The sequence below is a fragment of the Arvicola amphibius genome, chromosome 1 (genome assembly GCF_903992535.2).
Source record: "Arvicola amphibius chromosome 1, mArvAmp1.2, whole genome shotgun sequence".
In the NCBI taxonomy this organism is placed as follows: Eukaryota; Metazoa; Chordata; class Mammalia; order Rodentia; family Cricetidae; genus Arvicola; species Arvicola amphibius.
This window is the reverse complement of record NC_052047.1, coordinates 66,147,976-66,290,524: the sequence shown is the minus strand read 5'-3', so window position 1 is coordinate 66,290,524 and position 142,549 is coordinate 66,147,976. Positions and strand designations below refer to the sequence as shown.

At 47.6% G+C, this 142,549-nt stretch overlaps 4 protein-coding genes across 8 annotated transcripts; 1 reads left to right on the top strand and 3 right to left on the bottom strand.

Moving 5' to 3' along the window:
* Positions 1–58,620: 58,620 nt before the first annotated feature.
* Positions 58,621–89,650, bottom strand: Fam53a (family with sequence similarity 53 member A). Of its 3 annotated transcripts, none has more exons than XM_038345036.2 (5): positions 89,210–89,650; positions 74,420–74,654; positions 69,325–69,379; positions 66,289–67,028; positions 58,621–59,139 (listed from the first exon to the last, which is right to left on the bottom strand). In XM_038345036.2, the coding sequence occupies exons 2-5, from the start codon at positions 74,495–74,497 to the stop codon at positions 58,828–58,830; spliced, it is 1,185 nt and encodes a 394-aa protein (XP_038200964.1). In that variant the 5' UTR covers positions 74,498–74,654; positions 89,210–89,650; the 3' UTR covers positions 58,621–58,827. The 3 variants fall into 3 exon arrangements, with proteins under 3 accessions (XP_038200964.1, XP_038200974.1, XP_038200984.1); XM_038345046.2 differs by lacking the exon at positions 89,210–89,650 and adding an exon at positions 87,413–87,854; XM_038345056.2 differs by lacking the exon at positions 89,210–89,650 and adding an exon at positions 82,647–82,777.
* Positions 89,651–101,268: 11,618 nt separating this feature from the next.
* On the bottom strand, positions 101,269–115,503 carry LOC119815826 (stem-loop binding protein). Its single transcript, XM_038332136.2, has 8 exons — positions 115,151–115,503; positions 114,920–115,036; positions 111,601–111,705; positions 107,470–107,529; positions 107,117–107,254; positions 105,623–105,772; positions 104,274–104,355; positions 101,269–102,126 (listed from the first exon to the last, which is right to left on the bottom strand). Exons 1-8 carry the CDS (start codon positions 115,207–115,209, stop codon positions 102,046–102,048), a joined length of 792 nt encoding a protein of 263 aa, XP_038188064.1. The 5' UTR covers positions 115,210–115,503; the 3' UTR covers positions 101,269–102,045.
* Positions 115,504–116,212: 709 nt separating this feature from the next.
* Positions 116,213–120,970, bottom strand: Tmem129 (transmembrane protein 129, E3 ubiquitin ligase). 2 transcript variants are annotated; one of them, XM_038332579.1, is made up of 5 exons: positions 120,650–120,762; positions 119,369–119,470; positions 118,268–118,742; positions 117,670–117,829; positions 116,213–117,561 (listed from the first exon to the last, which is right to left on the bottom strand). In XM_038332579.1, the coding sequence occupies exons 3-5, from the start codon at positions 118,732–118,734 to the stop codon at positions 117,313–117,315; spliced, it is 876 nt and encodes a 291-aa protein (XP_038188507.1). In that variant the 5' UTR covers positions 118,735–118,742; positions 119,369–119,470; positions 120,650–120,762; the 3' UTR covers positions 116,213–117,312. The 2 variants fall into 2 exon arrangements, with proteins under 2 accessions (XP_038188507.1, XP_038188500.1); XM_038332572.1 differs by lacking the exon at positions 119,369–119,470 and having other exon boundaries at positions 120,650–120,970.
* Positions 120,971–121,614: 644 nt separating this feature from the next.
* Positions 121,615–137,185, top strand: Tacc3 (transforming acidic coiled-coil containing protein 3). 2 transcript variants are annotated; one of them, XM_038340498.1, is made up of 15 exons: positions 121,615–121,747; positions 125,126–125,288; positions 125,407–125,537; positions 129,409–129,490; positions 130,066–130,654; positions 131,812–131,864; positions 132,133–132,236; positions 133,225–133,312; positions 133,394–133,495; positions 134,142–134,218; positions 134,299–134,342; positions 135,010–135,170; positions 136,409–136,515; positions 136,603–136,723; positions 137,018–137,185. In XM_038340498.1, exons 2-15 carry the CDS (start codon positions 125,127–125,129, stop codon positions 137,081–137,083), a joined length of 1,887 nt encoding a protein of 628 aa, XP_038196426.1. In that variant the 5' UTR covers positions 121,615–121,747; position 125,126; the 3' UTR covers positions 137,084–137,185. The 2 variants fall into 2 exon arrangements, with proteins under 2 accessions (XP_038196426.1, XP_038196416.1); XM_038340488.1 differs by having other exon boundaries at positions 125,395–125,537.
* Positions 137,186–142,549: the final 5,364 nt, after the last annotated feature.

The window sequence follows — 142,549 nt, the reverse complement described above, 5'->3', positions numbered from 1 at the left end:
TGGAGGCAGCCTGAGGTTAGTTAGTCTCCCAGAGTCTCCAGTTACAACCCCGGGGAAGTCGGTCGTGTGACTGTGGCCGACGCTCAGGAGCTCAGATGGGCTGTGTCACACATCCCTGCATGTGCGGCCACTCTCCAGGATGATCTTGAGTTCTGTGGATTCCTTACTTCATTCCTAGCTGATCCCAGAGCCAAAGACTGGAGAAAATCAGGTAGAAGTCTGTGGTATCTCTGGTGCTATGTGCTGTCTACCACATACCACCATTCTACCTGGTAGGACCCAACAAGTCCCTAACCCGTCCTCATTCAAAGAGAGCAGACTTATTCTTTCAAATTTTAAATTACTTTTGGTTGGCAAGATGGCTCAGCAGGTAAAGGTACTCGCTGCTAAGCCTAACGAACCGAATTTGTTCTGAGGACCCACATGATGTAAGGATAGAATGACTCCAGCATGTTATCTTCTGACTTCCATACACGCCTGATGGTGTGTGTGCCTACACATACATGTGTGCCTACACATACAAAGATAAGTACATAAATAGCAGCAAAAAATGAATTGGTTGATTTTTATTAACTAATACTGTCCATAAATACTGTGAATTTATCATACACCACAGTTTGAGGGTTTGGGGGTAACTTGGTTGATCAGAGTGCTTTCCCAGCATGCTCAGCATGCTCAAGACTCTGGGTTTAAGCGCCCATAAAATGGGATGTGATGGTGTTCATATGTAATGCTAGCATTCAGAAAACGGAGGTCGAAGGAAATTCAAGGGCACCCTCACCCTTAATGAAGCTAGTCTAGGATACGTGAGGGTGTGTCTCAAAAACAAAGCAAAACATAATTTGAAGCATGTATACATTGTAGGTAGCATACATTAATAATTAAATAACCTGCATATCCTCATGTATTGGCAACCAAAATCCACTGTCACTCTTCTTTCTTCTTTTCTTTTTTGGGGAGGTGTGTTTTTGATTCAGGGTCTCACTATGTAGCCCTGGCTATCCGGGGACTCCCTATGTAGACTAGGTTGGCCTCAGACTCACAGGGGTTTGCCTGCCTCTGCCTCCCAAGTGATGGGGTTAAAGGTGTGCACCATCACTCCCAGACATTCTGCCGTTTTTCGATAATACATTGCTATCTTTATTGCTGCCCTCTTGTACATAGGCACCTTGAACTTCTTCCTCCTACCTATCTATTATCCAGCATCCTCCCCTCACTCCAACCCTAGCCCTAGCAATCCCTTCCAACCTTCTGTTCCTGTGAGTTCAAATTTTTAAGATTTCATGTGTAAGATCATGAATTTGTGTTTGTGCATCTGGCCCATTCACTTCATTCTGATGTCCCCACGGTCATCCATGCTATCACTAAGAATTTTTCTTTTAAAGGATGTATGGTATTCTCCTGTGTGTGTACTACATTTATCTATTAATAGGCAGTTAGGACTGGGTGGTGGTGGCACACGCCTTTAATCCCAGCACTTGGGAGGCAGAGGCAGGCGGATCTCTGTGAGTTTGAAGCCAGTCTGGCCTACAGAGTGAGTTCCAGGACAGGCTCCAAGCAACACAGAGAAGGCCTGTCTCAAAAAAATAAAACAAAAATGAAAATAAAAACAAAATATATTTAGGGTGATCTGGTATCCTGGCTGTTGTGAACATTGCTGCAGTGAGCATGGAAGTGCAGGTGTCGCTTTGTCAAACTGACTCCATTCCATCTGGACACAACACCTAGAAGGGAGCCAGCTGGGCCATGTGGTAGCTGTATTTTTATTTTTCAAGGTGTGGTGGGTTTTGAAGGTGGCTCCCATAAACTCATGTATTTGAATACTTGGTCCCCAGTTGGCGGAAGTTTTGGGAAGGATTAGAAGGTATGGCCTTGTTAGAGGAGGTATGTAACAGGGAGTGGGCTTTCAGGTTACTCTCTACCTCCTGCTTGTGAATCAAGAATGTGAACTCTCAGTTACTGCTCCAGGGCCATGACTGCCTGCCTGCTGCCTGCTGCCTGCTGCCTGCTGCCTGCTGCCTGCTGCCTGCTGCCTGCTGCCTGCTGCCTGCTGCCTGCTTCCTGCTGCCTGCCTGCTGCCTGCCTGCTGCCTGCTGCCTGCTGCCTGCTGCCTGCTGCCTACCTGCCTGCTGCCTGCTGCCTGCTGCCTGCCTTCTGCCTGCCTGCTGCCTGCTGCCTGCCTGCCTGTTTGCAGAGTTGCTGTGCCAATTGGATTAACTACCAGCTCTTTTCATGTAAATCGTTCAGAGAGTGGAAGATCATGCTTTCTGTTTCAATCGCAGTTTCCTGGTAACGAGGAATTCTGAAGACTTACCACACACCTCCTGGCTATTATGAGTCTTATTTTGAGAAATATATGACCAGATCCTTAACATGTTTTAAATCCTTTTCAGTATTTATTTGTTTACATAATGTACACAATGTACGTGTTATGTGGGCATTCATGTGCCATGGTACAAGAGGTCAGAGCACAACTTGAACAAGTTGGTACTCTCCTTACACCCTGTGGGTCCTGGGGATCAAACCCAGGCCACAGAGTTCAGGGGCAAGCGTCTTTGCCTACTGAGTTAGCACGCTGCTCCCCCATACACTCTTTTCAATCTCATTGTTTTCTTTCTACTGGGTGGTTTTAATTCCTCATATACTTTAGATATTAACCCCTTGACAGATAATAGTTTACATGGACTTTTTGTTGTGACACGCCCTCACATGTAGCACAGGGTGGCCTGGAACTCTTGATTCTCCCGTCTCAGTCTCTCAGGTGCTGGAATTAAGTATGTGTACCAGCTGTCTGCTTCACAGACATTCTTTTAGAAAATACTGTGTGGGGGCTGGGGAGACGGCTCAGTGAGCTGGAGAGACGGCTCAGTGAGCTTTATAGGCCTGTACTGCTCTTGCAGAGGATCGGGGCTTGGCTCCCAGCACCACCTCCAGCAAGTCACCCCCTCCTGTAACTCCAGCCCCAGGAGATCCTAGGCCGTCTCTCTGGCCCTTGCCATACTCCTACCACATGGCACTGCGTGCTGCCATGTCTTCCCTGTCATGATAGGGATCTCTTGGAACTGTGAACCAAATAAGCCCACCCTGCCTTAAGTTCCTCCTTGTTAGGTATCTGGTCACAACAACAAGAGAGTAACACCGAGCCTGCACAGACTCCCCTCTGTTCTGTTTGGGGTTTCCCACGATTCCCCACTGTTCGCTTTGCTTTCTCCCTTAGCATTAGCCCAACGGATCCCTGATTTAGCTTTGTTTTTTTTTTTTTTAAAGAAAGACGTCTTTATTCTATTTTTATGTGTATATATGAGTGCTTTCCCTGCATGCATGCATGTATGTATGTATGCGCACCACATGCATGGCTGGTGTCCACAGAGGACAGAAAGCGCTGGAGTGAAGGATGGTTGTGAACTCTGCTGCAGGAGCATCCAGTGCTCTTAACCACTGAGCCATCTCTCCAGAGCCCTTTTATCTGGCTCTCAATATCTTTATAGTTACAGGTATTGCTGTGGGCACTGGTCTAGGTATGCTGTACAGTTCCTAGCATAAAGTGCTTTAAATATTTCATAATAATTTCCTTGTGATTTTTTCCTCTAACTCAAGAGTTATTTAGTAGTGCTTTTCTTCTCTGACATCTGGATTTTTCACAAGCTTTTGTTATTTATTTCATTGCATGATCGTCACAGTATTATATTAATTCCTTTTTTAAACTGTATTTATTTGTATTTAAAATGCATTGGTGTTTTGCCTGGATGTATGTCTGTCTGTGTGAGGATGCCAGATCCCTTAGTACAGGAGTTACAGCTGTGAGCTGCCTTGTGGGTGCTGGGAATTGAACCCAGGTCCTCTAAAAGAGCAGGCAGTGTTCTTAACCATTGAGCCATCTCTTCAGCACCATGTTAGTTCTTTAAAATTTATTACATTGTCCGTTGTGGCTGTATGACTGTAGACAGCTTCGTCCTTCCTGCTTCTCTTCAGTCCAGTCACATCTGCCCTGCGCTTCTCACAGGCCTCAGGGGAGCTAACCCAGTCTTCTCCAGGGGAGCTAACCCAGTCTTCTCCAGGGGAGCAAGCAAAATGTCATCAGCCCTCATGCTGTGGGGTCAGCCCACCTCCTCTGCTGGTGACTTAACAGTGGCCTGGTACAGGGCCCACTTTTGTAAATAATAATTTACATAAAAGAAATATGTATTCTCTAGGGATTATACCCATAATATCTGGGTAATAGATAATAGCTATAATTTGACTAGTTCACTGTAGCATTCAAATCCAAATAGCTCTGAATATTCTGATATATTCATTCATATTATAAGAAACTGTGGAAAGTTCCAAATATGTAGTTTAATTATAATTTTCAGTAATAATTTTGTGTATTTAGGACCATGCTACTTAAAACACATATATGATTTTACATTTTCATTGATTTATTTATTGCATGTGTGAGCACACGTACATGTGCACACATGCCCTGGCACAGTGTGGAGGTCAGAGGACAACTTGCTGGAATCAGCTCCCTTGACGAGCCGTCTCACCAGCCCTCATTATATTTTCTTGACCTTTTGTTCTTTTGAACCAGGTCTAATAGTCTTCTTTGACCCCTGTGCTTCCCCGCCCCCTTTTGTTCCTAGTTCATTTGTCTGACATAAGGACAGCTGCCCTGAGTGTCTCTGGTTCTCATTTACCTGATACATCTGCCTTCCATCTCTTGGCTCTTGGTCTGTGTCCTCAGTCTTCTGGGAATAGCTCACAGCAGCTTCCGTCAACAGCACAGTGCTCACTCGGCTGCACCCAGTTACTGTGGTCGGTCTCCTCTTCTGTGTTCTCTAATTTCTATACAGTTGGGCTATTGTTTTTCTTTTCCCCTTTTCTCCTTCATCAGAGCCACAAAGATCCCACACCTCTCCAACTTCAGAGTGGTTGAGCCGCCTGCCTTGCATCGATGTCTCCCAAGCTCTGACTCACTCAGCAGCTCTGCATCCCAGGTTATTATATGTATCCAGAGGAGCCAGGCTCCTACCCTTGCTGGGAGGTAAGAGAAATGTGCAAGCCCCACAGTATTCTTGCAGTGAGCATCACCATGCTGTACTGACCTCCACTGGACAAGATGATGCTCAGTCTTGGCACCTTCAGCCCCCTGCAAGGACCTCCTCATCTGGGTGATTGAACCTGAAGGAAGGAATGAATAAGTGGGTACATGTGTTGTGACCATGTGGCCTAGCCTGAGTCCCTCGCCCATCTACTCCTTCTCCCAGGTGAGGGCTCAGGATCACTCCAGGCCTAAGAGTCCCTGGAGTTAGAGGTGACCAAGGAGGGAGGGACACAGCAATGGAAAGAAACCAGAGATCTGAACTGAAGTATCTACCAGACAACCCAGGAGCTCACCCTAGGGCTCTGATTACCAGCTCCTGGCCCCACAGCCCCTTGTCCTAGCTGCTAGCAAGAGACCAGGGGCCTCTGCTTCTGAGGCACAGGACAGAAAGGGAGGCAAGGAGACCCAAAAGTAACAGAGGCAGGCTTGAGCCCAAGCAGCTGACCAGCCAGCCAGACCTCAGGCACAGCCCAGAACCATTGGCGGGATGATAAATGGACACTATTTTTAACGAGAGACGCCACAAAGACCATTTCTATTTGTTTTTGTGGTTTAGCGGTGCCGTTGGGCCTGCGTATTAATGCACTCTGAAGGAGATAAACTGGGAAAGCTGAGCTCTGAGTCTACCCGATACCATCAGGCACCATGGGGAAAAATGCCTCGTAATAATCTCGTGAAGGTTTTCTAAATTAAGACCAAACAGATGACCTGCGGTGTATCGCCCCATCAGCCGCGCCCGACTCTGTGCTCCCATCCATCTGCAGACAGAGTGACAGCCACTGGGCAGCAGGAGGAGGAGGCGGCCTGTGGCAGCCATGTGGTTGTGAGGACATGGCTCTCTAAGGACCCAGAAGATCACTCTGGTTCCCCCCAGAGGAAAAGGGTCCGGCCAAGCATCCTGAGCTGTGCTAGGCTGGAGGAAGCAAGAAGGAAAACAGGTGACTTGCCATGGTCTCCTCCCACCCTCTCAGACGTGTGTCCTCTGAAGGCCATTTAGAAGTCACCAGTGTCCCCAAGCCCGGTTTTTGCTGCCTCACATCATGCTTGCCACCTTCTGCAGGGGTCTAGGTTCCTCCTGATCTGCCCACGCCCTGTTTTCTGGATCACAGGTGAGACCATTCCTTGAGGAGGGAACACAGCCACCATCCAGGGACCTGCCATGAGTCCTGCCGTGCAAGCCCACAGAGAGGACTGACCTCTGTGAGGCTGGGCCTCTGATACAGCACCCAAGTGCCCTTGCCCATGGCTGAGGTCCCAGATTTTCTCTGGGACACTGGCCTTGTGTTCTGCCTGGAGGACCCAGAGGCAGACAGAGCAGGTGGAGACCATGAAGAGAGGACTCGCGCAGGGTGTAGCTCCAGGGTCTCTGGATCTCCCAGGTGCACGGGCCAACTGTCTGTGCTTCATAAAGGCCATGGGAACCTCCAAGCTGTGGGAACCTGTGGGACGCCCCCAAGCTTGCTGAAAAGGATGCTCATTCCATGGACACATAGGCTCTGTCTTTGAATTGTCCACTTGCTTGTGACTGCAGCAGCCCAGAGAATACAGGCCCAGGTGCCTGCATCGGAGCCATTCTTCACCCATTGCAAGAGCAGTCCCAAGTGTGAGTCACCTCATTTTCTCCTTGTAGAAATACCCTAGGGAGCTCTATCCCCAGACCTTGAAAGTCTCAAACTCCTCAGTTAACTGGCTACCATGTGCCTACACTAGACCCCAGAAGACTCTGGTACTCAAGGAAGAATGGACATGGTTACTCTTCCACACAGATCAGGTAGTCACAGAGGTCCTGAGTAGGGGTCAGTGACATCCAAGACCCTTCCGTTTGTCTCCTGTTCCGCCCTGGATTCAGCAGCCTCCAAGGCCTGACTGAGGTCATTCCTCCACAGCCCTTCCTGGCAGCCTCCGTGGGATCCAAGAAGGGAAGCCCATCTAGGAATAGTGACCAGACCCAAGAAGACACTTGCAGCCAGGGCCAGCAGTGGCCAGAGGTCGGTCTTGGAGTTCCATGGTCACTCTCAGATGCTCTGAGGGGTAGGGCAAGCTCAGGCACCAGGGCAGCTCCAAAGCTGTCCTGGACACCCTGTCCCATGCTCCCCCCAGCAGATCAATAGCTTTGGATTCTGAAAAGAACCCAAACAAAGAAGTGGCTTGTAAGTATCCAGCGTGTATCAGCTGATAAATGGTCCCCTCTTTAAGGGACTTATCTCTTCAGGACTTGCGGGATGAGGGATGGCGTCATTTGTCCTGTTGGCTCGTCTGGACCAGCCGAGCCGGATCTATTTAAAAGATAGTGTGATACTGTCGACAGCAATAGACAGGGTAATTGCAGAGCGACTGCTGGGGTATAAATTACAGGGCTCTAAGTGGTGGAGTGGCCGCTGGCGAGCGGGGGACTCCTGACAATTTACTTGTCCCTCTGCCCCGCCGCCTGCTTATCACGGGCCAGCAGAAGAAACGCGTTCTGGGTGAAAAAATTAAGTATTGATCAAATTAACAGTTTTTACTGATCTTTTTAAGGTAGAAAAGGAGTGCAACAATTAAATTTAGAACACAAAAGACGCGGTAGGATAACTCTTGACCCCGAGTGGCAAAGTCAGTGACACCAACAAGCAGGAAATACAGCATGGGCAGTCAGCCGACCTCCGAGATTTACCCAGCTTGTTTCTGCAGGGCCCAGGCTGGAGTGGGAAGTCTGGTCTTAGATGGGGAGGAGGATCTGGGACCCCCTCACCCTCCCCAGACCAGCCAATTGCAGCCAAGATCACTGAGGGCATCCCCCTTTAGTAAGCCACCAGGGCTAGCCTCATCAAGGTGCAGGCCTTGGTGATGGACAGGGGACTCAGACGCATCATGGACCCTGTGGCCCAAAGACACAGATGGACTTCGGGTGGTCCTAGAATGTGCTATCCCTGAGAAGGCTTGGCAGAAGCTGACCACTACTAGCCTCAGTTTTCCTTGCAGAGAACATGACCTTCAGGGTCATGTTCATGGAGAAACCCAGGCGAGAAGGTAGTTATCACTGCCATTGCTGTTTGGGGCCCTTTTCTCTTGCTCTTCAGACACCACGGTCCTAGGTGCAGATCTGGAAAGGTGATGATGTCCCAGAAGTTCACGCTCCTACCAAAACATGCACTGTGTACCAGAGTGGACCCTGAGTCTAAAGAAAAGTCCCCCTCCTGCTTGAGGCTGTGCGCATGCCCTCTGGATTAAGTCCCATTCAGCAGGGTGTCGCTGCCATCCCTCAGGGATGGAGAGCAGTCTCATTCCCAGATGACCCCCCTGAGGCGCAATGTGAAGTGCAGCCAAGGCAAGCTTGTGAGGAGGGTAGGAGTACTAACACCCTGCTGGAATCAGAGGGCAGATCTGACACGGGGACCCTCGAGCCCAGAGGAAGGTGAAGGCACCTGCAAAAATAAAAACGTGGTCCCTCTGACCTCAGACATTGTCCTCTCTACAGGGCAAAATGCTACACCAGGAGTCCTGAGGGTCACTCTCTTTCAGGAGGTCAGGGCCCTGGGTGACCACGGGAACCAGCACACCCCAGGCTAGGATGGGGAGGACCGTGTGTGGAGAGCTGAGAAAACAGACATGCAGACCTAGGAGCCATACTTACGAGGAGCACTAGGAGCACCTGTGAGGGGACAAGCCACCTCTCTCCTGGAGCCATCCCTCCTAAGCATGAAGGTACTGAGGTGTCTGGAGTTGGAAACAGGATCCATAGATATGGGGGCCAGGGAGGGCAGGAGTCCTGAGAACCAGGCTGGTGGAAAATAGCGGTTTTGATGGCAGATAAATAAACAGCTTCAGAGAAGAGCAGCCCCCAGCCTGGCTGGAGCCATTGGTTCACAGCCTGGTCCCGGCTGGGGAGGGAGAGTCCTGGAGAGCGGAGCTCCACCGGACTCCCACTCTGACGTGCTGAGAGGCCTCAGTTGAGCTTAACCGTGGTGTGCCTGGGCTCTTTGTCTCCTCTCGCTTGTGCTGCTTGAGAAGAGCCAGCCTAGAACCCAGGCTACTGCTCTTGGTTGCCCAGATTCTAGGTGGAACCCCACAGATCAGATATGACTCAAGCTGAGGGCCACAAGGCACCCAGGGCACCCAGGGACCTCTGGGGCCTATCCCTGCCAATGTGACAAGTGGGGTTGCCACTAGGCTGGAGGCAAGTGGAGTGACAGGGCGTAGGGGACAGCCACACCCCAGGGCATAACCCTCACCCGTTCTGCAAAGGCTCAGCCACAGGTAATTGGTGGCCGGCCCAATCAAGATAATGAGTTGGACCCACCCTATCCATACACGATCCCTCTGCAGGAGTGTGACCCCCTGCCCAGCCTGAGCTGCTTCCATACCACACTAAACAGGATGACACCAGCTTCTGGGAGTGAAGGCCTCACTAGAGAATGCTAAATGGTGCCTGCAGTGTCTGTCTGCCCCCACACAGCCCCAACACACACAAAGGAGGCAGACGGCAGCAGGGAGGTCCTGAGAAGAGGCCCAGAGTCCACGGGTACTGAGACATCAGCGCTAGCAGGCCTATCCAAACTGTGCCACACAGCCCAGCAACCGCTTCCTCTCCTCGGGGCTGCACCTGCACATCATCCAGATGTGTCCAGGGCTCCTGGTCTCTGGGCCACGGCTGACTCGGGGCTCTCAGGGTGTGGTATGAGGGTGTAGCAGGTGGATGGGAGGGAGGGGTGCTTCCCCTCTATGATCCTGCCATTAGGACTTGAGACACAGCTTCTAATTAAACTTTGAATTTGAAGAAATGGTAGATTCACAGGTTACAGGAAACAAGATGGAGATCCAACATGACTGTTGACCAGTGTCCAAGAGCAGGTATCTGGGGACCACTGCAGAGCATCTCAGTCAGGACAGCAGTATCATTTCATCCAGACACGGGATCCCTCCGCTGCACAGCCGCTTTGGCATCCTCAGAGCACCACTGCCCTCTCCTCAGGCAAGACTCCATCTCCAACGCTGTGATTCTCTATCTCATCTCAAGACAGTCCAGAGGGACTCAAGAGACGGTTCAGCAGTTAAGATCACTGGTACTCTCCAGAGGACTTGGGTTCAGTCCCCAGCCCACACGGTGGCTCACAACCATCTATAACTCCAGTCCCAGGAAATCCTATGCCCTCTTCCGGTTTCCACAGGCACCAGGCTTGCAAATGATACAGAAATATGCATGCAGACAGAACACCCATACACTTAAATAAACAAAAAATTTAAAGCTATTCTAGGGCTAGGATGTAGCTCCGTTGGAGATGTGCATGCCCAGCATATGTAAATGCCAAAATATAGAAGTAAGCAAATAAATATTTTGGGAAAAAATATTCTAGGGATGACAAGATACCTCAACAGGTAAGGGCCCTTCCTGACAAACTGATGACCTGAGTTCATTCCCTAAAACTTGCATGGTAGAATGAGAGAAGAGACTCCCAAAAGTGGCCATCTAACCTCAGCACACACCCTGTGGCATGACTGCATGTGCACACACACATGCATACACAGAGAGATAAATGAACAAACACTAAATTAAAATTGCATTGTAGACAAGAATCCATAGAAATGTGACCTTTGGGCTTTCATTGCCTGGCACTGCTCTCTGGAGAGCTGACATTTCTCCCTTTCTATGGCTATGTACTATTCCATGGTGGATGCCAGGGTTGGTTTATTCATCTATCAGAGACGTGTTGTTTGTTTCCATGTTTCTAAAATGAAACCTCATCACAAGGCAGATTGATAGAGCATAGAAATGGGAATAGGAGGGACAAGGACTGAGCCTTGAAAGGCATATGTGGGGCTCACAGACAGAGTTCTGTCCCTTGGGACTGTCCAGCAGCCCCAGCCTGAGGCCCCTAACCCTCAACAGCATTCAACTCCAATCAGACACAGCAAGGCCTGGGCCACTCACACTAGGATCATAGGCTCCCGTGTCCCTCCTGCTCCCCTTGCCCTTCTCAGGCTCCAAGTCCAGGTGACCTGGCAGAATCTAACTGAGAGCTACCCAGACCCCTGCCAGCCCCATCCTGGAACCCCCTGGGAGCCGTTATGTTCAGGCAGAAACCGGCAGTCTCTGAACAGAGACTGAGCTGATACAGACCCAAGGCATTAAGTCAACAGAGGCCCCGCAAGCTCCTTCTCGCCCTCAGATGCCCAGGATGACCCTCCCTCAACACTCACCCAACAGCAGCAACCTTTGGTGGCCCTGAACCTTGGCAGGGAAATGACAGACCATGAATTGTGGGGTCACTGTAGCTGCAGAGGCCACACCCAGCATGTCTGTCCCTGCTGTCAATAGCGAAGTGGCTTCAGAGGCGATGGGGGCAAGTTGGGGAAGCTTTGTCCTGGGCTAGATTGCAAGAATCCAAGTGCTGAGTGACACAGCCCTAGGGATCCAGAAGGTGCCAGGTGAGAGATTCTGCTGCTGTACTCCAAACCCCATCACAGAGCACACAACGAGGCTTCCACCCCTCCCACATCCTAGTGTCAGGGACTGGTAAGCACAGGTAGGACCAGCAGCCCAGCATGCACCCCCATGCACACATTATGCAGTGAGGTGGAAAGATAACAGACGGGCATGTTTGAAGGTTCTTGGGTCAGGCTGTGACACCCACAGCCCTCAACCTGAGAGCAAGAAAAACAGACCAAAAGACTGTCTATGGTGAGAAAGACTGGGGCGGATATACACAGACACATATACCTGACAACTTCCTAACAGAAAGGGGTGCAGATGGTGGGACCCCATTCCTGGCCAGTTGAAATCCATTTTCCCATAGCAGTGACTATCAGAACTCCCCCCGGACAGAAACAATGAGGGTGAAAAGAAAATCAAAAAACAGAAAGAAGGAGAGGGAGAGGGAAGGAGGGAGGTAGGGGGAGAGAGAGAGAGAGAGAGAGAGAGAGAGAGAGAGAGAGAGAGAGAGAGGAAAGCCCTCACCAGCAGCGTGTCCCTCAGAAGACGATTTTTAGGCATGAAGAATTGCTATTGCAGATCCTTCTGGAAGCCCCCCTCCTGCGTTTGATGCCTTTTCTCTGCATAGTAATGTGTCTTTAAAAAAAGAGCTACTGATATATGTTACAAGAAGTGTATCTCTTTCACCAAGACAGAACATTTTAATTCCCCGACACCTTTTAGTGATTGCTTCAATTTCCGAAGATTTTGATAAAATCATGCGGTTTAGGAGTCACGGGATGGAGCCAGTGCAGGCAGAACGTAATGAAACACTCCTGTTTCACAGCCTTCATTTGACACAGCCCAGCTCGGGGGCTAATAAACGCGGCATGATGAATGCCCGAGCCACGATTGTAAAAATATACTTGTAATTGGGTTAATATGCCTTAAAATACGGCCCATCAGTTATCTTTCCTTCTCGCTGCAGCGCGCAAGTGCAGGGGTGCATTCGGGCTGCTTGTCTCTCCTCCCACCCATGCTGCTGCCCTCCATCCCTTCCTGGGCCACAGGCTGTTTACAAACCAGCCTAGACCATTCCAAGGCTGGAACTGAGCAGCTGCAGCAAACCTACCTGGCACTGGGCAGAAGACAAAGACTGGACACACAGGGATGGGTGTCCTTCCGTGCAGAGATGGGGAGGTGGAGTGGGCTAACCCCAAGGATATTCTGATCCTCTGGGGGTCTTGAGAGGAGGCCTGGGGGCAGCACCCCTCCACTCAGCTCCATCTATGCCCAGTGAACATCTATCCCAAGAAGGCAGGAACCTGGTGAGAAGGCTACGGAACAGTAGGGAATGAGGCAAGGAGGGTTACTAGGGAGAGTGAGGCTCTTCCCTGGAGCAACATCAGAGTAAATATGCCAGAGTGCCTAGGCTGGGCCCCAGTAAGTCCATGGTGAAGTTTCCAGACAACCTTGTTGCTGATCTGCTTTACACCATGGTGTTACCGGCACGCAGAAGTGGAGTTCCCTGTAGCACTAAGATCCTGGGATAGGCCTTTTAGGCATCTCCAAGATGACGATGACCTAATCTCACCAGTGTCCTGTAGATGTTTGTGGACCTATGAAAAAATAGGTGGGTGGATGGGCAGATGGATAGCTGGGTGGTTGGGTGGATGTATAGATGGGCAAGTGGGTGTTTGGGTAGACATGTAGATGGAAATGTACAAAGACATGAATAAATTAGTGAGTGTGTCCATAGATAGATGGTTGGTTATATTGAATGGAGGGATGGATGGATGGATGGATGGATGAGTTGGTTGGTGGAGATGAATGGATCATTGATGGATGGTTGAGTAGATGAAGGTATAGATGGGTGGGTGAGAGGATGGATGAGTGGGTGGATATATAAATGAATAACCAGACCAGGTGATTGGGTGCACAGGCAGATTGATGCTGTGGATGAATAGTTGAATGGGTATATATATATATATATATATATATATATATATATATATATATATGGTATAGATGGATGAATGACAGGATAGATGGGTGGAAGTTACTTGATGTGTGGAATTGTGGCTAGATAGGTGAATGATAGGTGAATGAGTAGATGAATGGGTAGATGACAGGATAGATAGGATAGATGATGGATAGATGAGCAGATAAATGAGTGAATAATAAATATACAGATGGGTGGATGGATCAGTAGATAGATGGGTGGATGAATAGATGATGAATGGATAGATGATGGATTGATAGATGGTGTAGGTGGCTAGGTGGGTGGATAGAAGGATGATGGATAAATGAGTAGGTGGGTAGATAGGCGGGTGGGTGAGTAAAGAGATGGCTGAATGGGGTAGATGGATGGTTAGATGTATAGATGTGTGGATTTATTGTTTGATAATGAGTGGATAGATGGATAAATAAATGGGGGGTAGATAGATGGGTGAGGTGGGTAGATGGATGAGGTAGATGGTTGGGTGGATCTTGGCTGTACAGATTGGTGAAATGGGCAGGTAGATAAATGGATGACGGGTGATGAGTGGATGGTAGTGGATCCTCATTCTGCAGAGCTTAGGAACTATTTTAAGCGGTAGTCAGGGCCGGGAGCTGCTGTATGTGTAATGCAGAAGCCTGGGGGCAGCCTCTGATTGATACCAGGAAGGCCCCCTTTCCACTAGGGCAGAGGACTTGTTCCTGTGGGTTCCTTCTCCCCGTGAGGAGCCTCAGCTACCCCAGGTCCCATCCTTTTCGCCTGATACCATCTGCCTTCAATTAGCCCTGTTTGACCACTCAGTCCCTCTTCTCACTCCCTCCAGGCCAATGGAGGTCAGGTCTTTGGCGCTGTAAGACTGAGAGTAACCAGTCTTTTGGAAGTGAACATGTAAGGAGGACCACATAGTAGAGCCTGCTGGTACCCAGGAAGAGGCCAGGGCTCTACAGAGAAGGACCCTTGGGCTAGTGGAGGAAGTCAGCAGAGAAGAACCAGATGCACCCACAACAGTCCCAGATGTGCTGGCCCATCAAGGGACCAGAATGTTCTGAAAGTGCCATCCCATGGAGATGGGTCAGCTAGCTAGGAGTCCATTTAGTGCTTAGGTTCTCCCATAACAGGATCAGAAAAGATTCTAAACATTTCACTGGCAGATGAGATACAGAGTGGGTGATCTCAGGCTCCACAGCCTTGGGGGATGAGAACAGGCCAGGCAGGGGGTGTCTGACTAGGCCAGCTAGACTGGGGTGCCTAGATTAGCACATGTGGTCAAATGGAGAAATACTTGTACAATGGCCCCGTGATTGAAAGAAGGACCCCTCTGCCTCAACCTGGATAAATAATCAGGACCCCCCCCCACACATGTTTCACCTCTGCCTTAGTCCAACTCCCTTGCCTCAGATAACACACACGACATGCAGACACGCAAATGCCATGCCAACACAGAGAGAGAAAGAGAGAGAGAGGCAGAGAGAGACAGAACACCATGGGTATCCACACATGCCATTCCTGGGGCCATTGGACTTGAATTGCCGATCCTTAGGGGGTAAAGGCTCTGAAGAGCAAAGGGTTTTGACGATGGTTCTTCCCTCCTGATACAACTGATCCCAATCCCTGCCTTCCATGTGCTCTTGCTCTCTCTCCCCCAGTTTAGCATCTGGTTCCTTCACACACTTTCCTCCCTCTGTACCTACACCACCTTTTTCCCACTCAGGTCATGGTCACCTCTGTCCTCACCTGGAGTTAGACCCTGGAGGTGGGTGGGGCAATAGGCTTTCCTGACCCAGGAACTGCAGATAAGCCCTCGTCAGAGTCTGGCCAGGCCCAGAGCAGACAAGATGAGGGCATGACCTCAGAAGGGTTGGTGTTAGAGTGCTCCGGGCAGTAGAGATCATGTGCTCGTAGCCCCACCCTCCTGGAGCTCACAGACTGGAATCAGTCGTCCTGTAAGTAACTGAGACACCCGTCCAAAGACAGCCAGAAGCAATCCTTGAACCATTTGTCTTCCCCAGATCTTGAGATCCACGAATATCCCAGGAAACCACCCACCCACCAGCCCACCCAGTGTGATCTGGACGTGAGTCTTTGGTGAGTGTATGGCCATGGCATAGGTGTCATGATGCATCGGGCCCACCAACATAACCAAGGGAACTTCCCCCATCTGGCTATACACACAATGGGCCCAGGCTACTTGCCCTGTGGCCCACCATCCTGCCCGCTTTCTACTACTACTACTGCATTTCCCATCTTAGGATAACACATACACATACTATCTTATCCTAGGTGCTCTCAGCGGGGGGGGGGGGCACAAACCCAGGCTCAGGGACTCCGCTGCCCTTGGAATAACCATCTGAAAGGAGGGATAAGAAAGCCATATACCACCCCCCCGAATAAAACCCAGAAGCAACTGGGCAAAGCATCCCCAAGCTGCCCTCTGGACCCTGTCTGTCAGTGGGGGGCTAAGATTCCCTGGGTCCTGCATTAGCACTAAAGTATGGGAAGGGGCTGGGCTGAACTGCCTAAGTCCCTTGCTCCCATAAGTTAGGGCATGAGGGATGGCAGACAGGACATAGAGATCTCCTGAGGGCATCCTAGAATTCAGAAGCTCTGCTAATGGGTCTGGCCTGAAACCCATCTGCCCGAGATGCCCAATGGAGAGAAATGGCTGTCAGGAGTGTAAGTTGATCCCTGAGGGAGAGGCCAAAGTGATGTGAGCTCAATGTCAGGCCCAGGCCCACCTCAGGCAGTGAAAGGAGTGGGGGGGTAGCATCCTGGCCACGGTGGCTGAGGCCCAACCATGCAGGACAATCGTAATTAGATAATTCCACCCTAAAAGGAAGGTCGGCAGGAAGCTGAGTCTGGAGCCCCGCCTCTCAGAGAGGCCAGAACAGAAACCTCTTAATTGGTTGCGGGGCAGGGCACAATGAAATGCTGTCAATCCGGGCCAGGAAAGGGGTGGTGGGGGGTCCTCTAGGCCAGTGAGGGCTGTGGAGATGAAATGGTATTGGCCTGCTTATGGGAAGAATGATGGAACTCTGAATGAGCGGCTGACCTTCTGGAATGACAGGTGACCCGCAAGATAGCTGGGGTGGGCAGCGGCAGCCGCCTCGAAAATTGCTGCCGCTGCCCGAAAATAAACAATAAGAGAGCAAATTGGTTTGAAAAATTGACTCGTTTCAACACTGGGGGAGAAAGTGAATTATCTCAGGCCACCGGTCCGGAGTCGTCAGCTGCCCCCCTCCCCTTGTAGCTGCAACAGCAAGGCCAGGCTGAGCAAGCAGACCCCTTGTAGGGCACCATGGCAGTGAATGTGGGGCACCCCAAAGGTCTCAAGCCCACCCTTAGTGGTAAAAGGGCCTCTACAGGATTCTTTTATGCCCGGGAAGGGTAGGGAGGCAGGAATCTTGCCCAGTGGGCAGTCTACAAAGCAATACCAGGGTCGTGGTCATAGGCACTTGAGGCTTTCTGCAGGGACCCAGTCTGACCTCAGCTCTTCCCAGAGTCCCTGGCTCAGCTCTCCAAAAGGACCTCACCGACCAAGCTGTCATCCGATAGATGCACCCTAAAGTTTCCCTGGGACGCTGAAGTTGCTTCCTGAGGCTCTTGCGGTTCCTCATCCAGCCCACACCATTCCATCATCTCTCCTTCCCCAGAAAGAGAGGCTCCATTAAGACTCCAGCATGTGCCGGGTGTGGTAGCACACGCCTTTAATCCTAGCATTCAGGAGGCAGGAGGCAGGTGGAATCTCTGCGAGCTTGAGGTCAGCCTGGTCTACAGAGCTAGTTCCAGGATAAGCTCCAAAGCTACACAGAGAAATCCTGTCTCAACAAAACAAAACAAAACAAACAAACAAAAGACTTCCAGCATACAGGGATAGGTGGATGTTGCAATACAGATGTGAAATGCCCTCCACCGGCTCATATGGTTCTTGAATGCTGGTCCCCAGAGCATGGGTGCTGACTGGAACTTTGAAGCCTTGCTGGAGGAAGGCATTGAGGGTGGGCCTTATGGAGTATATGCTGCCCCATTCTAGCCCTGGCTTCTGCTCCCTACTCTGCAGACGAGTCTTACCACATACTCCAACACCAAGAACTCCACCAAGCGTTCCCCGCCATGATGGACTACACCCCCTTAGTGAGCCCAAAGAAATCCTTCCTCCTTTAATTTGCCTCCTTGTCGTTGTTTTGGTAACAGCAACAAGGAAAGTAACTAATCCACTGTCTGAGGGCCCAGACGACCAGGTTTCTGCCTTTGGAGCTCTGTTGTTGTCTTCCCCTTTCTCCGACTCCTAGGAAGTAGCAGCTCCCATTGACTGGCTGTACACAGAACGCAGACAGATAGGCCATCTCCTGCTCCCTGGCTCTTCAGTCCTCCCAAGAGCAGGCCTCCACAAAGGCCATAGCCCATGGGGACCACGGCTGCCTACTCCCATGCTAACAAAATGGAAGCCTGGGATGTCCTGCGTGTGCGGCACTCCACCCCTGGGAGCAGAAACACCCCCTCAGAGGGATTCCTTAAAGAGTTTCCATACTCATTGGCTCAGTACACCTGTCTTTGGAAGCCTTGATGGAAGGGAAGCCACATACAGAATGTTTATCAGACTTGGGCAGGCATGAGAAGCCTACTGGCACCTCTCTCAACATGGGAGCCCTTTTGAAGCAATGCTCGGAATACTTTCTGGTTGAATTAAGGTGGTGGTGCACACCTTTAATCCCAGCACTAGGAGACAGAGGCAGGCATCTCGTGAGTTATGAGTTTGAGACCATCTGGTTTACAGAGCGAGTTCTAGGACAGTCAAGGCTACACAAAAGAAACCCTGTCTTGAAAAAAAAACAAAAACAGTTCAAGACCAGCCTGGGCTACTGAGTGAATTCCAGGATAACCAGAGCTATACAGAAAAATCCTGTCTTAAAAAAAGAAACACAAACAAACAAACAACAACAAAAAGAAAACTCAGTGCCTTTTGTGCCAGGTATGGTAGCACACACCTTTAATCCCAACAGAATTAAAGGAGGCAAAGGCAGGCAGATCTCTGTGAGTTCAAGGCTAGTTGGATCTACAGAGCCAGTTCCAAGACAGTCAAGACTACACATAGAAACCTCTGTCTCAAAAACCTGATTGATGATAGATAGATAGATAGATAGATAGATAGATAGATAGATAGATAGATAGATAGATAGATAGATGATCTTTCTTATACCCCTACTGGGTACCCTCCACCTGCCTCTGCCCCAGGGCCCTGTTCACCCTCAGATGCAAATGTGGAATTTCCACAATGGCTGTGTCCTGATCCTTTCCTTCCCGGCCCTAACCAATGGCCTGTTAGACAGCTCCTTTTCCCTCCAGGCATCACTGTGGTAAGGGTTTTAGTTCTCTATGTGTGAGTCCCAGGATCCTGCCCCGGTAAGGGACTTAGTGGTAGGCTCATTTCCTTAGAGGAACCAGCAGGCGGGTAGACCAAATCAAGCAAGGCGCTGTCTCCCTGGGATCTGCAGAGAGGGCTCAGGCACAAGAGGGAGTTTGGGAAGTGTATCTACCTTGGAAGAACAGCAGAAGTGTACCTGGATGGGTGCTCATCTCCCTGGCTCCCTGGAGGGAGCAAGGGTGGTAGCAGGTAAGGAGAGCCACGGGAAACACTTGGGCCCTTGAGCACAGACTAGATGGCTCCAGCTTCAGGCCAGGCCAAAGGGCTACTCAGCTAAGCCCTTGAGTCTGATCCTGCCTCAACTCCCAACCCTAGAAGGCTACAGAAGCTTCTGCTGGCCTAGCAGCACCATACACGCCCACCGCCCAGGCCTCCTAGTTACTCTGGGCAGGTAGGAAGGTCATAGGAAAGGCAGGGGGGGAAGCGCCTGTTCCCCCACAGCACCAAGCGGCCCTCATCCCCATTATCTCACCTCTGTCCTTCACCGCCCTCTGCTCCTTGCCCGAGGGAGAGAGCCATTCAGATCTGCCCAAGCTGAACAATACAATATTTCTTATTGAGCTGTGAATTTGATTAATAATTTGGAAATTAAATCAATAAGGGGCTCTGCTTTTCATTCCTGGAGGGTCCTTGTGCACCAGGCTGGCCGAGGAAGCAGCAGTCTTAGGAACACAGGGACAAGGCACGGGGGGGCAGGCACCACTTGGCCTGGAAGTATCCTGGGTATGGTGGCCACCTCCCTGTGGAGAGCTGAATGGCTCCACCACAGAAGATCATGGCTTTGTATGCTGGAACAGAAGCTTATGGGACTCAGACCACCTGGTCCAAGCCTCTCAGGCCTCAGAGAAGGGATACTATGCCCATGGTAGGCATTGCCCTCCTGGATGTAGAAGCCAGCTCATCACCCTTCCCTCATCCTCATCTTCCAACAAGGCAGGTAGCTGAGCCACACCCACTCTGGCTTCCCTGTGATCACCCACAACCCCCAGCTCTTGGGGGCTGAGTTTCCCATCAGCTTTTCTAACCATAACTCTGGGCCTGAAACCCCATCCCCAGGGTGACACCACACTCACACTGCTCCCCCAAAATCTCCCTAGTCCTCATTAGGTGGCCAACCACTCCCTCCAGGTCAGATGTTGGGACAGCCTAAATGTCCAGTCATATTTCTTCCTTCCTATCAAAGAGCTACTGCCAGCTTCTGTCAGGATAAAGTGGTCAGGTGACCCAGCTGACTTTGGTAACCACAGGTCTGAATCTGGGAGCACTTCCCAGGCCATCACTGTGCCGGCACAGCCTACATCCTAATCCCACCCTGGCCTGCCCATGTCCGTGCTAAGTGCACTGGCCTGCCCAACACTGTGGCCCATTTGGCCTACCACCACTACCAAGATCTAGCTCAGGCTCCAGACATCCTTCCACCACCTGTACCCTGAAGCAGCATCAGGGAGGTGGAGGGAACAGACCAGATGCCCTTCAGGCTTCCAAGGCCTTCAGGGACCCCACATTGCTTGAGGGTACTGAGGAGGAAATGGCCATAGCCAGGCCTGTGTATAAGGAGCCTGTGACTCCTCCCTTCATCACGTCCTGATACCCGTGAGGATAACTTAGCTTCTCCTAGTTGTAGAAAAATAAAATGCCTGGCCACATAGCTTTGATCCTTGCCCAGGACCCTTAGAGACATCCCCGAGGCCTACTCGTGTTTACAGAATGGAGTCTACGAAACCTATCCTAATATCCATCTTGAACCCTCAAACCCCAGAAAGAATACACACACTGGCACAAGTACAGAGCAGAGTCAGATCCGTACATGAATGCCCCTGTACCTGCCCACAGAAAGCAGCAGAGGCAATGACCTCTTCTCTCATGGGCGTGACACTGTGCCAGCCCCTTGGTATGTCCCTTGCTTCTAATGCCCAGCTTACCCTGTGGAGCCACAGCTGAAATGGGATTTGAGGAATGTGGAGTCCTGTTCTCTGGACCACTAGAGACCCCTGAGTGGTGAGACCCAACCCATCCATCCTATCTGATGCTTCGGCCTCCACGAATAAGTCTGGCCCACCCCAGTAGGCTCCAGGTTTCAACAGCTGAGAACACTCCAATCCCCATCTATCCCAGCGGGACAGGTGTTTGAGCATGGGGACAAGCCACAGAAGTAGTTACCCAAAGACCCTTCCTTTACTAGTCCACAGCTAATGATATCTAGGAAAGCTAATAGAACCCCCCACGTAATCCCGGGCACAGATGAAGACAGTGTCTCAAGTCCCCCACTGGTCCTGAGACGCAAATGGGCCTGGACTCAAGAGAGCTCTGCTGAGGGAAACAGCTCACCAGCCACAGAACAAGGGCCATGCTACGAAGGAACCATAGCTCCCGGCTCAGGGTCTCCGGCCACTTGAACAGTAAATCAACTGGAGGGGTAAGAGTGTCCCCACCCAAGATTCTCAGTGCATGCACAGAGGCAGCCCCTCCGTCAGTGGGTGACACAGGAAGCACTGGAGCTACTCCCTGGGGAGCCAAAGTTCCTGACCCACACGTGGGGGAGGCAGTTTTATAGGAGCCATTGACCGGCAGCATTGATCCCCAAGAATGTATCGCACAAATCATTTTGCACTAAAACTGCGGAATCGATGGAGAAATCTCCCGGAAAATTTATATTAAAAGTCTCTGTTTGCCTAAATGAGTTCCCTGTGCCCATATTGAATATTTGGTCTGATGAATTGAATGGGTTTAAATTTGAACATTGCAGACCCATTAAAGAATGAATCTCTTAATCAAACCCTGCCATTTATGATTGAAATGAGATTTCTCCGCAATGGACCAGCCACTATATAAATCAGCTGCGCATTTTATACCAAACCATAAACAAGATATAATTCTTTTAAATACACAACAGGTGCCTTAAATCTTTGATGCTCTTGTATTTATCTGAAGTGTGGATTGCTGTATTTACACCAGTGTTGCGCAGGTCCTCTGATGGCCCTGGCTGGTGAAGGTTAAATTCAGAGGGTCACTGGAGCCTAGCAGAAGCTGCTGAGGAGTCCAGGGGTGGGGGCAATGGCACTGAGTTCAGGCTCCTACCAGCACCCCCGCTAGGATCCACCAAGGTGAACTCAGAGTGTCTCTGTCTCAGACACACACACACCTGTGCATGCACGTGCATAGGCACATACATTCTCATATGTGGCACACCTATCCACACTCAATAGCACCAAATTGTACAAACATGCAACCTGACACACGCAGACATGATGCAAATCCTTGTGAATAGAACGTGAGTATAACCACACACAGGCTACATGCTTACACATGACACATGTGAAAGAGAAGCAGGCACACATTAGAACATGCACATGGAATAAAGCCACAGATTCACACATGTACACATCCTCACTGATATGTGTACACAATCACATGTACAAGCAAGCCCGTACAATGCCACCTAGAACCTGTGCCCAACACATATGTGGCACATGGCCAGATATGCACAAGTACATCTCTGCAAGAACGCACCAATAAATTGGGCATGGTGGCCTAAGCCTGTGATTTCAGTGCTTGGGAGTCTGAGGCAGTGAGTTCAAAAACAACCTGAGCTACCTAGTAAACTCTTTCCAAAAAGCTAAAATACTCAGATATAAAAATGAACATATTAGGGCTGAAGAGATGGCTCAGTAGTTAAGAGTGCGTGCCTGCCTCTTTCAGAGGACCCCGGGTTCAATTCCCAGGACCCGCATCAGGGGGCACTCAGTTACCTGGAGAGAATATGACACTTTAGCCTCCACGGGTCCCTACTCACATGCAGAACACACAGAGTCACACAGCTTCACACAAACACACATAAAATAAACCAACAGATAGAATATTTAAAGTATGAAAGTGAGCGTGGTCTGTCTGCGCACACATGCACCATGAGGCAAGCAGCGTCACACACCACAGTGCTCACACACCTCTTACACACGCACACTTGCTTCTCTGCGGGAGCCACTGAACATCAGAAAGCCTGGCCCTGTTTCCCGCCATACCTGTGGTTGACACTGCCCAGAACTAAGGACAGTTTCCTTTTCAGCACAGTTACCCATTTCTGTGCCAGGAAGAAGCCACCAAGGAGCCACTGCTTGCCAGTTCCTCCCTCCCTCAACCAGGCTTATCCTGTTGGAGGTAATAGTCACACTGGAGTCTAAGGTGTCCCCCAGATGAAGGATCTGGGCTCCTGGGCAGCAGGCACACCTGGGCAGAGCTCACAAAAGGTTGCCCTCATCCTCCCCTGAAGTACACAGGCCTCTCTACCTTAGGTCCTGTTGGCTGCCCATCTCTGACCATGTCGGGTCGAGCCTGGCTGGGTGCAGGACCTCACCGCAATTCTGGCAGAAGGAGGCTTGTTGGTACAAGCCTTACTATGGAAGAAAGGCCACAGAGAGCTCTGCCCTAAGTGACATGAGTGTCTGGGAAGGGCATATGAGAAAACTGAGGATGGAGAGGACTGGTTAGGATTAGGAGTCAGGACGAGAATCTGGGGGCAGGGTTCCCTCTCCACTTCCCTCCTCTGCACATCCTTCCCCCTCCCACTGTGCTCGCAAGGCCCATCTGGCTGGCTTGCCTCCCCAGAAGAAGATGAATCCCTCAGTTCCCGGATGCCACAACAGGATCCTCCCTGGACTTCTCCAGAGATGCAGACCACGGAAGACCATGCCTCTTGGGGACCACTATTTTATAAGGAGCTCAAAGCCATGTCCAGCAGCCAAAAGTCCTTCCACATGTGGGCAGTGGCCACCAACCAGAGAGCCTGACCCAGACTCCACCCTACCTGCTCACTGGGTTACTAGACCTAGCCCCTCCTTCCATAACAACCCAAGGTAGCTCTGTATCCAGGTCCATGATCACAAGCCCAGAATGGGAAAGCCGAAACAGGAGGATTCTAAGTCTGAATCCCATTTGGGATGAATAGGAAAACTTCATCCCCCAAAACAAAAAGAATGACCAGACATGGGTTTGTGTGATGTTTGTGCCACTGTCACTTAAAGACTGTTTCCATGTTCATCCCAGACGTTCTCCACGTCCCTTCTGATGTCACCTCCTCTCTGGCTGTCATCTGCCCTTGCTGACCTCACCTCAGGCTCTTCTCACCCGGCAGCCAGATCACCCTTAAAGAATTTCTGTTCTGCCTCCACCCAGGCGCCCCTGACCCTTCCTGCCTCACAACCAGAACAAGCCCCTCCTCACCCCAGCACTCTCGGGAGTCACTTCCAGAACCGAAACTGCCAGTACTCACATCCAGAACCTTCCGGCCTCACACCAGAACCCCTCCCCAGCTCCACTGCACCCAAACACAGTTTTCCCTGAAATAGAGCGTCCTCTGGTAGCTCTATCTCCATTTCCTCTTCTTCCTCTAGTTTTAAAACTACATTTGTGTGTATCTGTGTGCACGTGGAGACCAGAGGACACGTCTGGGAGTTGGCTCTCTCCTTCCGCCATGTGAGCCCTGGGGATAGACTCACGTCATCAGGGCATCAGGGTCCTTCCCCGCTAAGCCACCTCGCTACTCGTTCCCCACTCTTCCCTCGGCCACCACAGTTGTCCCAGACCAGGACCTCTTCGCCCTCTCTGTCGCAGCACTCAGGACAGCTGTGTCACATGTCCCAGTCGTCTGTCAGCTCAGCTCCCAAGAGCAGGTGTCGGCCATGCCTACCTTGTGGAGGAGACAGGATGACCCTCATCTCAGCCTTTCTGGCTGTCACTAAATACCACAGGTAGGCGAGTTCTAACTGTCACATGCTCGTCACAGCTCTAGAACCGACACTGGCATGTCTTCGTCTGAGGCCTCTGTGCCCATGGTACCTGATGACTGCCTCACATGGCAGAGGGGGCCCACTCCTTCAAGGCTTGGTACATCCTGCTTCCTGAGGAGAGAGTCCTCGTGACTGTAGATTAAGTTCCGATGTGGCTGCTGGAGGGACATGATCCTTCCAGCCATAGGGGTCCAGTGTCAATGCACAGCAGAGCACATGCAAGATAATACACTCAGCTGTGACACACATGCAGACATGTGGAAGTCAGTTCTCTCCCTCCACCATGTGTGTTCCAGGGCCACCTTGCTGGCCTCTCTCTCTCTCCCTCTCTCTCTTCTCTTCCTCTTCTTCTCTCTCTCTCTCTCTCTCTCTCTATCTCTCTTCTCTCTCTCTCTTTCTCTCTCAGATAGAGGCTTACCATGTAGCCAGTCGGTCTCCAATTTCCTTTTTCTAAATTTATTTGTTTTTACGTCATGAGTGGGTGTTTTGCCTGAATGCATGTCTGTGTACCATGTGTGTGCATTGCCTAAGGAGGCCAGAGAGAGTTGGATTCTTTAGAACTGGAACTATAGACAGTTCTGAGCCCCATGTGGATTCTGGGAAATGAACCCTGGTCCTCTGAAGGAGCAGCAAATGCTTTTATCTATTGAACCATCACTCCATTCCCTGATTTCCAATATTCGATCCTCCTGCCTCAGCATCTGGACTGCTGGGATTACTGGTATGTTTTACCATATCTGGTGATGTATATATTTTAAATGAGATGCTGCTAACTGTATCCAATGGAGTATTTTAAGTGACACCTCATAACAAATTTGGTTAGGTATCCTTAGACATCTCCACATCAGAAAATATGCCACACAAACATGTCCTGTCAAGAGCCTAGAGAGAGCAAGCCATACAATTGTCTCAAAATGTACTTCATGAAGTTTAATATTGGATTTGTTTGTTTTGTGTGTTTGTGTGGTATATGTATTCAGGTGTGTGTGGTATATGTATTCAGGTGTGTGTGTGTGTGTGTGTGTGTGTGTGTGTGTGTTATACGTATTCAGGTGTGTGTGGTATACGTATTCAGGTGCGTTTGGTATACGTATTCAGGTGTGTGTGGTATACGTATTCAGATGTGTGTGGTATACATATTCAGGTGTGTGTGTGTGTGTGTGTGTGTGTGTGTGTGTGGTATACGTATTCAGGTGCGTATGGTATACGTATTCAGGTATGTGTGGTATACGTATTCAGGTGCGTGCGATGGTCAAAGTTGACAACAGTTGTCCTCCTCAGTTACCCTCCACTTTACCGAGTCAGGGTCTCTCGCTGGTCCCAGAGCTTACCAATTCTACCTGCTCTAGCGACCTTGACCCAGGAATCCCTTCTTTGCCTCTCACTTGCAGGTGGCCGGCACACCTGCCTGGCTCTCACACGGGTTCTGCTGATCTGGACGCTGGGCTTCACAGTTGCTCAGCAAACACTTTATCCACTGAGCCAGCTCTCCAGACCTTGATATCCTTTAAAAACATATATATATATATATATATATATATATATATATATATATATACACACACACACCTAGGAATGAAAGTGAATTGGATTATTATATGGAGAAAAATATATAGCTATATCCTTCCTCAGATTGAGTGCAAAGACCTCTAATGAGAGCCTGTCAGAAAGTTTTGGAAAATGATGGGAAGGGTCAGGGCTGGGGATGGTAACACAGAGGTAGGATGCTTGCCTAAAAGTCTAAAGTCTCAGGCTCAGCCTAAGCACTGCATGAAACCAGGCTCAGTGGTACATGTTAGTAATCTCAGCACAAAGGAGGTGAGGCAGGAGGATCAGAAGGTCAAAGTCATTCTCAGCCACATATCAAATTCAAGGTCATTATTGGATACTGAGGTCCTGTCCTCTCTTTTGACTCAGTGAGTAAGGGCACTTGTTTCACAAGCCTGACCACTGAGTTCAGACCCCATCACCCACAGTGAAAGGAGAGAATTCTGAAAATTGTCCTTCTGACTTTCACATGGGCACAATGGCAGGCACATGGCAGCACTCAACCATGCACTCATGCACATCAGCATACATACACACACACACACACACACACCCTACTACTACTATCAATAGTAAAAACAATACATAGTCAAATAATTTTTTAAAGGACAGAAGGGAAAAAGTCAGAAAAATCCCCAAAAAGAACTACTAGGGCACTCCCTGATGAAGAGTTTCCCACAACAGATGTTCCCCACAGATGTAAACCTGACACACTGCGCCCTCAAGAGAACAGACAGCAATGCTTAGATCCTATCTAAGATTGGCAGACACAGGGGGCCCAGGCCATCCAGATACCAGCAGTAAGCCTTGAAGGCAGGCGGTGGCTCAGGACGCTGGGTGTCCTCAGGCTCCTACTGTGGAACCCAGGCTCAGGAGACCCAAGTGTTCACTATTGTTAAAGGCACACAGTACCTAGACCACCCAATGGGGCACAGCTCCACATGGGACTTCATCACATGTGTTGTGTGGGCAAGGGTCCAGAGTCAGCCCCAAAGTCCCACAGAAGCTTAAAACCCACAGCAGATGGGCACTGATGATGTTGTAGACCTCTGTTAGGTGGCACCCAACAAATCTGTGCCACTCCTTGTCTTGTACCGTCAGTTGCTCATGGACCTCTGGGTCCCATCTCATCCCTTGATAACTGATGTGGGAGGTCCTTCTGTATATGTGTTGCTTTTATTGGTTAAAGAATAAAGAGGCTGCTTTGGCCTGTGATAGGGCAGAATAGAACGAGGTGGGAAAGCTAAACTGAATGCTGGGAGAAAGAAGGTGGAGTCAGTGAGATGCCATGTAGCTGCCAGAGGAGACAGATGCCAGAACTTTGCCAGGTAAGCCACAGCCACGTGGCGAGACACAGATTAACATAAATTGGTTCATTTAAGATATAAGAGCTAGCTAACAAATCACTTAAGTGATTGACCAACCAGTGATTTAATTAATAGAGTTTCTGAGTGATTACTCTGGGTCTGGGCAGCCAGGAAACGAACAAGCAGCCTCCGTCTACAGACAGCTCTTTGTTCTGCTTGGTTCTTTTAAGCACAGGTAGAATGTACACCTCTGGTTAGTTAGCACTGTGTCCAAAGCCAACAGTTCAACACATCTCAATAACACTTCTGTATGCCCAAGGTTTCCAGTAAGTGACACTTAGCTTCCTAAGACAGAGGAGCACTAGACAGCAAAGAACCAAAAGAGCAGAGTGGAAATGTGGCACAAACAAATCCCAATAAGATCCTTGTCACTCGCAGAGTGTGGCCAGCTCACCTCCCCTGAGAACACACCTCTAGTGACCACACTTGCCTGTAAATGACAACAAAGTACAGCAGGCATTAACTTGGGGTGCCCAACATCCTTTACCAGGAAGGCAAATTCGCAAATAGAGAATCTTACAGAGAGCCCTTTCCTCCAATGACGTGCACAGGACATCTATGCCAACGCAGTTCAGAGAGGGCAGGAGAGGAACAGAGAAGGTGGCACACGTAGCTGGGGTTTAGGGACATTAGTCTGGACATAAGAACCAAAGCCTGATCGTGACTCAGGGTGTTCCTGCTCTGCCAGTCCCAAATGTGAGTCTGGGGATGACAACAGAGGTTGGGATAGGTGCATGGAGCTGATGAGCCAGGGTGAAGGGACAGCTGTGTGGGGAAGGAGAGTAGATACAGGGGGTGATCAAAGCTCACGTATATAAGGAAAAGAGGCCTGTTATAGAGAGAAGTAGAGGGCCCAGAAACAGTCCTGAGAGTTGGGTTAGAGTTCAAGATGACAGGGACTCACATGGATGGACATAGACAGATGCGCAGGTGTGCCTATGGGTACTGCATCTGCAGAGTCTGTTAACCTCAATTCAAAAACTATCTTTAAGCCGGGCGGTGGTGGTGGCGCATGCCTTTAATCCCAGCACTTGGGAGGCAGAGGCAGGCGGATCTCTGTGAGTTCGAGACCAGCCTGGTCTACAAGAGCTAGTTCCAGGACAGGCTCCAAAGCCACAGAGAAACCCTGTCTCGAAAAACCAAAAATAAATAAATAAATAAAAACTATCTTTAAATCCTGTCCATACTAAATGAATACAGGTGACTCCTGTTACTCCCTAAACAGGTCAGTGTGCCAACTGCTGACATGGCATCCTTCTTCTGGTAGGGGCTGTAGGAAGTCTAGAGTGACAGAGACATGTGCAGACTCTGCTGTCTTTTTACAGGAAGGAGTTGAGCGTCTGTGGGCTTTAGTGTCTGCAAGGACTCTGGAACAGGGGACAAGGGATACAGGAACACTCAATATATTCAGGAACGGAGAAGTACAAGTAGAGACACCATAGAAACAGGTCCTGCCCACCCACCCTGCTGCTCAGAGCCCATCCTCCTTGTCCTTGACGCTAGCCCTAAGGTCACTTCCTTCATGACAGTCACCATAACACCGACACAGATCGCATCATTTTGTTCTGTGCTCCCTAGGGTCCCCACCCTGCCCTGTTCTATCAACAAGCCAACTGTAACTCTTACTTCTGACACCTCTCCTTTCTCTGGCCTTTTGCCATTGCTGTGGACACTGACCCTGGCTGGTCCACCCACCACAGAACACCCCCTCCCTGGGCTTCATTCCTGCAGAGCTCTCTTTGGATGAGATCTGGATGCCGCCCACAGATGGACCACAGCTGATGACTTTGGGACAGGGCTCTGTGACTACATATGTTGCAGATCCTTGGACACAACAACTTGGTCAACAGTTAATGTCTTAAGCAAATAACTTTGGGGGAGGGGCAGGCTGGCTCATAAGGTAAAGGCCTTTGCTACCAAGCCAGACTACTTGAGTTCCCTGGAACCCCTGTGATAGACGAGAGAACTGCCTCCTGCGAGTTATCGGCCGACGTCCACGTAAACAGCATTACATTCACACCCACACATATACACAAATAAGTGAACTATAAAAATTGTTTACAAAGTAGGTTCTGGACCGGGTGGTGGTGGCGCACACCTTTAGTCCCAGCACTTGGGAGGCAGAGGCAAATGGCTCTCTGTGAGTTTGAAGCCAGCCTGGTCTACAAAGGGACTTCCAGAACAACCAGGGCTGTTTCACAGAGAAACCCTGTCTCAATAATAACAATAATAATAATAATAATAATAATAATAATAATAAGAAGAAGAAGAAGAAGAAGAAGAAGAAGAAGAAAAGAAGAAGAAGAAGAAAGAAGAGAAGAAGAAGAAGAAGAAGAAAAGAAGAAGAAGAAAAGAAAGAGAAGAAAGAAGAAGAGAAGAAGAAGAAGAAGAAGAAGAAGAAGAAAGAAGAAGAAGAAGAGAAAGAAGAAGAAGAAGAAGAAAAGAAGAAGAAGAAGAAGAAGAAGAAGCAGCAGCAGCAGCAGCAGCAGCAGCAGCAGCAGCGTTCTGGAGAGAGAGGCTAAGGAATCTACACTATCAGATAAACTCAATAGACAAAAAATCAACTCCATTACATAAGCTAGAAGACAACCAGAAAATTTTAAAAAGTAAGTACTAATTTAACACCAGAAAGAAAGATACATGGAAATAAATTGAAGAAATGTGTGCAAGAGGGCTGTGATGATAATTGAGAGGAACTAAAGAAGACAGAGAAGTGAGGCAAAGGTCATGGAAAACTCAGTAGTGTCAAGATGTAAATTATCCCCTAAGTTGGTATATAGATCTAACATGATACCAATCAAAATATCAATGGCCTCTTTCTAAAACTTGCTGAGCTATGAGGAAAGACTAGAATAACCCCCCCAATTTTTTGTAAGAAAGGCTAAGAGGCCTAACCATTTCCTCTAAGATCCTCTTTTCTGCCTAGAAATGTGAAGTACCCCCCCCCCAACAGGGCAAGGTGCTATAAAACCCCAGGTCCCCAGCTGGTGATGCTGTTTAGGACAGTTCTCAAAACCTTAGGAGCTGCCACCAGTTAGAAGCACATCACCTAGAAGCTGGTCCCTCGGGGACCTTGTCCCTGGCTCCTTCCCATCCCTCTCTGTTTTCTCCCTGAGTAATGTCAGCTGCCCTGTCTGTCTTCCCTACCATGACAGAATGAAGCCTCCAAACCTTGAGCCCAAATAAACCTTTTCCCCCTTACATTGGGCAGAATTTGATATTCTGGTCATGGTGACCAAAGTCTGACAAATACAGAATCGCTGCCTGGGAAGTGGGGCTGTTCTTGTAATAAACCTGACCACATGAAACCTTGAAACTGACTTGTGGGAGGAATGTGGAAGCATTTGGAACATTGTCTAGAAACCCCTAGAATGCTGTCAGCAGCACTCAGCGGGCAGTCCTGGTGGGAGCGCAGAGAGCAGAATGCCCCGACAGAAAGCAGTAGCCAGTTTGCCGACCTGCCATCTTAAGGCTTTGTGACAGGCCACAAGGACCCTAGCAGGAAACACGGCTGGAAGCCCACTCCTGTTTGTACTCTGGCAACTCTGTGCACGTCCACCCACATCCTGACAACAAGTCCTACATTTCTGGGCAATCGGTGCCTCCAACTGTACCCTGTTTATTTCTGCACCACCAGTTTGCAGAAGCAACAGAGGAAAATCAGACTTCAAAAACTTGCAGTTTGGGCCGGGTAGTTGGTTAGTGGTGGTTGCACGCCTTTATTCACCAGAACTCGGGAGGCAGAGACAGTTGGATCAACTGGTGAGTTTCAGGCACCAGCCTGGTCTCTACAAGAGCTAATCCAGGACAGGCTCCAAGCTACAACAAAACAAAACACAACAACAAAAAAAAAAAAAAAAAAAAAAAAAAAAAAAACAAAAAAAAAACCTTGCAGCTTGACCAGAAAAGTCTGTGTAAAAGTGGGAGCTAAAAAAGGCATGGTTGCAGCCGGGCGGTGGTGGCGCAAGCCTTTAATCCAGCACTCAGGCGGCAGAGGCAGGCGGATCTCTGTGAGCTTGAGACCAGCCTGGTCTACAAGAGCTAGCTCCAGGACAGGCTCTAAAGCTGCAGAGAACCCGTCTCAAAAAAAAAAACCAAAAAAAAAAAAAGGCACGGTTGCCTTTTTTTTTTTTTTTTTCCTGTAAAAAAACCCCAAGGGATGGATGGAAATAGCTCAGTGATCAAGTACTTGCCTGGCTCTAAATCCAATTCTCAGCATAGAGGATAGGGAGGAGCCAAAATCTTTGCTTCGGGACCACAGGAGATACGCTTTGAGGGCATCTCAGGAACCAAGCAGACGCCCTGCAGGCTCCACGGAGAACATTATGAACTCATTTAAGAGACTTTGCTTTGAACAGAAAGCTACCTCCAGATCGCGGTACCACAGGGTGCTTTCCCATTCAGCCATCAGGCACTTAGATCATGAAAGCTCGGGGTCTAAGGGGTCCAGCCAATGCTCAGGCTGTCAGCGGACATTGACATCACCCCCGTGATGCTGGTTCTGGTCCATGCAGACTGTAGGGGCTACAGGGTCCAGAGGCATCAAGACAGTAGAATCCAGACACGCACCCCAGATCAGAAGGTCGAGAACAGAGGACACGAGAGCTGCGGGGTCCTCACACACAGTCAATTATTTGTGACAAGACATTAACGCTCTTTCATAGTGTAAGGAGGGGACTCTCCAAGAAGGTGCTGCGACAGTCAGTCAAACAGTCTGCAGGGCTGAAACACCCCTGCCTGTCCACAGTAGCCAAAAGCGAACTCAGACCTCATTGCAAACTCTCAAAATGCCTTCATAGCTCTGGGCCACTCGCTGACCTGGAGTCACATTAGGGCTGCAGCTGTCTGTAGTTGCTTTCATGCCACGTCCCAAGCTCTCTGCTGCCAGTGTTGTGCCGTTCGAGTGAAGGGTGGGAAGCCACATCAGCGTCCCTTGGCCTGCCACACTCAATCCAGGATTGTGTGAAACCACATCTGGTTTTTGCCTCAAGCCCCATGCAAGCTCCAGGCCAGAGGTTCTCAACCTTCCTAATGCCATAGCCCTTTAATACAATTCCTCATGGTATGTTGTGGTGACCCCAAAATAGAAATTATTTTCATTGCTATGTATAACTGTAATTTTGCTACTGCTAGGAATTGCAATGAAAATATCTGTGTTTTTTCGATGGTCTTAGGTGACCCCCTGTGAAAGGGTCATTCAACCCCTGTGGTGGTTGAAAGAAAATGTCCCCAAAAGGAGCAGTGCTATTAGAAGGTGTGGCTTTGTTGGAGCGGGAAGTGTGTCACTGTGGAGGTGGCTTTGAGCTCTCGTATATGCCTCAGGGCACACTCATCGTCTCAGATCACTTCCATTGTCGCCTGCTGGGATCAAGATGAGGACTCAGCTCATTCTCCAGCACCTGTCTGCCTGCCACCACCACAATGTCCCAATATAGCACCACGTCTGCCTGCACACCACAAGTCAACACCATATGGCACCACGTCTGCCTGCACACCACAAGTCAACCCATATAGCACCACGTCTGCCTGCACACATGTCACACCATGATGGTAATGGACTAAACCTCTAAACTGTAAGCTACCCAATTAAATGTTTTGCCTTTATAAGCAATTGCTGAGGTCATGGTGTCTCTTCACAGCAATAGAAAGCCCAACCAAGATAACCCTAAAGGGGCCAAGCCTAAGGTTGAGAACAGCTGCTCTAGAGAGCTCCCAAGCATGAAGAGGTCATAGCACTCACCAATGACTGATCTCTTTCTCCATAGCCCAGCTTCTTTCTCTTCCCACTCTCACCTCTTTCCAGGGACATCCTTAGCCATTCTTCTAGAGTGGTCTGCCAGGTACCCCTTCTTGGCTTCCTGTTACCTGGAATCATCCGCAGACACACCCTCCCAGCATCATGGGATGTCACATCCTGTAAATACACCCTCCCAGCATCATGGGATGTCACATCCTGTAAATACACTCTCCCAGCATCATGGGATGTCACATCCTGTAAATACACCCTCCCAGCATCATGGGATGTCACATCCTGCAGACACACCCTCCCATCAGCATTGGAAATAGCAGATCCATGAGGTGAGGGAGCCTGTGTCAGGAAAGTTCTCTGCATGCAGTGCGTGTCACCTTGCTTGGGAAGGGCACACCCTCAGCAGAAACTAAATAAAGAGCAATTAAAAGAAAAGAAAAACGTCCTGTGAGTTCCTTGGAAAGAAGATGAGGGCAAGCAAAGTCCTAGATGTAGGGGACAGAAGTGGAGCAACCACCACCTTTGAGTGGCAGAGAGGGTAGCCGGGACCCTATTAGGGAGTTACCCTGAGCCAGGCCCTCTAGTGCTGCCATTAAGTGTGTAGACATGGAAGATGTTCACCCTAACATGGACTGGTGGGCAAAGAACAGTCAAGCTTCAAGAGAAAGCAGCCTAGAGAAATTCTGTACCCTGAATGCCTGTGAGGGGAGAAGGCTGATGCCCCAGATACCCTGGTCATAGAACTCAGGGTCCCTTGGAAACCCTGCTTTGTTTGGATTCTGGGCTAGAACTAGACAGTAAAGGTGGTACTCTGAGCCACTCTCTCAGAAAGAAGATAGGAGGAAAGGCCCCTGGCCAGCCAGAGGTGGGCAGATGTAAGCTGAGCAGTAGATGTAGGCTGGAGTATGGATCATGCTGTGAACCTGGCCCGACCTTGGCTATAGAGCTATAGCATGAAAAGACTGCCTTCTGGTCCCTGGCCAGCAACACTAAAGCAAGAGTGATGACCCTTAAATCAGCAGTTCTCAACCTTCCAATGATGCAATCCTTAACACAGTTCCTCACGTTATAGTGACCCCCAACCATGAAATTATTTCATTGCGCTTCATAACTGTAAATTTTGCTACTGTTAAGAATTGTAGTATCGGGGCTGGAGAGAAGGCTCAGTGGTTAAGAGCATGGTCTGCTCTTTCAAAGGTCCTGAGTTCAATTCCCAGCAACCACATGATGACTCACAACCATCCGTAATGGGGTCTGGTGCCCTCTTCTGGCCTTCAGGCACACATGCAGTCAGCGTATTGTAACATAATAAACAAATAAGAAAAAAAGAATTGTAGTATCTGTGTTTTCTGATGGTCTTAGGTGACCCCCATGAAATGGGTCGGTCAACCCAGGGGTCATGACCCACAGGTTGAGAACCACTGCCTCAGATGGCTACAATAAAGCATGGTGACATCTGTGAAAACACCAGACATTCAGACTAGAGCTGGAAAACAAGAAGGGGACTGAGCACTATGGAGGCACCCAAACAGAGCAGGGTCCCATGGGGCTGCAGGGCACTGGGGCTAGACACACTCACAAGTCACTTCCCACTCCAGCAGCTTCTATGCTAAGGAGCTCATTGACATCAGCCATTGCCTGCAACGTCAATACAGACAAGAGTTCACCGTTCCACCTGTTGTGGTTCAGGATTGGGGGAAGAGGCCTGTAAGGAGCTCAGGGAAGTTGGGGCCCAGGACGCAGGGCTCCATGGGATCAGCCCACACCAATGGCCCTAACCCTTTCCCTTCTTGTCCAGCCAGAAACCCTGGGAAGCATGGATCCAGGGTCCTAACCAGAAACAAACGCAAACAGATAACAGGGCTGGGCAGACTGAGCAGGCCAGGCGAAGAGGGACGAAATCTCCACGCAAATTCTGTCACTCTCTGTCCGTTCCAAGATAATGTTTTATTAAGTGTCATCATCTTGCCCCCATAACAAACCTTTCCTGAGTGTGTTCAATAGCTGGCATTGAATGAAATGACTCTCCTTCTATAAGATGTTCCCCAGGGTCTGCCTCAGGCCTCTCCCTCACCTTGTGGATTGATCCTAGATGGGGGAGGACTCAGGGTTCTTGCCCTCAGCGTGGAGTCTCCCTAGTTACCACTTAGAGCATTCTGCAGGCTCACACACAACCCACAACAGCATCAACAGTAATACTACCCACCAACCAACGAAGCATCTCAGCACACCAATATCATTAAAAACAGTTCAACAACAAAATTAACAATATATCCTCATTGATACTAACACAACTAACACACCACCATCACCACCAGTAACACTAGCAATGCTAACCCTTAACACCCTACCAGCCCCACCTGTAAGGGAGGGCCAGCCCCCTCGGAGTCAGTACAGGGCACATGCAGACACCAATTCTCCTCCCAAAGGAGATTTATAACCCTGGACAGCAGTAGTAACTGCAACAGCAGGCAATAACAAGCAGCAACCAAGCAACAAGCAAGAGAGCAAGTGAGTGTTTCTGCAGGAGTGGGTTTTTAAGGGGAAGGGGGGGGGTGGTCTGTGTCAGGGTGAGCTGGTAAATCCTGATTGGACATGTTAGCCAAATAATGAATTTTGATTATTGGACCTTGGTGTTTGTCTCAGGAATGAGTCAGTGACCAAATAGGGAACAGACCCTTGGGGGATAGCTCTAGGAATGTAACGGTTTTAGCAAGGAGGAGGAAAAGGGGTTAAAAGGTCCAAAACCTTGTGTGCAGTGCTTGCCATGCTCAGGCCTGTGTTGCCACATTCGGGCCTGGTAGAGTCCCTCACCACCACCACCAGTATTAGCATCACTAACGACCAAAACATATCATCATCAGTGTCACTAATAAAACAGCAGCAATCCACCAACAACAGAGCAATACTAACAAAAACCATCACCAACACTGTCACCGGTACCCAAAACACCAGCCTCTGGGCACACCAACAGGCCCTGCAGATGCCCCTCCACTGTGATACCACAACACCCATCTCTGGAGGCAACTGTTCCTCACTGTGTCCCCATATGAGGAATGGGCTCCAAACCCTGGCAGGTGCCTTGTGCACACCAGAGATACTGAGATAGCTAATCCTGACAACAGGTGGTAACTAGGAAACTAGAGGGTTGAGGGCACATGTAGTGTGGACACGGTAGGCAGAGGGAGGAGTCTCATTCAGGGTGAGAGGGCACAGGCTGTGCAAGATGTCATCAGGACGCTAGGGATGGTTCACAATTTTAAGTTAGGAGTTGATGTTTCCATTGTCATATGTTTGGATGTTAGGCAACCTCAGCTGCCACATCCTGCATGGACTGGTCCTGGAAACCCGACTGAAGTGATGGAGGAATGAAGCATGAGCAAGCACACAGACAAACGTACAGAAAACTGGGATAGGGTGAGCTGCGTGATCTCTGATGCCATCAACAACGTAACAACTCGGAAACTCAGTGAGTTTGTTTTCTACATCTGACAGAGGAGGCGGGTTTATTGTGTCCAGTTGAACAATGAGGGAGGTTTAGCTAATGTAGGTAGGTGTTTTTGTAGCGGTGCAGTCTCAGACTGCAATATCCCAGAGGGGTAGCTGTGGTTTGTAGCTCCTGCACACACCACCAGCATTCCCATTCAGACAAAAGGAAGGCCTTGGCATCCCTCTGAAACTCACCCAGGAAGGCTTGCCCCTCCCATGGGTCTGAGGCATCGGGTCCTTGACATGACCCTGCAACTTCATCCTCTTACTGCACTCTGAGACCAGGCAAAGAAAAACCAGAGGGTGGGATGACAGACAGAGGATCCCTGCTGGACACTCATAACCCCCTGCCCATGCCTCCCTCCCGGCTGGGTCCCGCAGATCAGCCCCATGTGACAGAGTTTGTGTGGGAAGGAGGCAGGGACAAGGACAAAGAGTTCCTTCCATCCCTGGGGCAACTACTTCTAACTGGACTGACACAGATCTACCTCCATTGGCCAGTGTCTCCTGGGACCAGGCAGCTCAGAGCAGGAGGGGCTGAGTGTGCTTTGCTAAATCGTGTCTCATGTTGTAGAGATGCCACAGTGATGCCCACGCATGCAGATACACAGCGGATCACAGGGCTCCGTGCCTCCATTCTGCCACCAGTTCCCCATGCTGGACAGTAGGAATGAAGCTGGTCTAGCTGCCCTCCTAGTGTGACAGGACTTGGAGCATCCTCCTCAGGACATGACACTGGCTACAGACAGTATTGTCACGCTCCAAGTACATCCCAGCTGCGGTCGCTGGCAGGTGCTCAGTGGGCAGCTTTCCTGGCGACAGCCTGGCTTTCCTGATGATGTGGACCTGGTCTGGCCCTCCACAGAAGAGACTGCACCATGTGAACAGTAGCCGTGATGCTCGAGAGCCTGGAGTTCAACTGCACATTACCAGGACAGGGTCAGAAGGCTAGGCAGTTTTTCGAGGGTCTATGCGGCTGCCTACCCTGAGACTGCCCATCTCCCCCAGAGGCCTGGCCCACTCCTCTAGTGTGGTGGCGGCTGCACGGTGACCTTGTAGTAACCCAAGTGCCATCCGTCAGCAGCCGGCCGCCAGCCTCCGGAACGCTGCCTGCAGCTCATCTGAATTCAAATTACCCTGGGAGCCGCACGCTGGTGCCAGCCATAACTCAGCACGAGGAGGAGCATGGCCGCCCCTGGATTGGACATCACCATACATTCCTGGGGCGTCGGACAGGGCTACTAATGAAAATATCATCAAAAACTCCGGCTGACTTAATGGTCAATTTAAATTAATTAATTGGGGAGGAGAAAAAAAGTTGAGGAGAACAGCACTGCCGGGCTCTGTCTCCAGCAGTAGTCAGGAGCACTGTAACCAGCTAAGCACAGTCCCCAGGCAGGACGAGGGACCCATCCCAAGGGGACCCACAAGGCATGTCCGAGAGTCCAGGTCTTAGCACTGCTGAAGGGGTTCAGAACTCAAACTTCCTGTCTGTGGTTCCTGGCCAGCTGTGAGCAGTCTATGCCACTGCTGGGCATTGCTGTTGCAGGACTAGCCAGTGGCCTCCCACCAGGTCCCCTGCCATCACGGAACAACAGAAACCCTGTGCGCCATCAAGACTGGACAAATGCCCCTGGCTCATGCCTTCATCCAGTTGCCCTGTCAGTTCTCTGGGCCCTGTCCCCTTCATTTGGAATAAGGTGGCCACAATCCACTGCCAGGACCGAGCTGAGGTCTCACCAGGTACTCAGGGGCAGTCAGTAAACATTCTTCTACACATGAGAAGATAAATATCCAAAAGAATGGCCCAGGGTTGCAAGGTGGCCAGAGCCCTAGGTGTATGGTATTCCTGAGGGCAGCTGTGGCACCAGGCAAAGCAGGATCCCAGTGGGGAGATGCTTCCACATCATCCAGAGCTTAAGGATGATTAGTGGCCAAACACGACCACCTTGGGGATCTGAGAAAGTCATCCAGGAAACCCCCTGGATGTAAAACGTTCACCCCAGCAACACTGGGACATTATGCACTCACAAAAGCAATGCCCAAAATCCTCCATGCAGATGAAGTTAAGGAGACCCAGGCGTCCCTGACACCCCTGCAGGGCACAGATGAGTTGACACATCTGCCCAGGAAGGATGCTGGAATCTGCCCTAGCCATTCACGTTTGCTGATGGCAGGGGTTTGACTCAGACACTTGGAACTGAGGGATTAGTGCCACTGGTTACCCAAGTTCCATCACCACCCTTGCTTACAAGCAAGGACAGGCTGGGGCAGAACAGGAAAGGCCTTACCTTGGTGGGCAATGCATGGATGGACTCAGGACTATGGGGATAGGACTTCCAAGGCCCACAAAGATGACTGAGCCTGGACTCACCAAGTCTTTCCACCAACCACTTCATTGTACATCCCACGTGGGGAAAAGCCAGCTGTCTGCAAGTTAGGTACAGTACAGGGGTTGGGGTACTGTGGACCATCTTTATTTTTATTTTATTTTATTTATGGTTTTGGAGACAGGGTTTTTTTTCTGTGTTGCCTCTAACTGATCTGGAACTCCACTCTGTAGACCAGGCTGATCTCAGATTCAGAGATCCTCCTGCTTCTGCCTCCCGAGAGCTGGAATTAAAGGCATTTGCCACCACCGCCCAGGTGCGTGCAGATCATATGTAAAGGGAAGGCCAAAGCCTTCAGTGAACAATGCCTGTGAGGGACCAGACCTCTGGTCCAAGGGCTTGTCCCAGCTATACTGATCCTCAGGGCCCCTACTCTGAGTTTTGTCACTAGTCCTGACCATATCTGTACCCAGGAGTCTGGTCAACCCGTTTGTGTGCCTTCACACAACTTCCTTCACGCTCAAGTCCCCAGAGCAGCACCCAGGGCTCTGTCCCGGTTCAACACATGGAGGGGACGCAGCCTTTACACTCTGATCCCAAGCACCCTGTCCTGGTCTGGCTGGGCCAAGGCCAGAGCAGCAGTCAGCAGCCACCTCTATCCGTTGACCAGTGCAGGGCCTCAGATAGCTGTCAGCTGTGAACTGCCCATGTCTAGGCGAGTCTCCAGACCTCGTATGCTGTGGTTGCTTATCTAATAATCTAAGAGTAGATGAATTAGGGGGGCTCAGTCCAAAGTACATTGAGTGCCACTAGGCCCACCCAGTCATGACTCCCATTGTCTCCCAGCCCAGACAGCCCTCCATTGCACATGGCCCCGCTAAGACCTGGGTGTCCCTGGCCTTCTGTCCAGGCTGAGCATGGTCCTACTCTCAGTACTTAGGTCAAATCCTTGAAGCCAAAGGCAGGGTCCACATTGGTAGAATGGCCCAGAGCACATCCAAGGTCAGCCTGGTGGGGAAGTCATGGAGGAAGCCCAGGGCCAAAGAGGTAGCCTAGGCCATACACTGACCTTCTCCCCACACCTACGTCTTCCTCCCCTGTAGTCCCATCGGCGGCCACCAAAGTCTCCATTCTGAGAAGGATTATCTCCTAGGATACACAGCACATCTGGCCTTGAATAGAGGTTCCCCACCCACCGTAAAATGACTGCCACAAACACCCCCAGCTCTGCTTGTGTGCATCAGGCAAGCGTCTCCTCGCCTCAGAACAGAGCCTGGAGTAACCTAGCAGCGAGGAGTGAGGATTCCTCAGGTCCTGGGTTTACACCCGTGCCACACACAAAGGCCCTCCCCCAAACTTATGACCAGTGTCTGATGCCTTGGTTTCCGTGGGGCATGGGCGGGGGTCCCCTTCTCATCCATAGCTCTATAGGATGCCTAGTGCTCTCTTCCGAGAGCAGCATTGATGTCCTCAGGGGATCCCAGGGCCTAGACCAAGCTAGGAAATAGGAGACCAAGATCAATGGGATAAGCATAGTTTTTCTCTCCACCACAAGAGTCCAGAAGTTCAGGGCACCCACTCAGGCTCCAGTTTGAGACCCCTCAGTCTACTAGGCTAGCTACTGAATGCCAATGACACAGCCACAACCAGGGCTGATCTCTGCTGCCACCCAGTGGCTGCTGAGGGCAGAAGCCTGGCCAAAGGAGGCAGAGCCACAAGGCTCAACCCCAGTGGTGGTCCAAGGTCAGTCCTGGGCCTGGACAGGAAGGAGATGGGAGCCTCGGAGGTCAGGGTGATTTCTGGCTGTGGTCCATCCATCTGTCTGGAGATCTTCCTGACCTCAGCGTCTGTTGTCCTAATGCACATCCACCATAGTTTTCAGCTTTACAACGGCTGACATTTGAGTGTGACATGGGCCCCACACACGAGGCCAGGCTGCATTGGCCAAGTTCTCAGTCCCTGAACTGCCAGACTTCAAATGGTTTCAGGCTGGGCTGCCTCAGGAAGGGCCACGCCTGTCCTCACTATGTCCTCAGGTACACTGATGAGGGGTGGTTTCTTTGTGGCTCTGGACACGTATGCTTCACCTTGTCCCATTGAGCAGCTCACACAAGACTCAAATTGCCACCAAGGGCCAGCATCTCTTCAGAATTCCTTTGGTTCAAGGACACATTGGCACACAAGGTCCCAAATCCCCCTGGCCATACATTCTCTGCCCAATGAGCCTCTTCTACTTCTGGAACATTCTGATCCAGTGCCTGACTCAGCACAACACAGCCACCCCCACCTAACCAACTGCTCTCCAGCGAGGGCCCAGCACACACCTAACCCACAGCTCTCTGGTGAGGGCCCAGCGCACACCTAACCCACAGCTCTCTAGTGAGGACCCAGCACATCTTGGGCCTGGAACCCATTTCCCTACCGGGGATCCACATGGTAGGAAGGAGAGCACCAACTCCCACGGGTTGTCCTCTGACCTCTACACACCTGTGATACAAGCATGCGCATTGGATACATGTGCACACACACACACAAAAATAAATAAAAACAGATAGATAAATAAATAAATAATTAAAAACACGACCAATGTGCAGTCAGTGAGATGCTCAGAGGATAAAGGTTCTTACCATGAAAAAGCCTGACAGCCCGAGTCTAATGCCTGGAGCCTGTCTGAAGGTGGAAGAAGGGAACTGGCTCCACTACATTGTCCCCTGGTGTTCATACCCTCACAGTGACAGAGGTACACACACACTCAGTGAAACTTAAAAAATAAAATAAAACAAAGCGAGGGGCTGAAGAGATGGCTCAGTGGTGAAGAGCACTGGCTGCTCTTACAGAGGACCCAGATTCAGTTCCCAGCACCCACATGGCAGCTCACAACTGTCTGTAACTCCAGTTCCAGGGCTTCTGATGCCCTCACACATACATGCAGGCAAGACACCAATGAGCATAAAATTTTTAAAAATTAAAAAAAAAAAACTATCCAGTCAGTGGGGACACACACTTTTATTCCCAGTGCTTCAGAGGTAGAGGCATGTGGATCTCTGTAAGTTTGAGGCCAGCCTAGTCTATAGAGTGAGTTCCAAGACAGCCAGGACTGTACAGAGCAACCCTGTCTCCAAACAAACATAAAAAATACGTTTAAAAACCTGCAAATGTGTGCAGATTCACAGGTGCAAGCGGCGCAATTCTGTTTTGAGGAAGTGTCCCAATGGAGAGTGGTCACCAGGGCTGAAGCAGGGTACTCCAGGGGACTTTCTTCAGGGGTTTCATTCTAGGGCAAAACGTTTTGGAATCAACAAAAGTGGTGTCTTCATAGTCTTGTGAATTAAATGCTACTAAACTGAGCCCTTTAAAATGGTGAACTTTATATTATGGAAAGTTTGCTTTAGAGTTTTAAGAAGACAGGCAGTTCATATATATAGTAATGTATAAAATTAACATCAGGGAACTTCATACGTGCTAGCAAAAGGGCATTCCTGGTAAGACCTCCCAACTGTTCAAGATAACATTTATGGTAGGGGAGACAAACTTGACACTTGACCTCAGTCCCACCCCTCCCAGCAGCCAGGATGGACTCCACCTGGGGAGCAGTTGAGTTGGGTGGGATGGCACCTGAGCCTCTGGAACTTCAGAAAACGCCTCTGCCCAGACCCCAACCTCTGCTGTTCACGGCAGGGGCAAGGGGAGTTGAGAGGGGACTCGGACTGGCATGTAGCTCAGGTAACACTCATGTTCACCTATGTATGCCAAGGACAGGGCCTGGGTCTCCTCTGTCATGCAGCCCTGTGACTTCCAGCTCTGTGAAGCATGTTCCTCATGACCTCTTTGCTTCTGAATGGGAGGGTCACGTCTATGAACAGGATCAACAGATGTGACGGGTCCCCACAGGAAGAAGGCGACAAAGACTGGCTTCCGCCTTTGGCACTTGCTTGTGAACCATGCTGTCCTTCTGGAGAGGCTGAGCAGCAGGGAGCTGAGGGTGACTGGCCCTGGAGGAATCATCTGCAATCCAAAGGGCAGAGAGGAGCTTGTCAAAGTGGGGAACCCATGAAAACAGTCATGGCTCATACAACTGAGAAAATACACATGGACGTCCAGGCCTGACAGGGCAGCTGAGAGGCAAGTGGCTGGCCTAACAGATGAACAAAGTCATTGGCACTGCCAGGAAGGAAAGTGAGAACTCCAGAGCCCCAGGCCCCGAGAAAGTAAAGCCTTGCAGTTCTCAGGAAAAGGGCTGAACAAGGCTGGAGCTTCCCTTGTCACCAACAGGTAGAGGTGGAAGGTCCGTAACAAGGCCACCAAGTTACAGCAAAGCAAAGCGTGAAACTGGCCAGGTGGGATAAGGAAGTTCTCTGTCTGAAGGCTTCTGTCCCTGAGGCTGAGGAAGCTGGAGGCCCTAATTGAAGTGCTGCAACTTCCGCCCCAGGCTGGAGCACAGAGGACAGCAAGGCCAGTTCACTGTGGGATCAGGGAATGCCTGGGGGGGGGCCAGTTCTAGGGGGAAGAGCTCCCAGCTGTAGAGCCTCCCTAGCAGGGCCCATGGCAGAGACTGCAGATGCTGTGCCAGACCAAATCCACAGCCAAAGTCGCTCCAAAAGCGACCCACGGGCGCTCCCCACAGAGACTCAGTAAGGAGAACTCCAAGGACAGCAAAGCAGCATGGGCATCTGGGGAACCAGCGCTGAACGCCTGTGAGAGAACCTCGCACACAGAGCTGCAGTGGTGAGGATTAGCTTGTACTTACCAAAACTATGCAAGCCAGGCAATGGGGACACTTCTTCCAGGTTACAGCTAGATCCCACCCTCGGGACTCGCAGGGCAGAAGGACAGGACGGACTCCCCACAAGCTGTGCTCCTAAGTCCTTGTGTGTGCTGTGGCATGCATGCCCCCTCCACAAGCCCACAATAAACAAATAACAGTGTAATGCTTTTTTTTAAAAAAAAAAAAAAAAGATTTATTTATTTATTATGTATGCTGTGTTCTGTCTGTATGTATACCTGTAGGCCAGAAAAGGGAGCCAGATCTCATTACAGAGGGTTGTGAGCCACCATGTGGCTGCTGGGAATTGAACTCAGGACCTCTAGAAGAGCAGTCAATGCTCTCAACCGCTGAGCCATCTCTCTAGCCCACAAGTGTAATTTTTTTAAAAGTTAATGAAGAGACTGTAGCAAACACCCTTCCAAAATGAGGCAAATAGAGACATTTTCAGAGCAGCGAGAGCAGAGCAGTGAATTCTGAGAAAGTGACTGAGGCCAAAGAGAAATGGGGCAGAGGGCGCTCAAGGCCACCAGGAAGAATCAGAAGCAGGAAAATGGTAACCTTGGGCCAGGAAAGTCTATCTCTAGCAAAAGAGAATTTAGGTAAAAAAAAAATTATTAAAAAGACAAAAAAAGGTCAACTTAAAGTTCCAACCCATAAAATTGTATAATTCTAAAGTTCTATGTACCAACAAAACTGTGGGGAGAAATAGAGAAAACAGCCAGTGAAGACTCTAACTCAGCAACCAATAACTAATGTATCAGGAAGTACACAGTAGCACATGCCTGTTAGTCCAGTAAAAAGAAGAGCTAGTGGTTAGCTTGAGCTATATAGACAGATCCTGATAGAAAAAAAAATATGAACCATGAAGATCCAGGTGTGGTGGCTCACGCCTCTAGATCCAACACTCCAGAGGCAGAGGCGGGCGGATCTCTGTGAATTTGAGGCCAGCTTGGTTTGTATAGTGAACTACAGGACTGCCAAGGCTGTATTATAGACTTTGTCTCAAAAAACAATTACAAGAAAGCAGGGAGTAGATTTGTACATTAGCTATTACGGTACATAGAATGCTGGATGTATCTTCAAAATAAAGGCTTTCCGAGTGCACTGGCCATTTCCTCAACTTAACTCAAACCTAGACATATCTGGAAAGAGGGAATCTCAAGTGAGGAGCTACCTCTGCCTGACTGGCCTGTGGACACTTCTGTGGGGAGCTGCCTCTGCCTGACTGGCCTGTGGATGCTCCTGTGAGATATTTTCTTGGTTGCTGATTTATGAAGACAGCCCTACTAGTCAAGGGAAGTATGAGAAAGTGAGCTGAGCATGAGCCTGGGAGCATGGTAAGCAACGTTCCTCCGTGGTTCCTGCTTGAGTTCCTGCCTTGGCTTCCATAGCGACGGACTGTAAGCCAGATGAACACTTAACTCCCCCAAGTTCCCATTGGTCGCAACGTTTATCACAGCCACAGAAAGCAAACTAGGACACTGCAGAATGTCCACAGAAACTGCCACAAAGTTGAAAATAGTTTGCTGTTGTAATAAAAGTAAGTTAGATATCAGCAAATCTTCCCCATGGCGTGAGTGAACATTAGGATGCCAAACAGAACAGAACAGAACAAAACCAGAGCACATTAGCGCAGCGAGGACACAGAGCAGCAGGGGTCCTCATGCACGATGGTGGCTCACACTGTGGTATCGTCACCATGGAAGACAGTTGGTGCCTCAAAAACTAAAAACTGCAATTGGCAATATAGTGTTAGTTACTTTTTTTTCCCAGGCTGGGACAAAAGACTTGTCAAAAGTGACTTAAAGAAGGAAGGGCTTATTTGGTCTCCGGAGGAGCAAGTATATCATCCAGTGCATGTGGCTGGCCACGTTGCAGGTCACACTGTGTCTACAGTCAGGAAGCAGAGCCATGAACACTGGCAGTCAGCTTGCTTTTCTCTTTTTATTCAGTCCAGGATTCCAGTCTAATGATGATGTCACCCACATTCAGGCTAAGTCTTCTTGCCTCAGGTAAGCCTTTCTGGGAACACCTTCATGGACACAGCAGATGTGTTTCTGTTGTTATTCCAAATCCAGTTGTGGTAACTGTTTTTTCCTGGGGTGGGGTGGCTAAGCAACACTGAAGGACGATTAATAAAAACTCAGAGACATAAATTGGGTTCAACCTGAAGAACCGAAAAGCAAAGCAGTCCTGGCTCCTACCTCTATCTCAGTCTTAAATGGCGATCCTGCCTCCAGGAAACTCAGAATGAGACTGAGACTGTGAGCTGTCTCCTCCTGTCTTATATTCCTGTCTAGGGCTGGGATTAATGGAGTGTACCACTGGGATTAAAGGATGCACCATCAGGTTTCTATGGCAACTAGTATGGCTACTGGGATTAAAGGTGTGTGTTACCACGGCCTGCTCTGTAGACTGACCAGTGGAGCTGTTTTATTCTCTGATCTTCAGGCAAGCTTTATTTATTAAAATACAAATGAATGCCACTACACAACACTTCCTCCCAGACCCTTGTGTGGTTTCAATGACAAACCAAGGTTTAATTCCAAATTGATGTTCCCCCTGGGGAAGCAATGAATTTATTAGGCTACTTACAGAGCATAAATGGGGCTGGCTACACAGGAGCATGGTGACCTTAAAGCATCCACACCAAATGTTCCTTACCCAGCATGGATGATGACATTCCCATGGGTATGTAGATGAAGCCCCTTCCAGTCTTCCCCAGACTGTATACACTATCGCTCCAACAAGACAGCTAGGTGCAATTTGGGCAGAATTGCATACAACTGGCTAGAAAGAATGGCTAAATAGTCAGATGAGAGTGCAATGACCCTTCATGCTCCTTTCGTTTGAGGAAATGTCAACAGGTAATAAGCCCAGCTATGATGATACTGCACAGCAGACACAGATGGTCTTAGGATGGTGCTTCTGCTCAGAGGACAGAGCCATACAGCACAGCCAGGATGCCAATGATGTAACCACCACACATGACCCAGGGACTTTATTTCTAGGTACAGACTGAAAAGAATGGAAAAAGGTCTCAAGAAGACACATGAACACCACTACTTTAGATTCACAAGAACCCAAAAGAAGGCTGACAGGCTGGAGAGATGGCTCAGCGGTTAAGAGCATTGCCTGCTCTTTCAAAGGACCTGAGTTGGATTCCCAGCAACCACATGGTGACTCACAACCATCTGTAATGAGGTCTGGTGTCCTCTTCTAGCCTGCAGGCATATATGCAAACAGAATATTGTATCCATAATAAATAAATAAATATTTTAAAAAAAAGAAGGCTGACCCAAGACCCAAGTGCTTGTCAACAGTGGATAGAAAGCTGCATTTGAGGGAATATTACTCCACTTCAAAAAGGAATGCCAGACACATCCACAATATGAATAAACATTGAGAAATTATGTGGAATAAAGTGAGCCATAAGAATGACAAATACATGAAGGACACAGAGTCAAGCATTGTGGATATTTGTACTCTGTTTGAAGATATATTGCTTGATTGGTTTAATAAAGAGCTGAACAGCCAATAGCAAGGCAGGAGGTTTAGGCAGGACTTCTGGGCAAAGAAAGAGGAAGTAGGAGATAAATCTAGGTCCACTAGATACTAACCAGTATTTCTTTATTATCCTAAATATAACCCTATAATAATCAAACTTGTCATGTTATGTATGTTTTGGAGGTTAAACAGAGATAGTTTTTTAAAAAAAAATATTTATTTATTTATTTATTTATTATGTATACAATATTCTGTCTGCGTGTATGCCTGCTGGCCAGAAGAGGGCACCAGATCCCATTACAGATGGTTGTGAGCCACCATGTGGTTGCTGGGAATTGAACTCAGGACCTTTGGAAGAGCAAGCAATGCTCTTAACCTCTGAGCCATCTCTCCAGCCCCCAGAGATAGTTTTATAAACAGAGATATATTTTAAATGGATAGATTGTCTTCAAACACTTCAAAAACCTACAGAATATGGCATTTAAAATGTTTTAATAATGTAAATCTTTTCATGACAGTGAGACATGTCTGCTCTTGGAAGTACCAATTTACTTCAAAAGATGATGATGGACATCAAAGAACTTCCATATGGAGTTGGTTTCAATGTTGCAAAGCTAGCCATTTCTGCAAGAAACTGCCCTTTCCTAGACTGCTGATAGTATGTTGTCCAAACTGGGCATGCAGGACACAAAAGAAAGCGACTGCCAAACTTTGCCAAGGCAAAGTAGGACAGTCCTTCAAAATTCCTACTTCACAAAAAGTCTACCAGATAGTCTAAGCCTGTAGGCTGAGGATGGATGCTCCAATGTTGCAGAGGAAATGTGGGTTACTGCCCAGGCAGTCAGATGTCTTTGTCATTTCTATAGTTTTGGAAGTTGCTTATTCTATACTTCCTGTTTACTCAGGTAATATTCTATCCTTCTCATATCTTTTATGGGTTTGAATATTAGATAGTTATAGTTACAGTTTTCCCTGTTACCACATTCAGAAAAGAAACTCACAAAAGAGGTGTAAAGTATATAGGGCTGGGAGACATAAAAGCTTAAATTGTTTATCTAAGAAAATGACTTGAGGTCTAAAAACAGTTTTGGGGTGGTAATACAAGTTAGAATAGAAAGTAAATTAGTTACAAAACTTTGGACTTACCAAGATAGAATATATAATGAAGTGTTTACTTGAATTTTCCAATACTAATGGAACGGACATTATAAACAGAATTCTTACCTGATAATTGTTCTTACTATATATGGTTTTACTATGTTAGAGTTAGAACCTTTCCTTTTTATTTACAAAAAAACGAGGGTGGAATGTTGCGGGATATTTGTATACTGTGAAGATGTATTGTTGTGATTGGCTGATGAACAGCCAATAGTTAGGCAGGAGGTACAGGCAGGACTTCTGGACAGAGAGAAAGGAAGTAGATGAAACTAGCCATGCAGAAGACACCACAGAGACATGGAATGAGTGGAACACACAGAATGGAAAAGAGGTGAAAGTCACATGGTAGAACATAGATTAAATGATGGTCGTGGTTGTACAAGTTGTGTGTACTCATTACCACCTGTATGAACTGTACACTTAAAAATGGTTAAAGTAGCAAATTTTACCACTACTTTCAATGAAGAGGTTACCAAAGTTCAGCCTGGTTTGTTGTATTTTGTGATGACAGACCAAGCTGCCACATGGCTTTAGGGGATAAATAAAACATGAGTAAATTCCTAACTCCACCTATGATTTTAATTAACAAATTCAGGAGACACCAAAATGCTCAATTTGATAATCTCCCAGGGTGCCTTCCTGGGGCTCTGTGATTTAACCACATGAGACCCGTACAGGGCTGGAAAAAGAGCACTGGGCCCCAGGGCAAACCCACCTCCCCTACATTCTGTGCAGGAGACCCCACAGTCCTTGGGGTGAGCCCAGTAACATCAAAGGTCTTCCATTCAGAGTTAGAGGGTTTCTGGTAGTCCCACCCTCAGCCCTGATCACCATAGTGCCAGTGTGTTATAAGCATAGATGCAGACTCCAGCTCAACCTGGGAAAGCCAGTCTTTAGACCACCCTGAATGTTGCACGGATTTCACCAGAGATCCTGAACCAAGAGAACTAAACTGGAGTGAGTCCTCTCACAAATGTCTGTATATTCACAGATCCTAGTACCGCACAGATGGAATGTTTACCCCAAACCACAGTTCTTTCTACACATACGCATACACATGTGCTTGGATATGGATGTAGACTGTACCTGAGTATATACACATCTACATAGTTACATAGTACATACACAGGAACACACACAGATCCACATACAAACACACAGGTACATGGACACATATATCTGAGTTCACACACACAAATAGGTACATATGAGTTTATAGACTCCTCACAGAGGTAGGCACACATAACCATTGGTTAGGCACATATTCATGGCTATGTATGTAGAGCTGTGTAATGTATACACATGCACATGCACAGAGACACAAGGATGGACATGATACTTGTATGTATGCACATATAATAGTGTGTGAGTGCCCACTTTCATGCATACACACAGTTCTCTATAGACGTCATTATTTAAATTAACACAAGAAACCTAACAGTTCAAAAGAGGATCTTAAACTAAGCCAGATGGTCTGGAAATCCGGAGATGCTCTCCTAAATTATTCCTAAGCCAGAGAGTTAATAAAATACGGTGACAGGCGATTTTACAATTCTAGAGAGAGCAACTGCACGTTCACGCAGCAGCTTCAGGGAGTTGGCGGAGAATTCACAACCTTAAATGTTTTTATTACTGAGCAAGAGCGACTGAAAATAAATGAACTAAACATTCGACACAAGGAGGGAAAAACAGAACAATAAAGTAAATCCACAGGAGGCAGGAGGGGGTAAAGATAAAGGCGGATTAATGAATTGGAAACAAGAAAAATGGGAGTGCCTGTCAGTAAATCCAAGAGCTGGTTCCTCTAAATAAATAAATAAAATAAACAAACCTTTGGCCAGTCTAATCAGCAAAGAGAGACACACACAGAGGCCCACAAGGATGCAGAGAGGGGAGTCAGAGCAGCAAAGGAGATTAAATGTGACAAGTTAATACAGCTGATATTCTTGACAAAAGCGACAATTTTAGGACAATATAAATTACCAATATTAACTTAAAGATGCTTTAAAAAAAAAAAGTCCAAATCCATAACTGCAGAACAATAGGAGGAGATGTGTTGTGAGCCTCCAGCTGGTGACGGGGCAGGAACCCACCCCTCAAAACGACCTCTGTGGGGCCTAGGACACATCAGGGAGGGGCTCTCTGGCAGTGGGAGGTGAATGGCAGATGAAACTGACTCAGCTCCCTCTTGGGGCACTGGTTGGTGGCTCCTGTGAGGGATGGAGCTTCTTCCTGGCTGAGCTGGAGGTGGAGGACCTGAGGCTATGGTAGACACCACCTGCCTGTGGCCTTGATTTGGGGGATGATGGGAGGGGCCTGAGATTTTTTGTGCAACCAGAACCCCCTTGTTCAGGTATTGGGAAGAGAGCAAAGTGTGCAGGAGGAGAGGGCCACTCATCCCCAGGACCAACTGAGGCGGTTCTAGATACCCTCTGAGCTCTATTCACGTCCCCCATGGACTTCAGTATGAGGCCATAATCCCCACATACTGTCCAGATACCAGGGAGCACAACAAAGAGAGAGGACCAGCCCTCTGAGTCAGCTCACAGATTCTGCCTGGTTTCACGTGGATATCATATGTGCTGTGTGCTATGCTTTGGGAGGGGTCTTCTTTTTCTCTGTTCCCAGACACTGTGAAGGTTAGCTGAGTTTGATGGTGAATTCCTGTAATCCTATAATCCCTGCACTCTGGAGGAAGAGATTATGAATTCAAGATCATCCTTGCAAATGATCATGATTTCCTTGCTTTGTAGACACGGCCACAAAACTCACTGTCAGGTGGGTGAGATGACTGAGCGGGAAAGGTGCCACCCACCAACCAGCCTGACAAACTAAGTCCAATTCTCAAAAATCATAAGGCACAAGGAGAGAACTGATGCTGGAAGTTCTCTGACTTCCACATGTCCACTAGGACATGTTCCTACATTCATGCACATGTGTGGGTATGCACACATGTGAGCACACACAACACATAAATGCAATATTTAAAAAATTATGTATGTCTGGGACCTGCAGAGGCCAGAAGAGAATGTTGGATCCCCTCACACTGGATTTACAGATGGTTGTGAGCTGCCACATAGGTGCTGGGAATCAAATCCAGGTCCGCTAAAAGAGCAGCAAGTGCTTTTAGCTGCTAAACCATTTCTACAACCCATAAATGCAATTTTTAAATTTTATCCAGGTGGTAGTAGTGCATGCCTTTAATGCCAGCACTCAGGAGGTAGAGGCAGGCAGATCTCTGAGTTTGAGGTCAGCCTGGTCTACAAAGCAAGTTCTAGGACCCAGGATAGCCAGAGCTGTTACACAGAGAAACTGTCTCAAAAATCCAAAAAACAAAACAAAACAAAACAAAAAAACAAAAAAAGCACCTCCTCAAAAAAAGAAACATAACAAAAAAATCCAGAGTCTTGCTTATCTTTTATTTATTTATGTGTGTGAATGCTTTACTTGAACGCATGCATATGCACCAAGTGCATGCCTGTCAGCCCCTGGAACTAAGGTTACAGATGGTTGTGAACCACCATGGGGAGCTAGGAATCAAACCTGTGTCCTCTGCAAGAGCAAGCACTCTTAACTGTGGAGCTGTCTCTCCAGCCTGCTGTATCTTTTTTTTTTTTTCCTAAAATAAACAAGCAAGGTCTTACTCTGTAGCTCAGGCTAGCCTGAAACTCATGATTCTCCTGCCTCAGGATGAATGCTGATATTAACAGGTATACACTACCATACCCAGTTCAGGTCAAGCATTTTTTATAATAATATTTCTTTTTTTTTTTTTTTTTTTTTGTTTTTTTTTTTGTTTTTTTTTTGTTTTTTTTTTTTTTTTTTTGTTTTGTTTTGCGAGACAGGGTTTCCCTGTAGTTTCTAGAGCCTGTCCTGGAGCTAGCTCTTGTAGACCAGGCTGGCCTCGAACTCAGAGATCCGCCTGCCTCTGCCTCCCGAGTGCTGGGATTAAAGGCGTGCACCACCACCGCCCGGCCTATAATAATATTTCTAACTACCATTCATACAAGCTTATGGCCACAGGACTATCTGTGGGTTCTTCTGACAGCATCTTCTCAAAGTGTAGATGGAAGTTTCTGTCCTACCTGGTATCACAGCTGCTCAGTCCCAAAGAAACACAGAGGCTTATATTAACTATAAACTGTTTGGCCTATTAGCTCAAGCTTATTAACTAGCTCTTACAACTTAAATTAACCCATAATTCTTGTCTACGTTTAGCCATGTGGCTTGGTACCTTTTCTCAGTGAGGCATTCTCATCGTGCTTCCTCTGCATTTGGCTGGTGACTGCATCCCTGCCTTTCCTCTTCCCAGAATTCTCTTAGTCTGGTTGCCCCATCCATTCTTTCTGATTGGCTAATGGTCATTAAGCTCTTTATTAAACCAATACAAGTGACAAATTTTTACAGTATACAAAAGCATTATTCCACAGCACAAAGTCCATCTCCTCTGAGCGGTCCCTGAAGTCCTCTCCTTTTCTTGTGACCTACCTTTTTGCCACTGCCCCTCCTTCCATTCCTAGAAATGTTCATCATTTTCGAAACCTTGGTCAGCCTGATGGTTAAGTTTTGACACAAGCTAGAATCACCTGGGAAGATAGTCTAGTGGAGGATTTAGATCAGGTTGGCCTGTAGGGGACTGTCTTGATTTTCTTAATTGATTTAGGAAGGCCCAGTCACTGTAGGTGGCAACACACCCTGGGCTTTGGGTCCTGAGTTGTGTTAAGAGTAAAATGAGCTGAGCAGTAGATACGCACATATTAACATCTCTCTGCTCCTGACGTGGATGTTAAGGTGACTGTTGTTTCTGATTCCTTGATTTTCCTGCTATAATGGACCATCAGCTGAAATTGTGGACCAAAATAAACCCTTTTGTTGTTGTTGTGGTGGTGGTGGTATTTTATCATAGCTACAGCATGCAAGTAAAACATTCACACACATAAAGTAAATAAATAAGTCAAAAGATAAGCATGGCTCTGGATGTTTTTTGTTGTTTTTTTATTTATGTTTGAGGGGCTTTTTGTTTTTATTTTTGTATTTTTGTGTGTGTGTTTGGTTTGGTTTGGTTTTAGTTTTGGTTTTTGAGACAGTTTCTCTGTGTAACAGCTCTGACTGTCCTGGATTCTGGAACTTGCTTTGTAGACCAGGCTGGCCTCTAATTCAGAGGTCTGCCTGCCTCTGTCTCCTGAGTGTTGGAATTAAAGGCGTGATAATGAAACCAAGACAGTCTTGTTCAGCCATAGGCATAATCTGCTAGTCAGCTTCCCTGCCACATGGTGGTCAGTCTCTTGTATTTCTTCTCTCCCCTTAAAGGTTTATTTCAGCTTTGTGTGTATGGGTATTGTGCATGTCTGTGCACCACTTGTGTGCCCACAGAGTCCAGAAGAAGCACTGGAACTGGAACTGGAGTTACAGACAGTTGCAAACTGTCATGTGGGTGCTGGGAACCAAACTCAGGACTTCAGAGCAGCCAGGGCTCTTAACCACCTTGCCATCTCTCTAGGTCCTTCTCTTAATGATTTATTCTTTCTCCCTCATTAGGCAAATGACTGTTTAGCGTCTCCTGGGTACAGATCAGGAGCTAAGCAGTTTGTATCTTTTGTTATTTTTTTCTAAAATGGGTTTTTACTGTATAGCTCAAGCTGACCTGAACTCCTTGTGCAGAAAACTAGTGGCAAGCCTGCCTCAGCCTCCCGAGAATAACTTTGCTACAAGGTTTTCCCGCTTCTGAAGGGTTGAGGATGGGGAAGAATACTCAAGAGGGCACCTACGGCTGGTAAAGCCCAAAATACTGTCTGATGCTTGGAAAGAAAGAACTTGCTGTTTTTAGTTCTCAGACTGGAAACCTCTGTCATTCATGCTCTATTTCTTTCTTTCTTTTTTTTTCCTAGTATAATCACCTAAGATTATACATTTCCTTTTAGATACAACTTCATATGAGTTCTGATGTGCAGCAGCCTCTCCTCCAACAGCAATCCTAAAGATTTCCTGGTGGTTTTGGTGGGTGGGTGGGGTTGTTGTTGAGTTTTTCTTGTTTTGTTTTTTAGTGCTGTGGATGAACCCAGAGCTTCACGCATGCCGGGCACAAGTGCTCTGATGCCAAGCCAGGCCCAGCTCAGTCACCAAGCCACACCTTTAGTCTTTCTCCAGCGGACTCTCTGCCTCTTCCTGGTAGAATTCAGGTCAGACATTTACTGTCAATGCCCCAGTCCTTCACGGATTCCAGGCAAGTTCTCTACTGTCCAGCTACACCCAGGCCTCACTGGAGGAGTCTAGGCAAGTGCTTTGTCATGGAACCCGGTTAGTTCTAAGTGTCTTCTCTAATTCCTAATTTTCTTCTTTGACCTATGAGTTACATAAGTGACTTGTGATTTTCTTTTTTAGGATTTATATGTGTGCATGAAAACATTTTTGCCACTTGTGTGGGTGCCTGTGGAGGCCAGAAGAGGGTGCTGGATGCCCAGGAGCCAGGATTACAGGCAGTTGGTAGCCACCTGATACGGTGCTGGGGTTGAACTCAGGTCCTCTGGAAGAGCAGTAAGTGGTCTTCAGGGCTAAACCATCTCTCCAGTCTTCTTATCAATTTTTTTATTATAGATTTGTTTGTTTATTTATTTATTATGTGTACAGTATTCTACCTCATACCAGAAGAGGGCACCAGATCTCATTATAGATAGATGGTTGTGAGCTACCATGTGGTTGCTGGGAACTGAACTCAGGACCGGTGCTCTTAACCTCTGAGCCATCTCTCCAGCCCTTCTTATCAATTTTTTTAAAATGAAGTTTTCTTTGTTGTTATAGAGGTATGATCAGATAGTTACGGATATGTATCAATTTCTTGACATGTATTGATACATCCTCCTGACCTATGCATGGTCACACTTTGACTAAGATTCCCCATGCCTGAAAGGCTGTGACTCCCACTGTTAGGAGCACCATCTGGGACACACGTGAGCTGTCTGTCCTACTGCTCACCAGAATCCCCATTCGGACAGGGAACTGGTAACGTTTTCCTTTAATCTGCACTGTTTTGTCATGGAACTCAGTTTCTGAGAATAGCTACATTTGTGGTTTCTTCCTATTCAGATTTTAATCTGTTTTCATTTATGTATCCAAACTTATGTTTACCATACTATTGTGCCCCCAGACCCCAGTTCTCTTCTCTGAAGCCCAGGTCCCCTTGCTGCATCCAGCACCCCAAGCTTGTCCCCAGAACCTTTGCACCATCTGTTCTCCCTAAGCAGAACACGCCTCCTCAGATGCTTCCCCACAAGACAAGGGCAGGGACCAGTCACAAGATGGATGCCTGAAACCAGGTTTTCTGGTGAGCCTGAAGAGGTGTCTGTGCCGGCCAGACACAGACACCTGGGTGAAGTGTCAGGTCACAAGGCCACATTATGTTCAGGATCCACTGCTATATCTACACCAGCAGGACCTGCTCCATCTGAGCCCCACAGGACAGGCAGAAGTGTCTGGACCAAGGGAGGCTATCTCCTATGAAGATGGCACTCAAGAAGCAGGAGCCAGTCGAGCAAGGGAAGCTGCTTGAGCACCTGAGCAGGGCATCAGGGGCCATAGCAGGCTGGACAGAGCCGCTGCCAGGGTATGTCTCTGCCCCTCACAGCAGTAAGAGTCAACATCTATCTCAACGGTTTCAAGAATAAGTAAGCCTCAGATCACCCATCTAGTTTATCCTTGAAAAAGAGTAAGTCTAACAGATTCTAACATGTAAGTGCCTCTGAGACATATAAATCAGACAAGACCCACACGATGCCACTGTTCAGGGACAGAGGTGGACCAGAAAGGTAGAGGGTGATAAACGGGGGAAAGGACTGGAGAGACGGCTCAGAGGTTAAGAGCACTGGCTGCTCTTGTAGTAGGACCTGAGTTCAGTTCCCAGCACCCACATGGTGGCTCACAACCCTCTGTAACTCCAGTCCCAGGAGATCATCTTCTGACCTTCAAGGACACCAGGCATAGTTACACATGCAGGCAAACCACACATACACATTAAATAAGTAAATGGTAAGCTTAAAAAATAAAGAGCGGGGGCTGGAGAGATGGCTCAGTGGTTAAGAGCATTGCCTGCTCTTCCAAAGGTCTTGAGTTCAATTCCCAGCAACCACATGATGGCTCACAACCATCTGTAATGAGGTCTGGTGTCCTCTTCTGGCCTTCAGGCATACATGCAGAGAGAATATTGTATACATAATAAATAAATATTTAAACAAAAAAAATAAAAAAAATAAAGAGCACATGGAAAGTTCTGGAGATGGAAGTCACACAACTATCTTGACGTCGCTGAACTGTGTACCTAAAGCAGGACAGTTGCCAAATGACAGCTCTGAGGATGATGGGAAATCAGCCTCACTGAGAGATGTGGAGGGCAGAGGCAGGGTTGTACTCCCATATGGATGCTGCTGGCACAGGTGAGGATGCAGGAGGAAGTCTGGCAGGAGGCTTGTAGCTAGCAGCAGCATAGCTGCAGTCTAGAGGCAGGAAACAGGGCACCAATGAAGGTTCAGAGGAGGGCTCCACCCAGGCTGAGGAGATAGGGTGGGGTTCAGAGGCCCAGAGCAGGAAACAGGCAACTGAGGGAAGGCAGGCAGAGGCAGCTTTGGGAACAAAAGAAATGGTAAGCAGGACCAGTAGCCTCTGTGAAGCTTGAGTTCTCTAAGAACTAAAGACACACGGCATATCACAAGCAGGTAGGTGATAGGTAGCCTCAGCTGGGCTTGACTAAGCAGGTAGTCACTCAGGCATGCAGATGGTGTATAAAACAAACCAATTGTCCCTATAGTCCTCTAGAAGATTAACCCCCTTCAGTAGGCCAGGTGGCTAAGAGGCCCGTGTTGGCATGGGGAATACCGAGCAGCCTTAGAGTAATGTGCTCAGGGTGACAGGCCAAGGACTGGGTGAGCTCACACAGGATTCTAGTGGTCCACAGCAAGGGAGCAAGGGTACTGGTTATAGAGCTGAGATCAGAAACCAGAGAAGGGCAGTTCCCAGTGCTAGGCCACAAGCCTTGCAGGGTCTGAGTATCTGGCAGTGCTGACCCTCATCAGCCCTGGAAATGCCACGCTGCACAACTGGTTGCAGAATTATGAAATCACATTTGGCAATCCTTGGCCTGAGTGAGTCCTCTGAGTAACACACACTGTGATGAGGGCCACTAACCAGACCAGGCTGTCCTAGAACTAAACACTAAAGCTTTGGTGTGGCCAGATGAACTAGCTGGGCCACTGCCTGCCTCACAGGGCTCTGCAGATGCAGCCCAAGTTCCAACAGCAACAAAAGCTCTGGGCCATCAATGGAAAGGAAACCTTTAACGCCATGTCACAGCTGTGCAAGTGACTGTGTCAGACAAGCACCACTGAACACACACTCGCTGACACGGGTGCCACTGTCTGCTGATGGGGGGAGGCCTGGGGACCAGTGGGTTTCCAGTCACAGGAAAGATAAGACACCCTAAAAGCCAAACCCCACTAAAACTTGATGTATGCCCAGATCATCTGACAGGGTGGCAGGACTAATATCAATCACCTTTCATAAATTTTCTTGGGGGAAAAAAAAGAAAAGAAAACAACATTTTCTCCAGAGATGATCATTTCCTGTGCTGTCCTAAAGCCCTCCCTCATAATAGTGTTCCTCAGTGGACATCTTAGGGAGGAAAATCCCTGAAGAGGTGTTAGCTATGCTGCCAGCAGCATCACTTTTGGGGACTGGTATGGCCACTTCACATCCCAGAAGCTCAACATCACAGGGCTACAGAAAAGCAGACTCAGGACTCAGCACTGGGATCTCATAGATCAGCCCAGCCAGCGCTTCACCACTGCTAGAAGGCCAGATGGTCACCAAGCCAGCAGTTAGTCAACCACAGATACCAAGGGCCAAGGGTGCAGATCACCCCGAGCACCCAAGGCTGTGATCCCTCCACAGGGAGCCTGCAACCATCAGCCTCAAAGTTTTGTCAAGCAAATCATACTCTCTTTTCACAGCAGATTTCTGACAAAAAAAGCAGAACTAGTCAGAATCTAGGCAGAACCATGTTTAATACAATGCCCTCTGAAAACCCATTTCAAAATAGAGAAGCTCTCCCGAACTGTAGAAGCCATAAAAATGCAAAATACTTCTTTAGGAAAAACTGAATCAAAATTACGCCTCAATTTTCAAAATAACACACAAGTTATTTCCACTGGTCAGGCACCAAGGTGACAGACAGTAACTACACACAGTCAGAATTCAGTTGTTCTCAATCTGCTCCAGGTCCAGGTCGCTGGGGTCCAGTGGGAAGACACCCTCCTCTCCTGCACTGTCCCAGTCACTGGGCTCCCCACTGCTCCCACCCTCTCCTGTGCTGGCCTCTGGCTCCCCTGAAGCCCAGGCACTGGGGCCGGTTGGGCCAGGTCTAGGGATCCTTGGGCTGGAGCCAGGTGTGATGATGCCCACAAGGCCCTGAGAGTTACACGGAGAGGACACAACAGTCTTCGCCTGGGTATCATCCTCATCATCTTCATAGTCCAGGGAGCAAAGGCTCTTTGAGTTTTTTAAAGTCTGCAATAGAAAAGACATGGGCTGAAGGCATTTCTGATAGGTGTGCAAGACAACATTCTGCCTGCCATAGCACTGTGTCCTCAGCGTCTAGCCCACTCCAAACAGTCACCAAGAACCAAGCACCTGTTTCCTGGACTCTGCTCATCCCATCCCTGGCCTTATCAGAAAGCATGGCCACAGAGTTCCCATAGTACCTACTAGGTTGGTACTGGGAAGACCATTTGGTACTGGACCCACCCAGAGAGGGCTGCATCAGAGCCCGTCTAGCTCCCAGGAGACACTACCCAGGAAGATCCCAGTGCAGCCCATCTCCAACAACACCCAGTTGTTTCCAAGAGACCTCAGGCAAGGTCAGCCAGTTGGAGCTCATTAGACCCTCAAACACCCATGATTCATTCCTCAAATCCTAACAGCCTCAACCCTGCTTCTCACCTTCCTCTCTCATCTTCTAAAGGCTGGCCTTCCTCAAATACAACATGTGGAGAGCTTTATCATCCTAAATCATCTAAGACAAAAACACACACATACACAGAAGGGGCCTCTGATTACCCTTTTCCAGGCATGCACTCTGAGCCCTGCCAACATCTTAGGATGCCTCCAGAATATACCTGTCCAAGACATACCCAGGGCACAGAGCCATAAGGGCCAGCTGAGAGGCTGTGCTGTCTGCATGTCCTCTGGGAATTCAATTGCCAGTCTCTGCCCCAAACCAGAGTTCTCTCCCGGTTCCAATAGTCCTTGCCTACTCAGAGGGCTTTTTAGACTGTTCACATGTCTTTTAGAAGTCATCTACATCCTCAAGATGTACATATAGTAGGGCTACATCAGAACAACTGCCTTTGACATGGCTAGGCCTTGTTTCCCTGCCCCTTCCCTGGTATGACCTTGTATTCCCCTTCTAGGAGTGCTCAGTCCCTTTCACATGCCCTATGTTCTCCCCGCAATCTCCAGCAGGCTCCTCTAAACTGGTCTCTGACAGGTGCCATGGCTGAGGAGTCTAAAAGGCATGTGAGTACAGGGACAGCAACACAGATGACAGGACAATACCATGTAAGCCATGCTGGCCGTCAGAACACAAGGTAACCAGTGCTATAAAACAACAGAAAACGCCTTTCTAAGTGCCTCCTAATTGAGACTGAGAGACACAAATAGAGTCACAAAAATAGAGACACAGAGAGAAACAAAGTAACCCAGGGTGGCTTAAACTTGCTATGTAGAGGCTGGAGAGATGGCTCAGCAGTTAGGGTACTGGCTGCTCTTCTAGAAAATTGGAGTTCAATTCCCGGCACCCACATGGCAGCTTTTAACTGTCTGTAGCTCCAGTTCCAGGGGATCTGACACAGCCACACATTCAGGCAAAACATCAATGTACATAAATAAAAATAAATTTAAAAAAAAACTTGCTATGTGGCTGAGCCTTGAATTTCTGATCCTCCTGCTTCTTCCACCTTCTGAATGCTGGGTTTCAGGCATGTGCTACCACTCTGGGCAAAAATCTATTTTTTGACAAGAAGATCCCTAGAAACAGTCTATCACAAACAGACATAGACTCATAAGCCCTAGGGGAGAACAGAACAGTGCTTTTATGGGAATTAGTTGTCTCCACAAGACAAGCTGCAGTATCTTTTGTTTTTATTGTTCAACTATAAAAAGTGACTCCCTGCTGAGCATGTGACATTTGACTGTGTACAGAGCTATTATCCTAGTACTCAGGAGCTGGAGGGCAAGAGGATCTCAATTTCTAGGCTAACAGGGAGGGCAAACAGAGAGACCCTGTCTCAAAAACAGTAAACCAATTTAAGAAGTAATATTCTAAAGAGCAAATCCTTAAAAATATAAGCAGCTAGATTCTGGTCACAAACAAATCAACATGAATTTGACTATCCATGTCACTGTATCAGCTGGAGGACCTGTGCCGGCTTGTTTCCTGTGGCCCTACTGGAAAATTAAAACATCCAAGTACAGGACAGTAGACCATGGGCACACACCAGCAGCCTGATCTCCTGTCCTGACAAGACATATACTTGGATCTGCAGTCAGAAGCCTGCCCTCAGGACTTACACACTGGTCTAACAGATGTGTGAAAACACTGCTGGGCCCCATTGCCCTCTGAGTCAGCTCAACAGGGAACAGCGGCCACTAATGGGCTCCTCTGTTCACAGAGAAATGACTACCAATCAACAAAGAACCTGACACAAAACCATGATCTCTGAGAAAGGCAAACCAGAAAATAGGGGCCACAGGTCATACTTATGCTGACTTGAACTGGCAACATCCCCAAAGGATGTCCCCAAAGGAGGACCAAGCACCTACTGCCACTCCATGATGATATGCATTTAAGTAAACAAACTGGCAGACCAAGGAGCTATGCAAGCCAGAAATGCCTAAAGCGGAGTGACACTGACATGTTCTGCCGTGTCCAGGGGCCACCACGGCAAAGCCTCCTCGGCATGGTGAGCCAGGCAGGGTCTGGGAAAACAGCGCCCTCCTACAACTACACCGACACTGCTTCCACAGGCTTCCCAGGGTTTGCCTCTCCACCAGCACTGACCACATGCTGAGGAAGCCACCTGGCAGATAAAGACACCTAACCTGCGTCCACAAGCTCCACTTTCTGTCAGCAAAACTCAAGGTGGAGCCAGAGTCTGAATCAGGCAGAATAAGCCACACCTACAGCCTAGCTGTGTGTGTGTCTGTGCAAGGCCAAGATCCCAGTATGGCCAAGAAACATCAACTGGCATTTGTACATAACCAGGAGGGCCTCCCTCAGGTGTCAGGGAGGGGAAACATCAGCCTGTTCCACATTACAGAGGCCTGAGGAACATAGAACATCCATGCCTTGGTATTTGATAAAAGATGGCCAGAGCACACACGCACACGTGTGTGTATGTCCCATATATGTCACAGAAGTCCAGTCTTTCTTACCACCCTGCAGTGCCTGCCCCAGCTCTGCTCAAGAAGAGAGGTTTCTGCTCAGGAAAGAGAAAATTTCAAAAGTGGATAAGGGTTCTAGGAACAGTGGGGATAGGGGGACTAAATAAAGCCCTGTGCCCCAAATGCAGAGTTCCAGGACCCTGGAGGGCGCCACTCTCCAGGCAGATTGACAAGTCTTCCCAGGGATTCAGTGTCTAAAGAAATGGCCAGAAACACAGGAGTCCCAACACCAGACTACTCCAGAAAACTCAAAGCTGTGGTGTGCTCAGACCCGTGTCTCAAACAGGAGCAAATGGAAGGTACCACCAAATACTAGAGAAAACATCTCACCTGAAGACATATCAGAATAACCATGAGGGACACCCTGTAGGGACAAGAGCCAAAAAAAAAAAAAAAAAAAAAAAAAAAAAAAAAAAAAAAATTCTCCCTCTCAACAAGATGCAGAGAGTTCAGAGGGGTAAGACATCCCTAGCCTTTCAAAAGAAGATTCACTGGACTGGCAGAGAAACATCAAGGAGACAGGAAAAGACACAGTGACTGTCTTTGTGACTGGCGATGAAGTCAGAATGGAAGGGTCTGTAGACCACGAGAGGAAACTCAAAGGATCGTCCCAGAAGTGGACGCCCAGTCGACAGACTTCCCTGGGTGGGCCTGGCTTCTTACACAGGTGCTGGAGATCAGACTCAGGTCCTCAGGCTTGGAGGGTGAACACCTTACTGACTGAGACGTCTCCCCAGCCCTCGAGCATTCCTTTTTTAAAGGAATGCTTTAAAAAGTCCTCACAAGAACGTTAAGGTTTTTTTGAGACAAGTATGTGACATACTTTTAATTCCTGCACTGGGGTCACAAAGATAAGAAGGTTCCTGGGCCTCTGGTCACTTGGCCTAGCCAAACTGGTGAAGCCCATGTCCCAGAGAGAAACCTTGCTTCAATTTAAAAAAAAAAAGTGGTTCCTAAACTAGCATAATCCCTTACTGCATCATAAATATTTGCATATTTGCTCTTATACCCACAGATAAGTGTAGTCCTCAGCCCTCATCAAAGAAACTTCTCTGCAACAGATGGAGACCCACAATCAACAATACAGAGTCATGGAGCCCAGCCCCAATGGACACATCCACAACTCTCCACCTCAGGTTCAGAGAACACTGCAGAAGAGGGAACAGTGAGATTGTAAGAGTCAGAGGACCAAGGAGTTTGCTGTGGGACTGGGTTTCCTACTAATGTCAGAAAGCATCTGTATGCTTTTTTTTCCCACACCAACATGACTGCCTAAACACAAGTTAAACAAGAACAACAGACATGCCAAAGAAAACCAGGGAAAAGACCACAAGGCCTCAAACCCACACAAAAAAACTACAGGTATATATATGCATATACATATATGCAAATAAAAATTGATGAAAAAAAGGCCATGAATTTGAAGAAAGCAAGGAGGGGTATAAGCAAAGGTTTGGAGGGAAGGAAAGGAAAGGGAAATGATGTAATTATAATCTCAAAAATGAAAGAATAGGTTAAAAAATACAAAATAAAGTGGGTGACATTCCTGAGCATACCATCCAAGGCTGAACTCTAGATTATTGTACACATGAACACATGTGCCCACATGTAAATACACACAAATAAAAGTAAAAGCAAATACACAAAAAGCCACAATGTTATTCTCACCTGGCCTCCTATACTACTCCCCCTGCCCCTACAACAACATCTGTCTGCACAATCCCAGGTGTTCAAGCCAGTGCCTGCTCAGTACACGGTCACTGCAAATGGTTTGCAAGCCAACCCCATAAAGCAAATGCATCATGGTGCATGTGGACTACAATGGACCTCACAGAAATTAGCTGCCGCAAAACACTGCAGTGCCTCCTTGCCAGCTCCTTACAACACACACTCTGGAAAGATTAAGAACATTAATGTGTCCCACAAAGGTCAACGGTCAGGAACCACAGGAGGGAGCTGGGAAGCAGGTCCTGCAGGCAAGCATGACCAGGACCTTCCTGTCCCGTGACCTGAAGTCAGGGGATAGTGTGGCAGCACAGCTCAGATGCTTCCAGCTGAACTGGGCTCACCTGCTACCCAGCAACAGCTAACTATCCAGTGATGCTGACCTGTGAGGTAAGTCACAGGGGTTATGGGGACTCCACAGCTAACTATCCAGTGATGCTGACCTGTGAGGTAAGTCACAAGGGGTTATGGGGACTAAGTGGAGACTGACTAGAAAAGAGTTCTAGGACAGAGGGCATCCGAATCCTGAAGCAGACAGCTGGGGTAGGGAGGGAGAAGGGACAGCCACTGCCCAGGACTGGACAATGGAGCAGAGATGAGGTGGGGCCCATAAGACACCCTACCTCCACAATGAGTCCATGGACAGATTTACTTTTCTCACCTCCTATGGAGCCCAGAGTATTCACGGCATCTCCAGAGCAGGACTATTCCTTGGTTATCACTCTGTCTTTGTTATACACTATCCCCTTCCCCAAAAAGGTACCAAGTCAAGGACTCCTCTGTTGGCATCCTCATCCTATGCTGCTGTCCCCCTGGCATATGTGGTGATGCCATCTGCCACACCCAAAGCACGGGCCAGCAGGGGAAGCTTGGGTATCCAAAACTTTCCAACAGCCGACATCACACTAAAGGCACCACCACTTCCCTTCTATCAGACCTCTACAGTCACACCATGGAGACTGGGCTTTCAAAACTCACAGTGACCAGGAAGACGCTTCTGGAAAACCTGACTGTCAACAATCACATCAGCAGAATGCAAAACAGACATCAGCAGGAACTACGCTACTTCCCACAAGACTGGGACTGCCAGACAAGCTTCTCCCAACCCAACGGCACTCAGTCCCATCTGTATTGTCCCAATATGGCCTCAGCAGACACACTAAAGCAGCTCCTTTCAGGACAGCTCTGGCACCACCCACAATACCCAGAGTTTGACATGCACTCACAGCAGTTCCTACAGGAGGCAAATCAGGCTTGAAGCCTTGGGACAGGTATGGGTGATAGGGGGTCAAGGAACGGCCAAAGCCAGTCACCAAGAGAAGAGAAGCACAACCCTGCAAGAAGTACCAAGGGAGCCACACATTTAATTCCAGCATTCAGGAAGCAGAGACAGGCAAATCTCTGGGACTTCAAGGCCAGGCTAGTCTACATAACAGAACAGCCAAGGCTCCTTAGTGCGGCCCCAGCTGGGGGTGGGAGGGAAGCAGAAGGGCCTATTATTCTGCTCCTAGCTAAGGACCAACACAGAGGTAGCAGAGCTGCTGGGCTCCACTCCAGCTCCCACAGGGGGACTAAGAAACCCTACCGAAGCCCCAGATGCATCCAAGTAGACATGCCCTCCTAGATACAGTGAGGGCCCATTCTCACTGTTCTCTTCTCCTCCTTCCCATTGCCGGCAGTGGGTACCTCTCTGTGATCCACATGAGAGCAGACAGTGGTCTACTACACCAGTTAAAACCCAATGCTCTGCCAGGTGGTGGTGGTGCACGCCTTTAATCCCAGAACTTGGGAGGCAGAGGCAGGTGAATCTCTGAATTCAAAACCAGCCTTGGTCTACAGAGCAAGTTCCAGGACAGCCAGGGCTACACACAGAAACTGTCTCAAACAAAAACAAACAAACAAACAAAAACAAAACAAAAACCCACAAAAGAACAACAACAACAAAACAACTCCCCAGAATGTGTCAGGGACGTGCAGAATGTGATAGCACTGCACATCTAGGTACCTGAATGAGGTACAGCCCAGGTCACAAGCCCTGGTTCCTGCAGTCATTACAAGCCAAGGGTCTAGGCCTTCAGTGGTACCAAACTCTGCCTCAGCTTCCAGGAAAGGCTTCTCACTTTATAAATAACTGCCACCCCCAAAATGTAGTGAGGGTTCCCAAGAGACGAGGCTTCACCAAATGCAATGGCTTCATTGAATATCCACACTCAGTCCCTCCTTGCTTTCTCAGAGCCCAGGGTCCAGGTTCCATATGTGGGTGCTCTGCCTGTGGGATATGACTGAGGTTTTGGGGTCAGCTGGGACAAACCATCCTCCCATCAACCAAGCTATGCCATGTTCCCTGACAAGATGGCCTTACACAGCATCTCAGCTCAGAAGAAAGTAGTCAAGTAAGATTAGAGGGCTGCTGGCCAGAACCAGCCTTACTCCAAGACCACTACAAGGCAGAACATAGCTCCCTGCAACCAGAACAGAACGCAGCCTCACCCGTGTCATTTTCAGAAAGTCCAAGGACGGCCGCGTCCACCTGGCATCCTCCTCCCGTCTCCGCTTGCGCCGGACCCTCCTCCCATCCAACACACAAGGCTGTGAGCGGCACCGGAGCAGGCCATGGTGTCGGCCTAGCTCAGGTGTGGATGTGGGGGTGCTGCTGGCTGAAGGCAGGCAAGTGTTCGCATCTACAAGGTGCTCTTGTGAGAGAGACAGTCGGCGCCTGGAGGAAAACGGGCAGGGTCCTGCAGAAAGCCAAGGCGCACCTGCGCTTGCGCCGCTCCCACTGCCATCCACAAAGCCACTGCTGGCTGAAGCTGGCCGGGGCGTCGGCGGTGACACAGAACTCCTGGGCAGGCCTGAACGCCCCTGCAGGGCAGGGCTCCCGAGAGCGCTGCAGCATTGCAGGGTGGCGCTCCCACCACTGTTGCACCTCCTCTTAGAGATGGGAGTCCACACCTTGGAGCTGCCAGGGCGCCATGGGGAGCGGCATCGAGCCAGCTCCTCTGGTTCCGACAGGGACCGGCAGTGTCGCTTGGTTGGTGGTGCTGCTGGTGGCCCTGTGCTCTCACGGAGGTCCAAGAAGGTGCCCACATCCATAGGCCCTGGAGATGCCAGCTGCCATTTGAGACCTTCGGTGTGAGACACACCAAGTGGGCCCAATGGGAAAGGGCCTGAGGCCACCTGGCTTCCAATGCGCCATCCTCCACGTAAGGCCTTCCAGGGACTTTTGTCCACTAAGGAAACACAAGGTGTATGAAGAAACAGGTGAGCAATAGGAAGCCATACTGCTGCCTCCCTTCCCAGGCTCACAGACACATCTGAACATAAAATACCCCTGCTCACATGGTTGGTACTACCCTATCTTCAGTGGCCATTGGCACCTGAATCACCAGGCTTCACCTGGTCTTTTTTTCCTTTTTTGAGATAGGGTCTCTCTATATAACCCTGGTTGTCCTGAAGCTCATGATGAACACCAGGCTGGCCCTGAAGTCACAGATCCATCTGTCTCTGCCTCCTGAGTTCTGGGATTAAAGGTGTGTGCCACCATGCCTGGCTTCACCTGGTCTTAAGGAGTTGTCTCTCCACCTGTGTTTCCTGAAAATAACCCAATTCCGATCTTACCCCCATTTCACTAATATACTGTGTCATCAAAATGCTTTACTCCTGTCCCTGGCTAGCCTCTAAAGGTGGACCTTTGCCAGCCAGGAGTCAGACAACGCTACTTCGTAGAAACTGCCACATTTCTTAAAGACCAAATCAGATTTTCAAATCTTACAGATAGAGGCTTTGGCTGAAGCTAGGTATAGTGGCTCATTCCTGTTATCCCAGTATTTGTGAGGCAAAGGCAGAACTGACAAGCGTTTAAATTAGAGTTTTCCTTTGTGTCTGAGAAACACAATGAAACCCTGTCTCAAACAAAACAAGACTTGGCCTGGACATCTGCCTGCTGGACATTAGACTGTGACCCTGCCCAACATCCTCAAGCCTCCATTCCTTCAGTTCTAAAGCAGGGTGCTGGTAACAGCCCCGTGGTGGCTGGTCATCCTGCAATACCATGACCTAAGACATCACACGTTAAGAGCAACTAAAGGGGTGCTTCTCTGACCCTTCCATCAAGCCCCCTGAGGAAGACTCAGGAGTCCTTAAGACATCTGAGCCCAGACTGTAACTCACAAGTCTCAGCACCCCAGGAGCTAGCTAACATAAATCTATATCTCCCAGGGGATATACCCACATAACAGCTCTCCATATCGCTGCTCAGACTAGTCCAACTCTCCTCGGGTCAGTTCAAGCACTCAGTACAACCTGGCATCCAGACCCTGCATGAGCTTCTCAGAGCTACCATAGCCCTAGCTTCTATTCCTCTTGTTGGCTGCAAAGGGCAGGCACCTGCTCCAGCCCTCACTCACAGACGTGCAAAGTCAGGTATGAGCGTGTCTTCATATAGTTAGCCCAGCTGTGAAGCCCAAATATCCAGTGTCCTGACCAAAGGATGCTCTGGACACTCTTGATGGGAAGGCATCCCACGGGTCACTCAGCCTTTCCCTGCTTCTTCCAGTCACTGTTAAACTAAGGGACACTGGATATGGACCAAGAAACCAACAGGAAACAGCCAGAATCACTCCATCAAGGGCCCTGGGGTGACCTGAGATAGCAAGAAGGCAAGAGTGGCGACTGAGGGAAAAAGGAAAGAAAGGAGTACATAAGAGGTCCACAGAAACTCTGAGGAGGGTCTGAGGCAGTTAACAGGGTCCCATATGCAGGAGGGACTGGAGGAGCCAAAATCAAGCGGGAGTGAGGACACAGGTCTGGTGAGATGGGGATAGAGACCTCACGTCCTACTTCCAACTGTTCATGCAAAGGTTAGTCAACACCTCTACTTTTGTAATCTGGTGTTCGGCAAGGTGACTCTGACATGGTTCTACCATGTATGCTGCTCAGACTGTCAAGACCAACACAGGGTGATTCTAACCTCAGGGTCTTTGCTTGGATTTATCAGAAGTGTGCCCCACACTTAGGGACCACTGTCCTCTGTAACTCCTAAAGAGCAATGTGTCAGGAAGTGGGGGCAAGCCTAGATAGGTTCAGTATTTGTTCAGCCAGTGTGTATCACAGCAGAATGGCAGCCAGAACACATACCACTTGATTATTCTTCCCCTGATGGCTAAAGGAAACCACAAAGTGGGCCTTGTGTCTTACGTAAAGAGTAAGGCACTCTCTAGCTTCCTCCCACAGCAGCAGCAGCAGCAGCAGCAGCAGCAGCAAAGAGAGGCCCTGCTGAGCCTTGACCCTGGCCCATCCTGCTTAGAGACCAGTTCTGACTTCTAGATCACGAGCAGGGAGGGTGGTGGCTCGTGATCTTCCTGTCCCACATGTAGGTCACACAAAGGCCTCCCTGAACCTTGCTCTAAATATCTGACTCTGTGCAGCTCCAAAATCCCCTCCTGGCCAAAGACGCAACACCACCTTGCTCCATCATCAGCCTCTCCAGCCCTAGAAAGACCCTACCTGTGCTTCTGAGACACTTACCGCCAATCTCCAAAGGGAACAAATGGCCACCTTTGTTCAGTTTCTCAGCAGAATACTAAAAGTGACAAGAGAGAAGTCTCAGTACTTATGTGAAAACTCCAGAGTTCACTACAGTAATGTCATTTCTCCCAAATACCTCCATTGGTGTTTAAAATTAAAGTCACGGACCTCTAGAAAATGCCATTTTCTTAATAAAAAGGTTGAAGATTTTATTAAACATTTATTTTCTGTATGGGGTGGTTATGTATTGCTATAGTGCACATGTTAAGATGAGAAGCAACTTATGGGAGTCAGTTATGTCTTTAAAACCATGTGGGTTCCAGGATCAAACTCAGGTTGCCAGGCTTGGCAACAAATGCCTTTACCCACTGAGCCCACTGGAAGTATTTTAACCTAACAAAATCTACCTAAACAAACGGACATCATCCAGACCCACTACGTGCTTCCTCATACTTGCTCTTGAAGTTTTGGCCTTTTCCTTTTGGATGGTCTATACTAACGGTCTTTTAAACCTCACCACCTAGTTACTTCTCATAAAGATCCTGAGGGGCTGGAGAGACAGTTCAGCAGTTAAGAAACAGCTCAGCACTGGTTACTCTTTCAGGACCCCAGTTCAATTCCCAGCATGCACACAGACGCTCACAGCCATCTGTAACTCCAGTTCCAGGGGATCTGATGCCTTCCTCAGGCCTCCTCCAGCACCAGGTAGACATGGTGTACATATATTCAGGCTAAACACTAATTCATGGAAAATAAAAATAAAGCTTTAAAAAAAGACTGAGGGTCTGGAGAGATGACTCAGTGGTTAAAAGCACTGGCTGCTCTTCCAGAGGACCTAGGAACTGGGTTCAATTCCAATTCCCACACCCACATGGCAGCTTACAACTGTCTATAACTCCTGTTCCAAAGAATACAATGATCTCTTCTGGTCCCACAGGCGGCTGCACAAAAGTGGTGCACAGACATGCATGCAGGCAAAACACCCATACACACAAAAAATGAAGAAAAAAAAACGACTGAGCCAAGACCCAAGAACCCTTTATTGGTCATGACGGTCCGAATATAGTATCCAAGCCCTAACCTTAAGTGTCCCAGTCCTGAGAAAGGTCCAGACAGCAGGAAAACCCCCCTCCAGGAAGACAGATAAGCCATTGGCAGTCTCAAGATTAGCAGGAAATGCCATAGCAACTGTACCAGGAGTCTTGGAGAACGACTGTTGTTTCACATAAAGAGAAAGCAGGTGTTTAGCACATACTTATAATCCCAGCAGTCAGGGAGGTCAAGGAAAGAGGAATACTCCAAACTCCAGATTAGTTTGAGCTACTTAGCAAGACCCTTGTTTAGTCAATCAACCAATCAATAAGCAAGACAAGTGTAGTGGTATATGCCTGTAATTCAGCAGTTGGGATTTCATAGAGATGGAAAAAGAAGGATCAGTTTTGGTACATAGCATGTTCAAGGTCAGGTGGGCTAAGTAAAGCTCTATTCTCAAAAAAAAGAAAAAAAGGAAAGGAAAAAAACAAATAAAAATAGAAGAAGTTAAAAGTTGGGTTTATGACTCAAAAAGGTACCCTTTAACAACAGGTGCCTGTCTACAGATAGACAGGTCTTCCTCTGCAGTGGATTGTTTCCCAGAGCATAGCTGAATGAGGGTGGTGAACACATGACCAACCTGGACTCTGTGGGCACTGGACAACCTCAAACTAAGATGGAAAAAGAGAAGGCTGCTTTATAGATACTGCAAATGGTGGAAGCTTTTATGCCACTGTGCATAATTAGTGGGCTGCCCACACCTTTCAAATAGCTGCAAAAGACCACAGTCTTGGGCCAGCACAATGGTTTCCTTCCAGGTGGCTGATAGCCACTCCACTAGCCAGCCAGTCCAACCACTTGCTGAAAGCAAGTACCTGATCTGTTTTCATAGCCCACCTTCCCTGGGCCTGCATCCTCAGGATGCACCCACCAGAATAACCTAATAGACTCCAGGAAAGGCAGGCCTTTCTCAGCCAACAGAAATGGTTCCTGGGATAGTTGAGGAGCTGTGGGCCTGTACCTAACCAGATGTTTTTTCAGTGAACATTCAAGGACTGGTGCAGCACAGCCAGACACTTCACAGCAGGCATCTACAGGGATCTGTGAGAGATGGGATGAGAAGGTGAAGAACCCAAGGACATGAATGCAGACACTCAAGACAGTGGGTCTAACACTGATCATACCCATTTGTAGGGATCAGTCTCTGTATCATACCACATCCCAGGACCTTGAGACATGGCAGCTTCTGGGCCTCCTTGAGAGATACTCAAGAAAGTAGATTTGCTGAAATAGCAGGCTCCCACTGGGCCAATTCAAGCCTGGCCCTGCCCAGATGGACATGGCTAGGGGCACCAACTGCCCATGTTATACCATCTAAACCAGTGACACGATGAACCTGCCATGCTTCTTGCTTCCAGCTCAGTCACATCACACTTTCCTCTCTCCTCTTCCTGACAGCTAGCTCCAAGCCTTTGACTCTAGCTCTACTACATCTATGCTGGACCAAGCTAATGTTGGTGGTCTTGGCTGGCCTTCTCTGCTTCCGTTGACCTCATTATCCTCTTCCCATAGTTAGAGGGGACTGCTACTCTGATCTGAATCACAGCCCTTGGCACCTAAGAGTCAAATCCCAGGACCAAGGCATATATATGTCTTAGTTATGTTTTCTACTGTTGTGATAAAATGCCATGACTAAAAGCAACTTGGGGAGGAAAGGGTTTATTTGGCTTACATATCCCTAGTCACAGTCCACTGAGAGAAGCCAAGGCAAGAATTCAATGAGGGTATTCAATCAGGCAGAAACTAATGCAGAAGTTATGGAGGAATGCTGCCTACTGGCTTGCTCTGCACAGCTTGTTCAGCCTGCTTTCTTATACTACCCAGGGTGGTACTATCCCTACTGAGCTGTACCATCAACCATTAGTCAAGAAAATGCCTAACCTTATTTTCTCAATTAAGATGACCAGGCTTGTGCCAAGTTGACAAAAACCAACCAGCATAGTATCTCCATTGCCACTAAGCCCTCATCCCAGAAAGCACTTATTGCCCACGTCATTGCCCACTTTCTCCAGCTACACTGGTTCCTTATCTCCCTGCCTCTCAGGAGGTAAGTAAACACTTGCCCCAGCTCTGCATCAAAAGCCTCAATGCACAACTGAAATGCATAAGTGAAATTCAGGTTCCAGTGTCCCCTGCTGTCTGAGAATACTCTAAGAAGTCCAAATACATATAACAGTTGGGCCCAACTACTTGTCAATTGCCCTGTCCTTGTTGCCCCAAACCTACTTTCATAGCCAACAAAAAACTCCCATCTTCAATGTACACCCCAAATCACATCCCAGATACTCATTGTTGCTCTGGCAACCCAGCGATACATGAGACCACTGCCTTCACCAATCCTCCACCTATGGTCACAAACCATCTATGCCTCTCCACCCTGAGGTAGCAGTGATTCAGATACAACCACACATTTTTCCAGGTCTTTCTGCAACAGCCAGATTATTCACTATCCTTCAAGCATGAGAGGCAAAGTAAGAAAAACTGGGTGTGCCTCAGGCAGAGAGTACATAATATGACCAAATAAAATGAATACAGATAGCAGAGATGGGAGGATTCAGTCCTGCTGAATCAGAGGAGTACTGAAGGACTCTGGCTTTAGAGGAGGACCAGAGGTGCAGGATCAGGCACACATTGTGAGCCCATAATGACAGAGTCCATAGTGGCAAACAACAGCATCTGTCCCAACAACAGAGCCCTAAGACTAGGGGAGGTTCCTTGCATTCTCCTCTAGTTCTGCTGACCTTGAACTTAAAAAGCTGCATCAGTCTTGTGGCCCAAGAGCCAGAACTGTGGCCACCACAAGTTGTCCCCACCCAGCACATGGAGGCTCAAGCAGGCAGCACAAACAACCCAGACTAGTACCACAGTTATAGCAATGGAGGCACTGAATGCTTAATGACTTTTAGTTTTATTAACATTTAATTATTTGAAATTTTACTTTTAAAACTGATATTCAGTTTTGTTATTAGAAAATTGCCAATGGGTGGTGGCGCACGCCTTTAATCCCAGCACTTAGGAGGCAGAGGCAGGTGTATCTCTCTGAGCTCAAGACCAGCCTAGTCTACACAGCCAGTTCTAGGAAAGTCAAGGCTACACAAAGTTTTCCTGTTTTGAAAAAAAAAAAAAGAAAGAAAATTGTTAATTTTGTTCAGAATGCCTTGACTAGATGAATCTGCTTTTCCAAGTGTAAATGTTATGAAAAGTTCACTAGGAAGAAAAAATATCCTTTAGGCATCCAAGTTGAGAAAGACTCGTGCCTACAGTCTGGGCATGAACATGGCCCAACACGGACATCACCATTATATGAGACCAGAAGGAAAGAGCGCAAGTTGTTTGTGTACTTTCTTTGTTTTGTGTTTCTGGAATCCCTGGCTATATTCAGAGTCTATCTGTGTTAGTGTCAAGTTTCATGGCACAAAAAAACCAAAGACAAAACATTAAAGTGCATGTGGAGTCATGTGATAAGTAGTTACAAACATAAAACATTAAAAATAAGTAACCACCGGATATGACAGTATACACCCATAATCCCAGCACTCAGGAGGCAGAGGCAGGTGGATTGAGTTGAGGCCAGCCTGGTCTACACAGCTAGTTCCAGGCCAGCTATGGGTACACAGTGAAAACCTGTCTCTGGAAAAAAAAAAAAACAAACAAACAACTATTAAATTAATTATGAATAAAATAAGTGACTTCATGATTAAAAAATAAAAAGAGACCCACCCACTAAGCTAAAGCAGATGAATGAATCTGAGTTGATAAATCTGAGACATCCCTGGAAAAGGGCAGCAGGACCACAGGATCACTTACCCTGGCAGATCTGGTAAGCAGGCCACAGAAATCTGTGTTGGTCAGCTTTGCATTAGAAGTTGATGTATTTGTGTGATCAACACTGGCTTCTGTCCAACGCCCCCACTCAGCTCTGTCTCCACCCTAAGTGTACTGTCTCCATGTCTATGTCTCCACACAGTGGGCTGTGCCCACTCTGACCCCCAAGCTGACTCACCGGGCCAGCCTCACGGGCCCTTCGGGTAAGGTCATCCAAACTCTGGTTCTGCAGCTTCTCTGTGATAAGAGTGACCATGGCCGGGGCTCTTCCTTGGTCCACATCTATGGGCACTGAATTTCCAGAACACTGGACATCAGCAGGCTCAAGTCATCAGGTCTGAGCTAAAACTCAGGGTTATAGCTCTGACTTAACTTTGCTGACCCATTTCCATGGACTCATCAGGGCTGTGTCTCTGTAAAGAGAAATTGCCACATGACCATATGTAGAATGCTTCCATCCATATTTCTGTTACATACAACATCCTGTGTATACAAAATGTTCCTAATATCCCTCTGGCAAATACCTTCCCAATTCCAAAACAACCAAGCATGTTCCTTTCTGGAACCTCTAATAACATCCTTTAATCTCCAGTAACTTTCTTGTAATATCTAGAACATCTAGCAGTTCTCAACCTATGGGTCACAACCGCTTGGGGAGGGGGGTGGTGTGGAGCAACCATTTCACAGGGTTGCTTAAGAATATCAGGAAAGGGCTGGAGAGATGGCTCAGAGGTTAAGAGCATTGGCTGTTCTTCCGGAGGTCCTGAGTTCAATTCCCAGCTACCACATGGTGGCTCACAACCATCTGTACTGAGATCTGGCGCCCTCCTCTGGCATGCAGGCATACATCGAGGCAAAATGTTGTATACATAATAAATAAATAAATCTTTTAAAAAAAAGAATATCAGGAAACAAAGGTATTTACATTATGATTTAGAACAGCAAATTTACAGTTATGAAGTAGCAATGAAAATAATTCACAGCATGAGGAACTGTATTAAAAGGTCACAGCATTAGGAAGGTTGAAAACCATTGGTCCAAGCCGGGCGGTGGTGGCGCACGCCTTTAATCCTAGCACTCAGGAGGCAGAGGCAGGCGGATCTCTGTGAGTTCGAGACCAGCCTGGTCTACAAGAGCTAGTTCCAGGACAGGCTCCAAAACCACAGAGAAACCCTGTCTCGAAAAATTAAAAAAAAAAAAAAAAAAAGAAAGAAAAAAAAAAAAAAAACCATTGGTCCAGATGAAGACCAAGGCTTCTCCTGAAGCAGCAAGAAAGCCCATGGCAGGCTCTGTCCCCAAAGTGCAATGAATGCATGAGAAGAGACAACGGCAGCCACACCCAGTGAGAACACCAGCAGCAAGCTACTGAGGCCCATACCAGAGGCCTGCTAGCTCTTACAGTTGGCCACACCACCCCCAACTCCAGCCTTTGAAGCTGGAGTTCTCAGCACTGTTGTGGACTATTAAGATGTGTTACATTTGTTTGTGCTGTGGAACACCTGTTAAAGACGCAAAGATGTGCTGCATTCTTTCATGTTGTATTTGTTTAACACTGTGAAGATGCATTACTTTGCCTGTCTAAAACATCTGACTGGTATAGTAAAAAGCTTAACAGCCAATAGCAAGGCAGGAGAAAGAATAGGCAGGACTGGCAGGCAGAGAATAAATAGGAGGAGAAATCTAGGAGGAGGATTGAGAAATGAGAAAAGGAGGAAGAGAGGAGGACTTGAGGGGCCAGCCACCACCCAGTTACACAACCAGCAACACAGTAAGAAAGAAAGAAATACAGAAATAGAGAAAGGTGAAAGCCCAGAGGTAAAAGGTAGAAGGAATAATTTAAGAAAACCTGGTTAGATAAGACAACTATCAACAGGGACAGAACAACAGAAAATTTAAAACCCTCCATTTTACCATATCTTCTATTACAGTTTCCAGCAAGGATCATCTCTAAATGCCAACCACATTCAAAAGTAAATGGACTATTTGAGTCTCCAAGAATCTCCCCACAAGACACCTAATTACAAAGAAACAATAAAAACTATTCTGATCAGGATCAAAGTGACCAGTTAGTGACAGGACAGACAGACAAGACTCCTGAAGATCACAACCCGCTGTGGGACTCTGCACAAAAACACAGAACCTCAATTTTTTTCCCTGAGACAGTGTTTCTCTATGTACCCTTGGCTGTCCTGGAACTTGCTCCATAGACCAGACTGGCCTTGAACTCACAGAGGTCCACCTGCTTCTACTTCCCGAGTGCTGGGATTAAAGGAGTGCCCCAGGACCGCCCAACCTGAACCTCAATTTAAACAGGAGAAAATGTCTGGGGAACCAGGTGAGGTCGTCAACAAAGTAACTGACAGATCCTTTAGAAGTAGTAAATTGGGTTGGAAAGATGTCTCAGCAGTTAAAAGCATTGGCTGCTCTTCCAAAGGACCTAGATTCAATTCCTAGCTGTTGTGAGATTTCAATCCCTTTAGTCAATGGATTTTGGGAATCACTAATCCTATGGCGTGGTCCTGTCGGCACACATGACAATTTATGAACTTAGGGAGAGGGTCTTACCCTCTCTTGTTCCCACGCTCTGTTGGGTGGTCAGAGCAGAGTAGGAAGCTTTTTGCCCTTTACCCCTGGACAAAACGGCTGGATGAAGGCAGCTGGATCAGCAGCGGTATTCTGTTCAATGAGTGTTTACCCCTATTCTATACCTAAATAAATTCTTGAGAACCCTTAACGACTCTGGTGGCTTTTCACTGCCACTAGCACTTAAATGGCAGCTCACAACCATCTGGAGCCACCATGTGGTTGCTGGGAATTGAACTCAGGACCTCTGGAAGAGCAGACAGTGCTCTTAATCACTCTCTCTAGCCATCTCTCTAGCCCCTGCTCACAACCATCTGTAATTGAGAATCTGAAGCTCTCTTTTGGCCTCCACAAACAATGCATGCACATGGTGCACAGATATTACAGACGAAACAAAAATAAAATCTCCCCCCAAAATTTTAGATTTATTTTTTATGTATACAGTATTTATATATACATACATGCAGTATCTACCTGCATGTATGCCTGCATACCAGAAGAAGGCAGCAGATCTCATTACACATGGTTGTGAGCCACCATGTGGTTGCTGGAAATTGAACTCAGGACCTCTGGAAGAGCAGCCATTGATCCCAACCTCTGAGCCATCTCTCTAGCACCCTCTTTAACCTTTAAATTTTTAAAAAATAACTGCTACGTCATGGAAAAGCAGAGCAAGTCCCCATCCAAGCAAAAGGGGATCAAATGCAATACTGATCCTCAAAGAGACAACATCCAAAGTTTGATTAATTGCTGTTAGATAAGAACACATTTCTGGCATTATTTTCCAAATTTTATCAGCATTCTGTGTGAGGAAAAGTGTGGGTGCTGGGAGGGCCTGCATTGCTGCTAAATAGGGTAATGGCTAAGTAAGTATGGACTGTCACCTTTGTCATAATCACAGATGTTTAGAACATGGTATAAAGAACCTGCTGGAAACTGGAAACATGCTTAAGGAGGCATGTATGTACAATTCACAAGGATAGACAACTCAAAAGCAGCTCATGGGATTAGGGTGTGGCTCAGTGGTAACACCTGTCCCTAGGTGCATGAGGCTCCATCCCCAGCACTACAAAACAAAGTAGTTCACAAGTGGGGTAACAGACTAGCCAGGTGCTAAAAAAGTCTTTCCCGCAAAGACTCAATTTCCAGATAAGGTCACTTCACAGATCTTGGGGTTACAGCTTGAATACAGCTTTGAGGGATGCAATTCAACCCACAATGCCAAGTGAATCTCCCCTTACAGAAACCTGAATGCACAAAATGAGACATAGCTCAAAAGGCCTATTTAGAGGGGCAGAGAAGAGTCATCTGGTGCTAAATAAGACTAACAGCTGAGTAAGAGGAGAGCAGGATGAAGGCCAAGACTCATATCAAGGTGGACATAGGGAAGACACAGCCTAATCAGAGAAACCTGGCTCAAAGGACAGAACTGACCAGCCCTGCCCAGGACACCAGGGACAGGTAGTCTGATGGGAGCTGAGAAAGGACTGCAAGCTCAGTAGGCACTTGGGGAAGTGTCAACTCCACATGGAGTAAACATGCCACAAAGGAAGGGCTATAGTCAGCTCTCTACAATGCAGTCACTAGAACTGTTTTGCAATTAAGCCAGTAGCTTGGATGAACACCCAGCTCCCTGCTGTTCCTCCCTACTCAGCCACACCTTCCAGGCCTAAGGCAGTCCTCCAACCCATGTGGCAGCCCTAGACCCGGCCTCAGCAGGCGATGCCAGTGCTCCAGGTTCCTCAGTTACCCTTCTGTGGCTCCAGGACACAGAGCAAAATCCTCACCTTAGCCCAAGGTCTTCTTCCTCTCCATCCCACACTGTGGTCATGCCAGCAACCCAAGAGTGGCACACCCTGAACAGGTACTACAAAAAGGCAGTGCCCACCACAGCCAGGCCGCCTCACATAGAACTTAATTAGGATTTGCAGCACAGTGGTATTTGTGTGAACAGCCAGGCTTCAGAAGAGCCTGGAAATAGCATGGGCAGGTGGAGAAAGTCACTTCTGAGCAGTAGACCCAAAGCAGGTAACTGGCCAATACAGACCTTGACACTAAATTCAAACCTAAGCTTGATAAGCTACTCCACCTCCTCCATTCTGGCTCCTAACATATTTCATGGGAAGAAAAGCTTCCAAGCCCTGCTTAAAGAGCTTGCTGTACAATGAAAGGAGCCTAAAGCATAAAACCTGGCCAACAGAGAATTATCCACGCCCATGTTGCTCCCATTACACAGACAAAAGCACTGTAGCCTGAAGGTAGTTCTAATTGTAGAGAACAGAGGAACCTACCAGTTAGTTCTGCTAAACCAAGGACATCACAATGTCAAGAAGCAATAGGCAGCTAAGACACTGGCACAAAATGCCAGGTTTCTGTTTCTTTAGTTTTCTCTTTAAAAAGCAGCTGAAAGCTAGGCACAATGGCACATACCTCAGGTACTCAAGCAGCTGAAACAGGAAAAGTATCAAGTCTAATGACTGAAACTGGTATGAGCAACAGACAAAAAAAAATTAAACACGGCGGCGGGGGGGGGGGAGGAGACAGAGAGAGAGATGCAGGAGACTGGAGAGGTGGCTCAGCAGTTAAAATCAATTGTTGATCTTCCAAAGGACCTGGGTTCTAGTCCCACCACCTGCATGACAGAGAGACCCAATGCCCTCTTCTGGTCTCTGCAGGGAACTAAACATGCAGGCAGTACACGTACAAATATGCAGACAAAATGCTTTCACACAGGCCGGGTGGTGGTAGTGCACGCCTTTAATCCCAGCACTCGTGAGGCAGAGGCAAGCGGATCTCTGTGAGTTCGAGGTCATCCTGGTCTATAAAAGCTAGTTCCAGGACAGGCTCCAAAGCAACACAGAGAAACTCTGTCTCAAAAACAAATAAACAAACAACAAAAAAATGCTTTCACATATAAAAATAAATCTTTAAAGCTGAAATGCAGAAAGTCCAGCAAGATGGTTCAGTGAGTAAAAGGCTTGCCTCCAAGCCTGATGACCTGAGTTTGGTTCCTCAGAACTGAAATGGTAGAGAACTGACTTCTACACACACACACACACACCTTTAATGAAGAGCACTTGGAAAATAGTTAATAATCTGATGCACATCAATTCATAACTGTCAAGTCATGAGCAGAGGCTTTAGAACACACCTAAGATTCCTACACTCCTCTCAGGGAATGCCATGTCCAGTTACCTCCTTGGACACAGTGGACAGAAGCTAAGCAGTACAGACTAAAGTGAAAGGGTACTCCATCTGCCAGACTTTTTAGAAATGTACCACAAGCAGGGCGGTGGTGACACACACCTTTAATCCCAGCACTCGGGAAGCAGAGACAGGCAATCTCTGTGAGTTCAAGGCCAGCCTGGCCTACAAAGTGAGTTCCAGAGTGGCCAGAACTGTTACACAGAGAAACTCTATCTCGAAAAGCCAAAAAGAAAAAAAGAAACATACGTCAAAGGCAGCATGTCAGGAGACATGTGGACAGTGGCCTAGGGCGTCCTTGTGAATATGTGAGCCATACCTACCTGATCAACCTGCCTGAGACTCTACACATGGGCTGCCCCGTTGAGCTGATGTAGAATTCCACACCCCAGCAACCATGGACAACAATTATCATTACCATTTCCCGCCACCAGCTGTGGAGGTAATTTGTTATGCTGCCATAGTAGCCCAAAGAACAACACTTAATACAAAGAATGGAGCCAAATGCTCTGCTCCCCTCCTGGAGCAGTGACCACACCTGCAGGAAACAAGGGAGAATGAAAGGCTAGCGCCCCACGTGCCACAGAGGTTGTGCACGTGAAATCAGTGTAGCTACCAACACAGACTGCTGTCTTTCTTTGGTAGTCACTGACCAGCTGGGGCTCAATCGCTCTTTTAAAATGTTAATCTAGATATCATACTGAGTCCCAGAGAGACTGGAATAGCCTTGTTTAGACATCACCGCCTTTTAAAAGGTCACACATAGATGTCATACTGATTCCGAAAAGCCTGGGACAAAGCCTTGTTTGGGTTCCACAAAGTTGGTACAAGTTGTTTTTTGGTTTTTTTTTAAGCCTTTTCAAAACAACATGAGGAAAACACAAAACCTCCCTGACATAACAAATCAACATCTTGATAGTATTAAAAACCTTAATTAGTTGATTTGGACAGTAGGATGTTTAGTTCAAAACTGTACAGATGTAAAAGTCAATTCAAGCAACCCATCACACTGACAGGCTAAAAAAAGAATATTCTATTTTGGGATCAAAAGATGCCAAAAAGCATTTGATAAAATGCAAGAAACAACCTATCTGTGATAAACACACACACACACACACACAACAGGAACAGAAGATGAGCTAGAGATAGTTCAGTGGCAAGGCACCTGTCTAGCACAAACAAGGATTTGGATTCCACCCCCCAGAACCAGGAGGGAAAAAAGGGAAAGGTTGTTACTGTTTGTAACATATCTCAGGCCTTTCATGTTACTACATCCTGAGGGCTCTTCCCTGATGGATAAAAGAGGCTTGCTTCTGCAGCTCACGCTTTAGCTTTCCAGTACCTGGAAACAGCCCTGGACCTCCTGCGGCCACAGCCTTTTCTTCCCTTCTTACCACGTGAGGACTGAACTCCTTCTACAGTTCCCCCAGCCCTCCTCTCCCACCTAACCCGTAAGAACAGTTTTCCCTCCTTCCCACCAGGACAAAGTCTTGTCCTTCCACTCTAGCACATGATGACATGACTTTGTCCTTCCTTCCTACTTCCCTTTCTTGCACCAGATAAAGATACCTTCTCCCTCAGTCACACTACATGAGAAGATGGCCTCCTCTCTCACATGTGAAAGCATGGGTCCCTCCCTCCTTCCACCATATTAAGAGCACGACCTTCTCTCTCCCTACTGCCACATGAGAACACAGCCTCCTTTCTCCATTCCACTATGTGAAAACATGGCCTCCTCTTTCATCCATGTGCCAGAGCACACCCTCCACAGGGGTGAAAGGTCATGCATTCAGGACTCTTCCAGACCTGACTTTGAATATCTTCACCTGACTGTTCTTTTGCACTCCTGTGGGGTGTAAATGCAGTGTGACCCAACTGTTGTAAAAACCTCTAGCAGATTAATCAAGTTTGAAGAGGAAGGTATGAGAATCTCAGTTTATAGCTAGTCAGTGAGAAGCTCCAGACACAGACTTACAACAGTCTGGGGGGTAGAGGCAGTCTTGCAGAAAGATCCCTCAATCTGAGGGATCCATGTAGTAGACAGTGTCAGAAATAAATTGGATTAGGAAGTAACCAACTGGTTTCTACTGAAGAACTGAAGACTTGTTTGCTGGAGGAAAGGTCACATAAAACTTTCATGTCAATTGCTATAGTATGAGAATAGAAAAATTTAAAAAAGATTTTTTAAAAACACTAGTGTCAAATGTTTTTAGAACAGCAAAATAGGCCATGAGAAAAAAATTCTTCAACTTGATAAATATCTTCCAAGAAGAAGAAGAAGAAGAAGAAGAAGAAGAAGAAGAAGAAGAAGAAGAAGAAGAAGAAGAAGAAGAAAAAGAAAAACACAACAACTGACCAGCAATAGCTGGTCAAGCAATGGTGGTACACACCTTTAATTCCAGTACTAGGGAGGCAAAGGCAGGTGGGAGGTCGGTCTGTGAGTTCGAGGCCAGCATAATCTACAGAACGAGATCCAGGACAGCCAGAGAAACCCTGTCTTGAAAACAAATAAACAACAACAACAAAGAAAAACAGCTGCCAGCTCTGAAGTGACAGCTCAGTGGTTAAGAACACACATTGCTCTTGCAGAAGACCTGGGTTCAATTCCCAGTACTCACATCAGACAGCTCATAATTTGTAATTTCAGTTCCAGGGGATCCAATATCCTCTTCTGGCCTCTGAGAGTACCTGTATGCCCAGGATGCACATATAGACAAGTAGGCACACACACACACAAAAGTAAATGCTTAAAAATAATTTAAAAAAAAAAGAGATGGTGGTACATGCCTTTAATTCCAGCACTTCGGAGGTAGAAACAGATCGTCCTGGTCTATAGAGTGACTTCTAGACCAGCCAAGAATACATAGTGAGACCCTGATACAAATGAGACTCTGCCTAACAAAAAAAAAAAGAGAGAAAAAAAAAGAAAAAACCCAGCTAACTTCTAATTAACAGCAAGAAACTCAAAGCACTGAGACTAAAGCAAATGCCCCCTCATAATCATTTCTTAATAACATAATACAAGTCCTTAAAAGAAATAAAGGAAGGCCAGGCAGTGGTGGCACCCACCTTTAATCCCAGGACTCGGGAGGCAGAGGCAGGTGAATCTCTGTGAGTTCGAGGCCAGCCTGTCTACAAGAGTGAGTTCCAGGACAGACTCCAAAGCTGTCTCGAAAAACAAAAAACAAAAAACAAAAAACAAAAAAAAAAAAACAAAAAAAAAAAGGAAAATAAAGCCAAGTGGTGGTGGCACATGCTTTAATCCCAATACTCAGAAGGTAGATGCAGGTGGATTTCTGTTCCAGGACAGCCAGGGCTACACAGAAGGAAAGCCTGTCTTGGGAGAGAAAAAAAAAAAAAACTGACAGCTTGGGGAGGAATAAACCACACAATCATCTATGTAGAAAATCTGAAAGAATTACCTAAGTAACTCTGGAAAGATAAGTGATTACAGTTAAGACTGTTGGAATTAACACAGAAAAGGTAATCTCAGCTGAGCATGGTGGTACACATCTTTAATCCCAGCAGAGACAAGCAGATCACAAGTTCCAGGACCACTAGTGTTACACAGTGAGACCCAGTCTCAAAAAAAGGAAAAAAAAATTGTTTTCCCATATGCTAGCAATGAACAAGTGGAAGCAAATTAAAAACCCAATGTCATTTATGCAAGCATTCCACAATACTGACATATATATCCAACAGGCTATGACCTACATCTATGAGGACAACTTCAAAACTCTGATGAAACAAATCAGAGAAACACAAAACAATGAAGTAGCCCACGTCCATGCAAAATGCTAACTTGTCCTAATTCAGTCTATATAGGCAAGCCAATTCTAATTTTCCTAGTCCATAAGAATATCATAGCCAGGCGGTGGTGGCGCACGCCTTTAATCCCAGCACTCGGGAGGCAGAAGCAGGCGGATCTCTGAGTTCGAGGCCAGCCTGGTCTACAAGAGCTAGTTCCAGGACAGGCTCTAGAAACTACAGGGAAACCCTGTCTCGAAAAAAAAAAAAAAAAAAAAAAAAAAAGAAGAATATCATAGGGTCAGGATGGGGACTGGAGAGATGGCTCAGTGGTTAGGAGCACTTGCAGCTCTTGCAAAGGACCCAGGATCCATTCCCAGTACCAACATGGTGGCTCACAACCATCCCTAACTCCAGTTCCAGATCTGACCTCCACGGGCACTGGGCACACACATGATGCATATACATGGAATCAGGCAAAACACTCACATAAAATAAAATGAATAAATCTAATAAAAAATTTAAAATAAAGTCATTAATTAAGAAGAAGGAGAAGAAACAAAGACAACGGCGACCATAGGGGCCTGGGGAAATAACTCAGCAGTGAAGCGCATTGGCTGTTCTGCTGGAGGACCCAGGTTCGACTTCCAGCACCCATATAGCAGCTCACAATCACCTGTAATTCTAGTCTCAGGAGATTTGACACCCTCCTCTTGCTTCCTTGGGTACTACATACATGTGGTTCACAGACATACACATAGGCAAAATACACAGATAAAACAGTTTTGGTTTTTTTTTTTGTTGTTGTTGTTGTTTGGTTTTTCGAGACAGGGTTTCCCTGTGGCTTTGGAGCCTGTCCTGGAACTAGCTCTTGTAGACCAGGCTGGTCTCGAACTCACAAAGATCCTCCTGCCTCTGCCTCCTCGAGTGCTGGGATTAAAGGCGTGCGCCACCACCGGCCAGCTAGATAAAACAGTATTTATTCAAAAAAACAAAAAAACAACAAAAAAAAAAAACACAGAATCTTATTTCTCACATTCTAAAGACTAGGGAGTCAAAGAACATGTCAATGACAGGTGTGGTGTCTGCCAGGGCTTCCATTCGCCTCCTTTCTGGTGTGCAGAGGTCCATTTTTTCTGTCTCTTTATATGGTGAGGTTTTTGGTTTTTTTGTTTGTTTGTTTGGTTGGTTTTTTTGTTTTTCCAGAGAGGGTTTCTCTGTGTATCTTTGGCTGTCCTGGAACTTACTCTGTAGACCAGACAGGCTTCAAACTCACAGAAATCCATCTGCCTCTGCCTCCCCAGTGCTGGAATTAAAGGGGTGTGCCACTACATCCGGCCTTAAATCAGCTTTCTTATAGCACCCAGGACCACCAGCCCAAGGGTGGCACTGCTCACACATTAATCATCAACCAAGAAAATGCCCAACAGGATTGCCCATAAGCAATCTAGTAGAGGCATTTTCTCAAGTGGGGGGGGGTCTCTCTTTCATTGGGTCAAGCTGACACAAAACTAGCCAGCATGCAGTATACATCTTCTTGCAGATAACCTAAGTTCAGCTCCCAGCACCCACATTGTATGGCTCACACCCACCTCTATTCCAGCTCCAGGTGATCCAACACCCTCTTCTGGACTCCTCCAGCACTTGGACTTACAACACTTGTACATAATCAAACACACCCAATACACATAATTAAAAATAAGCCTTTTAAAAGTGAGGTATCGGGGGCTGGAGAGATGGCTCAGCGGTTAAGAGCATTGCCTGCTCTTCCAAAGGTCCTGAGTTCAATTCCCAGCAACCACATGGTGGCTTACAACCATCTGTAATGAGGTCTGGTGCCCTCTTCTGGCCTTCAAGCATACAGACAGAATATTGTATACATAATAAATAAATAAATGTTAAAAAAAATTTAAAAAATAAAAAAATAAAAAAAAAATAAAAAAATAAAAGTGAGGTATCAAACCAGGAAATACAAAGAAGAAACTTACACCTCATTTCTAAGTGAAAGCCAATATGAAAAGAATGCCAAACGTATGACATTCTAGAAAAGGCAAAACTACAGAGACAGTAAAAAGGGTAAGCGGTGATCAGTGGCTGAGAGAGGGAGGGATGAACTGGAGCAAAGAGCCTTAGGGTATTGAAACACTCTGCTTAGCATTAAAATGGAAAAAACTCAGAAAGCTTGGCATCTGGGCTAGAGATATGGCTCACCACTTAAAAGAACTTCAATTTCCAGCACCCAGATGGTGGCTCACAACCATCCACAACTCCAATTCCAGAGGACCCAGCCTCCCCTTCTGTCTTCCACAGGCACCAAGCACACATGTGGTGCACATACATACATGCAGGCAAAACACTCATGAATATAAAAATAAAATAGATAAATCTTTTTCTAAAATGAGACATCAAAAGATGTGTCCTTGAGCCAGGCGGTGATGGTGCAAACCTTTATTCCCAGGACTGGGGAGGCAGAGGCGGGTGGCTCTCTGTGAGTTCAAGGCCATCCTGGTCTACAAGAGCTAGTTCCAGGACAGGCTCCAAAACTACAGAGAAACCCAGTCTCGTAAAAACAAAGATGTAGCCCTGACTGTTCTGGAACTTAGCCTGTAGACCAGGCTGTCCTTGAACTCACAAAGATCCACCAGCCCCTGCCTGCAGAGTACTGGAATTAAAAGCCTGTGCCACCTCCACCAGGAAATAAAGGTACTTTTTTGATTGTAGTCATTCTCTTTATATAGCCCAGGCTAGACTCAACCTCTCAAGCATTAAATTACAGGCAGACACAACCACACCTACTTTTTCAAGCACACAGACTCCATTCTTGGGTAATGTCACCTTTGCAATCCAATAAAAGAACCATAAAATTTAAAAAAGGAAATCATCAGAAATGATCACTACTGGTGAGCCCAGGCTGTAGAGCACCACATGGAAGAAATCAGCACCTGTGCTCTTCCTCACAGATAGAAAGCGTCAGGTGAGCTCTGATCAGCTGGGTGGAACATGCAGATTGAGACTCCTGACAACCTACTCACTAGCTCAACCCCAACACTTAAAAATAAGAATGAATCACTCAGCCCACCACCATCCAGGCAGATGGCCTTTAACTCTAGTACTTGCCTTTAATCCCAGCACTCAGGAGGCAGAGGCAGGCAGATCTCTGAGTTTAAGGCCAGCCTGGTCTACAGAGTAAGTTCCTGGATAGCCAGGGACACAGAGAAACACTTTCTTGGGGGGTGGGGAGGATTAACTACCCATTAGCAAGGCCTCAAGGAGTTAAAGTACCTGGAACTCTACTATATAAATTAATTTTCCTTTGAGAAATGTCATTGTAGACTATATAGGAGTTTATATAATTTTTCATTATTGCTAATTTTAAGCTCACACTGAGCTTCGTTATTATTAATTTTTCAAGTAAGCATACAAAATAAAGGTGTTCATTATGTCATAAAAGTGTTTTGAGCTAAATATACTGATACATGCCTGTAATTCCAGCACACAGGAGATGGAGGCTGGAGGATCACAAGCTGGCCACTAACCTGGGTCACACAATGAGAGCTTGTCTCAAAAGCTAAAATAAAGTTTTTCTTAAATAAAAGAAAAATTTCCCCACTGTTTCCAAAGCACCAAGGTAAAATACCTAAGGATTTTCTTGAGTCTTGTCTCTACCAGTAACATCATGTTCTTTCTATCAGACTGGAGCTCCTTGATATTCCTGGTCCTTGAGTGCACGTGTGTATTCACAGGATCTCTGCAGCTAGAAGTGCGCCTACTTAAAAAAGCCGGGCAGCGCAGGCCTTTAATCCCAGCACTCTGGAGAAGGCAGAGGCAGGACAGCACAGCCAGGGCTACACAGAAGAACCCTGTCAGGAGGGCAGGGGATTGTTTGGGCTGGAGGGACAATAATAACTGAGTGGTTAAGAGCACTGGCTGCTCTTGCAGAGGACCTGTGTTAGATCCCTAACAACGACACAGTGTCCCCACAACCACCAGTAACTCCGGTTTCTTGGGAACAACAACCTCTTCTCCAAGGGCACCAAGGATGCATGTGATGCAGACAGACAATCAGGCAAAATGCTCACCTATACAAATGAAATCAATGTTTTAATTAAAAAAAGTTTGGCATTTTCTCTGTCTCAGAGTAGCAACTAAAACTGTCTCTTCAATGATTGTCAAATTCAACCTCAGTGAAAAAAAAACTAAAAGGCCATGTAAATTAGTATGGCTCCAGTCCAAGCCACAAGCTCCTATACCAGAAGGAAAAGTTCCAGAACCAAGATCTAAGTTCCAGGGACAGTTAGCAGAATCATTAATCAAGCCATGGGAAGGGACCAGGCTTGCTATGTCCAATATTCACAGAGGAGTAAGGAGTGAACTAGGTGCCAGACCCAGGAAAGTCTGAAAGGACTTACACATACAGGTCTCTGCTAACCAAATCCGTGGAAAGAAAATCCAATTTCTAGACAATTTCAATTTCCACTCTGGAGTAATATTCAGGATTTCAAAAGAAAACCATCCTCACTCCTAGCTTCTGAATGAGATACTGAACATCTCTTTAAAGACCCACTTCCATCAGAAACACAAGGTTACCAAAATGTATTTGAAGAAGCAGTACCAGTAAGGACCAGTCATATTTCTTAATGCAAAAACTAAGCTGGCGCATGCACTCAGGAGGCAGAGGCAGGTGGATCTGAGTTCAAGGCCAGCCTGGTCTACAGAGTGAGATCCAGGACAGTCAGAGATACACAGAGAAACACTGTGTGTGTGTGGGGGGGGGGGGGACAAAAACAAAACAAAACAAAAAACCTTTAAAGTCAAACAATCCATCTTTAAAATTCTCAAGAGTAGAGACGTTATAAACTAAGTAATGGGCTGGAGGCGTAGGTTTGCCAGGCCCAGGGATAGAAGTCTCAACGCCAGAAAGAAAAAAAAAAAAAAAAAAGAAAATCATGGAAGTTTAAGTTCATACTTAAAGATCTATCCAATAATGAAATAGTCTTAAGTGCAAAAAAATTCAACTGTGAATTTAAGTTGAAGTGATGTATTTCAGATCCCTACTTAAAACTAAGGGAAAATAAAACCCAACCTACAAACTTAGTAGCCAATAAGGAGCGGCAACATACACTGTCTACATCTCACATTCCATCCTCCACTCACAGGAAGTCTTAAAGGGGCTTACACTCCCTTCGGAACACACTTCCAAGTCACCTTCCAAGGGTCCTTGGGAAGTATCTGCTCTTAGGATTGATTCCCTTAAGGGACCATCCTATCTCGTCAAACTTCCTGCTTCCTGAGTACAGAATAACAATCACTGAGTCCCAGAAACAGTGGGCTCAAGGGCCCAAAGGCTCAGCATGGCGACAACAGGTCTCAAAGTCGACACGAGAAGTGATTCAACAAGTGGCAGCGCGCCCCAGGCGCAGCGGGCAGGCCTTACCGCCCGGCGTGCAGGAGCGCGCACAACAGGAGTGCTTGGGGCCTGGCCTGCTCGGAGGGGTCCCGGGACGCGCGACGACTTTGGAGAGCTGGGTCCCCGGGGACCTAGGGGTGTCCCGGCAGCGGGACACGAGGACCGCGCTGGGCCCGGGACGCGCGGGGACCTTAAGGCGCTGAGCCGCCTGCCGGCCCGAGGGGGTGGTGTTCCGCGCGCTGCGGCGATGCACCGGGCTCTCGACGTGCGGCTGCGCGGCGCCGGCCGACGTGCGGGGACTCCGGACTGATAGGCAGCACAAGGACACGGCGTCCCCGCGGTCGGACTTTGTGGCGGTGAGCAGGACGACGACAGCCGGGAGCACTCTCCGCGAGGCCGGCGAGCGCCCGGCTCCCTGATTGAGGCGGGGCGCCAGCCGCGCAGGCTGCGCTCCGCGCATGGGGACAACGCGCCTCAGCCACCTCGGAACAAAACCGCAGCCGACGCCCCGCCCCCTCCGGCCGTCCTCATTGGCCGCCGCACCGCTACCGCCGCCGCGAGCCTCGGCCGCCCGTTCGCGCACCAGCGCAAGGAAGCCGCTGCCGCAAGGAGCAGATTCTCAGCCGCGCCGCGGGGCGGAGCGACGGCGACGCCCGGCTGGTTGTGGGCGTGGCCTCTTGGCTCCCCCCCCCCGACCCCCCCCATGTCTCTCACTTCCCTCCCGCGAGCGATGTGCGCCGCCGCTGATCCCGCCCCCGGCACGAGCACCGCCCCCTTGCGTGCGCCGGCGCGCACCGGGTATGACATTGACCTCTGGGTCTTGGCGGGGTGGCAAAAGCTGTCAGCAACGACCTGAGGCTGCGAGTACTCCCTCAGTAGCTCCAAGGCTCGCTGTGGCCGCCTTCCTTCCTTTCCCTACCTTTCTTTGCTTTTTTTGAAACAAGATCTCACGATGTAGCTCGGACTGTTCTGGAACTCAGTAGGTAGACCAGGCTGGCCTCGAACTCACAGAGTGCGTCACCACGCCCAGCTCTTTCTATCTTTTTCGGGTTGGTAATGTGTCGTTGGGCAAGTCCATGCCCTCAGGGGTCTCAGTTCTGGACCTGTAGTATGACTGGGAGGCAGGCGTACATTGGCGCTACATCCATATTGGTACAAGGCTGTTCTACAGAGGGGTGGGACTCTGGGGCGCAATTCCCAGAGTGCTGGAGGCCAGGCCCAGCAAAGAGAAAATACATGTTTACTTGTCTAGGACTTGACATGATGACTCCCATCTGCACTGGCAGATGCCTGTAATTCATAGACACCCTTGTCCCGAAACAGCAAAAAGTCAAAAAGGTTGCTGTTTGAGGTGGAAAATGGAGTGGTTCTGAAAGCATTTGGAATAAGACCTAAACAGGAATACATTAGAGAGACACTGGATATTCCTGGGGCTGGATGCTGGGGACACCAGGTGTCAGGCCAGGCCTCCACAGGCTGTGATCCAGTAAGTCCAGTCCTGTATAGGCTCAGAGACCCAGGGCCAGGATCAACTAGAAAGAATGTCCTTACCTGCCACATAACCAGCTGCAGGCCTTTAATTCCCTCCTCCAGGTTTCTTGAGGACAGGGTACTTGTGACCTGAATCACAGCAGGCAGGCATCTGGCACCCCCACCCCTACACACACACAAAGACATCTAGCAGGCACCTGTGCCTAAGAGGAACTCTGCCCAGAACAGTCCTCATCCCCACTCTGGACCCAGGGTGGCCTTCTCAAATCACCACGGTCACCTTGTGTTTCCCAAGCCCTGTGGCTGATTAAATTACATATGCCATACAGCTCAGCTGTATTTGATTAATTACTAACGGCTTTCAGGGATTGGAAGTCTGTGCCCTTTTAATGTTCGTTGAGTTGATGAATTCACGTAAAACCAAAAAGTACTTCAAACCCTCCTACAGGTCAGATTGCAGGGGATGGTTTGCAGGCCAGCACAAGGGCCACATTAGTGATGCTGTGGACAGATGCCAGCATCGTGGTGTTTATCAAGTCCCAAAGGTGACCAGCCAAGGGACAGTACTAAAATCATTCTTGGTTCACAGATAAGGAAGCTGCTGCTCCACCAAGGGACTGTGTCCCCTCCCACGACACTAAGTAGCAATGTTGTCAGCTTGTTTTCCTCGGTGCCTAACTTCAGCTCCCTTTGAGAATATCCCAAGTCCACTTGGTTATACTACCTAGGTTGAAGCCCTGCTGAGGTGAAAGACAGTGCTACCCTAACCCTCACATTCCCCACTCTCAGGGAAACTTCTAGAACATTGGAACAGTACAGGCCATTTCAGTACATAGGTTTGCTGACACAGCTTCAAGGCAGGATGGGTGCCAGAACACACCTGGATCATCATAGCCCACCTTAGCTCACACCAACAAAACCTAGCTCACCCCAGTACACCTCAGCATCCCTAACACATTAGACACCTTAACATGCACATCGAACACATCCTGACATCTCAAATCCAGGACATCTCAAATCACCCCAACAGACTCTAGCACACCCCAGCATACTTAAGCACAGCACGGAGTCTAGATGCCACAGCACTTGGGATAAGGACAGTCTGAAGAAAGGTCTCAGGGCTGCTGGAGATTGCCCTCACTGTCTCCTATGCTATGCAAAGCTAGTCAGACCAGAGAGCATGTTAGGGAGCTGACAGGTACCCAAAATGCATGACATCTCTGAGCCAAACCAGCTGGCCAATAGCCACTCTACATAATGGCTGTCACCTGCTCCATCACAGACATGTCTGGGCTAATATACAGAGACCCCATGCAGACTCCTGTCCAAAGATGCTAAATATTCTACATGATAATAGCTTTATTGGTGTGGGATTCCCATCTGTATGCTGTGATTACCATTAATGAATAAAGAAAGCTGGCTTGAGCCTAGAGCAGGGCAGAATTTAGCTAGGTGGGGAAAACTAAACTAAATGCTGGAAGAAAGAGGCAGAGGCAGAGAGAAGCCATGGAGCCCCACCTGAGACAGATACAGGTTGGAATCTTGCTGGTAAACCACAGCCATGCGGCAATACACAGATTACTAGAGATGGGTTTAATTAAGATGTAAGAGTTAGCCAATAAGAAGTTAGAGCTAATGGGCCAAGCAGTGATTTAAATAATATGGTTTCTGTGTGATTGTTTCAGGTCTGAGCTGCCAGGCAGCCAGGAAACAAACAAGCAGCTTTCCTCCAACCCTTTATTATTTTTAGTGTTTGGCACATAATCTGCTACAAGCAGGCATCTCTCAACACAAAAGAAACAATCACTAAATGTGATGGTGCTTGGACTCCCTGCATTCCAGAAGCTGAGGAAAGCTGTAAGTTCAAGGCCAGCCTTAGCTATGGAACAAGACCCCAATCTCAAAAAATTAAAAACTACAAAACTTCCAGACACCTATTCTCCTGTACTTCTGAGGCCAGGATTGTTAAATGCAGGAGTCCCAGGACTGTACCCCCTCCGAAGGTTCTGGGAAGGGTCCTTCTGCTTCTCCACAGGTCTGTACCCCCTCCAAAGGTTCTGGGAGGGTCCTTCTGCCTCTCCACAGATCTGTACCCCCTCCGAAGGTTCTGGGAGGGTCCTTCTGCCTCTCCACAGGACTGTACTCCCTCCGAAGGTTCTGGGAGGGTCCTTCTGCCTCTTCAAGCTTCTCATGTCCATGTTACACTCCGGTCGCAGGCTCCTCTCCTCTGTGGCTGTTTATCTCTTCATTTTCTACTTTTGGGTATTTTTAATTTTTTAATTTTTAAAATTTATTATTTTATGTATATGAGTGTTTTGCCTACATGTATGTCAGCAGATCACACGAATACAATGCACTTGCGCAGATCAGAAGAGGGTGTCAGATCCTCTGCACTGGAGTTACAGATGATTGTGAGCCACCATTTGGGTGCTGAAAAATCTTACTACCTGAGTCCTCTGAAAGAGCAACAAGTACTCTTAACTGTTGAGCCAACTCTCCAGCCCCTTTGGTATTTTTTAAGGATAGTGATTACTGGATTCAAGGACCATTTGAGTAACTCAAGCTCCTTAACTACACCTGCTAATTCCCCCTCCCCAAACACAGTATGAATTTAAAAAACAATCCCTACAGGATTGTGCTTAGCATGTGGTCCCCAGCTGGTCATGTTCTTTTGGAGGCTGTGGGACCTTTAGAAAAGGTGACCTAGCTGGCATACATAGGCAATACTTGAAGTCTATATAGCCCAGTTCTGGCCTACTGTCTACTTCAGGATCTGCCAAGACGTGAACAAGCGGTTGACAAGTGCCACCTGACAAGGACAGTGCTGACCCAGCCACCATCCCTACCCTGTCACGAGAGATTACCCTCTGAATTGTGAGCCACGATAATCGTTTTTATTTTTTTAAGATTTATTTATGTATTTCATGGGTAGTGATGACAGTTCTTGGTTGTCAACTTGACCACATCTGGAACTAACTAAAACCTGAGCATCTGGGTACACCTGTGAGGGACTTTTGTCCTTAATTAAATCATTTGAAGTGGGAAGACCCCACTTTTAATTAAGATCTTTGGAGGTGGGAAGATCCACTATTAATCTGGGCCACACCTTCTGCCGGCAGCCTATATAAAGGACATGGAGGAAGAAAGCTTGTTCTCTCTTTGCCTGCTTGCTCTCAATGGCAAGTTCATCCCTTCATTAGCATTAGAGCCTACTTCTTTGGAATTCTGGTATATACTGAAGACCAGCTGAAACATCCAACCTTGTAGACTCAACTATTACTGGACTCTTGGACCTTTCATTGATAAACAGCCATTTTGAGTCTAGCTAGACCACAGCCTGTAAGCCATTCTAATAAGCCCCAGATAGATAGATAGATAGATAGATGATAGATAGATAGATAGATAGATAGATAGATAGATGATAGATAGATAGATAACAGATAGATACATTCATTCATTCATTCTATCAGTTCTATTCCACCAGAGGACCCTGACTAATACAACAGCTATAAACAGTTATGAGCCGCCATGGAAGTGCTGGGAATTGAGCTCCAGTCCTCTGGCTGAGCAGCCAGTGCTCTTACCCGTTGAGCCATCTCTTCTCTTTTAAATAGTTTCTGTTAGGTATTTTGTCATAGTAAACCAGAGAAGTAACACACCAAATAAGGCCTCAGTCACAAGATCCAAAGACTTTTGAATATCTTTTAGCATTTAACTAAAATTCTGAATATCCAAGAAAATCAAGGAGAGATAGATCAGGCAGGGGTTATAAAGGTAGGTTCCGGGGATACATAGAGCCTTCAAGTCAGGGCAGTCACACAGCATTCTCAACTGCAGAACTACAGGAGAGGCCCCGCCTCAGCTCCAAAGGGACTGGAGGCTACCAGGCTCTGGAGAGAGACACCACCTCTACAGGAGGGCTTCCTCTCCTCCCTCCTTTAATATTCATTCCAGGTGTCTGTCCAGACCATTCAGGGACCAGAGACCCCTGATGTTGTCCCCAGGTTCAATAGAGGATGGAAAGGGTGTAGCACAGGCCCAGAGTAGTAAATGAAGGACTACCACCCAGTACGGATATGTCACAGATATGTCTGCTTCTTAGCATGAATAAAGAAGCTGAAATATGATCACTGAAATGTTTTGTTGGTTTTAAGACAGGGTCTCACAGCGTAGCCCTGGCTGGCCTGGAACTTACTATGTAGACCAAGCTGGCTTCAGACTCAAGAGATCCATCTGCCTCTGCTTCCCAGTTTTACTCAGTCTCTCTCTCTCCCTCTCTCCCTTCATTTTTAATTTTGTTATCTGTGAATTTTTGTCTGCATGTATGCATATGTACTACATGCACGCCTGGTGCTCAGGGTGGTTAGCAGAGAGGGCAATAAATTCCCTGGAACTAGAGTTAAGATGGTTGTGAGCCCTCATATAGATGCTGGTTTTCTTCAAGAACCTGGAGACTGAAGAGAGGGCTCAGCAGTTAAGAGCACGGCTGCTCTTCCAGAGGACCAGGGTTCAATTCCCATGGCCATGGCAGCACAAGACTGTAACTCCAGTTCCAGGGCTTGTGATACCCTCACAGACATACATGCAGGCAAAATACCAATGTACAGAAAATAAAATAATAAAATAAAGTACCAGGAGATTGAGAAATGACCTCGTGGTCCTGATCCCTGGTTTGGATGAAAACGGATGGTAGGGGGCAGTGGAAACAGGAGATTACAAAAGTTGTCTAGGGTTCACCAGGTCTGTTTACCCTAACACCTAAGGTGCTGTCTGCTGGCAACAGGCCCAGGAAAAGCTTGCATAGTGGAATTTTTGTCTCCAGACTGGTGACAAGTCAAACTGTTCCAGGGAATACTACAGATGCTTGTTCTCTCTCTAGGATGTCTTCAGTGGCAGGAAAGCCAGCTGCCCTCTAGATGTGATGGGAGATTTCCAGAAAGCCAAGGAGCCTGCCAACCACCCCAAGGGGATCTGGTGCAGGCTGACATCTAAAGCACCTAACACCCTACCTCCTAGGACTCACATCCTAGTTCATCCCCTTGGAGGACTGGAAATGGTTTGCTACTAACTACAGAGATGACAGGACACATGGCCACATGGCACTGTACATCTTTGGGACACAATCTCTCCCCTTCCTCTGTGAGAATTGGAGGAGGGGACCTCAGGCTCAAATCTGGAGTTCTCACTTCAGACAAGAGTGTAGTAGCTTCAGCCAACACCCTGCACACAACCCAAGAAGCTACCAGAGACTCCTGACACATACTGAGGGGACCAATATTCCCGCAGGCCATATGTATTATAATTTGCTACCCAAAAGTAGAGGTAGCTTATCCTCCAGAATTCACGCAGGACCACTGGAGGTCCCAGTCTAGATGACCAGATTCTCTCTGTGCAGACCTAGGCACTCCCCAGCCTTGGCAAAGCAATAGAGATGGCACTACAATCAATTTGCTCTTACTTGTTGGTTGTTTTACTCTTTTGGGGGACCTGCCACCCAGCTCCCAAATAAATCACACACAGAAGCTACTACTTACTACTTATGAATGCCAGCCTTAGTTTACCTTGTTTCTTGCCAGCTTTTCTTAAATTGTCCCGTCTAAGGTGATCTCTGTGAGTGTGAGGCCAGCCTGGTCTATAGAGCAAGTCCCAAGATAGGCTCCAAAGCTAGAGAAACTCTGTCTTGAAAAGCCAAAGAAGAAGAGAAGAGAGGAGAGGAGAGGAGGGGAGGGGAGGAGAAGAGAAAAACTATCCATCTACCTTTTGCCTCTAGGCTTTTTCCTTTTCTTACTTGTATGCATCTTACTTTCACTGATTCTGTGGCTGGCTGGGTGGCTGACCCTTGCTATCCTCCTTATTCTCTTCCTCCTCTTCTTCCCAGATTTCTCCTATTTATTCTGTCTGCCTGCCAGCCCCACCTATCCTTTCTTCTGCCTTGCTATTGGCCGGCCATTCGGCTTTTTATTAGACCAGAAAGGTGTTTTAGCCAGGCATAGTAACTTAGCTTCACAGAGTTAAACAAATGCAACATAAAAGAATGTAACACATATGCCAGGCAGTGGTGGCGCACGCCTTTAACCCCAGCACTCGGGAGGCAGAGGCAGGCGGATCTCTGTGAGTTCGAGGCCAGCCTAGTCTACAAGAGCTAGTTCTAGGACAGGCTCCAATGCTACAGAGAAACCCTATCTTGAAAAACCTTAAAAAAAAAAAGAATGCAACACATCCACATCTTTGCATCATTATAACAAATATTCCACAGCACAAGCAAATGTAACACATATTAAAATAATATTCCACAACACTTACTCTTTGCTGTCACCCCTGGAGACCACCCTTACCCAGGTGTGTATGGGACTGGGTGCTGGTTACCAGGGCATTCTGGACAAGACAGCAATGCCATGGGTTCATAAAGGGCACAGAGATAAACCATACCAGAGACAGGTTCAGGGAACAGGAGTCTGCTTTATTGCACATGAACAACCACGTATGTGGTGGAAGCCCACTGACTGTGATTGGTTAGCACATTACCTCAGACTGGACAGTGAACGCTCATACCACCAGGGTCTCTACGAGGAAGAAGCACATTAAAGATGTGGAGAGTGAAGACTTGTCCATGGGCCAGCTGCCAGCATGCTACTTCAGAATGCAGTGTTCTGACTTCAGGAGTACGGTGTGCCATGTGCAGTGTTCTGACTTCAGGAGTACGGTGTGCCGTGTTTTATTTTAGAAGTGCAGTTCACCTTCAATCCCAGCACTTGAGAGGCAGAGACAGGCGGATCTCTGTGAGTTCAAAGCCAGCCTGGTCTACAGAGTGAGTTCCAGGACAGCCAGGGCTGTTTCACAGAGAAACCCTGCCTCGAAAAAGCAGATAGGAGTGCAGGATGCCAAGGAGGCTGGCCACCAGGTCATGCCTGCATTTTCTCCTACAGCTGGGGAAATGAGCTACACACAGGGTTTCAGAGGCACCAAAGAGTCTTTCTGGGCATTATCACCCCGGCACTTCCTGGTGCCTCCCAGGGGAGGGGGAATGTTATATTATGTTGATTTTATAAATGTAGAACTGAAGCCACGCAGCCACAAGGAGACAGGGCTGGGAGTGAAGGAAAGGTCTCACCACACGGAAAGCTTCTTTGTATGACAGGCCCAAGGCAGACACTAATGAGAGTCAGTGTTGGGCCCTCAGCCATCAAGGCCTTAGAGACCCATATTTGAAGCTTTGCTTCCTGCACTCACTCCTGCCCAGAGGAAGGATTTTTTTCCCCCTGAAAATATTAAGATATCTTTGTTGTTTTATTGAGCTAAGGTATCATGTATCTGAAACTAACCTAGACCTCCTGATCTCCAGGTTCTCCTGCCTCCACCTCCCAAGTGCTCTGCTCTCTAATGCATCTCTGAAGTATGACTTTTATAAAGTGGCTTATGTCTAAAGTCAGCAAATTAAAAACCAAACAGTAGGGGCTGGAAAGATGAACAGTTAAGGACAGTGGCGCTCTTGCAGAGGACCCACATGGCAGCTCACAACCATCTCTAACTCTAGTTCCAGGGAATCTGATGCCCTCCTGTCCTCCACATGGTACACATGCATGCAGGCAAACACCAATACACATGAAGTAATAAAAGTTTAAAACAACAAAGAAAAAAAGCCTCAGCATATTGAGTTATGCAGATTACACCAGGGCAGATTCAAAGTGGACAAGCCCACATGCCAATATACAAGGGAAGTCATTTGCCCAGTTATAATGACGGTCCCATAGACCAGTTAGATCTGCCATGATGGGGAGAGGACCCTGGGCCCCATGAGCTCAGAAACTCCTTAGGTTCCAGCAGAGAGCTGGTGAAACAGACAGCTTCCCAAAGACACAAAGAGGTTAGCAATTCAGCAGCTGCTAAAAAGGCAGGATCCTGACAGCAGCCAGAAACAAGGACAGCTTCACAATAAAGAAAGCCAGCCAGAGGCTGTGGGATGACAACCCTGATAAGCTGACCCGTCTACCCCGAGACACAGAGAGACAAGATAGCAATCAGCCTGGAATTGTGAAGAATTAATCATGCTGGGACCAACTTAATTTAGTTCTGACACATCTTGGCTCTATGTTGAAGAGTCAAGACAACTAGGGACAGGGAGATGGCTCAGCCTGTGATAGCACGTGTTGCTCAGGCCTGATGACCTCAGTTCTGTCCCCAGAATCCAGAATGGAAGGAGAGAACCAACTCCTGAAAGCTTTTCTCTGACCTCCACATGCACACAATAATGCATATTTTTGGAATAGACATACACAAGACACACAGACACATACACACAAATTAAAAATTAAAACTCAGTCCCTAGCTAACTGGTTATTCAAATAAAAATTCATATAGAAAATATTAGATGGGGCTGGAGAGATGGCTCAGTGGTTAAGAGCATTGCCTGCTCCTCCAAAGGTCCTGAGTTCAATTCCCAGCAACCACATTGTGCATACATGCAGACCGAATATTGTATACATAATAAATATTAAAAAAAAAAAGAAAATATCCCAGCACTCGGGAGGCAGAGACAGGCGGATCTCTGAGTTCGAGGCCAGCCTGGTCTACAAGAGCTAGTTCCAGGACAGGCTCTAGAAACTACAGGGAAACCCTGTCTCGAAAAACCAAAAAAAAAAAAAAAAAAACAAAACAACAAAAAAAAACTATATTACCAGCATTGAGGGGCGAGACCTGAGGTCTGAAGATGGGTTTTCTTGCTGTGTAAGAGCATTCAAAAAATTTAGAGCCAGGTGTAGAGCCTTTATGGAGGTGGAAGGTGGATTGCTCTGAGTTTGAGGTCAACCTGATCTATAGATTAAGATCCAGGCCAGTCAGAGGTATCTAGGAAAATCCTGTCTCAAAAAACAAAAGACATGGTTGCCAGGTGGTGGTGGCACACACCTTTAATCCCAGCACTTGGGAGGCAGAGGCAGATCTCTGAGTTCAAGGCCAGCCTGGTCTACAAGAGCTAGTTCCAGGACAGGTAAAAGGCATTTTTAGAACTTATGGCAAGGTCTAGTAGCTTCAGGCAATGCTAAACCTGAGTCTGAACCATTCCTTGGGCTCCAGGCTTTCCTGGCTGCCCATCCCATTTAGCAAATCACACTGTTGAGGCTTGCCGGTCACCAGGTGGGAATGCAGCGAGCCATGGGTACGGACTGCTGTGATCCTGAACCAGGTAAAAACCCAGTTACTCACTTCCACCATCCACTGCTTGCATACTAGAAGAGAACATGCTCTCTGGTGGCCAGTTCACAGCAATGCTGCTGTCTTGAAATCCCATCAGCACATGCCATGTAAGCAGTCCCAAGTAGATCTCATCTCTATCCCCAGGGCCAGACTCTAAGCTCCTGGCTTTGTCCTCTAGGTTGCTGGGCCCACCCTCAAAATTATCCTTCTAGCCCATGGAGAATAATCTCTGTACTTTTAGATTTTCTTTTTTTTTTCAAGTCTTAGACTAGTCTGGCAATGAACTCAGAGATCCACCTGCACTACGCACACCTTTAAGCTCAGCACTTGGGAGGCAGAGGCAGGTGGATCTCTGTGAATTCAAGGCGAGCCTGGTCTACAGAGTGAATTCAGGACAGCCAGGGCTACACAGAGAACCCGTCTCGAAAAACACCAAAAAAGTGTATACCATCACGCTCAACATGCCACTCGCTGGATTCTTGAGCCTGCTTCCTGTTTGCAAGATCCCAAGGGCCAAAAAGGCTAAATTTATTTCCACTGCCTGTTCAGCCTATCATGTTTCTGCCAAACTTTCAAGAGTTTAGCTTTTGAGTACATGTATGTCCTCTTGAAAAGATGCCGTCTTTTTTTGGCTCCTGTTGGGGAAGAAATAGGTTTGTAAGATCAGTAGTACTATGGTTAAGAGAGCTCTCAACTTTCTAAGTCTTAAAGCCACTATCTATTTTTAAGAGAAAATCTGTATTCCAGAATGCCTTTAATTTTAGCACTGTTTGCCATCATGAGAGGAAGTTACTCAGATCCCACTCTGTGGGTTCAACAAGCCTGTCCTGAGCATTTCAGTAACTATTCTATCCAGAACAGAAGGCAGGAAGTACTGCCTGCGCCCCTCCCAACAAGATAAGACAGTTCCTTATCTGTTTCACCCAGCGTTACCCTGCACAAGGGAACAAGTGCATGAGCAGCTCTCACTGATTGTTCCAAGTCCTCCTAACCTTCACATTTTAGGCTGTCCTGACTCAATTGCCACACCTATCAGGTCATCTATAGACTTCCCGAAAAGTGGCAATTCCCACGTTCCCTACCCACCCTACTCACTTACCTCAACCTGATGACTAGCCTTCAGGGTCATCTACTGTGGCTGTCATAGAACCTACAGGTAGACAGATGTCAAGTATCTACACTGACATGTAACCAGGTCCCATGCCATACCTGTCAAGGTCCCCTCACAGATGAAATGTGTAGGTACTTAACAGGTCAAGTGTCTGTACTTGTACTACCCATGTCTGGGCATGGTTCTCTCACCAAAGGGAGATGTCATTCCTGTATGCCACGCAAGTGCTTCAGGAACAAAAGAAAAGCTTGCCCTGACCATCCCACCACACAGTATAGGGCAATGTTACAAATCAGTTAAAACATCTTTATTTCTGCAATTATCATTCCATACAAAAGCAATAGAAATGCAAATATTGACAAGTTTACAATTGAATACATGAACAGAGTATCTGTACACATTATCATTTACAGCAATATTACATGGTAAATTTACTGATCATAAAAAAAAAAAATCTTCCTCAACTCTCAGAGCACATGCTAAGATCCTATATCACACTAGTGCTTTTCCAAGTTCCAAACTAACACTGTATAACTTACATAAAAGCCCACTAATATAACAGCTCAACATTTATGTTCAGAGCGCTATGAGAGAAAACTACATTCGCATTGATAAAAGACCAAAAAATAAGTTTTTACAAAGTCACTGGAGCTGCCGAGAATACTTCATCACTTACCTATAAAGACAGCTGACTCTAGATTGGTCCCATAAACACAAGGTTAAAATTTACTGTCAACCCATCAAAAAGTGGCAACCGAAGTCTCAAGTTCTTGTGGAAAACAAGTATCCTGTTGTCTAACTTGGGGGTGGGGGAGATAACAAGAGTTCAGTCTTCACTAGATTTAGCTTCATTTACAATTTAAAACACGTGTAACACTCACCATACATAAAAATAAGGCAAGAAAAACAATTTATCATGAGAAAATAAACTCTTTAACAGAGAAAACAAATACAAATGCAGAGTTCATGCTTAGCCAGTCTTCCAGATGGCCAGGCAGAGCCAAGTATTTCCAAGAGTTGCCACCAGGTGGCAGTTAACTCATGGCAGAGAAGTCTCTCAAGGGTTCAGTTAAACAAGCATCCAATCAAACTCGTCCTCCACTTGGCAGTCTACATGTCTGACTTTGGTGGGTGTGCCAGCATACATATCCTAGAAAACAGAGGCCATCACACGTATAAATTCATCACACAGGTTTCCTCTTAAGTTTCCAAGCACAAGTGGGCTTGCCCAGCAGCAAGACAAAGCAAAGAAAACCAGCATCATTTTGCCCGTTCTATAGTGTATTATATGTATTATTCCCAGCTGGCCACAACCACATTATACAGTGGAAAAAAGAACAATAAACCTGAGAGCACTTGGAGTGGCAGAGCTGGGAGTCAGGATAATGCAACCATCCTTGTATACATATATTCAAATACAGCATAGGGACAGATTAGAATAGCTTATGCCTCTTTCATGTTTTGCTACTTCAGATCTTAGATACTTAATATGAAAACAGTGGAAGGTCTCCACAAAAAATAGAGATCTTTTTATTGTAAATTATATAAATACAGACAGATCTGAATGAATGTCCCAGGTCATTAACTACTGAATCAGAGATAAGGCAATTCTGTATAGCTCAGTTTATTAGAGGGAGAGCAGGGAAACCCTCACTGCATAGTCCCGGCAGCCAGGCAAGCATGGCATTTACTACAAAGACCAGGCTGGCCTAGAACTTAAGAGATCTGCATGCCTCTGCCTCCTAAATGCTAGGATTGAAATAGTCTAACCCTCCACCCCATCCCCAGTCATAACCAATAGGTTTTGGGGTTTTTGTTGTTGTTTTTGTTTTTTCGAGACAGGGTTTCCCTGTAGTTTCTAGAGCCTGTCCTGGAACTAGCTCTTGTAGACCAGGTTGGCCTCAAACTCAGAGATCTGCCTGCCTCTGCGAAAACCCAGCTGGTTTTGGTTTTTTTTTTTGTTTTGTTTCTTTCAAGACAGGGTTTCTCTAACAAATCTGGCTGGCCTCGAACTTAATGCTGGGATTAAAGGTGTATGCCGCCACCACTACCTGGCTAACCCATGGTTGCTGAAATAGGATTTTGTGTAGTTCAGGCTAGCCTTCAATCTCTGATCTTCCTGCCACCACCTCACATGGGCTGAGGTTACATGCACCAGCATAACTAGCTTTAAAATTTGCAACTTTAAAACTATTTCCTGGCGCCGGGCGATGGTGGCGCACGCCTTTAATCCCAGCACTCGGGAGGCAGAGGCAGGCAGATCTCTGTGAGTTTGAGACCAGCCTGGTCTACAGAGCTAGTTCCAGGACAGGCTCCAAAGCCACAGAGAAACCCTATCTCGAAAAATCAAAAAACAAAACAAAACAAAACAAAACAACAACAACAACAACAAAAACCACCTATTTCCTGGGCTGGAGAGATGGCTCAGTGGTTAAGAGCATTGCCTGCTCTTCCAAAGGTCCTGAGTTCAATTCCCAGCAACTACATGGTGGCTCACAACCATCTGTAATGGGGTCTGGTGCCCTCTTCTGGCCTGCAGGCATATAAGCAAACAGAATAATGTATACATAATAAAAAAACAAAAAAACAAAAACTATTTCCTGGGCCAAGCAAATCCCAGCACATAGAAGGCAGCAACAGGAGGATCTCTGTGAGCTGAAGATCAGTCTAGTTTACCTAGTAAGCTCCAGGACAGCCAGAACTGTAAAGAAGAGATTCTGTCTCAGACACCAGCAGCTCACCACTGAAAGGGGTTACTAAAGGCAGAATGAGTCTCAGAACCCAATGTGATCAATTTGGTATTTCTTAATAGGAAAAAGTCCCCTTTTCATAAACATTATAATCAAACTTCAGTTCTAACCTCAGTATGTAAAGTTGTATGTATTCTCAAGTGACTTTAAACACCCAAGCTGAATGCTGGGTAGTGGTAGTGGATGCCTTTAATCCCAGCACTCAAGAAGCAGAGGCAGACGGTGAGTTCAAGGCCAGCCACCTCTCTAGCTCTTTTCTGGATTGTGGTATTTGAAAGATAATGTTTGCTAACCTCACAAGAACCCATTTCTGCCGAGCAGTGGTGGTGCACACCTTTAATCCAGCACTCAGGAGGCAGAGGCAGGTGGATCTCTGTGAGTTCGAGGCCAGCCTGTCTATAAGAGCTAGTTCCCAGAACAGGTTCCAAAGCTACAGAGACCCCATCTAAAAAATAGGGGAAAAAAACAAAACAAAAAAACGCCACAAAAAAACCCCAAAACAAAAAACCCCACCACCCACGCAGAGACACAAAACTGAAGTACTTACAAAGTTATCCTGTGAACTTGTCTGGGACTCAGAGCTGCTCTCTGTGAATTCTGTCTCCATTTCCCCAAGATCTACAGGTTGTCTGAGAAATAAAATTTAACAAGCTTGTCAGTCACCTGCTACTTACTAAGAGAAAATGAGAATTCAAAGCTAGCTCACTAAAACCAAACACCACCACATCACAGCACACGTGTTGTCCCCAAGGTCAACTTCCAGTCACATCTGCCAAAATCTAATTCCAGACCAATCAATCCAACATAGAAAGCCGACAGCAACTACATGTGAAAGACCTGCCTGGCTCTCAGCAGACCAGACTCTGACAATCTGTGCTGTCATTCATACACACCTGTAAATATCCTGTTTTATTTTTGAGACCAAGTTTTCTGTGTAGCTCTGGTTGTCCTGGAACTCACTCCTGGCCCTGTAAGCATTCTTTTTTTGTTTTCTTTTGTTGTTTTGTTTTTCGAGACAGGGTTTCACTGTAGTTTTAGAGCCTGTCCTGGAACTAGCTTTTGTAGACCAGACTGGCCTTGAACTCACTGGATCTGCTTGCCTCTGCCTCCTGAGTGCTGGGATTAAAGGCCTGCGCTGCCACCACCACCGCCTGGCCCTGTAAACATTCTTACAAAGGGGCAAGACTAATTCTCTGGGGTGAGCAAAATGGAATGCTGAGTATGGTAGTACCTCAACACCTCAACCTTTTCAAGTTGAACCTGGGATACAGAGTTAAGACCCTAATCAAACCACCAGAATTGGTAGTGGCTCAGTATATACAGTGCTTGCCCAGCATGCATGAGGGCCCTGGACTACCCAAGAACCTTTCAGAGTCAAATGGGGGCAAGCCATGGTGGTGCTCACCTTTAATCTCAACACTCAGGAGAATCTGAGTTCAAGGCCCACATGGTGTAACCTCAAGCTCCAAGACAGACAGGACTATACAGAGACACGATCTCAAAAATCCAACCAAAACCCCTCAAATAGGGTTGGGGGGATGGCTCAGGGGAAAGTGTTTATGTGGCATAAGGTCCCAATTGTGGATTCCCAAAATCCACATCAAAGAAAGCTCACAGGCCACACAGTAACAAACATTAACAGAAGACCCTGTCTCAAACAAGGCAAAAAGGGCTGACATCTACGGTTGTCCTCTGACTTGCACACACACACAGCTAGTATCCTAAACTGTTTTCTGGCTCCAAAAGACTAAATCCAGCAGAGGGAATGAGCTCTTCCCTGGCATCCACAACTCTGCAATATAATGAAACCCCAAGGCTAGTTTATCCGTTTTTTATTGACAACTTCCAGGATAATCTGCCACTGTGATAGAGAAAAAGAAAGCAACAAAAACATACATTTCTTGCAAATCACATCCTTCTTCAGCAGGAGGATCCCAAAAATGCAGAGCAACCTTCCAGAGTTTGATCTGCTGATCCCATGACCGCCGACTATACTTCTTAAATTTGTTTGGAGTCCTGGGATGGATTCCAGGTTGTCGCAGGTGTCTGTAGGACATAAAATTGCCTCAATACAATTCATTTGTATCTCTACAGTAGCTAAGACTAAGCACACTTTAAGGTTAAAATTTAATAATAGCTTGGATTTATTTATTTTTGTTTTAAGAGACATGGATTCTCTATACACTCATTACATACAAACTGGTCTCAAACTTAGAGTTCCTTGAGTCTGAGTTCTGAGATTAAAGGCATGCATCACCACACCCAGTAGTCATTGAGATTCTATTAAATGAGCAAAAAGAAAAAAAAAAAGCACTAGAAGCAGTATCTCAACCAGGCATGAACTTGTATTCCCAGCATTTGGGAGGCTGGGGCAGGAGAATGGTAAATGAGGCCACCCAGAAAGACCCTTTCTTTGAATCTTACTATTACTTTGGGACTCACATTTTAGAAAAATCACGTTTTAATCCTAATGTTGCCCAAGACTCCAAAACAAAACAAAACAAAACAAAAAACAAAACAAAACAAAACAAAAAAACAAACCCAACACTATATCCCTTTGTGTATCTGTTTAAGAAAACAATAAAATCAAGCATGTATTGTTTAAACAGTAATGGCAAATAATTTTTCTGCAATTATACACTGAAAAAGATGGCTCAGTAGTTAAGAGCACCTGTTACTCTTACAGAAAATCTCAGTGCCCACATGGTGCCTCAAAAACATCTAACTATAGTTTTAGGGAATCTGACACCCTAATCTGGCGCCTGCAGGCACCAGGCATGCACATAGTATACTGTGCACACACGCAGACAAAACATTCATACACATTAACCCCCACTCCCTGGACAGGTTTTGTCTGTAGCCCTGGCTATCCTGGAACGCACTCTGTAGACCAGGCTGGCCTGGAACTCAGAGATCAGTCTGCCTCTGTCTCCCAAGGACTGGGATTAAAAGCATGAGCCAGCACAACACAGCTCCATAAACTTAAAACAAAAATGTATCATCACGCCCAGGTCTCCAATTAAATAAATATATTCTTTAACTTGAATTTATTTTCCTATTGTGTATTTTAATAACTATGTACCTTATAAACATTGACTGGGCAATGGCAGTACATGCTGGGACACAGAGGCAGGTGGATCTGAGTTTGAGGCCAGCCTGGGCTACAAAGCTACAGAGAAACTGTCTCAAAAAACCAAAGCCAAAAAATCATCTACATTTTATTTTTAAGTCCTGAGGAGAAAATGCTAAAATGTTATCTAATAGTCAAAGCTAAGAAAATGATTTGTTAAGTTCTTATGAGTCGCTATTAAATATTTCCTAGAAGGTACGTCTAACAGGTTCAATGTTATTGGGTAGGAGGACCAAGACAGGTCTATGTGACAACAGTACCTGGGGACCTCTTTAATATACCGATCATAGGCAATAGTGTTCTTCCCATAGTTGATCTGCTTTTGTCTTCTCATCAAGACACTTTCATCTGTCTCCACATCAGCTGGCACTGAAGACACAGACTCCTTTGAATCAGAACTGAAAAGAATGAAAGCCTTGGTAAGATCACCGTGCCAGAACACTACAACAGCCCTCCTTTAGATTTCAAATGATACGACTCCTGCAAAAACCAATCTATATATACTATAGGGATTTCCAGTACACACAGCGAAGAAAAATTACCAGTAAATGTTACTGGGACAACAAGCCCCTTAAAATTTTCACGGGCAAATTCGAAATGTTTCAGTACATACCTTCCTGATGACGACTTTCTCTCTCTTCCAAAATCATTTATGAGTAGTTTTCTCTTGTATCTGAGAACAAAATAAGACATTGCTGTTTTTAAAAGGATAAAACACATAAACAAATATTAGTGCTCTAGGGTCTGGAGAGAGGGCTCAGTGGTTAAGAGCACTGGCTGTTCTTCCAGAGGACCTGGGTTCAATTCCCTGCAACCACAATGGTCTGTAACTCAAGTTCCAGTGGATCTGATTCCCTCAAACACCAATGCACAGAAAAGCAAAAAAATAAATAAATATAGTGCCTCTAAAGCAAGAACGAAGCCTTTTTCCTGCATAGCATAGTTTGGGAATGGGAGACTGTTAAGTCTGAGGTTAGCCTGGGCTTATTAGCTCCTGACTAAAACTTTTGGAGGTTGGGTTAGATGGAACAGGAGATGAACTACTTTTTTTTCTTTCTAAAAAATGTGTTTTTGGGGGGCTGGAGACAATGCATGTCTCAGCAGTTAGGATCATTTGGCTGCTCTTCCAAAGGACTCAGGTTCTATTCCAGCACCCACATGGTGGCTAACTCTAGCACAAGGGAGATCTGATGTCCTCCTCTGCTTTTATGGACACTAAGCACACACATAGGGCACAGAGCCATACACACAGGCAAAACATCCATATACAAAAGAATTTTATGAGCTATCAACAGCTGTGAGCCTCCACGTGAGTGTTAGAAACCAAACCTGGGTCCTCTGCAAGAGCAGTTTAAGTGCTCGTAACTACTGAGCCATCTTCACTTTAGCCCAATTTAAAAACAAAATTTAAAGACTGTTTTGCATGCATGCCACAGCACATGTGCCTAAGTCAGAGGACAACTTGTGAAAGCCAATTCTCTCCTTTCATTATCTGAGCTCTGAGAGTCAAATTCATATCATCAGATTTAGACACAAATTCTATTTACTGAACCATCTCACTGGCCCAGCATTATTTCTTTGAGTCTATTCCTTTGTAATTTGTTTCAGGAAAAACAAAAAATCCTCAAAAAAATAAAATTAAAAATTAAAAAACAGGAAAAAAAAAACCCAAAACTGTCTGTCCTTTCCTGTGTTACATACAGTGCATGCTCATGGAGGCCATAAAAACTCAAGAGCCGGACTGGAGAGTTGGTTCAGAGGTTAAGAGTACTGGCTGCTCTCCCAGAGGTCCTGAGATTAATTCCCAGCAACCACATGGTGGCTCACAACCATCTGTAATGAGATCTGGTGCCCTTTTCTGGTCTGCATGTCTGCAGGCAGAACACTGTATACATAATAAATAAATACATTTAAAAAATAAAAAAACTCAAGAGCCATTCAACCCACTTTGTTTTTGGTACTATGTCTCTCATGGGCCTTGAGCTTGTTAAATCAGCTAGACTGGGTAGCCAGCAACTTCAGAGATCCTCCTACCTTTGCCTGCCCAGTACAGGAATTATAAGCATACACCACTTTACATGGCTTCTTTACATGGGTCCTGGGGACCTAACTCATGCCCTATATATGCAAGGCAAATACTTTACTAAGCTCCATCTTAGCCCTACCTTTTTTTTTTTTTAAGGTAAAGTCTAAGTTGCCTAGTCTGGCTTTGATGCCAGCTGGTCTATTCATTTACATCATTTCAGAAGATATGATGAAACACTGTCTCCATAAACAAGTTTGAGGTCAAACTGTTAAAAAAAAAAAAAAAAAAGTAAGAAACTGGGATTAAGGTTTAAGTGCTACAACCTTTAGTAAGCTCTCATTTTTCTAGTTATTTTCTGGAATTTCTTTTTTTGGGGGGAGGGGGGTGACAGAGCTTCTACAGGTAACCCTGGCTATGCTGGAACTTACTATAGACCAGACTGGCCTGAACTCAAGCTATCCACCTTCTTCCCCAATGCTGGGTTAAAGGTGTGTGCGAATTTCCCAGCTAATTTCTGGGAATCTCATAAACAAGACTAAGCCGTAGAGTCTACCAGCTATCTTTCAGGCACTTTCTATTTACTGACACAAGGTCTCCATGAATCCAGAGCTCAAGGTTCAGCTAGCATCTTATCACATTTTTACTTGTGTTTGTGTGTGGGTTCTTGTGTGCTATCAACATAGGGAGGCGAGAGGACAACCTGTAGGAGCTGGTTCCCAGGAAATGAACTTGGGTCACTGGGAGGTCATTTGCTGGGCTTGATCTGTTGCCACTGAGAATTTCATTTTCTGCTTCCCAAGTGTCCTAGGATTATAGGCAAGCCACTATGCCCACCCAGTTTTTATGCTGGTGCTAGAGTTCCCAAATCCAAGCCTCATTCTTATGCAAACATTCCATCCACTGAACCATCTTCCCCACCTCCCATTTAGTTTTACACTATCTATTGAAATTCTGCCAGGCACACCTCAGGAAACCCCTCACACCCATGATCTTTTAAATTCTTTAGCAATCCTTTGAAAATAATCCTAGATCACCAAAATCCTATCTGACAACAAAACAAGACTCCATTGAAAAGCCCATATTCAAACTCTGGGGTATTTACTTTCTTCCCCAGCATCTTCTAGTAACCCTTGTACTTAAAATCTGTATTAGAAATGTCTCTTAATAACCTCCAACTCTGCTTCATACGGACTCATCCTGAAATTCTTTTTTCAGGCAAAGCCAGCGATCTGGTTTTACCTGAGTGGTAGTCCCTAAAAGACAAGGCAACCCCTCAGGCTGCTATGGGTAACAATGTGGACTGGTTTCTTTCTTTCTTTTTTTTTTTTAAATATTTATTTCTTTATTATGTATACAACATTCTGCCTCCGTGTATGCCCGCACGCCAGAAGAGGGCACCAGACCTCTTTACAGATGGTTGTGAGCCACCATGTGGTTGCTGGGAATTGAACTCAGGACCTTTGGAAGAGCAGGCAGTGCTCTTAACCTCTGAGCCATCTCTCCAGCCCCTGGACTGGTTTCTTTTGTTTGTTTTTTTGTTTTTCTTTTCTTCTAGACAGGGTTTCTGTGTAGTCCTGGAGTTACCCTGCAGTCCAGGCTTATAGTATACCACCACCACCTCACTTGAACTGGTTTCTTTACAATGACAACCAAGTAAAGTACTCTTGACAAAGAGCATACAAGATCTTGGATTCAACCACCAGCATTGCCAAAAACAAAAATTAAAACCTTCTAGAATTGGGGAGAATCCATGGATGAAGAGCTTTCATTACATAAATGTGAGGACTAGAATTTGGGTCCATACCACCCGCATAAAATCCTGGGTGGGTGTGGTGGTACACCCCTAATTCCAGTGCTTGAAAGGCAGATACATGGGATCCCCAGGCAAAACTGGCTAGGTAAAATAACCAAATTATCAAGTTCTGAGTTTAGTAAAAGTAGCTCTGTTAGAGAGCAATTTGAGGAAGACACATGACAGCAACCTCTGACCTCTGCAATCCACAGCACCCCCGTTTCCATTAAGACAGTGGTGGGTCTCAAACTAGGAAGCACTCATTTAGAAGGGCATCTCACAAAAACAAAAACAAACAAACAAACAAAAACAAACCTACAAAAACCCAACAAAAACAAAAACAAAACCTGGGCCCTACCCATCAATAGGTCAAGGAGCCTGTAAATATCTTTTTTTTTCAGGGGGGTAGGGGTGGCGTTAGAGACACAGTTTCTCAATAGCTATGGAGTCAATCCTGGAACTTAAAACTCTGTAGACCAGGCTGACCTCAAATTCAGAGATCTGCCTGCCTCCCAAGTGCTGGGATTAAAGTCATGCGCTACCATCGCCCAGTCTCAAATATATATTTCTAACAAGTTCCCAAGAGATGCTATGCTAGTCTAAAGACTAGATTTTCAATAAACTCAGGGATTCATCATGCTAGGTAAACTCTTTACCACTGAGCAACAACATAATCACTAGAGCAGATTTTTTTGTTGTTGTTCAGGTTTTGGTTTTTGGAGACAGGGTTTCTCTGTGTAACTGTCCTGGAACTACATCTTGTAGACCAGGTCGGCCTTTAACTCAGAGATCCGTCCCCTGAGGGCTGGGATTAAAGGCACATGCTACCACCATCTGATAAAAAGCAGATTTTTAAGAAACATTATTCTAAGGCATTCTATGAATAAAGTAATTGAAAAAGACACACAAAATATTAAAGTGTGTACCTTGCAATCTCTTTGTTAACTCTGGTCCTCATCTCATCTTCTTCAACCGCACTTGCCCAGTCAGAACATCTAGAACGGGGCTTAGGGCCTTCAGGAGTTGTAAAGCTACAACGAAGGGAAAATGCATTTAAATGAGTGCTTTATCTCAGTTTCCGAGGAAAGAGCACAACGTTGCTTCGGCAGAATACCAAGGAAACAGGTGAGTTTCGGCAATTTCTCAAAGAATTCTGGACACCATCAGACAGCTACCCACCCACTGAGTCAGTGCTGGATTATGGGAACCGTCTACTGAGAAAGCAGGAGAGGTGAATGGTCAGTACCAAGAAGAGTACCTGCTACGGACCTTGCCTTTTTGTTTTGAAACAGTCTCACCATATAGTCTTGAAAATTCTCCTGCCTCAGCTATCTCTTAAGTGCTGGAAAGACAGGCATTAGTGACGATACCTGGCTCCACTGTGCTAGCTGTAAACGAGGTATTATAGAATTTTTTCTTTTTGTTTTTTGAGACAGAGTTTCTCTGCATAACAGTCCTGAAACTCAACTCTATAGACCAGGCTGGCCTTGAACTCACAGAGAGATCCACCTGCCTCTGCCACCTGAGTGCCAGGATTAAAAGCATGTACACAGAGTTCTGCCTGCAGGCCAGGAGAGGGCACCAGATTTTATTACGGATGGCTGTGAGCCACCATGTGGCTGCTGGGAATTAAACTAAGGACCTCTGGAAGAACAGCCTGCGCTATTAACCTCTAAGCCCATTATTATGTATTATTTTTAAGATTCCAAACAACAAAATGCATAATGCTAAACACTGTGACCAACCCAGTGAGACTCCAACAAAACAGATGAGGTTTACCTTACAGATGCACAAGACTCACAACACTTATAGATACCACAATTACAATGTGGAAAAGGTCAGAAGGAGTCTTGTGGATTTTTTTTGAGACAGGATCACCAGGCTGGCCTTGAACTCAGCCTACTGCCTCTGCCTCTCAAGTGCTGGAGTTAAAGTCATGTGCCACCATGCCTGGCAGTTCTCTAACTTTTATTTTACTAAGAATTAGTCTACGATGCCAGGCAGTGGTGGTGCACACAGAGTTCTAGGACAGTCAAGGCTACACAGAGAAACGCTGTCTCAAAAACAAACAAAAACAAACCAAGGAGCTGGAGTGATGGTTTAAGAGGTTAAGAGCACTGGCTGCTCTTCCAGAGGTTCTGAGTTCAGTTTCCAGCAACCACATGGTGGCTCACAACCATCTATAATAGGATCAGACTCTTTCTTCTGGTGAGCATGAAGAGCATTCATACACATAAAATACATGAAAAAACAAATCTCTTTAAAAAAAAAAAACAAATACAAAGGTGAATGAGTAGAAGCATTCCTGCCACTGGTACAATGAAGTGGATTAGTGGTGACCTATGAATCAGGGGTCCTGATACCATGACCTAGAGAATTTAGGATTTTAACTTTTGGGGCTGTAGATGGCTCAGCAACTAAGAATGCTTGTTGTTCTTTTAGAGGACATGGTTCAGCACATACAACTCACAATCACCCATAAATCCCATTTCAGGGGATCCAATGCCCCATTCTACACAGGCACCAGGCACACGTAGTATATTTTATATGACAAAACACTCATATACATAAATAAATCTAGTCTGGGATAGTAGCACATGCCTTTAATCCTAACACTTGAGAGGCAGGTGGACCTGAGCTCAAGGCCAGCCTGGTCTACCTAGTGAGTTCCAGGACAGACTTCTCTTTAATATGTAAATAACCTAACATTTTGTCTTCAGATAACTGAGTCCATGACAGGGCTCAAATCATCTCAATAAGGTTTTCTGTTTTCATTAAGACAAGATAGCCCAGGCTGTCTCAAACTCACTATGCAACAAAGACAGACCTTGAACTTTTGATCCTCTCGCTTCTAACTCCTGAGCACTACTGGGACACAGTGTCACCTCCCTTTTTACCTGTCTTAGAGCTGTTCCACAATCTTCAAACATGTGCTGGTAACTCACATTACAAACCTGACAGCCTCCCCAAACTTAAGCAGATTCCCTCCCAAGAGAGATCTGCCCACCCACGACCCTGGAGATTGACTGTAATCAGAGATGGTCAAGTGTTTCAAACAGCCTGACTTTTTTTTTTTTTTTTTGGTTTTTCGAGACAGGGTTTCCCTGTAGTTTCTAGAGCCTGTCCTGGAACTAGCTCTTGTAGACCAGGCTGGCCTCGAACTCACAGAGATCCGCCTGCCTCTGCCTCCTGAGTGCTGGGACAGCCTGACTCTTTTTAAAATAAATTATTTTATTTCATATGTACTCATATCTTGCCTGCATGTATGCCTATGTGAAGATGCCAGATTCCCTGAAACTGGAGTTACAGGCAGTTATGAGCTGCCATGTGGTTGCTGGGAATTGAACCCAGTTTCTCTGGAAGAGCAGCCAGCGCTGGGTAACTGTTGAGCTATCGAGAGACAGCCCCGGATCTGACCTCTCTGTCCTCGATCAGCACTGCCTGTGTATTCAGAAATCTGAGTTCCACACCTCCCTCATTACTCCCAGTTAAATCGCCACGTCCCTTCATTGGGCTCAGCAACCCTGTCCTCATCTTCCCTTCTAGTCAGCTGGCTAGAGGGCACCTATCCCTACAGAAAGGCATGGTCCAAACTGTGAGATCACTTTCCTCTTTCAGTCACCACACAAAGTCCCCCAGACAGCACTTCCCTGAGCAGCCCACATCAGCAGCTTACTCTTCAGACACTCCTGGGTCTTTAAATTACTATTTCACTTGTTGGCACACCTCTGTGAGGCTACCGAGAGACCTCGTTGACTTCAGCAGGGCCTCACTTTAAAAACAAACAAAACACCTAAACCCCGTGGCAAAAGCTTATCAGATGGAAGGGACCCAGGTACATCGCGAAGAATGAGTGACCTGGGAATTCAGCTTTGGTTTGCATCTGGCTTTCACGCAGATTATCAAAACCTAATTTCTGTCTGTCTCTGTCGCCCGTGTGCGTGTGTGTGTGAGGCGCACACACACACGGCGGGTGTCGAAACATTTTAACAAGGTGTTCAAAGTAGTAGTGCTTGACACTCCGCGCAAAGATTAGAAAGGCTCCCCGACTCCGGATAAAACCAGTTTTGCTGCCACCTATCAGTTACTAATAAGATGCTTCGAGGACTGAGTAAAAATGAAGAGAACCCAGAGGCACCTAAATTATCCCAACGTCTAAAAAGCTAGTGCAATGGGATGAGGGTCCCTTGGCCCTCCTCCAGACCCACCGAGTGACCAACCAGTTTCCACCCGGCCAGGGTTCACCTTTCAGGTCGACGGTCCGCAATCTGGCGCTCGCTTTCCTCGGAGTCCTCGGGCTTCCGGTCCCCTCCGTCCGCTCTGCGCTTCCGTCCAAGGCTCCATCTCGCAGGGGACCGCGGGCTGAGGACACAGACTGCAGTCAGTGGGCGGGGCCCCACAAGCCCGGGTGGTTCAGGGACCCCAGCCTCTCAGACAACCCGACACGGAAGACTTGTAGACCGCACGCCCGCTTACCTTGCACCGCCGTCGCGGCGGCTCCCGTACCGGGGTGGGCTTCGAGGTCTGCAGGCCATGGTGGCAGAGGGCCAGAGAGCGGTTCAGCAGTGCAGACCTCCCTCGGCGACGGCGCTGACGAGGTCTGAGCTAGCCTTGCCCAACCGCCCTTAAGAACGCAGCGGCCCCGCCCCTCGGCAACTCCCGCGCGCGCGCGGGGTCGGACGAAACCATCGGGCGTCCCCCTGTAGGGGAGTCCTTCTCGGCTCTGCGCGCCCCGCTGGCGGACCCGGCTCCGACCTAAGCCTCGAAACTGCAGGCAGTCGCCAAACTCCAACGCCTGATGCAGTCGCCCAGAAGGGCGGGAAAAATGCGACAACCCGACTAAAGTGGAAAGGAGCTGGCGGCCCCCGACGGCCTTCCAGGAGGCTGGCGCTGTGGCTGCCGCGTCTCTGATTGGTTGCGTCTTCGCGGGCCTAAGGAGTATTGGCGGGAGATTGGGCAGTGCGCGCCACTGCCAGTCAAAGTGGGCAGGCGTGGCCAAGTCGCTGGTGTGGGCCGGAAGGCGGAAGACGTAGACCTGGTCCGGGACCGGCCCCTCCTACCCGCCTCCACAATACTCCCGGGCGCCGGCTTGTAATTTAAACCCAAAACTTTGAAGGCCAGGCTTGCGAAAGTTCCCTTGGTAGCCAGCACACTCAGTGGCCCCTTTTAACCCCTCCAAGGCTATCGGCCCGGACTCTGGTGCCGCCTTCTCTGCTTGAGTCACCAGCACGATGGCCGAGTCCCTGCAGACCCCACTATCTTAGTCGCCGGTGGTGTAGGCAGCCGCGACTCTACCTTAAGGGTGGACCTGGCCCAGAGCAGGGTGGATTGGAGCGAGAGCGGCGAACTATGTAGTCACTGAAGGGCAGCGTGCCTAACCATTGACCACTGTGTCTGGAATGCTAGCCCTGTTTCCCTTTCTGAACGCACTATAAACACTGATTTCCAATACGGTTTCTGGTCTACAGCCACACTCATCTCACTACCCCAAATGTTGCAAAAGTTTGGTTTTACTACCAGGTAAATAAAGTACATCACTTGGAAACTAACACTTTATTAAATACTGTGTCATTTTGCGACATTTACATTTATTATAAAATTAACTCTGTGGTTCAAAAATAAAATAATCTCAAACCATTTGGCCCCTGTTAGGTGGCCCTTGAAACTGGATGACTCCGGGCCATGCTTCAGGCAGAACTGGGCTTGCTCTGCTAGCAAGTGCAGTGTTGACTGGGTAAGGGGCTAGTTTGGTCTGTCACTACTGCTTGAAGCAGCTAAATGAGGGAGCTTCGGGGCCACAAGCTGAAGGAAAGTTCTCCCTCCAGCAGCTTCTTGTGTCAGAGGTGGAGAGTAAAGGGCAGCCTCTCCTCCACCCACCTGCACTACAGATAAGTGAATGGTGCGTCCATTAGAACTGTGACCACTGAGGTACCCTCTCCTGATCCAAGCAACCCATAAGGGCTCTAGCTAACCCTGTACTGCATCCATGGTGGTTCTCTTTCAGGATACTGTTGTGTCTTTCCAGTTCTTTCCTAGGGCCAGGAGTATGAGATCTTGGCCTCCCCTGGACTAAAGAAGCAAGAGAAGACACCAAAAGCACTGTGGGCCCTCTAAAGCATATGCAACCCTCATGAGTAACTGGTCTGGCCCTAGGTTATTGCTCCTGCCTCCCTACCCAGAAGTGGTCCCTCGGCTGGCTGTAGAAAAGGACTTCGCACTGGAGTGACACCACTGGTAACCCTCTCAACTGTCAACATCTACCCAACATCATAGGCTCTGGGACAGATGTAGGTCTGGCTTATAACTCTCAGGGTTCTGAGGGGCAGATATGATCTGTGATAGAATTAAGGCAAACTGGCCAAATGAAAACTAGGCCAAATTCCAACATCTTGGGACTTTGAAGCAATCTGTGTGAAATATCAGCCCCACCTGGAGGTAAGTAGGGCGAGAAGATGCTGAAGGTATGGGATAGGACATTTCCATGAGAACTTCTAATCAAAATTCTCAACCTACCACAGATTCAAGGCAGAGAGTGGCTGTAGATACACGTGTGCTTTGACCAGAACCTTTGCCAAGGTCAAGGAGCTTTAGCTGCTCCTCATAAGTGGCTAGTGGAGACACAGAAAAGGCTGTGATGGTCAGCGTATACAACACACATCCAGGATGCAGAAGCGGGCACGGCAAGTAGGGCAGGGCACACGGCTGGCCAGCCAAGTGTCAGGGCGCTGGGGATCCTGGCGGCTGGCAAACCACTTGCCCATGCAAGTGAGACACCACATGGGACGGCAATAACACTGCTGGCACTCGCCCACCGCTGGCTCCTGGCAAGTCTTCACCAGCTTCACACTGGCCCGTGTCTGCATGCAGCCTATACAGGCCTCGAGCTCCTACAGAGAGGTAGTTGAACACAAGGGGTTACAAAAAGGCCTACAAGATGGTTCTAGGAGAAGGGAGGGGTACCCCCCCCACACTTTCCCACTTGGGCCAGCCCCCACCTGGTTGCTGGGCACTGAATAGGCTGGGTTGACCTCCACCAGCGACGCAAATGTTTCTAGGAAGAGGTCACCCAGGCTCTGGCGGATAACCACATTGGCTGCACTTCGGATTGGTGCGTGGAGCTTCTCACATAATTCGCCATATTCTGCTGAGTTCAGCCTGGAAGAGGCATGGCTTGATGAGCTGTGCCAATCTGCCCTTGGATCCACAACCTAAAACCACCCAGAACCAAAAATAGGCAAGGCCAGGGAAAACAACCACCTCAGTGAAGTAACCACTACAGATGGCCCTGTAGGCAGAGTCTCCTCATCCCTAATAGAGGATAGGAAGAGCCTGGAGCTGAGGTGCCACCAATCTTCATTCCTAGGTGATCTCAAGAAGCTGGAGGGACAGCTCGATGAAAGGGAGAAGGAACAGCAAAGAGAACACTGAAGGCAAGAGGGGTCTTGAAGGAAGACGGCTCTAAAGGGGTCAACTGACTGAAGTCATATAGGCCCAGGAGTATCTCAGTCCTGCTCCACCCTCAGCACCGCATTAGAGGTTCATGAAGAGCAGACGGTGAAAGTCTTGTGCCATCCAGAACCACCACACACTTACCGAATATCAAAGGGCTGCATAGCAGGGCTGGTGCTGGCCACACGTATGGTAAGAAGCTGCACAGGTAGGTTTGAGTCTGGTGAGAGATCATGCTGCCGAGACTCTGTCACAGTCAAGTGAACATCCTGTTGCTGAGCCACACGCACACGGTATGTTGTCACCTTCATTACCCATGTGTCTGTCACAATCACTCTAGCACCAGGGGCCCCAGTAGCAAACTTGTCAATCCGCCGGAACTCCGTGTTGATGGAAGAGGCAACCGCTTGCCAACCTGACTGTGGAAGGGCATAGAGGGCCAGGGTCTGGGCTAGGGGGTGTCGGGTCCACTTGTCCCAGGACCAGTAGTAGATCAGGGTACAGGAGACAAGGGGAAGGGTCACGGCCAGGAGAAGGAAGAGCTGCCAGGCCTCTGAGGCCTGACCAGGGGAGTAGAGCTGCTTTTCTGAAGCTGCAAAACACATGCCCATGTAGTAGCCTGCAGAAGAAAAGACATCTCAGGGCAAGCCCAGGCTGTGGGGTGCTACCTTCCTCCCATGGTGACCCATCTGAAGACCACAGTGTTAGCTCTGTGCTTGGGGGAAGGGAGGAGCTACCTCTTTTTTTATCGCCAGCCCTGAGTTTGCCCTGGAACCTAGAGCACGGTTATCGCCCTGCCTCCTGCACCTCCACAGCTGGCCCGCCTCAGCCTTAGTCACAGCAGTGGTACCACATTCGAGAGGAACATGTTTGCAATCTACTACTACGATTTCACAGGAAAAGCCAAGTAGGAAACAAAAATCAAAGTTGCTGGGCAGTAGGGGCACACGCCTTTAATCCAAATACTTGGGAGGCAGTGGCACATGGATCTCTGTGAGTTTGAGGCCAGCCTGGTCTAAAGTGCTTGTTCTGGAACAGCCAGAGCTACACAAAGAAACCCTGTCTCAAAAAACAAAAAGTCCTAGAAAAAAGGACTGTGAGTTCGAGGTTAGTGTGGTCTACAAAGGGAGTTCCAGGACAGCCAGAGTTGTTACACAGAGAAACCCAGTTTGCAGAAGCCCCTCCCCCCCACACACAACAAAATAAATAAAAACCAAAGGAAACACATAACTGCGTAGAACTGACCACTGGCCTATCTAAGGCAGTTCTTTGGCCTACTTCTTGGTCTCTTAATTTTGCGTCCTCTGAGGAGGCAGATCCAACATAGCCCATTTCAGAGCTGGGACACTGTACAAGAAAGTAAGCAAAAAGAAAAAAAAAGAAAAAAGTAAGCAAGTACAAAGGAATCAGTTTTAGGGCCCTATTGGCCCAATAGGGAATAACTCAAAACATCGAAAAGAATTATAAAGTAGATGGTAAGGTACTGTATGGGCAGGTTCCAATCTGCCAAAACCAACAATAAATGTTTACTCTTAGCCACCTCACTATATGTCAAACTAACTTGTTATGGTTATATAGCAACAAAAGTCAGCCCCACTGTCTGCCTGTTCTCAATATAACTGCCTTGAGTGACTTGTGCTTACTAACATCCGGATCTTTGTTGGGGCATGGGAGTGCTTATGAGATGAGCATAGCTGGGGGCGTCCAAAAATCCACGGGACAGCCTTGGTCAGGGGTCCTGCCTCAGAGCCCCTTACAGGGCACTAGGTTCTCAAGCCAAACAACTACCCGGCCATGCCAGCTCCATCTCCAGTTCTCCAATGGGGTAACCTAACGCACCTTCCTCTCAAAACAAGCCTGAGTGCTTCTATTACCACACCTGCCTCCACCTCCCCGGAGCCCAGGCTGCTGTATCCTCACACCAATCATTCCTGTGCCCAGAGCCACAAATATGCCAGGCCATCAGACATCAGTTCTCCCAGACCTGCCTTTCCGTGTCCCTGTATCCTCCGGAGGTCTCCTTCATCCTAGCCTCCAATCTGTGCTCTATCCCAGCAGTTCCCCTAACGCATCCTCCAAACAGCTGACAGATGGGTCTCTCAGAGGTCCCACTAGCCTGGCAAAGATGACTGCAACCAGTGTTCCCAACCTTGACCGGCTCCATCTCTGCCGGCTCTCGCCACGCCCACCTTCCCCTGGCGGTCCTCCGACTCCTATAGTAAGGAGTCAACAGGAGCCCTTTCCTAGAAACCGCCCAACAGGGCAAACACGCTGAATGATTCTGCACTCCATTCACAGCGACGTAAAAGACGGGGGGCCGGCCCTGCCCGAGCATCCCTCGCAGACCAGCGCCTGGGCCGTCGCCTCCCAACCGGGAAGAGCGCTCGGCTTACAGCCTGGGCTGCAGGGACCCCGATCGCTTGCACCTCCGTTGACCCGCATCTGTGCCGCTTCCGGCGGGGAACCTCCTCACTCTCGGAGTGCCCGGCTAAGCGCCAACCACTGGCCGGCGCTCAGGAGGCTCACCCAGCGGCAGCAGCGAGTGACACAGTAGTGTGGCGGAAGTCCGACGAAGGTGGTAGGGCACGAAAGCGGCGTCCTCGCTGCCCAGCCAGCCCGACAACAGGTTCTGCACCGTGAGCCCGGCCGAGTAGAACTCGTTGGGCGTGAACACGAAGCACACGGCGAAGACCAGGTAGGCCAGAGTGAAGGTCACCTCTGGGCTGTCCATCGCGACGCCGCTCACCGCGCCGGTAAGACAGGGGCGTCCAGTTCCGGACAGTTGGTAGGTTGTCGCTGCCGCCGCAAAGCAGCCCGCGAGGCACTCTGGGAGACGGAGTTCGTGTCAGGCCGCCCGAGGGGCATTCTGGGAGACTGAGACACGCCTGTCAAGGGGCCCGCAATGCATTCTAGGAGATGGAGTCCCGCCTCAGTCAGCCCGCGGGGTCCTGTGGGGGACAGGGGACAGTCTCCCCATCGGGTGATGCGAAGACCACTCTGGGAGACAGTCTCGTTAGGCTGCCCCGGGCACTCTGGGGAAACCCTCGGAACCCCGCGCCGACCCACAAATCGTGAGCCACCCAGAGACCCCCTGCATGAGTGCATCCTCTCCCTTACAAGCAGCTCGGAGAAGACACTGCAGCTAGTTCTATTTAATGGCTGAGAAAAGCCAAGCCAGGGCGAACTGCTGTCTGACCGCCGCGTTCGCGATCGACCCTAAGACTGTCGGGGCGATGGTTGACACCACAATGTCCGGCTACCGACTAGCCGACTTGGCCCACTGTGCTAACCTGTGGTTCACACGCGCCTCGAGGCTCCCACTGTGCCCTCAGTCCCGGAAGCGGAACTGCCTGCGCGTGAAGGGCGGGACCAGGACGGTCTGATTTTGGCCGCCCGCGGCTGTGGCGTTCTGGTCCTGCCGCGCGCTGATTGGCCGCGGAACGTCAACTCTCGGTATTTGAATCTGGGGCGGGCCCGCTCAGCGGCCGACGGTCACGGACTGCGAGAGTAGAGCCGGTTGGAATTCTTTCATCTCGGTTTCTCCAGCTCGGATTCCTAGCGTGGAGCAGGGACGCCGCTCCTCCCTTGCGGTGGGCGTCGGCGCGGGCCCTCAGCAGTAGGCAGGTAAAGGGCGACTTCCCACGTCCCGCGGGCGAGGGGTGGGGATCAGCCCCGCGGATCTGGATTCCTACTGGCTGGTGGCTGGGTTGTGGCTTTCATCCGCAGCTTCTCTCTCTCCTTTTTTCCTTTCTTCCCCCCCCCCGTCTCTCTCTCATATATCTATCTATCTACCTTTCTTTCTTTCTTTGTTGTTGTTGAGGGCCCACCCCTGGCTCACCCAGCCCTCTTTTCTGGGCTAACGGATTCCTCAAGCTTCCTAGGCAGGACTGATGCCTACGGGCTGCATTCCGGATTGGACCGTGCAGGCCGGCCTGCCAGTGATCTCGGTCTGACCCAGCTGATGTCCTACTAAGAGCCGCGCGTAACTATTTATCTCCTTAGGTTCCTGTTCTTGTCGAGTGTGTCGCGTATGAGACTTGCGTCTCGGAGCCAGGACATCGCTCCAGGTCTCTTTCTTCCACCTTTTCTGCAAAACTGTTCTGTTTGTTGTCTGTCGTTCTGAACCCCCTGTCCCAGAGACAAGTTTCTTGTTCCTGGGCCAGTGCCTTCGAGTCGGTCTGTTCCCTCTCCCACCCCACAATTACTCCTGCACCAAGAAGACAGCAGAACCCAATCCTGACTTGTCAAGCTTTGTACCAAGAGCTCCCTCCAGGGGCTGGGGATATGACTCAGCCAGTAACATGCTTGTCAAACAAGCATGAGGACCCGAGTTCAGGTCCTCAGGACCCACCTAAAAATTGTGTGGCATGGCTGTACCTGCCTGTAATCCTAGCACTGGGCAGGCCGACTGGAGGATTTCTGTAGCTTAATGCCTGCCTAGACAGATAATCTTGCTGAATCAGTGAACTCCAGGTTCCATTAGAGAATCCAATATGGTAGAGAGCAATTGAAGAAAACACCTCCACTCAACCTTTGGCCTCCTCTTTACACACCCCCCCCCCAAAAAAAAACCAAACCCACAAAAATCCCATCCTAAGCAAAAACTGTATCGGCAGTTCTCCACCTTCTTGCCAGAAAGACTTCAGAACCTAAGGCCATACAGCCCAGAGGCATATGCTTGAGTTCCACAGCCATTCCACCGCCCTTTCCCCATGCTTTCTTTTCTTTTTTTTGGTTTTTCGAGACAGGGTTTCTCTGAAGCTTTTTTAGAGCCTGTCCTGGAACTAGCTCTTGTAGACCAGGCTGGCCTCGAACTCACAGAGATCCGCCTGCCTCTGCCTCCCGAGTGCTGGGATTAAAGGCGTGCGCCACCACCGCCCGGCCATCCCCATGCTTTCTTGAATGTGTCCTTCCTGTTACTTGATACTGTCAAGCTTTGAAAAATATTACTAAATTTGGGTGCGGTGGCACTCACCTTTTTTTTTTTTTTTTTTTTAATTGAGCTCTGCATTTTTCTCTGCTCCCTTCCCTACCTCGCCCCTCACCTCCTTCAATCCTCCCCCAAGGTCCCCATGCTCCCAATTTACTCAGGAGATCTTGCTTTTTTCTACTTTCTACTATGTAGATTAGATCTATGTAAGTCTCTCTTAGTGTCCGCATTGTTGTCTAAGTTCTCTGGGATTGTGGTTTGTAGGCTGGCTTTCTTTGCTTTATGTTTAAAAACCACCTATGAATGAGTACATGTGATAATTGCCTTTCTGTGTCTCACTCAAAATAATGTTTTCTAGCTCCATCCATTTTCCTGCAGAATTCAGGCTGTCATTTTTTTCTGCTGTATAGAACGCCATTGTGTAAATGTACCACATTTTCCTTATCCATTCTTCGGTCAAGGGACATTTAGGTTGTTTCCAGGTTCTGGCTATGACAAACAAAGCTGCTATGAACATAGTTGAGCACATGTCCTTGTGGCATGATTGAGCATCCTTTGAATATATACCCAAAAGTGGTATTACTGGGTTTTGAGGAAGGTTGTTTCCTAATTTTCTGAGAAATCGCCACACTGACATCCAAAGGGGTCGTACCAGCTTGCATTCCCATCAGCAATGCAGAAGTGTTCCCTTTTCCCCACAACCTCTCCAGCATAAGTTGTCATCGGTGTTTTTGATTTTGTCCATTCTTATAGATGTAAGATGGAATCTCAGAGTTGTTTTGATTTGCATTTCTCTGATGACTAAGGATGTTGAACATTTCCTTAAGTATCTTTCAACCATTTTAGATTCCTCTGTTAAGAGTTCTCTATTTAGGTCTGTACTTCATTTTTTTAATTGGATTATGTGATCTTTTGGTGTCCAGTTTCTTGAGTTCTTTGTATATTTTGGAGATCAGACCTCTGTCTGATGTGGGATTAGTGAAGATCTTTTCCCATTCTGTAGGCTGTCGTTTTGTCTTATTGACCATGTCCTTTGCTTTACAGAAGCTTTTCAGTTTCAGGAGGTCCCATTTATTAATTGTTTCTCTCAGTGTTTGTGCTGCTGGGGTTATATTTAGGAAGTGGTCTCCAGTGCCAATGTGTTCAAGTGTAATTCCTACTTTCTCTTCTATAAGGTTCAGTGTGGCTAACTTTATGTTGACCCGTGTTTTCTAATAACCAGTTTTTCAGGCCAAAAATCCTAAACATTGCTCTTGATTTCATTTCTCCTTACCCCATGTCCTGTGTACCTTGCTGAGCAACCTAGACTACCTCTCTTTGACTCCAGGGACCTCTGGTTCTGTCCTTTCCCCTCCCATCTTTTTTCATGGGCTCCTAAAGCAGAGTCAGCAGCAACTTATCTTTGTATGACCTCCCTCCCCAGTACCCCTCCTCACTCTTCAACCAGAGAGCTCCCAGGGTCTCACCCCCAAGAACCTATACTCCTCTGCCTCTACCTTCGCTTCCCAAGTGTTGGGATTAAACGCATGCACCACTACTGCTCGGCTTCTCTGGTTTTCTTAAAGCCAGGATTACATCCCCTAGCTCTTGCCCTACAGTGTAATACGTTAATGGAAGTCATTCTGAACACCTGGATCGCTTTCTTTCTCAACCTGAACTCTATTAGCAATTGACTCAAGAGGTGGCAGTATACCTGATACAATACAAGGGACTCGGGCTTTCTCGGGCAGGTGACACCTACTTGAAGTACTAACTGTGCCTGTGAAGGGTCTAGCTTACCTCTTCAGGAAGGGGTACCTCCCTGATGTATTTATGGGGCATTTCTGTACATCTACTGCAGCATCGTTGATTTCCTAAGGACTAAAACACATTCTGTTTAGCCAGGCCATGGTGGTGCACACCTTTATTCCCAGCACTTGGGGGGGGCAGAAGCAGGCTGATCTCAGTGAGTTCGGGGCCAGTTTGATCTACAAGAGCTAGTTCCAGGACAGCCAGGACTGTTACACAGAGTAACTCTGCCTCAAAAAAACCAAAAATAAATAAATAAATAAACTTTTTTTTTTCTTTTTCAGAATGAGTCTGCATATCTTAAATGACGAAAATGTCCCCAGTGAAAAAAGTTCAGAAAGCCGTGACTTCCTGTTTTCACAACCGGAACTTACCGGAAGATCCTCTGTTCTTCGTCTGTCACAGAAAGAAAATGTGCCACCCAAGAACCAGGCTAAAGCTGCCAAGGTAAATGGGGACTGTCATGTAAGCACTTCAGGTGCACTGGGGTTGGCTTTCTGAGCACCTTGGCTTGCATGGGAGGGCTTGTACACTCTCCTCAACCTCTCACTAGGTGACTTTTCAGACACCTCTTCGGGATCCACAGACGCGCAGGATCTTAAGTCCTAATGTGACCAACAAACTCGAGACTTCTTTTGCTCTGGATGGCGCTGTTGAATTAGAAAACAATCAATGTGTCTGCTTACAGGAAGAGAAGTAAGTGTTGATGCCATTAATGTCCTGCGAGTCCGTCCTCTCTGGGGTTCTTGCAAAAGCCTTCAGTCCTGTCATAACTGAACTTTCTTTTCTCTGATCATGGCCCTAAGTGCAGAATCTGGCATAGTTAGTGGTGAGCCAATCATCAGATGGCTGGACTGTTTTCATTCCATGCTGGAATCTCTATTTCTAGAACTAGATGGATTGACTAAATCTCATTTCCAGAAAAGATTATAGTTTCCTTCCTATGGCGTTCTGCTCATCTCTCTCTTCTGCTTGAAATCAGCACTTCCCTCCCACACTCAACACTTGGAGAGAGCAGATAGAGCTCACAGGCAGAGAAATTACCATATGATCAACTTGATAATCGAAGCTTGCGAGACGACTCCCTTGTACTGTTTGCTACACAAGCAGGAGGGCCTGAGTTCAGTCCTCAGCACTTGCATTTTTAAAAGCCAGAACATGGGCTGGAAAGATGGCTCATTGGTAAGGAGCGCTAGCTACTCTTCTAGAGGTCTTGAGTTCAATTCCCAGCAACCACATAGTAGCTCACAACCATCTGTAATGAGATCTGATTCCCTCTTCTGGCATATGTGAAGACAGGATTATGTACATAAAATACATAGATAAATAAATAAATCTTTAAAAAAAAAAAAAAGCCCAGAACTATACACCTTTAACTCTAGCTCTAGTGAGGTGGACATAGGAGAATCTTTGGGGCTCTCTGGCCAAATCAGTGACCTCCAAGATATAAAGTAGAAAATGGCTGAAAAAGATACATCAAGTGTTGACTTCTGGCTCCTTAGGCACACGTACATACATATTTATAAATGTACATACACCATGCATGCACAATGTGCACACGTATCCATATATCAGCACATAAACATCCACAAAAGAGGAACTAGTAAGAGCAGATGTGGCTGAAAGGATGGGGAGAAGCTTCATCCATAGGTGCATTAGGCATTTTCCTGGCAGGAATCCTACTAAAATGACAAGCAGCTACTAGCTTTGCCTAGAAAGGAGGGCCTTGGAATTAGCACTTCGCCAATCTGGTACCAAGGACACATTTTATCCAGGGCAGGAGAGGTCTCTGGTATGGTTTTGTTCTGTTTTTACTGATTCCACTGTTTAAAATTTGTGTGTGTGTGTGTGTGTGTGTGTGTGTAAAAACATGAGGAATAAAATGTCACTCCTGTGCTCTTTAGTGTCACGACATTTCTCTGGGGTTGTATACCATTTCTGTCCTATTAAATCACCCCTGATTCTGTTGTTTAAGTGTCCTTGTTAATTTACAATTTCATTTTGTATTTTTCTCAAGTTCAGTCAGATGAGGTTGGTGTTTAAGTCAAACACTGTTGGTCTATAACAGCCTCTGAAACACAGAGCCGGCAGTTGGCACTTGGCTGCTATGAATGTAGCCTACTTTGAGGCCAAGGAAGTTTTTGTCTCTACCTGTACTGCTGGGAGGGTAGCTCTGAGTAGCACCAGTTATGAGTGTCACTTATGAGCTTATTCTTGGTGGCCTAGGCATGTATGTATCATGTTGAAAATACTCTGGGGGGCTGGAGAGATGGCTCAGAGGTTAAGAGCACTGGCTGCTTTTCCAGAGGTCCTGAGTTCAATTTCCAGCAACCACATGGTGGCTCACAACCATCTGTAATGGGATCTTGCACCCTCTTCTGGCCTGCAGGCACACATGCAAACAGAATACTGTATACATAAATAAAATCTTTTTTTAAAAAAAAGATACTCTGCTGAGTATGAACACTAAGGACAGCACAATACCCAGGTGCTACCCAGGTGGTAGCTCATGGTGCTCATTTGGTAGAGGGTGGAGGAACGACCAGAGTGATCAGCTAGGTACTTGATATATCGGGGATTATTTTCTAGTATGGCCAAGGTCCCGACCTATGAGGTGGTGTGGCAGCCTTTCGGTTCTTACCTTATGAAAGAATGGATTCAATCAAGAGAGACATAGGCAGTTTAAGTAGGAGTTTATTTAGCACAGAACAGTTAGTGAAGCTAAGCAGAACACTCCAGACCTGATTTATACGGCCTCAGCCTGGGCTTATTCTTGGTGGCCTAGGCATGCACGTATCATGTTGCCATTCATTGATTTAAAATACTCTGGGAGGCTGGAGAGATGGCTCAGAGGTTAAGAGCACTGGCTGCTCTTCCAGAGGTCCTGAGTTCAATTCCCAGCAACCACATGATGGTTCACAACCATCTGTAATGAGATCTGGTGCCCTCTTCTGGCCTTCAGGCAACATGCAAACAGAATACTGTATGCATAATAAATAAAATCTTTAAAAAAGATTTTAAAAAAAAAAGGATTGTAGGCACCCTTGAGCCAGCAGCATGCACCCAGACCCTTTCCATTTGTGTTCATCTAGTGCTAAGAACTCGGTCCCATTGGCCCTCTTAGGCAGATGGGCCACAGACCCAGTCATCAAGAAGAAGCCACTGGCCAAATGGTCATCCATTCAAGTCATGACTTCATAAGGCTAGAATTTGACTTGTCTGATGATACCAACACAAAGGTGTCTTCACCAAGGAGACTGGCAGGGAGACCTGGCTTCCAGCCTCTCCTGAAGAATCAGAGTCCAGCTAGGAGCAGGCCCCCAAAGAAGCAGAAGAAAAAGATGATAGGACCAGAGAGAGAGAGATGAATGTCCCCAGCCTGCTTTCTGGGGCTCTTACCACCTTAACTGGGAAAAATTTGTATAATGACAAAAAGGCTAAGCTCCCAGAAAGTCCCAAGAACAGGCTGGCCTTGCCTGTGGCTGAGCAGCTGAGTGCTGGGCCTACAAACGTGGAGAACTCTCCAAGCCAGTAGGAAAGGGGAACATTGTCATGTCAGGAGCAGCTTCCTCATGGTGTGTGTAATCTGGGGCATAAGTCCAAAGATGCCACTTCTTTTTTATAGGTTTTTTTTTTTAATGTACATTGGTGTTTTGCCTGCATGTATATCTGTGTGAGGGTGTCAGAAGCCCTGGAACTGGAGTTAAAGACAGGTGTGAGCTGCCATGTGGGTGCCAGGAATTGAACCTACGTCCTCTGGAAGAGCAGCAATACTCTTCACCACTGAATCGTCTCTCCATTCCTGATGCTACTTCTTTATGTAGCCACCATACCTACTTCTTTCATAGTCTCAAGACAAACAGGCTTCAGGTTTATCCAAAGCTGAAGTGGAACAGCTTCCTTTCGCAAGACCATGGGAGAGATGCTCTACAGTTGTCTTCCTGGAAGCACAACACACATTACAGCGTAAATAACAAGCAGTGTAGGTAGTTCACCTCTAACCCTAGCACTGTAGCTGAGGAAGTCAGGTCAAGAGTTTGGCCGGGAGGTGGTGGCCCACGCCTTTAATCCCAGCACTCGGGAGGCAGAGGCAGGCGGATCTCTGTGAGTTCAAGGCCAGCCTGGTCTACAAGAGCAGGTTCCAGGACAGACTCCAAAAAAATCACAGAGAAACCCTGTCTCAAAGACCAAAAAAAAAAAAAAAAGATTTTGATCCAGACTCTTATCTATGTGGTAAGACCGTCTCTCCACAAAAAAAAGAAAGAAAGAAAGAAAGAAAGAAAGAAAGAAAGAAAGAAAGAAAGAAAGAAAAGAAAGGAAAAAGAACAAGCATGGGCTACCATTCAGGTGGAAGCTGATTGGTACCACAACAAGCTGCTGACCTTAGGTACTCCAGGAGGTAGCTATGATACCAGCAGCCAGTCTGTTACCTCCAGAGAAGCCTCATAACTTTCGTGTATCTTTTTGCATAAGCAGCTTCTCAAGTGAACCAGTATAAGAGGGAGGTAATTTAATGCCAGGATAAGGACCATGAGGAAAACCAGCTCTGATAACTCTGTCTCTCCAGTCAGCTGCCGTTAGCCCCAGTGGATGATACACCTGTGGTTCAGTTGCCAGCCGGGATCCTAAAAGCAGAAGGTGAGGTCCAGGTATGTACAGATAGATGCTATCACCATTGTTACATACTGTGTAGAAAAAAGTAACAGGGCATCAAGGTGTAGTGGCACATGCTTTTACTTGGGAGGCAGAGGCAGGCAGAACTCTGAGTTCTAGGCCAGCCTAGTCTACACAGTCTCTAGGACAGCCAGGTATACAGAGTGAGACCTTGTCTCAAAGAAAAAGGGGCTGGAAAGATGGCCCAGAGGTCCTGAGTTCAATTCCCAGCAACCACATGGTAACTCACAATCATCTGTAATAAGATCTCGTACCCTCTTATGGCCTGTAGGCACACATACAGACAGAACACTGCATACACAATAAACAAACAAGTAAATAAATAAATAAATAAGCAAACAAACAAATAAATAAATCTTTTAAAAAACAAAAAAAATATCATGGCAGAGAAGCCACCAGCCATCTTCTGGTGACAGGGTGGGATACTACACTACTATTTCCCCTCCCCTAGAGCTGCCTCCCCATCTGGGTTTATTATAAGGAGATTGGGTAAGGCAGAGCCTCCCACTCAGGACCTCACTGTACAAGGTGATGCTGACTTTCCCTCTAGGTGGGAATCTTGAATTCTTCAAGCACTTCAGCTTCCACAAGTTTTCTGGACAGTGAATTGGTAGTGCCTCCTGCTGAGCCAGTTCTGGAGCCTTCTCATCAGGGACCAGAGCCTACCATGGATGGCAAACTGATGGCCCCTCCTGCTGAGCCAGTTCTGGAGCCTTCTCATCAGAGACCAGAGCCTATCTTAGATAGTGAGCTGGTGGTCCCTCCTGCTGAGCCAGTTCTGGAGCCTTCTCATCAGGGGCCAGAGCCTATCTTGGATAGTGAGCTGGTGGTCCCTCCTGCTGAGCCAGTTCTACAGCCTTCTCATCAGGGGCCAGAGCCTACCATGGACGGCAAACTGATGGCCCCTCCTGCTGAGCCAGTTCTGGAGCCTTCTCATCAGGGGCCAGAGCCTATCTTGGATAGTGAGCTGGTGGTCCCTCCTGCTGAGCCAGTTCTACAGCCTTCTCATCAGGGGCCAGAGCCTACCATGGACGGCAAACTGATGGCCCCTCCTGCTGAGCCAGTTCTGGAGCCTTCTCATCAGGGGCCAGAGCCTATCTTGGACCTAAAGGAAGAGAGCTTCAGAGACCCAGCAGAAGGTATGCAACCCTAAGCTATCATCACCAGTTTCCCTTAAATCCTGTGGACATTTAACATCACTGCAGTTTGTAGGTAGCTATTCCACAGGCTGTTTCTTTGACTAGTTCACATGCAAACTTTTGTTCCTTCAAAAGATGAGATGTTGTCTTAGGGTTATTATTACTGTGATGATACACTATGACCAGCCAGGCAGTGGTCGGTCATAACACCTTTAGTCCTAGCACTCAGGAGGCAGAGGCAGGCAGAATTCTGTGAGTTCAAGACCAGCCTAGTCTACAGAGAAAGTTCCAAGACAGCCAGGGCTACACAGAAGCCCTGCCTCAAAAAACAAAAACAAAGGGGGCTGGAGAGATGGCTCAGAGGTTAAGAACAGTGTCTGCTCTTCCAGAGGTCCTGAGTTCAAGACCCAGCAACCACATGGTGGCTCACAACCATCTGTAATGATATCTGGTGCCCTCTTCTGACCTGCAGATGTACATGCAGACAGAACACTGTATACATAATAAATAAAATCTTTAAAAAAAAAAAAAAAAACAAAAGAACACTTACTACTTTTCTTATAGAGGATCCGGTTTGGTTCCCAGTACCCACATGGTAGCTCACGACCACCTGAAACTCTAGTTCCAGGGAGTCCAGTGTCCTCTTCTGACCTCCACAGGATTCTTTTTGTTTGTTTTCTTTTAATTTTTCCAGACAAGGTTCTCTGTAGCTTTGGATGTCCTGGAACTCACTCTGTATCCAGGCTGGCCCCGAACTCTCAGAGTGCTGGAATACCACTGCCTGGCATTTTTACTGAATTGTTTTGTTTTGTTTTTCTTTTGATTTTCTCCATAGGCTTCTTTATGCATGATATTTACATAGCTCACACAAGCAAACACATACACATAAAGTTAATTTAAAAAAAAATGTCACCAGGTGGTAGTGGCACATGCCTCTAATTCCAGCATTCAGAAGGCACAGGCAGGCCAGTCTGCTTTACAAAGCAAGTTCCAGGATAGCCAGAGCTGTTATACAGAGAAACCTGTCTTGGAACCTCCCCCATCCCACCCCGCCAAAAAAAGAAGAGTGATCATACTCTTTTGAGTACTCACTGGGGTGCACAGCCCTCGGTACCTGCAGTACTTGAGGGAAATGACCACCATTATTACCGTTTCAGTTCTAGGTACCGGCGCTGAAGTAGATTACCTGGAACAGTTCGGGACATCCTCGGTAGGTACTTAGCACTTGATGGCAACCCCAAATGAAACCTGTGACCCAGTCAGCTGAGGCCATTTACGCTTGGTACCTGGAGCATCCTGCAGTTCCTGTATAGTGTCTGGTCATAGAGTCCTAACCCATGTGTCTCCCTCACTCCCAAATAATCCTGGACCCATGAGGGTGTGTTGTGGTCTCCTAGCCCCCTTTGCTGGCTCTTGGGGTTGTGTCTGTTAAAGCAATGGTAGATCTTGATGATTGTTTATGTTTTCTCTCTCCTCAGTTTAAGGAGTCAGCCTGGAGGAAACAGTCTTTGTACTTGAAATTTGATCCCCTCCTGAAAGAAAGCCCTCAGCGGCCAATGCCAGTGGTCCCAGTGACAAATAGGTATGTCCCTCCCTCCTTTGAAGATGTTCACACGAGCTAGGCAGACTAGTGGCTGTTACTAAGTATAATAACTGATCCAAGAATTCTAGAAAAGGGCTAACTGAACTAGAATAAGTAATGGGGGCGGATAAACAGGACATGTATCAGATAATCCATGTTTTTAATAAGGAGCTCTCCCATGCTCTCTTCACACAGGCCACCTAGTAGACACAAACAATACACAGTAAGGGGGCTGGAGAGATCGCTCAGCGGTTAAGAGCATTGACTGCTCTTCCAAAGGTCCTGAGTTCAATCCCCGGCAACCACATGGTGGCTCACAACCATTTGTAATGAAGTCTGGCACCCTCTTCTGGCCTGCAGACATACACACAGACGGAACATTGTATACATAATAAATAAACATATATATATATATATAAAACAATACACAATAGGGTACCAGAGTGGATCAGGTCAGATAGTATTTGTATTTATGAGTGGAATTCTCGTTCCACAGTCATGCCTGTTTTTACATGAATCACCTATGACAGCTTGTACCAATGGTTGTGACGGAAGCCATAGGACCTCCAACTCTGACATTTATGGGAAAAATCCAGGCTAGTATCTGCTACTTTGGAAAAAAATGTAATCAAAGTCATATTGAGAATTACCTGCTAAATCTAACACAAGATCCTTGAAACCAGAGAAGAAAAGATTTGCCACCTCTAACTAGGTATTCACCCTGTGTGCTCTGAAGACATCCCTAAGGTACCTACCATATCTGCACAGCTTGCTATGAGAAATGAATCATGGCTCATAGGAAGAGTGAGTAGACAGGCAGGGGAAGGGGACATGAGCCAGTAATGCCAGGCCCAGTGCTACCTTCTAGCCTGTGTGTGCTTGTTTTCAGAGTAAGACCCAAACACAAAGCTTGTTAAGACAGCACAACGACTTTTATGCCCTGTTCAATACTCAGCATGAGGTGATCTTGCTGCCTGTTTGGTTTCAGTGAGCAGGATGCAGATGAGTCTGGCTCGGGACATCCAATAGAAGGCAAGCTTGTGGACTTAGATTTCTCAGGAGCTCCGGATGTTCCAGTAAGTGCTTTATCATCACTGGAGCAAATTGTGTGGTCTCAAAAGAGGAATGAGATCTTGAGGACCTGTCTTACCCCACAGGCGCCAGGCCCACCCCTGTGTGTCCTTGAGCCTAGAGGCCTCCTTCTGACTGAGCCCACTGAAGATGTGCTGCAGTACAGCCAGAAAGACCTAGACGCACTGGTAAGAAAAAGCTGATTGCCGGGTGGTGGTGGTGCACGTCTTTAATCCCAACACTTGGGAAGCAGAGGCAGGTGGATCTCTGAGTTTGAGGCCAGCTTGGTCTACAAAGTGAGTTCCAGGACAGCCAGAGCTAAACAGTGAAACCCTGTCTCAAAAAACTAAAAAGAAGAAGAAGAAGAAAAATTGGAGGCTGTTTTGGAGGAGTAGCTGAGTGCTAGGTACAGGTTATTCTAAGTGCAGTTTGTACTCTGACCAGACACAGGCTGCCTACAGGAATTTCCTTCATGCTTCTATGTCTCAGAAATCAATGAATAGCCCCAGGACAGGCCTGAGGGTTCCACAGTGAATTTGGGTCTGTGGTACCTGCTGTATACAACCTAGTGAAATGTGGTTGTGGCGCCCCCTTGTGGCTATTTGGTCAACACACTGAGAGATACTCCCAGGTGCCTGCTGGGTTCCACCGCAGCAGGTTGCCTTCATGAACATGGCCAGCAGCTCTACTTCTTGGCTTTATGAATGGAGTTCCCATAGCTCAATGGCATGACTCCAGAGACCTTGGATGTGAAGGAAACAATCCCTAGAAAGAAAGACACCCCACAGACTTGTGATTGTAGTCCACCTGCCAACCCAGGTATGTGGCTTCTAGGTGAATGCGACACAACAGGAGAACTTGGAGCTGAGGAGCAAGTATGAGGACCTCAACAGGAAGTACTTGGAGATGGGGTAAGACTGCAGCACCAGTGCTGTGACCTAGTTCCACTTGCATGGTGAGCCACAGATACTCATCTTCTCTCCTTCTATAGGAAGATCATGGATGGGTTTGAGAAGATCGTGTACAAATCAATGGGTGAGTGCTAGCTGCATCCCTCCCTTTGTGTTCTGAGGTAATAATATACTGCCCATTTCTTCTCCTAACCTGTGCTCTGGAGCCACTGAGGGTGAGGTTCAGTGAAGACAGGAGGTACCCATGTGACTGACGTTCACTGAACAGCTGGCAGCCAGAGCTCTAGTGAGGGACAGACACAGTGCAGCTTGTCACGCCATGCCCTGTCCTGCCTTCCCCTCCCCAGAGATGACTGCAGGTATCAGAGTGCAGATGCAGGTGGCCTGCTAGGGATCTACGAAGCCAACAATGGCCAGGACAGGTCTTCCTGTTCTCCTTTCCCCGGAGACCCATAAAGCACATGAACTGTGGCCTAGCGTCAACCCTAAGTCCACCACACTGGCACTTGCTTCTTCCAGTCTTGCTAAACATCTTACCTTAAGCATCTCATTGCTGGGTCCTGGGCCAAGCTCCTCATGAGGCTGAGGCTGACTTGGAAGAAGCAGACATATTCTAGACCTGTCACATCCCAGAGAACATGAGGGGGAAGGGTGACTGTTGTGTTATGGGACATGTAGTAGTGTCCGTATCTGCTGCACCCTGCTGCTGCTCTCTCACCCCTTGTTTTGGGGCTGTTTCTGGCATCCAGCGTAGTAGCTGCTTTCTAATCCCAAATACTTAACTTTTTAAGAGGAGGCTGAGAAACAGAAGGAACTCGCGGAAGACAAAATCAAAAAGGTTCAAAAAGAGAGAGACCAACTTATTGCAGACCTGAACTCCATGGAAAAGTCTTTCTCTGACCTTTTCAAGAGGTTTGAGAAGCAGAAAGAAGTGATTGAAGGCTACCAGAAGGTGTGTTGTATCCCCTTTGATCCTTGTTTTATAGGGCATAGCCCATAAGGGTGGGGCCACGCCTTTAATCCCAGCACTAGAAAGGCAGAGACAGGTGGATCTCTGTGAGTTCGAGGCCAGCCTGGTCTGCAAAGCAAGTTCCAGGACAGCCAGGACTGCTACACAGAGAAACCCTGTCTTGAAAAACCAAAAACAAAAGGAATGGGGCTATGAGCTGTGCTATTGTCCCTGATCCTGGCACCAAGCCAACGAAAAGTAGTTGATATCCTATCAACAAGACAAACTGTATCCAGTAGGTTCTGGTGGAGAAGCACAGCCAGATCTGTGAAACACAGGTTTCGGCTGTTATGGAGCCTCAGAGGAGACTGGGGGGTTCCCCCATTCAGTGGTAGTATGCCTGGAATACATGAGGCCCTTGGCTCAATCTCCAGCAGCACCACACGCATGCATGCTCACAACACACATACAACCTTGCAAGAAAAGGCAAATTGAGCCAAGGCGGTGGTGGCACATGGCCTTTAATCCCAGCACTCGGGAAGCAAAGGCAGGCAGATCTCTTGAGTTCAAGACTAGCCTGGTCTACAGAGTGAGTTCTAAGACAGCCAAGACTACACAGAGAAACCCTGTCTCAAAAAACAAACAAAGCCAGGTGGTGGTGGCGCACGCCTTTAATTCCAGCACTCGGGAGGCAGAGGCAGGCGGATCTCTGAGTTCAAGACCAGCTGGTCTACAAGAGCTAGTTCCAGGACAGGCTCTAGAAACTACAGGGAAACCCTGTCTCGAAAAAAAAAAAAAGTGTTAGGTGGTGGGCAAACTGTGTCTGTGGAGGAAACAAGTCATTTTGGGAGCCAGCTAACTCCTGCTACATGACCCTCAGTAGTCAGCTTTCACTGTGAGTATAAGAGGCCCAAAGAGTGAGTGGGGAACAAGGCTGCATACATCCCACCTGATTGTGCTACTGCCGTGTGCAGTGTGACTTGCACTCCTAAGTAGGAACTGACGCCGGGTACTACTCTGGGAGTCAGACCCAGGAGCTGTTTGTACCTCAAAGGTGGGATAGATGTAAACATACATCAAGAGGGTTTTTCTAAAGGGAAAATGCCAAGTTCTGTATCACTAATGTCCCTAAAAGCCTTAAGTCTGCCCCTGCCCCTGGGACTCCCTATATGCCCAGCCTGGATAGGCCTGGCTCTGATGGGACAGTGCACCATTAATGTTCCTGTCTGCTCATTCTCAAGAATGAAGACTCACTGAAGAAATGTGTTGAGGAATACATAGCGAAGATTGAAAAGGAGGGCCAGAGGTACCAAGCACTGAAGGCCCATGCAGAAGAGAAACTCAACCTGTGAGTACCAGATGCCCATCTTGGGAGGGAGGCCTAGCTAACTTGTTGCAGGGTCAGGCCTAACCTGTGTGTCTGTTTCTGCCCAAGGGCTAATGAAGAGATTGCCCAAGTGCGTAGCAAGGCCCAAGCAGAGGCACTGGCCTTCCAGGCAAGCCTAAGGAAGGCACAGATGCAAATCCACTCACTGGAGAAGACTGTGGAACAGAAGGTAGGGCACAAACTCCAGGCCCTGCTCTGGAGTTGACTTTGATACAAGGATTGCCTGGCCATATCTTTTGTTTTTGGGTGTTTTTTTTTTTTTTTTTTTTTTTTTTTGGTTGTTGTTGTTTTTTGTTGTTGCTGTTGTTTAATTATATCCCTACTGTCCATTTCTTTCAGGAAGTCCAGAGCCAGCCTTTTCCTTTCTAGTCTCTTTTCCTATTTGAGATGGGTGGGACCTTCCTAGCCAGTTGCCACTCCCTCTGAGACCCTACAGAAACCAGCCTTATCTTTTCTCCTTCAGACTAAAGAAAACGATGAACTGACCAGGATCTGTGATGACCTCATCTCTAAGATGGAGAAGATCTGACTCAACCAGCCATCACCAACCCTCTGTCTGTCCATTTCTTTGTCTGTCTGATTTGTCTTTTCTGTGTGGTCTTTAACCCCTATTCATCCCTAAGTTATATTACTTTGAAGACTAAAGTTTCTTAATTTCAAATTCAAAGCCAACCCAGGTCCTGTTGTTTATAACAAGCTCACTTGCCTCTGTTTTTCCAGGCAGTTCAGCTTGTCTGAAAGTATCTCTCCGCAGTCTTTATATAACATTGGTTCTCAACTTTGCTAATGCTGCAACCCTTTAATACAGTTCCTCATATTGTGGTGATCCCAAACCATATAATAATTTTCATTGCTGCTATTTCTTTTTTTTACAAAACATTTTTTAAGGATTTATTTATTATATGTGCAGTATATGTCTGTGTGCCAGAAGAGGGCACCAGATCTCATTACAGATGGTTGTGAGCCACCATGTGGTTGCTGGGAACTGAACTCAGGACCTCTGAGTCATCTCTCCAGCCCTCATTGCTACTTCATAACTGTAATTTTTGCTACTATTATGAATTGTATTGTAAATACTGTGTTTTCCGAAGGTCTTAGGTGGCCCCTGTGAAAGGGTCATCTGACCTCCAGGTTGAGAACCTCTGTTATGGAATCCTGGGGAGGGAGGTGGGATCTAGTGAATCTGGTTAGTTCAGAGACTTCCTGAAGCTATTGAGTTACTTCCTGGAGATTCCCTGAAGAATGGAATGTTTTGCCTCCCTTTAGAACATTCTGTATCTTAAAAAGTTTCCCTCCAAGATGGAAAGTTACCTCTTTGGAAGAACTGGCTACACAAAGCCCAGCTCTGGCCTAAGACTAAAGAAAGCCATTACCTATTCCTATCAGCTATCCTGTTATCCCTGGCTGTGAGAAAACACCTCTTGAGCCTGCTTATCAAGCATGGCGAGAAGCATGGCAGCATGCAGGCAGACTTGGTGCTGGAGAAGGAGCTGGGAGTTCTACATCCTGATCCTCAGATGGCAGGAGACTGTGTACCACACTGGGCATAGCTTAAACATATGAGATCTCAAGTCCTCCACAGTGACACACTTCCTCCAAGTCCATACCTGCTTCAAGGCCACACCTCCTAATAAAGTGCCACTGGGCCTTTCCTATTCAAACCTAAACCTCACACACCCTATCCTTGAGACCTTGGGAATAAAAGCCAAATAGACCTAAGTTTCTATATAAAACCAAAAGCCAAGCAGCCAGGGCTTGATGAGTTCGCTGCTGAAGTGGCACAAGCATATAGAAACACCAACATCTGTGCTGCTAAGGCAAACAGTCGAGACTCCATGGAGCAAGGAGCTCAAGCAGACGTCTCTGAAAAAGAATTGCTGTCTCAAGAGGGCAGCAGCAGTTCCCATTGGTTTCTAGCTTTCCACTACCCTGCAGATGAAGGAAGCTGTGGATCGTGCTAAACCAGGACAGACACTTAAAAGCTCAGTGTCTAGGGGGCTGGAGAGATGGCTCAGAGGTTAAGAGCATTGCCTGCTCTTCCAAAGGTCCTGAGTTCAATTCCCAGCAACCACATGGTGGCTCACAACTATCTGTAATGGGGTCTGGTGCCCTCTTCTGGCCTGCAGGCATACACACAGACAATATTGTATACATAATAAATAAGTGTCTAGAGCGGGGCAGTGGTGGTGGCGCACACCTTTAATCCCAGCACTTGGGAGGCAGAGGCAGGTGGGTCTCTGAGTTCTAGGACAGGCTCCAAAGTAGACCATTTCAAATCAAGCATTTCAAATCAAGGTTGGTGCCTCAGACCCCTGTGTAGTGCAGGAGTGGGGCTGGGCAAACAGCATGTGTTCAGCTTTAGAAAGCCCAGGAATTCTAAACAGGCATTGGCCCAACCTCTGGTCCTAAACACAGCTGTGACCTAGTCAGCCCCCAGAACCATCAAGGAGGCTGAGGAGATCTGCATGTCTGGGTCCTACTGAGACTCAATACCGTTCATGCTGTAGGGGCTAGTATACAGGGATATGCCCATGCCTATGGCTGAGCGTGAGGCAAAGTGTTTCCTCTCAAAATGGAATGTGGGTCCCACCCAGAGAGAGACCCAGACCCACTCCAGAAGCACCCCTCAACCAGGACCTGCTATGGGGACTGCCTGCTAGTCTGCAACTGGGGGCTGAAAGTCGTCAGGTAACTACCACCAGGAGTTAAAGCCATCTGGGTGTGTTGCCATAGAGATAAGTGGGGGCCTTTGGAAAACAGAAGCTCAGTAGCCTGGGTCTCCCAGAAAACCTAAGTTGAACCTATTTGGAGGCTAGTGTCTTGCTAAGGCAAAAAGGCCAATAGAGCTAGATAGGCATTCCTGGGACAGACACTTGGCCAGCTTTGTGGGGCAGATATCCCTGGATCTTGGGCCTCTATGCTCAGCCCAGTCTCTGAGATGCACTACCGTGTTCTCCCAGATCCATGACCTTCTGACTGTCTCCTAGGACCATGTCACTACTCCTTGCCAAAGACCCATCCCACAGCAGCCCTACACAGACCCATCCCACAGCAGCCTACACAGATAAAGACCCATCCCACAGCAGCCCTACACAGACCCATCCCACAGCAGCCCTACACAGATAAAGACAGGGGTTCTCCATAGCCCTGGCTGTTCTGGAAATAGCTCTTATAGACCAGGCTGGCCTCAAACTCACAGAAACCTGCCTGCCTTGGCCTCCCAAGTGCTGGGATTAAAGGCGTGTGCCACCACTGCCTAACCTTTTATTATTATTATTAATATTTTTTCCCATTTTACATACCAACCAGTTTCCCTTCCCTTCTCTCCTCCCCTGCCACACACATATCTAAGGGGTTCTTAATGGCTGAGCATGACAGAGCCTGTCAGGCTCACTTCACAGCCGGGTGCTGAGGCCCAGAGAAACGGCACTCACCAGCTGAGAAAGGCTAGCCAAACGCAGGACATGGCAGCACCTCTCTCACCTGACCAGCTACCCACAAGGAGGGCAGCAATATGGTGGCAAGGGTTTCCTGATGCTTGGGGTACTGTTAAACACGCCTTGAGAGGTAGAAGGCTGTAGTCAGGCCTTCTCCCTGGCTCTGTCTGCCTGGCCTCTCCAGTCCTTCTGAAAGCTGCCCTATCTCCTGCTGGGGCCTCTTCCAGCCAAGCCAGAGTCTGTCCAGAGAAAGTCCTGTAAGGCAGCTGGAAGCATTAGGGTAGCCAGCCTGGCCTGGGGCCATGCTGAGGACACCAGCAGCCCAGCAGCAGCCTGGGCCTAGCCACTTCAGGACAAAGAAGCCTTGTATGGCTGAATGGGCATTTATCCTGGGGGTTGAAGGGAGCCCTGGCACTGGTCCTCCATGAGTAAACATGACCCTAGCTGGGCATACAGCAGCAAGGCCAGACTTCCGTAGCCCTGTGTCCCTTGACATTACACAGTGGGTGTTTGTGGGCCTCCTGCCAGGGCAGAACATGGGAACAGGGAATGCCCTAGAGGCAACCGTAAAGCAACAGTGCACAGAAGTAAAGCATCACAGAAACCCTTCCCACAGTGCCACGCTCCCCCAGCCAGCAGTCCAACTCCACTGGTGAAGATGACATGTGAGTCTCCCTAAACATGCATGTGCTGAAGCCCAAGTCCCTGACAGGATGGTATGAGGCCCTAGTAATCTGTGAGGTCAGGTCATGAGAGTAGAAAAGCCTGATAAGAGGAGTGCTGGCCTACCTGTGGTGGTGGCACATGTCTTTAATCCCAGCACTCGGGAGGCAGCAGCAGGATCTCTGTGAGTTCGAGACCAGCCTGATCTACACAGTAAATTTCAGGACAGCCAGAGCTAAAATATGAGAACTTGTCTCAAACCGCCTCCACTCTGCCTCCCCCCACAAAATAGTTGAGCTCTGCCATATGACCGTGGGTAGCACAGGCCAGGACAACTGCTTCCCCAGACGCTGAATGGGCTGCACCTAGCCTCCAGCCTGAGGGATCACTGTCCTGTTTAAGTTCCCAACCCAACCCACCATGACTTTACTTTCACAGGCCTGGCAAAATAAGCCCACCCCTTTAATCAGTGGTCACAGGACAGAGACTGAGCCTTACCAGAAGAAGCATAGTCACCTCTGGATTCCAAGACCACACAGTGAGTGGACCCAAAATGCCTTCCTGGGTCAGACAAGATCCTTTAGAGAGGGTTAAGTGACCTTGTGTGGATCTCTAAGTGGATCTCCAAGCTGAGGATCATACCCATAAGATGGTGCCCTGCTCCATTCACAGCCCCGGCTCCCTCCAGCACTGCCTCTTCCTGGACCATGTGCTGCTGCCAGCCCAGGATGAACCCCAAACACTCTGGACCCCTCACTAGTGAAGTCTCAGCCTCTGGAAGGCCCTTGGTGGTGTTTGTGCTCAACACCTACACCTAAATCCTTAACTCCCTTTTCTGAATCCATCTCTGCCTGAAGTGGGATAAATCTATGTCTCTTGTCTCTCCGGAGAAGGCCTCAGAGAGGCAGGGCTTATAAGGTGGTCTCCCAAGAAATAGAAACACACTGGAATGTACATCTAAAGTGGGCTCTGCCTTTCCGGGGTGTGCTCAAGGATAGAGCACAGAATTGAGGTATGTCAACCTCCACGGTGGCCCTATGTATGTAGGGACAAGCACATCCTTGCTGATACTATTCAGTGGCCTCTGTTCCCTGACCCCAGGAATTGATCCCAAGCCTTGCTTGCATTTATCAGCCATCAGGTCAGGCAGCCTGCAGGGGGCACCATTGGACAGGCCTGAGTCCCTTATGTGGCCCATGGGTGCTTTCTCCACCAAGCAGCCCTATACTTGCAGGCTCCTGCACCTGGGCCTCTAGTTGAATACCTTGGGGTGCTGAGGCCCCTTCTGGCCCTCTCATCATATCTTGACCAGCCAGCTATAGGTCTGATCATGAATGCCCTCGCCAACTCACTCCTCCCCTCTATCAGGAGGAATCCCCTGCCAAGCCACAGCCAAGAGGTTCCAGGCCTTCAAGGGTAGGAACTAGTCACAGCAGGCACCATTGCATGCTGCAGGACAGGGGTCCACAGCAAAATAAAACCTTGCCCAGGACTCAGTGGTGAGCAGACGTGACTACTGCATGCCAAGCTCCCACTCACCGTCATCCATGCAGGGTTTCCTACCCTGTGCCCCTTCACATTCCAAAGGAGCAGGCCAGAACCCCCAGAAAACCCGGCATCAGAACCCCCAGAAAATCTGGCACCAAGCTTCAAACTGAAAGGTCCCAAGTATCTGTGCAATGAATGGATTAATTACATGCACTAGGGCACTCAGACACACACTCGTCTCTTCTACTCAGGCCAGCAAGGCCAGAGTCCTGAAGGCGGTCCCTTGAAGGCCATCATCACTCATGGGCCCTCTGTGTTGGCAGCATGATGGTCCTTGCACTCACAGACATCCAGGGAAACCAGAAACATTAATCATGCAAGGGTGACTCCTCAGTGGGGGAGATAAA

What these genes read in the sequence shown, in the direction of transcription:
- Fam53a (XM_038345036.2), bottom strand. Translation starts at nt 74,497, where the DNA reads ATGGTCACTCTTATCACAGAGAAGCTGCAGAACCAGAGTTTGGATGAC. An exon ending in GTTCCCTTTGGAGATTGGCG is followed by an intron (nt 67,029 to 69,324) that starts GTAAGTGTCTCA and finishes GTGTTTCCTTAG; the next exon opens with TGGACAAAAGTCCCTGGAAG. An exon ending in ACTTTCTGAAAATGACACGG is followed by an intron (nt 59,140 to 66,288) that starts GTGAGGCTGCGT and finishes TTTCTATTGCAG; the next exon opens with ACTTTAAAAAACTCAAAGAG.
- LOC119815826 (XM_038332136.2), bottom strand. Translation starts at nt 115,209, where the DNA reads ATGGCCTGCAGACCTCGAAGCCCACCCCGGTACGGGAGCCGCCGCGAC. An exon ending in GTTAACAAAGAGATTGCAAG is followed by an intron (nt 107,530 to 111,600) that starts GTACACACTTTA and finishes TTTTGTTCTCAG; the next exon opens with ATACAAGAGAAAACTACTCA. An exon ending in GGATGTGATTTGCAAGAAAT is followed by an intron (nt 104,356 to 105,622) that starts GTATGTTTTTGT and finishes TTTATTTCTCAG; the next exon opens with ACAACCTGTAGATCTTGGGG.
- Tmem129 (XM_038332572.1), bottom strand. Translation starts at nt 120,854, where the DNA reads ATGGACAGCCCAGAGGTGACCTTCACTCTGGCCTACCTGGTCTTCGCC. An exon ending in TCACTCGCTGCTGCCGCTGG is followed by an intron (nt 118,743 to 120,649) that starts GTGAGCCTCCTG and finishes TTTCTTCTGCAG; the next exon opens with GCTACTACATGGGCATGTGT. An exon ending in ATGCAGCCCTTTGATATTCG is followed by an intron (nt 117,830 to 118,267) that starts GTAAGTGTGTGG and finishes TGCCTCTTCCAG; the next exon opens with GCTGAACTCAGCAGAATATG.
- Tacc3 (XM_038340488.1), top strand. Translation starts at nt 125,127, where the DNA reads ATGAGTCTGCATATCTTAAATGACGAAAATGTCCCCAGTGAAAAAAGT. An exon ending in GTGGTCCCAGTGACAAATAG is followed by an intron (nt 132,237 to 133,224) that starts GTATGTCCCTCC and finishes GTTTGGTTTCAG; the next exon opens with TGAGCAGGATGCAGATGAGT. An exon ending in CAGGAGCTCCGGATGTTCCA is followed by an intron (nt 133,313 to 133,393) that starts GTAAGTGCTTTA and finishes CTTACCCCACAG; the next exon opens with GCGCCAGGCCCACCCCTGTG.